Consider the following 144,179-nt stretch of genomic DNA (forward strand, 5'->3'; position numbering starts at 1 on the left):
TCAATGCCTGAATTAGGCCAGCATAAGGTCTTTAGTTAGCATAAGAGGTAGGACATTAGCTCAGGACAGGGTTAGGGTAAAGGCTTGGAATCGTGTCAGGAAATGACCTAAGGATAGTGTGAAGACCTTTGTTACTGAGACTCTCAGGGACTTCTTCAGAAGCAGTGTTAGGGCTTCAGGTAGGGACAGCATCAGGGCCTGACTTAGGGAGAGCGACAGGGCCTGAGTGAGGCCTAATGTCAGGCCCTTAGCTGGGGACACTGTCAGGGAATGACTTAGGAGCAGCATCAGTGCCTTTGTTGGATCAGCTTTAGGCTCTTAGTTAAAGACATGACCGGAGCCCTAGTTAGTCACAGTGTCAAGGCCTCAGTTAGGGAAAGCTTCAGGGTCTGAGTTACAGACAGCCTCAGGTCTTCACTTAAAGACAGCGACAGGGCTTTCTTAGGGACAGTGTCTGGACCTTGGTTAGAAATGAGTCAGAATATTAGCTCAGGAGAGTGTCAGGATTTTAGTTATTGCTGGCAGCAGGGACTATATTAAGGACAGATTCCGGGCCTTTGTTAGATTCAGTGACATGGCCTTAGTTAGGAGTAGTCAGGGCCTTAGTTAGGGAGAGCATTAGGGTTTCAGTTAGCATAAGATGCAGGAGATTATCTCGGGACAGAGTCAGGTTCCAGGCCAGAGATAGTGAAAGGAAATGACCAAGGGATAACGAGAAGACCTTAGTTATTCAGAGCATCAGGGCCTTAGTTAGCAGCAGCGTGAGCGCCTTAATCAGGACCAGCGCCAGGGCTTGATGTATGGACAGCATCAGAGCCTAACTAAGGTACAGCAACAGGGCCTAAGTGAGGCCTATCTTTAGGGCCTGAGTAAGGGACAGTATCAGGGCATGACTTAGGAGCAGCATAAAGGCCTCTGTAGGATCAGCATTAGGGTCTTGGTTAAAGCTATTATCAGGGCCTCCGTTAGGGATAGCCTCAAGGCCTCACTTAGGGACAGCGTCAGGGCTTACTTTGGGAAAGTTTCAGGACCTTGGTAAGACATGGGTCAGGCTATTAGCTCAGGATAATATCAGGTGTTCAGATATTGACGGCAGCAGGGCCTTAGTTAGAGGCAGTGTCAGGGCCTAAGTTAGGACTAGCATCAGAGCCTTTGTTAGGTACAGTGTCAGTGACTGAGTTAGGTGTAGTGTCAGAGCCTTAGTTAGGGACAGTGTCAGGGCCTGCATTAGGACGAGCCTCCAGGCCCCAGTTAGGGACAGGTTCAAGGCCTCGGACCTAAATTCAGGGCCTCATTTACGGACAGAATCAGGGATTTAGCTAGCATAAGGGGATCTACAGCTGAAAGCAACCTGAACACCACCACAGGCAGATGCACAAGTGAACCATGCACGCTCCTATGAAGGAATATTCCACAGCAGTTGAGTACATTTTGTTTAAAGTTAGTAACACTATAAAAATTATGTTTTGAAGAAAACTATATTCAGAAGATGAAAGAATCTCGTTCTAAAGACTCTCTTTAGCTCATCTCGACATTAGCTAAAGAGAAGGTTAGGTTAAGGTCTAGGGAGAGTGTCAGGAAATGACCTAGGGATAGTGTCAAGACCTTAGTTACTTAGCACATCAGGACCTAATTTAGGAGCAGTGAGTGTCAGGGCTTCGGGTAGGAACAGCGTCAGAGCCTGACTTAGGGAGTGGGACAGGGCCTGAGTGAGGCCTAGCGTCACGGCCTTAGCTAGAGACAGTGTCAGGGCATGACTTAGGAGCAGCATAAGAGCCACGGTAGGATCAGCCTCAGGGGCTATGTTAAAGATATTATCAGGGCCTCTATTAGGGACAGCCTCAAGGCCTCACTTAGAGACAGCATCAGGGCTTCCTTAGGGACAGTTTCAGGACCTTGGTAAGAGATGGGTCAAGAAATTAGCTCAGGATAGTGTCAGGACTTTAGATATTGACGGCAGCAGGGCCTTAGTTAGGGACAGTGTCAGGCCCTGAATTAGGACGAACATCGAGGCCTTAGGTACGGACAGGATCACAGCCTCGAGAGTAATTTTAGGCCCTTAGTTAAGGACAGCAGCAGGGCTGTAGTTAGCATAAGAGGCACGACATTTGCTAGGGACAGGGTCAGGTTATGGTCTAGGGATAGTGTCAGGAAAGGACCTAAGCATAGTCTCAAAACCTTAGTTACTGAGAGTATCAGATCCTTATTTAGAACCAGTGTCAGGGCTTCAGGTAGGGACAGCATCAGAGCCTGACTTAGGGAGAGCGTTAGGGTCTGAGTGAGGCCTAGCATCAGACACTTAGTGGGGGACACTATCAAGGCATGACTTAGGAGCAGCATCAGGGTCTCTGTTGGATCAGCCTTAGGGTCTTAGTTAAAGGCATGTTCAGGGTCTGAGTTAGTCACAGCATCAAGGCCTGAGTTAGTTAGGGAAAGCTTCAGGGCCTCACTTAGGGATAGCGTCAGGGCTTACTTTGGGACAGTGTCAGGACCTTGGTAAGACATGGGACAGGTTATTAGCTCCGGATAATGTCAGGACTTTAGATGTTGATGGCAGCAGCCCTTAGTTAGAGACAGTGTCAGGCCCTGAGTTACGACTAGCATCAGAGCCTTTGTTAGATACAATGTACGGGACTGAATTAGGAGTAGAGTCAGGGCCTTAGTTAGTGACAGTGTCAGGGCCTGACTTAGGGAGAGCGACAGGGCCTGAGTGAGGCTTAGCATCAGGCCCTTAGCTGGGCACACTGTCAGGGCATGACTTTGGAGCAGCATCAGCGTCTTTGCTGGATCAGCATTAAGGTCTTCGTTAGGTACATGATCAGGGCCTGAATTAGTCAGAGCGTCAAGGCTTCAGTTAAGGAAAGCTTCAGGGCCTGAGGTAGGGACAGCCTCAGGTCTTCACTTAGGGACAGCGTCAGGGCTTACTTTGGGACAGTTTCAGGACCTTGGAAAGACATAGGTCAGGATATTAGCTCAGGATAATGTCAGGACTTTTGATAGTGATGGCAGCAGGGCCTTAGTTACAGACGGTTTCAGGGCCTGAGTTAGGCCTAGCATCAGAGACTTTGTTAGGTACAGTGTAAGGGACTGAGTTAGGAGTAGTGTCAGGGCCTTGCTTAGGGACAGTGTCAGGGTCTGATTTAGGTGTACTGTCTGAGACCTAGTTAGGGACAGTGCTAGGGCCTGAGTTAGGATTAGTGTCAAGGCCTTATTTAGGACCAATTTCAGGGCCTTAGTTTGGACGAGCATCAGAGCCATTGTTAGGAATCGTATGAGGGCCTGAGTTAGGCATACTATCAGGGCCTTAGTTAGGGACAGTTTTAGGGCCTGAGTTAGGATTGGTGTCAAGGCCTTATTTAGGACCAATTTTAGGGCTTTAGTTTGGACTAGCAACAAAGCCTTTGTTAGGTATCATGTCGGGGCCTCCGTTAGGTGTAGTGTCAGGGCCATTGTTAGGGACAGTATCAGGGCCTGACTTAGGAGAAGGTCAGGGCCTTAGCCAGGGAAAGTGTCAGGGCCTTAGTTAGGGACATTATCAGGGCCTGAATTAGCAGTAGTGTCAAAAGTCCTTAGTGAGGAGAGAAAGGAGTAAGTCAGGACTCAGGCCCTGACACTGTTCTTAAATAAGGCCCTGACATTACCTGTAACACAGGTCCTGATCTGATTCCTATCATAGGCGCTGATGTTGGACTTAACTAAGGCCCTGACACTGGTCCTAAGTACAGCTGTGACACTACTCTTAACTCAGGCCCTGACACTGTCCCTAACAAAGCCTCTGGCACTACTCCTAAATCAGGCACTGACACTCTCCCTAACTAAGGCCCTGACATACACCTAACTCAGTCCCTGACACTGTCTCTAACTAAGGCCCTGATACTACTCCAAACTCAGCACTGACACTGTCACTAACTAAGGCCCCGACACTATTCATAGCTCACGCCCTAACACAACTCCTAAATCATGCCCTGACAATGTCCCTAACTAAGGCCCTGACACTATTCCTAACTCAGGCGCTGACACAATACTTAAGGAAGGCCCTGACATTACTCCTAACTCAGGCCCTGAAAAGGTCCCTAACTAAGGCCGACACAACTCCTAACTCAGGCACTAACACTGTCCCTAAATAAGGCCCTGAAACTATTCCTAACTGAGGCGCTGATACAATAACTAACGAAGGCACTGATGCTACTCCTAACTAAGGCCCTGACACTACTCCTATCTCAAGCAATGACACTGTCCCTAACTTAGGCCCTGACTCTACTCCTGACTCAGGCACTGACACTGGCCCTAACTTAGGCCGTGACACTACTCCTAACTAAGCAACTGACACTGTCCCTAACTAAGGCCCGGACACTACTCCTTACTCAGGCACTGACAATGTCACTAACTAAGGCTGTGACACTACTCCCAAAATAGACACTGAGACTGTCCCTAAATATGCCCTGACAGTACTCTGAACTCAGGCACTGACACTCTCCTTAACTAAGGCCCTGATACTACTTCCACCTCAGGCACTGACACTCTCCCTAAGTAAGCCCTGACATTACTCCCAATTCCGGCATTGACACTTTTGCTAACTAAGGCCCTGAAACTACTCACAACTGAGGCCCTTACACTGTTACTAACTACCGGTCTGAGACTACTCCTAACTCAGGCCCTGGCACTGTCCGTAACTTAGGCTCTGGCACTATTCCTAACTCAGACACTGACGCTGTCCCTTAACTAAGGGTCTGACCCTACTCCCAACTCAGACAGTGACACTCTCCCTAATTAAGGCCTTGACACTACTCTTAACTCAGGCCCTGACACAGTCCATAATAAAGACCCTGAAACTAATCCCAACTCAGGCCCTGGCACTGTCTGTAACTAAGGGACTGACACTACTCCCATCTCAGCAACTGACACCATCCCTAACTATGGCCCTGACACTACTCCCAACTCAAGCACTGGCGCTGTCTCTAACTAAGGCACTGGCACTACTCCCAACTCAGGCACTGACACTCTCCCTAATTAATGTCCTGACACTACTCTCAACTCAGGCACTGACACTGTCCCTAACTAAGGCCCTGACACTACTCCTAATGCAGGCACTGACACTACCGTAAATAAGGCCCTGACTCCACTCCTAACTCAGGCACTGTCACTGTCACTACATAAGGCCATTACACTTCTCTTAATTCAACAACTGACACTCTCCGTAACTAAGGCTTTGACACAATACTTAACTCATGCCCTGACACTGACCTTAACTAAGACCCCGAGAGTACTCCCAAGTCAGTCACTGACACTGTTCCTAACTACGGCTCAGAGACTACTCCCAATTCAGGCCCTGACACTGTCCCTAACTAAGGCACTGATATTAGTCCCAACTCAGGCAATGACACTGTCCCTAACTAAGGCCCTGACATTACTCCCAACTTAGGCACTGTCACTGTCCCTAACTAAGGCCCTGACACTACTCCCAACTCAGGCACTGACACTGTCCATAACTAATGTCCTGACACAACTCCCAACTCAGGCACTGACATTGTTCCTAACAAAGACCCTGACACTAATCCCAACAAAGGCACTGAGACTGTCCCGAAATACGCCCTGACAGTACTCCCAACTCAGGCACTGACACTGTCCCTAACTAAGGCCCTGACACTACTCCCAAACTAGGCACTGACATTGTCCCTAACTAAGGCCCTGACATTACTCTGAACTCAGGCACTAACACTGTCTCTAACTAAGGCCCTGACACTACTCTTAACTCAGGCCCTGGCACAGTCCCTAACAAAGGCCTGCCACTACCCCCAACTCTGGCACTGAGAGTGTCCCTAACTACGGCCATCACACTACTCCTAACTCAGGCACTGACGCTGTCCCTAAGTAAGGCCCTGACACTACTCCCAACGCAGGCACTGATGCTGTCTCTAACTAAGGCTCTGACACTACTCCCAACACAGGCATTGACACTGTCCCTAACTAAGGCCCTCACACTACTACTTACTTAGGCACTGACACACTACCTAACTAAGGCCCTGAGACTACTTCTACCTCAGACCCTGACACTGTCCCTAACGAAGGGCCTGATACTACTCCCTACACAGTAACTGACACTCTCCCTAACTAAGGCCTTGACACTACTTTTAACTCATGCCCTGATGCTGTCCCCAAAAAAGACCCTGAGACTATTACCAACTCAGGCACTGACACTCTCCCTAACTAAGACCCTGACACTACTACCATCACAGCCACTGACACTGTCCCTAACTAGGCCCTGACACTAATCCCAACTCAGGCACTGACACTGTCCCTAACTAAGGCCCTGACACTACTCTCAACTCCGGCACTGACACTTTCTCTAACTAGGCCCTGACACTACTCCCAACTCAGGCACTGACACTGTCCCTAACTAAGGCCCTGACATAACTCCCAAATCCGGCACTGACACTTTCTCTAACTAAGGCCTTGAAACTACTCACAACTCAGGCACTGACCCTGTCCCTAACTAGGCCCTGACACTACTCCCAACTCAGGCACTGACACTGTCCCTAACTAAGGCCCTGACATAACTCCCAACTCCGGCAATGACACTTTCTCTAAGGCCCTGAAACTACTCACAACTCAGGCCCTGACACTGTTCCTAACTACCGGTCTCAGACTACTCCTAACTTAGGCCCTGACACTATTCCTAACACAGTCAGTGACACTGTCCCTAACTAACGTCCTGAGACTATTCCTAACTCAGACCCTGACACTGTCCATAACTTAGGCCATGTCACTACTCCCAACTCAGGCACTGACGCTCTTCCTAACTAAGGGTCTGAAACTACTCCAAACTGAGTCACTGACACTCTTCCAAATTAAGGCCTTGACACTACTCTTAACTCAGGCCCTGACACTGTCCATAATAAAGACCCCGACAAAAATCCCAACTTAGGCACTGACAATGTCCGTAACTAAGGCCCTGACACTATTCCCATCTCAGCCACTGACACTGTCCCTAACTCTGGCCCTGACACTACTCCAAAAGCAAGCACTGGCACTGTCCCTAACTAAAGCACTTGCACTACTCCCAACTCGCCCTGGCGCTGTCCCTAACTAAGGCTCTGACACTACTCCCAATTCAGGCAATGACATTGTCCCTAATTGAGGCAATGAGACTAATCCCAACTCAAGCACTAAGGCTCTGGATCATTGTGATGACAAGCGCCATGGAGCATTGTGATGACAAGGGCCATGGAGAATTGTGATGACGGGTCCTGGAGCATTGTGGTGACAAGGGCCATGGAGCATTTTGAAGACAGGGGTCATGGGGCATTGTGATGAAAGTGGTCATGGAGCATTGTCATTAAAGTGGTCAAGGAACATTGTGATAAAAGTGGTCATGTAGCATTGTGATGAAAAGTGCTATGGAGAATTGGGCTGACAGGGGTCATGGAGCATTGTAATGACAAATGCGTGGAGATTTGTGATGACGAGGACCATGGAGCATTGAGATTATAAGGATCATGCAGCATTGTGATGACAGGGTCCATGGAGCATTTTAATGACAAGGGACATGAAGCATTGTGATGACAGAGGTCATGGAGCATTGTGGTGACCAGCGGCATGGAGCATTGTGATAAAAGTGGTCATGTAGCATTGTGATGAAAAGTGCTATGGAGCATTGGGATGACAGGGGTCATGGAGCATTGGGATGACAGGGGTCATCAGCATTGTGATGACAAATGCGTGGAGATTTGTGATGACGAGGATCATGGAGCATTGAGATTATAAGGATCATGCAGCATTGTGATGACAGGGGCCATGGAATATTTTAATGACAAGGGACATGGAGCATTGTGGTGACAAAAGTCATGGAGCACTGTGGTGACCAGCGGCATGGAGCATTGTGAAGAAAGGGGTACTGTAACATTGTGATGAAAGGGTCAAGGAGCATTTTGATTGCAAGGAATTTAGAGCATTGTGATGACAAGGGCCATGGAGCATTGTGATGACAGGGCTCATGTGGCATTATGATGACAGTGGTCCTGAAGCAATGTGATGAACGTTGTCATGGAGCACTGTGATTACAGGGGCCATGGAGAATTGTGATGACAAAGGCCAGGGAACATTGTGATGACAGGGCTCATGGAGCATTGTGATGAAAACGGACCTGGAGCATTGTGATGAAAGGGGTCATGGCTCATTGTGATGACAGGGGCCCTGGAACATTGTGATGACAGGGGTCACGGGGCATTGTGATGACAAGGGCCATGGAACATTTGTATGACAGTGGTCATAAGGCATTTTGAATGACAGGGGCCATGAAACATTGTGATGACAAGAGTCATGGTGACTTGTGATGACAGGGAGTATGGAGCTTTGTGATTTCACAGGCATGTAGCATTTTAGACAAGGGTCATGGAGCATTGTGATGAAAGGGGTCATGGAGCATTGTGATGATAAGGGCATGGAGCATTGTGATGACAATGGCATGGAGCATTGCGATGACAAAGGTCATGGAGCCTTGTGATGACACGGGTTATGGAGCATTGTGATGACAAGGGCGTGGAGCATTGTGATGACAGTGGTCATGGAACATTGTGACGGTAAGGGCATCGAGCCGAGTAGGGGACAGTCTAGCGGCCTTGGGACTAAATTCAATGCCTGAATTAGGCCAGCATAAGGTCTTTAGTTAGCATAAGAGGTAGGACATTAGCTCAGGACAGGGTTAGGGTAAAGGCTTGGAATCGTGTCAGGAAATGACCTAAGGATAGTGTGAAGACCTTTGTTACTGAGACTCTCAGGGACTTCTTCAGAAGCAGTGTTAGGGCTTCAGGTAGGGACAGCATCAGGGCCTGACTTAGGGAGAGCGACAGGGCCTGAGTGAGGCCTAATGTCAGGCCCTTAGCTGGGGACACTGTCAGGGAATGACTTAGGAGCAGCATCAGTGCCTTTGTTGGATCAGCTTTAGGCTCTTAGTTAAAGACATGACCGGAGCCCTAGTTAGTCACAGTGTCAAGGCCTCAGTTAGGGAAAGCTTCAGGGTCTGAGTTACAGACAGCCTCAGGTCTTCACTTAAAGACAGCGACAGGGCTTTCTTAGGGACAGTGTCTGGACCTTGGTTAGAAATGAGTCAGAATATTAGCTCAGGAGAGTGTCAGGATTTTAGTTATTGCTGGCAGCAGGGACTATATTAAGGACAGATTCCGGGCCTTTGTTAGATTCAGTGACATGGCCTTAGTTAGGAGTAGTCAGGGCCTTAGTTAGGGAGAGCATTAGGGTTTCAGTTAGCATAAGATGCAGGAGATTATCTCGGGACAGAGTCAGGTTCCAGGCCAGAGATAGTGAAAGGAAATGACCAAGGGATAACGAGAAGACCTTAGTTATTCAGAGCATCAGGGCCTTAGTTAGCAGCAGCGTGAGCGCCTTAATCAGGACCAGCGCCAGGGCTTGATGTATGGACAGCATCAGAGCCTAACTAAGGTACAGCAACAGGGCCTAAGTGAGGCCTATCTTTAGGGCCTGAGTAAGGGACAGTATCAGGGCATGACTTAGGAGCAGCATAAAGGCCTCTGTAGGATCAGCATTAGGGTCTTGGTTAAAGCTATTATCAGGGCCTCCGTTAGGGATAGCCTCAAGGCCTCACTTAGGGACAGCGTCAGGGCTTACTTTGGGAAAGTTTCAGGACCTTGGTAAGACATGGGTCAGGCTATTAGCTCAGGATAATATCAGGTGTTCAGATATTGACGGCAGCAGGGCCTTAGTTAGAGGCAGTGTCAGGGCCTAAGTTAGGACTAGCATCAGAGCCTTTGTTAGGTACAGTGTCAGTGACTGAGTTAGGTGTAGTGTCAGAGCCTTAGTTAGGGACAGTGTCAGGGCCTGCATTAGGACGAGCCTCCAGGCCCCAGTTAGGGACAGGTTCACGGCCTCGGACCTAAATTCAGGGCCTCATTTACGGACAGAATCAGGGATTTAGCTAGCATAAGGGGATCTACAGCTGAAAGCAACCTGAACACCACCACAAGCAGATGCACAAGTGAACCATGCACGCTCCTATGAAGGAATATTCCACAGCAGTTGAGTACATTTTGTTTAAAGTTAGTAACACTATAAAAATTATGTTTTGAAGAAAACTATATTCAGAAGATGAAAGAATCTCGTTCTAAAGACTCTCTTTAGCTCATCTCGACATTAGCTAAAGAGAAGGTTAGGTTAAGGTCTAGGGAGAGTGTCAGGAAATGACCTAGGGATAGTGTCAAGACCTTAGTTACTTAGCACATCAGGACCTAATTTAGGAGCAGTGAGTGTCAGGGCTTCGGGTAGGAACAGCGTCAGAGCCTGACTTAGGGAGTGGGACAGGGCCTGAGTGAGGCCTAGCGTCACGGCCTTAGCTAGAGACAGTGTCAGGGCATGACTTAGGAGCAGCATAAGAGCCACGGTAGGATCAGCCTCAGGGGCTATGTTAAAGATATTATCAGGGCCTCTATTAGGGACAGCCTCAAGGCCTCACTTAGAGACAGCATCAGGGCTTCCTTAGGGACAGTTTCAGGACCTTGGTAAGAGATGGGTCAAGAAATTAGCTCAGGATAGTGTCAGGACTTTAGATATTGACGGCAGCAGGGCCTTAGTTAGGGACAGTGTCAGGCCCTGAATTAGGACTAACATCGAGGCCTTAGGTACGGACAGGATCACAGCCTCGAGAGTAATTTTAGGCCCTTAGTTAAGGACAGCAGCAGGGCTGTAGTTAGCATAAGAGGCACGACATTTGCTAGGGACAGGGTCAGGTTATGGTCTAGGGATAGTGTCAGGAAAGGACCTAAGCATAGTCTCAAAACCTTAGTTACTGAGAGTATCAGATCCTTATTTAGAACCAGTGTCAGGGCTTCAGGTAGGGACAGCATCAGAGCCTGACTTAGGGAGAGCGTTAGGGTCTGAGTGAGGCCTAGCATCAGACACTTAGTGGGGGACACTATCAAGGCATGACTTAGGAGCAGCATCAGGGTCTCTGTTGGATCAGCCTTAGGGTCTTAGTTAAAGGCATGTTCAGGGTCTGAGTTAGTCACAGCATCAAGGCCTGAGTTAGTTAGGGAAAGCTTCAGGGCCTCACTTAGGGATAGCGTCAGGGCTTACTTTGGGACAGTGTCAGGACCTTGGTAAGACATGGGACAGGTTATTAGCTCCGGATAATGTCAGGACTTTAGATGTTGATGGCAGCAGCCCTTAGTTAGAGACAGTGTCAGGCCCTGAGTTACGACTAGCATCAGAGCCTTTGTTAGATACAATGTACGGGACTGAATTAGGAGTAGAGTCAGGGCCTTCGTTAGTGACAGTGTCAGGGCCTGACTTAGGGAGAGCGACAGGGCCTGAGTGAGGCTTAGCATCAGGCCCTTAGCTGGGCACACTGTCAGGGCATGACTTTGGAGCAGCATCAGCGTCTTTGCTGGATCAGCATTAAGGTCTTCGTTAGGTACATGATCAGGGCCTGAATTAGTCAGAGCGTCAAGGCTTCAGTTAAGGAAAGCTTCAGGGCCTGAGGTAGGGACAGCCTCAGGTCTTCACTTAGGGACAGCGTCAGGGCTTACTTTGGGACAGTTTCAGGACCTTGGAAAGACATAGGTCAGGATATTAGCTCAGGATAATGTCAGGACTTTTGATAGTGATGGCAGCAGGGCCTTAGTTACAGACGGTTTCAGGGCCTGAGTTAGGCCTAGCATCAGAGACTTTGTTAGGTACAGTGTAAGGGACTGAGTTAGGAGTAGTGTCAGGGCCTTGCTTAGGGACAGTGTCAGGATCTGATTTAGGTGTACTGTCTGAGACCTAGTTAGGGACAGTGCTAGGGCCTGAGTTAGGATTAGTGTCAAGGCCTTATTTAGGACCAATTTCAGGGCCTTAGTTTGGACTAGCATCAGAGCCATTGTTAGGAATCGTATGAGGGCCTGAGTTAGGCATACTATCAGGGCCTTAGTTAGGGACAGTTTTAGGGCCTGAGTTAGGATTGGTGTCAAGGCCTTATTTAGGACCAATTTTAGGGCTTTAGTTTGGACTAGCAACAAAGCCTTTGTTAGGTATCATGTCGGGGCCTCCGTTAGGTGTAGTGCCAGGGCCATTGTTAGGGACAGTATCAGGGCCTGACTTAGGAGAAGGTCAGGGCCTTAGCCAGGGAAAGTGTCAGGGCCTTAGTTAGGGACATTATCAGGGCCTGAATTAGCAGTAGTGTCAAAAGTCCTTAGTGAGGAGAGAAAGGAGTAAGTCAGGACTCAGGCCCTGACACTGTTCTTAAATAAGGCCCTGACATTACCTGTAACACAGGTCCTGATCTGATTCCTATCATAGGCGCTGATGTTGGACTTAACTAAGGCCCTGACACTGGTCCTAAGTACAGCTGTGACACTACTCTTAACTCAGGCCCTGACACTGTCCCTAACAAAGCCTCTGGCACTACTCCTAAATCAGGCACTGACACTCTCCCTAACTAAGGCCCTGACATACACCTAACTCAGTCCCTGACACTGTCTCTAACTAAGGCCCTGATACTACTCCAAACTCAGCACTGACACTGTCACTAACTAAGGCCCCGACACTATTCATAGCTCACGCCCTAACACAACTCCTAAATCATGCCCTGACAATGTCCCTAACTAAGGCCCTGACACTATTCCTAACTCAGGCGCTGACACAATACTTAAGGAAGGCCCTGACATTACTCCTAACTCAGGCCCTGAAAAGGTCCCTAACTAAGGCCGACACAACTCCTAACTCAGGCACTAACACTGTCCCTAAATAAGGCCCTGAAACTATTCCTAACTGAGGCGCTGATACAATAACTAACGAAGGCACTGATGCTACTCCTAACTAAGGCCCTGACACTACTCCTATCTCAAGCAATGACACTGTCCCTAACTTAGGCCCTGACTCTACTCCTGACTCAGGCACTGACACTGGCCCTAACTTAGGCCGTGACACTACTCCTAACTAAGCAACTGACACTGTCCCTAACTAAGGCCCGGACACTACTCCTTACTCAGGCACTGACAATGTCACTAACTAAGGCTGTGACACTACTCCCAAAATAGACACTGAGACTGTCCCTAAATATGCCCTGACAGTACTCTGAACTCAGGCACTGACACTCTCCTTAACTAAGGCCCTGATACTACTTCCACCTCAGGCACTGACACTCTCCCTAAGTAAGCCCTGACATTACTCCCAATTCCGGCATTGACACTTTTGCTAACTAAGGCCCTGAAACTACTCACAACTGAGGCCCTTACACTGTTACTAACTACCGGTCTGAGACTACTCCTAACTCAGGCCCTGGCACTGTCCGTAACTTAGGCTCTGGCACTATTCCTAACTCAGACACTGACGCTGTCCCTTAACTAAGGGTCTGACCCTACTCCCAACTCAGACAGTGACACTCTCCCTAATTAAGGCCTTGACACTACTCTTAACTCAGGCCCTGACACAGTCCATAATAAAGACCCTGAAACTAATCCCAACTCAGGCCCTGGCACTGTCTGTAACTAAGGGACTGACACTACTCCCATCTCAGCAACTGACACCATCCCTAACTATGGCCCTGACACTACTCCCAACTCAAGCACTGGCGCTGTCTCTAACTAAGGCACTGGCACTACTCCCAACTCAGGCACTGACACTCTCCCTAATTAATGTCCTGACACTACTCTCAACTCAGGCACTGACACTGTCCCTAACTAAGGCCCTGACACTACTCCTAATGCAGGCACTGACACTACCGTAAATAAGGCCCTGACTCCACTCCTAACTCAGGCACTGTCACTGTCACTACATAAGGCCATTACACTTCTCTTAATTCAACAACTGACACTCTCCGTAACTAAGGCTTTGACACAATACTTAACTCATGCCCTGACACTGACCTTAACTAAGACCCCGAGAGTACTCCCAAGTCAGTCACTGACACTGTTCCTAACTACGGCTCAGAGACTACTCCCAATTCAGGCCCTGACACTGTCCCTAACTAAGGCACTGATATTAGTCCCAACTCAGGCAATGACACTGTCCCTAACTAAGGCCCTGACATTACTCCCAACTTAGGCACTGTCACTGTCCCTAACTAAGGCCCTGACACTACTCCCAACTCAGGCACTGACACTGTCCATAACTAATGTCCTGACACAACTCCCAACTCAGGCACTGACATTGTTCCTAACAAAGACCCTGACACTAATCCCAACAAAGGCACTGAGACTGTCCCGAAATACGCCCTGACAGTACTCCCAACTCAGGCACTGACACTGTCCCTAACTAAGGCCCTGACACTACTCCCAAACTAGGCACTGACATTGTCCCTAACTAAGGCCCTGACATTACTCTGAACTCAGGCACTAACACTGTCTCTAACTAAGGCCCTGACACTACTCTTAACTCAGGCCCTGGCACAGTCCCTAACAAAGGCCTGCCACTACCCCCAACTCTGGCACTGAGAGTGTCCCTAACTACGGCCATCACACTACTCCTAACTCAGGCACTGACGCTGTCCCTAAGTAAGGCCCTGACACTACTCCCAACGCAGGCACTGATGCTGTCTCTAACTAAGGCTCTGACACTACTCCCAACACAGGCATTGACACTGTCCCTAACTAAGGCCCTCACACTACTACTTACTTAGGCACTGACACACTACCTAACTAAGGCCCTGAGACTACTTCTACCTCAGACCCTGACACTGTCCCTAACGAAGGGCCTGATACTACTCCCTACACAGTAACTGACACTCTCCCTAACTAAGGCCTTGACACTACTTTTAACTCATGCCCTGATGCTGTCCCCAAAAAAGACCCTGAGACTATTACCAACTCAGGCACTGACACTCTCCCTAACTAAGACCCTGACACTACTACCATCACAGCCACTGACACTGTCCCTAACTAGGCCCTGACACTAATCCCAACTCAGGCACTGACACTGTCCCTAACTAAGGCCCTGACACTACTCTCAACTCCGGCACTGACACTTTCTCTAACTAGGCCCTGACACTACTCCCAACTCAGGCACTGACACTGTCCCTAACTAAGGCCCTGACATAACTCCCAAATCCGGCACTGACACTTTCTCTAACTAAGGCCTTGAAACTACTCACAACTCAGGCACTGACCCTGTCCCTAACTAGGCCCTGACACTACTCCCAACTCAGGCACTGACACTGTCCCTAACTAAGGCCCTGACATAACTCCCAACTCCGGCAATGACACTTTCTCTAAGGCCCTGAAACTACTCACAACTCAGGCCCTGACACTGTTCCTAACTACCGGTCTCAGACTACTCCTAACTTAGGCCCTGACACTATTCCTAACACAGTCAGTGACACTGTCCCTAACTAACGTCCTGAGACTATTCCTAACTCAGACCCTGACACTGTCCATAACTTAGGCCATGTCACTACTCCCAACTCAGGCACTGACGCTCTTCCTAACTAAGGGTCTGAAACTACTCCAAACTGAGTCACTGACACTCTTCCAAATTAAGGCCTTGACACTACTCTTAACTCAGGCCCTGACACTGTCCATAATAAAGACCCCGACAAAAATCCCAACTTAGGCACTGACAATGTCCGTAACTAAGGCCCTGACACTATTCCCATCTCAGCCACTGACACTGTCCCTAACTCTGGCCCTGACACTACTCCAAAAGCAAGCACTGGCACTGTCCCTAACTAAAGCACTTGCACTACTCCCAACTCGCCCTGGCGCTGTCCCTAACTAAGGCTCTGACACTACTCCCAATTCAGGCAATGACATTGTCCCTAATTGAGGCAATGAGACTAATCCCAACTCAAGCACTAAGGCTCTGGATCATTGTGATGACAAGCGCCATGGAGCATTGTGATGACAAGGGCCATGGAGAATTGTGATGACGGGTCCTGGAGCATTGTGGTGACAAGGGCCATGGAGCATTTTGAAGACAGGGGTCATGGGGCATTGTGATGAAAGTGGTCATGGAGCATTGTCATTAAAGTGGTCAAGGAACATTGTGATAAAAGTGGTCATGTAGCATTGTGATGAAAAGTGCTATGGAGAATTGGGCTGACAGGGGTCATGGAGCATTGTAATGACAAATGCGTGGAGATTTGTGATGACGAGGACCATGGAGCATTGAGATTATAAGGATCATGCAGCATTGTGATGACAGGGTCCATGGAGCATTTTAATGACAAGGGACATGAAGCATTGTGATGACAGAGGTCATGGAGCATTGTGGTGACCAGCGGCATGGAGCATTGTGATAAAAGTGGTCATGTAGCATTGTGATGAAAAGTGCTATGGAGCATTGGGATGACAGGGGTCATGGAGCATTGGGATGACAGGGGTCATCAGCATTGTGATGACAAATGCGTGGAGATTTGTGATGACGAGGATCATGGAGCATTGAGATTATAAGGATCATGCAGCATTGTGATGACAGGGGCCATGGAATATTTTAATGACAAGGGACATGGAGCATTGTGGTGACAAAAGTCATGGAGCACTGTGGTGACCAGCGGCATGGAGCATTGTGAAGAAAGGGGTACTGTAACATTGTGATGAAAGGGTCAAGGAGCATTTTGATTGCAAGGAATTTAGAGCATTGTGATGACAAGGGCCATGGAGCATTGTGATGACAGGGCTCATGTGGCATTATGATGACAGTGGTCCTGAAGCAATGTGATGAACGTTGTCATGGAGCACTGTGATTACAGGGGCCATGGAGAATTGTGATGACAAAGGCCAGGGAACATTGTGATGACAGGGCTCATGGAGCATTGTGATGAAAACGGACCTGGAGCATTGTGATGAAAGGGGTCATGGCTCATTGTGATGACAGGGGCCCTGGAACATTGTGATGACAGGGGTCACGGGGCATTGTGATGACAAGGGCCATGGAACATTTGTATGACAGTGGTCATAAGGCATTTTGAATGACAGGGGCCATGAAACATTGTGATGACAAGAGTCATGGTGACTTGTGATGACAGGGAGTATGGAGCTTTGTGATTTCACAGGCATGTAGCATTTTAGACAAGGGTCATGGAGCATTGTGATGAAAGGGGTCATGGAGCATTGTGATGATAAGGGCATGGAGCATTGTGATGACAATGGCATGGAGCATTGCGATGACAAAGGTCATGGAGCCTTGTGATGACACGGGTTATGGAGCATTGTGATGACAAGGGCGTGGAGCATTGTGATGACAGTGGTCATGGAACATTGTGACGGTAAGGGCATCGAGCCGAGTAGGGGACAGTCTAGCGGCCTTGGGACTAAATTCAATGCCTGAATTAGGCCAGCATAAGGTCTTTAGTTAGCATAAGAGGTAGGACATTAGCTCAGGACAGGGTTAGGGTAAAGGCTTGGAATCGTGTCAGGAAATGACCTAAGGATAGTGTGAAGACCTTTGTTACTGAGACTCTCAGGGACTTCTTCAGAAGCAGTGTTAGGGCTTCAGGTAGGGACAGCATCAGGGCCTGACTTAGGGAGAGCGACAGGGCCTGAGTGAGGCCTAATGTCAGGCCCTTAGCTGGGGACACTGTCAGGGAATGACTTAGGAGCAGCATCAGTGCCTTTGTTGGATCAGCTTTAGGCTCTTAGTTAAAGACATGACCGGAGCCCTAGTTAGTCACAGTGTCAAGGCCTCAGTTAGGGAAAGCTTCAGGGTCTGAGTTACAGACAGCCTCAGGTCTTCACTTAAAGACAGCGACAGGGCTTTCTTAGGGACAGTGTCTGGACCTTGGTTAGAAATGAGTCAGAATATTAGCTCAGGAGAGTGTCAGGATTTTAGTTATTGCTGGCAGCAGGGACTATATTAAGGACAGATTCCGGGCCTTTGTTAGATTCAGTGACATGGCCTTAGTTAGGAGTAGTCAGGGCCTTAGTTAGGGAGAGCATTAGGGTTTCAGTTAGCATAAGATGCAGGAGATTATCTCGGGACAGAGTCAGGTTCCAGGCCAGAGATAGTGAAAGGAAATGACCAAGGGATAACGAGAAGACCTTAGTTATTCAGAGCATCAGGGCCTTAGTTAGCAGCAGCGTGAGCGCCTTAATCAGGACCAGCGCCAGGGCTTGATGTATGGACAGCATCAGAGCCTAACTAAGGTACAGCAACAGGGCCTAAGTGAGGCCTATCTTTAGGGCCTGAGTAAGGGACAGTATCAGGGCATGACTTAGGAGCAGCATAAAGGCCTCTGTAGGATCAGCATTAGGGTCTTGGTTAAAGCTATTATCAGGGCCTCCGTTAGGGATAGCCTCAAGGCCTCACTTAGGGACAGCGTCAGGGCTTACTTTGGGAAAGTTTCAGGACCTTGGTAAGACATGGGTCAGGCTATTAGCTCAGGATAATATCAGGTGTTCAGATATTGACGGCAGCAGGGCCTTAGTTAGAGGCAGTGTCAGGGCCTAAGTTAGGACTAGCATCAGAGCCTTTGTTAGGTACAGTGTCAGTGACTGAGTTAGGTGTAGTGTCAGAGCCTTAGTTAGGGACAGTGTCAGGGCCTGCATTAGGACGAGCCTCCAGGCCCCAGTTAGGGACAGGTTCAAGGCCTCGGACCTAAATTCAGGGCCTCATTTACGGACAGAATCAGGGATTTAGCTAGCATAAGGGGATCTACAGCTGAAAGCAACCTGAACACCACCACAGGCAGATGCACAAGTGAACCATGCACGCTCCTATGAAGGAATATTCCACAGCAGTTGAGTACATTTTGTTTAAAGTTAGTAACACTATAAAAATTATGTTTTGAAGAAAACTATATTCAGAAGATGAAAGAATCTCGTTCTAAAGACTCTCTTTAGCTCATCTCGACATTAGCTAAAGAGAAGGTTAGGTTAAGGTCTAGGGAGAGTGTCAGGAAATGACCTAGGGATAGTGTCAAGACCTTAGTTACTTAGCACATCAGGACCTAATTTAGGAGCAGTGAGTGTCAGGGCTTCGGGTAGGAACAGCGTCAGAGCCTGACTTAGGGAGTGGGACAGGGCCTGAGTGAGGCCTAGCGTCACGGCCTTAGCTAGAGACAGTGTCAGGGCATGACTTAGGAGCAGCATAAGAGCCACGGTAGGATCAGCCTCAGGGGCTATGTTAAAGATATTATCAGGGCCTCTATTAGGGACAGCCTCAAGGCCTCACTTAGAGACAGCATCAGGGCTTCCTTAGGGACAGTTTCAGGACCTTGGTAAGAGATGGGTCAAGAAATTAGCTCAGGATAGTGTCAGGACTTTAGATATTGACGGCAGCAGGGCCTTAGTTAGGGACAGTGTCAGGCCCTGAATTAGGACGAACATCGAGGCCTTAGGTACGGACAGGATCACAGCCTCGAGAGTAATTTTAGGCCCTTAGTTAAGGACAGCAGCAGGGCTGTAGTTAGCATAAGAGGCACGACATTTGCTAGGGACAGGGTCAGGTTATGGTCTAGGGATAGTGTCAGGAAAGGACCTAAGCATAGTCTCAAAACCTTAGTTACTGAGAGTATCAGATCCTTATTTAGAACCAGTGTCAGGGCTTCAGGTAGGGACAGCATCAGAGCCTGACTTAGGGAGAGCGTTAGGGTCTGAGTGAGGCCTAGCATCAGACACTTAGTGGGGGACACTATCAAGGCATGACTTAGGAGCAGCATCAGGGTCTCTGTTGGATCAGCCTTAGGGTCTTAGTTAAAGGCATGTTCAGGGTCTGAGTTAGTCACAGCATCAAGGCCTGAGTTAGTTAGGGAAAGCTTCAGGGCCTCACTTAGGGATAGCGTCAGGGCTTACTTTGGGACAGTGTCAGGACCTTGGTAAGACATGGGACAGGTTATTAGCTCCGGATAATGTCAGGACTTTAGATGTTGATGGCAGCAGCCCTTAGTTAGAGACAGTGTCAGGCCCTGAGTTACGACTAGCATCAGAGCCTTTGTTAGATACAATGTACGGGACTGAATTAGGAGTAGAGTCAGGGCCTTAGTTAGTGACAGTGTCAGGGCCTGACTTAGGGAGAGCGACAGGGCCTGAGTGAGGCTTAGCATCAGGCCCTTAGCTGGGCACACTGTCAGGGCATGACTTTGGAGCAGCATCAGCGTCTTTGCTGGATCAGCATTAAGGTCTTCGTTAGGTACATGATCAGGGCCTGAATTAGTCAGAGCGTCAAGGCTTCAGTTAAGGAAAGCTTCAGGGCCTGAGGTAGGGACAGCCTCAGGTCTTCACTTAGGGACAGCGTCAGGGCTTACTTTGGGACAGTTTCAGGACCTTGGAAAGACATAGGTCAGGATATTAGCTCAGGATAATGTCAGGACTTTTGATAGTGATGGCAGCAGGGCCTTAGTTACAGACGGTTTCAGGGCCTGAGTTAGGCCTAGCATCAGAGACTTTGTTAGGTACAGTGTAAGGGACTGAGTTAGGAGTAGTGTCAGGGCCTTGCTTAGGGACAGTGTCAGGGTCTGATTTAGGTGTACTGTCTGAGACCTAGTTAGGGACAGTGCTAGGGCCTGAGTTAGGATTAGTGTCAAGGCCTTATTTAGGACCAATTTCAGGGCCTTAGTTTGGACGAGCATCAGAGCCATTGTTAGGAATCGTATGAGGGCCTGAGTTAGGCATACTATCAGGGCCTTAGTTAGGGACAGTTTTAGGGCCTGAGTTAGGATTGGTGTCAAGGCCTTATTTAGGACCAATTTTAGGGCTTTAGTTTGGACTAGCAACAAAGCCTTTGTTAGGTATCATGTCGGGGCCTCCGTTAGGTGTAGTGTCAGGGCCATTGTTAGGGACAGTATCAGGGCCTGACTTAGGAGAAGGTCAGGGCCTTAGCCAGGGAAAGTGTCAGGGCCTTAGTTAGGGACATTATCAGGGCCTGAATTAGCAGTAGTGTCAAAAGTCCTTAGTGAGGAGAGAAAGGAGTAAGTCAGGACTCAGGCCCTGACACTGTTCTTAAATAAGGCCCTGACATTACCTGTAACACAGGTCCTGATCTGATTCCTATCATAGGCGCTGATGTTGGACTTAACTAAGGCCCTGACACTGGTCCTAAGTACAGCTGTGACACTACTCTTAACTCAGGCCCTGACACTGTCCCTAACAAAGCCTCTGGCACTACTCCTAAATCAGGCACTGACACTCTCCCTAACTAAGGCCCTGACATACACCTAACTCAGTCCCTGACACTGTCTCTAACTAAGGCCCTGATACTACTCCAAACTCAGCACTGACACTGTCACTAACTAAGGCCCCGACACTATTCATAGCTCACGCCCTAACACAACTCCTAAATCATGCCCTGACAATGTCCCTAACTAAGGCCCTGACACTATTCCTAACTCAGGCGCTGACACAATACTTAAGGAAGGCCCTGACATTACTCCTAACTCAGGCCCTGAAAAGGTCCCTAACTAAGGCCGACACAACTCCTAACTCAGGCACTAACACTGTCCCTAAATAAGGCCCTGAAACTATTCCTAACTGAGGCGCTGATACAATAACTAACGAAGGCACTGATGCTACTCCTAACTAAGGCCCTGACACTACTCCTATCTCAAGCAATGACACTGTCCCTAACTTAGGCCCTGACTCTACTCCTGACTCAGGCACTGACACTGGCCCTAACTTAGGCCGTGACACTACTCCTAACTAAGCAACTGACACTGTCCCTAACTAAGGCCCGGACACTACTCCTTACTCAGGCACTGACAATGTCACTAACTAAGGCTGTGACACTACTCCCAAAATAGACACTGAGACTGTCCCTAAATATGCCCTGACAGTACTCTGAACTCAGGCACTGACACTCTCCTTAACTAAGGCCCTGATACTACTTCCACCTCAGGCACTGACACTCTCCCTAAGTAAGCCCTGACATTACTCCCAATTCCGGCATTGACACTTTTGCTAACTAAGGCCCTGAAACTACTCACAACTGAGGCCCTTACACTGTTACTAACTACCGGTCTGAGACTACTCCTAACTCAGGCCCTGGCACTGTCCGTAACTTAGGCTCTGGCACTATTCCTAACTCAGACACTGACGCTGTCCCTTAACTAAGGGTCTGACCCTACTCCCAACTCAGACAGTGACACTCTCCCTAATTAAGGCCTTGACACTACTCTTAACTCAGGCCCTGACACAGTCCATAATAAAGACCCTGAAACTAATCCCAACTCAGGCCCTGGCACTGTCTGTAACTAAGGGACTGACACTACTCCCATCTCAGCAACTGACACCATCCCTAACTATGGCCCTGACACTACTCCCAACTCAAGCACTGGCGCTGTCTCTAACTAAGGCACTGGCACTACTCCCAACTCAGGCACTGACACTCTCCCTAATTAATGTCCTGACACTACTCTCAACTCAGGCACTGACACTGTCCCTAACTAAGGCCCTGACACTACTCCTAATGCAGGCACTGACACTACCGTAAATAAGGCCCTGACTCCACTCCTAACTCAGGCACTGTCACTGTCACTACATAAGGCCATTACACTTCTCTTAATTCAACAACTGACACTCTCCGTAACTAAGGCTTTGACACAATACTTAACTCATGCCCTGACACTGACCTTAACTAAGACCCCGAGAGTACTCCCAAGTCAGTCACTGACACTGTTCCTAACTACGGCTCAGAGACTACTCCCAATTCAGGCCCTGACACTGTCCCTAACTAAGGCACTGATATTAGTCCCAACTCAGGCAATGACACTGTCCCTAACTAAGGCCCTGACATTACTCCCAACTTAGGCACTGTCACTGTCCCTAACTAAGGCCCTGACACTACTCCCAACTCAGGCACTGACACTGTCCATAACTAATGTCCTGACACAACTCCCAACTCAGGCACTGACATTGTTCCTAACAAAGACCCTGACACTAATCCCAACAAAGGCACTGAGACTGTCCCGAAATACGCCCTGACAGTACTCCCAACTCAGGCACTGACACTGTCCCTAACTAAGGCCCTGACACTACTCCCAAACTAGGCACTGACATTGTCCCTAACTAAGGCCCTGACATTACTCTGAACTCAGGCACTAACACTGTCTCTAACTAAGGCCCTGACACTACTCTTAACTCAGGCCCTGGCACAGTCCCTAACAAAGGCCTGCCACTACCCCCAACTCTGGCACTGAGAGTGTCCCTAACTACGGCCATCACACTACTCCTAACTCAGGCACTGACGCTGTCCCTAAGTAAGGCCCTGACACTACTCCCAACGCAGGCACTGATGCTGTCTCTAACTAAGGCTCTGACACTACTCCCAACACAGGCATTGACACTGTCCCTAACTAAGGCCCTCACACTACTACTTACTTAGGCACTGACACACTACCTAACTAAGGCCCTGAGACTACTTCTACCTCAGACCCTGACACTGTCCCTAACGAAGGGCCTGATACTACTCCCTACACAGTAACTGACACTCTCCCTAACTAAGGCCTTGACACTACTTTTAACTCATGCCCTGATGCTGTCCCCAAAAAAGACCCTGAGACTATTACCAACTCAGGCACTGACACTCTCCCTAACTAAGACCCTGACACTACTACCATCACAGCCACTGACACTGTCCCTAACTAGGCCCTGACACTAATCCCAACTCAGGCACTGACACTGTCCCTAACTAAGGCCCTGACACTACTCTCAACTCCGGCACTGACACTTTCTCTAACTAGGCCCTGACACTACTCCCAACTCAGGCACTGACACTGTCCCTAACTAAGGCCCTGACATAACTCCCAAATCCGGCACTGACACTTTCTCTAACTAAGGCCTTGAAACTACTCACAACTCAGGCACTGACCCTGTCCCTAACTAGGCCCTGACACTACTCCCAACTCAGGCACTGACACTGTCCCTAACTAAGGCCCTGACATAACTCCCAACTCCGGCAATGACACTTTCTCTAAGGCCCTGAAACTACTCACAACTCAGGCCCTGACACTGTTCCTAACTACCGGTCTCAGACTACTCCTAACTTAGGCCCTGACACTATTCCTAACACAGTCAGTGACACTGTCCCTAACTAACGTCCTGAGACTATTCCTAACTCAGACCCTGACACTGTCCATAACTTAGGCCATGTCACTACTCCCAACTCAGGCACTGACGCTCTTCCTAACTAAGGGTCTGAAACTACTCCAAACTGAGTCACTGACACTCTTCCAAATTAAGGCCTTGACACTACTCTTAACTCAGGCCCTGACACTGTCCATAATAAAGACCCCGACAAAAATCCCAACTTAGGCACTGACAATGTCCGTAACTAAGGCCCTGACACTATTCCCATCTCAGCCACTGACACTGTCCCTAACTCTGGCCCTGACACTACTCCAAAAGCAAGCACTGGCACTGTCCCTAACTAAAGCACTTGCACTACTCCCAACTCGCCCTGGCGCTGTCCCTAACTAAGGCTCTGACACTACTCCCAATTCAGGCAATGACATTGTCCCTAATTGAGGCAATGAGACTAATCCCAACTCAAGCACTAAGGCTCTGGATCATTGTGATGACAAGCGCCATGGAGCATTGTGATGACAAGGGCCATGGAGAATTGTGATGACGGGTCCTGGAGCATTGTGGTGACAAGGGCCATGGAGCATTTTGAAGACAGGGGTCATGGGGCATTGTGATGAAAGTGGTCATGGAGCATTGTCATTAAAGTGGTCAAGGAACATTGTGATAAAAGTGGTCATGTAGCATTGTGATGAAAAGTGCTATGGAGAATTGGGCTGACAGGGGTCATGGAGCATTGTAATGACAAATGCGTGGAGATTTGTGATGACGAGGACCATGGAGCATTGAGATTATAAGGATCATGCAGCATTGTGATGACAGGGTCCATGGAGCATTTTAATGACAAGGGACATGAAGCATTGTGATGACAGAGGTCATGGAGCATTGTGGTGACCAGCGGCATGGAGCATTGTGATAAAAGTGGTCATGTAGCATTGTGATGAAAAGTGCTATGGAGCATTGGGATGACAGGGGTCATGGAGCATTGGGATGACAGGGGTCATCAGCATTGTGATGACAAATGCGTGGAGATTTGTGATGACGAGGATCATGGAGCATTGAGATTATAAGGATCATGCAGCATTGTGATGACAGGGGCCATGGAATATTTTAATGACAAGGGACATGGAGCATTGTGGTGACAAAAGTCATGGAGCACTGTGGTGACCAGCGGCATGGAGCATTGTGAAGAAAGGGGTACTGTAACATTGTGATGAAAGGGTCAAGGAGCATTTTGATTGCAAGGAATTTAGAGCATTGTGATGACAAGGGCCATGGAGCATTGTGATGACAGGGCTCATGTGGCATTATGATGACAGTGGTCCTGAAGCAATGTGATGAACGTTGTCATGGAGCACTGTGATTACAGGGGCCATGGAGAATTGTGATGACAAAGGCCAGGGAACATTGTGATGACAGGGCTCATGGAGCATTGTGATGAAAACGGACCTGGAGCATTGTGATGAAAGGGGTCATGGCTCATTGTGATGACAGGGGCCCTGGAACATTGTGATGACAGGGGTCACGGGGCATTGTGATGACAAGGGCCATGGAACATTTGTATGACAGTGGTCATAAGGCATTTTGAATGACAGGGGCCATGAAACATTGTGATGACAAGAGTCATGGTGACTTGTGATGACAGGGAGTATGGAGCTTTGTGATTTCACAGGCATGTAGCATTTTAGACAAGGGTCATGGAGCATTGTGATGAAAGGGGTCATGGAGCATTGTGATGATAAGGGCATGGAGCATTGTGATGACAATGGCATGGAGCATTGCGATGACAAAGGTCATGGAGCCTTGTGATGACACGGGTTATGGAGCATTGTGATGACAAGGGCGTGGAGCATTGTGATGACAGTGGTCATGGAACATTGTGACGGTAAGGGCATCGAGCCGAGTAGGGGACAGTCTAGCGGCCTTGGGACTAAATTCAATGCCTGAATTAGGCCAGCATAAGGTCTTTAGTTAGCATAAGAGGTAGGACATTAGCTCAGGACAGGGTTAGGGTAAAGGCTTGGAATCGTGTCAGGAAATGACCTAAGGATAGTGTGAAGACCTTTGTTACTGAGACTCTCAGGGACTTCTTCAGAAGCAGTGTTAGGGCTTCAGGTAGGGACAGCATCAGGGCCTGACTTAGGGAGAGCGACAGGGCCTGAGTGAGGCCTAATGTCAGGCCCTTAGCTGGGGACACTGTCAGGGAATGACTTAGGAGCAGCATCAGTGCCTTTGTTGGATCAGCTTTAGGCTCTTAGTTAAAGACATGACCGGAGCCCTAGTTAGTCACAGTGTCAAGGCCTCAGTTAGGGAAAGCTTCAGGGTCTGAGTTACAGACAGCCTCAGGTCTTCACTTAAAGACAGCGACAGGGCTTTCTTAGGGACAGTGTCTGGACCTTGGTTAGAAATGAGTCAGAATATTAGCTCAGGAGAGTGTCAGGATTTTAGTTATTGCTGGCAGCAGGGACTATATTAAGGACAGATTCCGGGCCTTTGTTAGATTCAGTGACATGGCCTTAGTTAGGAGTAGTCAGGGCCTTAGTTAGGGAGAGCATTAGGGTTTCAGTTAGCATAAGATGCAGGAGATTATCTCGGGACAGAGTCAGGTTCCAGGCCAGAGATAGTGAAAGGAAATGACCAAGGGATAACGAGAAGACCTTAGTTATTCAGAGCATCAGGGCCTTAGTTAGCAGCAGCGTGAGCGCCTTAATCAGGACCAGCGCCAGGGCTTGATGTATGGACAGCATCAGAGCCTAACTAAGGTACAGCAACAGGGCCTAAGTGAGGCCTATCTTTAGGGCCTGAGTAAGGGACAGTATCAGGGCATGACTTAGGAGCAGCATAAAGGCCTCTGTAGGATCAGCATTAGGGTCTTGGTTAAAGCTATTATCAGGGCCTCCGTTAGGGATAGCCTCAAGGCCTCACTTAGGGACAGCGTCAGGGCTTACTTTGGGAAAGTTTCAGGACCTTGGTAAGACATGGGTCAGGCTATTAGCTCAGGATAATATCAGGTGTTCAGATATTGACGGCAGCAGGGCCTTAGTTAGAGGCAGTGTCAGGGCCTAAGTTAGGACTAGCATCAGAGCCTTTGTTAGGTACAGTGTCAGTGACTGAGTTAGGTGTAGTGTCAGAGCCTTAGTTAGGGACAGTGTCAGGGCCTGCATTAGGACGAGCCTCCAGGCCCCAGTTAGGGACAGGTTCACGGCCTCGGACCTAAATTCAGGGCCTCATTTACGGACAGAATCAGGGATTTAGCTAGCATAAGGGGATCTACAGCTGAAAGCAACCTGAACACCACCACAAGCAGATGCACAAGTGAACCATGCACGCTCCTATGAAGGAATATTCCACAGCAGTTGAGTACATTTTGTTTAAAGTTAGTAACACTATAAAAATTATGTTTTGAAGAAAACTATATTCAGAAGATGAAAGAATCTCGTTCTAAAGACTCTCTTTAGCTCATCTCGACATTAGCTAAAGAGAAGGTTAGGTTAAGGTCTAGGGAGAGTGTCAGGAAATGACCTAGGGATAGTGTCAAGACCTTAGTTACTTAGCACATCAGGACCTAATTTAGGAGCAGTGAGTGTCAGGGCTTCGGGTAGGAACAGCGTCAGAGCCTGACTTAGGGAGTGGGACAGGGCCTGAGTGAGGCCTAGCGTCACGGCCTTAGCTAGAGACAGTGTCAGGGCATGACTTAGGAGCAGCATAAGAGCCACGGTAGGATCAGCCTCAGGGGCTATGTTAAAGATATTATCAGGGCCTCTATTAGGGACAGCCTCAAGGCCTCACTTAGAGACAGCATCAGGGCTTCCTTAGGGACAGTTTCAGGACCTTGGTAAGAGATGGGTCAAGAAATTAGCTCAGGATAGTGTCAGGACTTTAGATATTGACGGCAGCAGGGCCTTAGTTAGGGACAGTGTCAGGCCCTGAATTAGGACGAACATCGAGGCCTTAGGTACGGACAGGATCACAGCCTCGAGAGTAATTTTAGGCCCTTAGTTAAGGACAGCAGCAGGGCTGTAGTTAGCATAAGAGGCACGACATTTGCTAGGGACAGGGTCAGGTTATGGTCTAGGGATAGTGTCAGGAAAGGACCTAAGCATAGTCTCAAAACCTTAGTTACTGAGAGTATCAGATCCTTATTTAGAACCAGTGTCAGGGCTTCAGGTAGGGACAGCATCAGAGCCTGACTTAGGGAGAGCGTTAGGGTCTGAGTGAGGCCTAGCATCAGACACTTAGTGGGGGACACTATCAAGGCATGACTTAGGAGCAGCATCAGGGTCTCTGTTGGATCAGCCTTAGGGTCTTAGTTAAAGGCATGTTCAGGGTCTGAGTTAGTCACAGCATCAAGGCCTGAGTTAGTTAGGGAAAGCTTCAGGGCCTCACTTAGGGATAGCGTCAGGGCTTACTTTGGGACAGTGTCAGGACCTTGGTAAGACATGGGACAGGTTATTAGCTCCGGATAATGTCAGGACTTTAGATGTTGATGGCAGCAGCCCTTAGTTAGAGACAGTGTCAGGCCCTGAGTTACGACTAGCATCAGAGCCTTTGTTAGATACAATGTACGGGACTGAATTAGGAGTAGAGTCAGGGCCTTCGTTAGTGACAGTGTCAGGGCCTGACTTAGGGAGAGCGACAGGGCCTGAGTGAGGCTTAGCATCAGGCCCTTAGCTGGGCACACTGTCAGGGCATGACTTTGGAGCAGCATCAGCGTCTTTGCTGGATCAGCATTAAGGTCTTCGTTAGGTACATGATCAGGGCCTGAATTAGTCAGAGCGTCAAGGCTTCAGTTAAGGAAAGCTTCAGGGCCTGAGGTAGGGACAGCCTCAGGTCTTCACTTAGGGACAGCGTCAGGGCTTACTTTGGGACAGTTTCAGGACCTTGGAAAGACATAGGTCAGGATATTAGCTCAGGATAATGTCAGGACTTTTGATAGTGATGGCAGCAGGGCCTTAGTTACAGACGGTTTCAGGGCCTGAGTTAGGCCTAGCATCAGAGACTTTGTTAGGTACAGTGTAAGGGACTGAGTTAGGAGTAGTGTCAGGGCCTTGCTTAGGGACAGTGTCAGGGTCTGATTTAGGTGTACTGTCTGAGACCTAGTTAGGGACAGTGCTAGGGCCTGAGTTAGGATTAGTGTCAAGGCCTTATTTAGGACCAATTTCAGGGCCTTAGTTTGGACTAGCATCAGAGCCATTGTTAGGAATCGTATGAGGGCCTGAGTTAGGCATACTATCAGGGCCTTAGTTAGGGACAGTTTTAGGGCCTGAGTTAGGATTGGTGTCAAGGCCTTATTTAGGACCAATTTTAGGGCTTTAGTTTGGACTAGCAACAAAGCCTTTGTTAGGTATCATGTCGGGGCCTCCGTTAGGTGTAGTGTCAGGGCCATTGTTAGGGACAGTATCAGGGCCTGACTTAGGAGAAGGTCAGGGCCTTAGCCAGGGAAAGTGTCAGGGCCTTAGTTAGGGACATTATCAGGGCCTGAATTAGCAGTAGTGTCAAAAGTCCTTAGTGAGGAGAGAAAGGAGTAAGTCAGGACTCAGGCCCTGACACTGTTCTTAAATAAGGCCCTGACATTACCTGTAACACAGGTCCTGATCTGATTCCTATCATAGGCGCTGATGTTGGACTTAACTAAGGCCCTGACACTGGTCCTAAGTACAGCTGTGACACTACTCTTAACTCAGGCCCTGACACTGTCCCTAACAAAGCCTCTGGCACTACTCCTAAATCAGGCACTGACACTCTCCCTAACTAAGGCCCTGACATACACCTAACTCAGTCCCTGACACTGTCTCTAACTAAGGCCCTGATACTACTCCAAACTCAGCACTGACACTGTCACTAACTAAGGCCCCGACACTATTCATAGCTCACGCCCTAACACAACTCCTAAATCATGCCCTGACAATGTCCCTAACTAAGGCCCTGACACTATTCCTAACTCAGGCGCTGACACAATACTTAAGGAAGGCCCTGACATTACTCCTAACTCAGGCCCTGAAAAGGTCCCTAACTAAGGCCGACACAACTCCTAACTCAGGCACTAACACTGTCCCTAAATAAGGCCCTGAAACTATTCCTAACTGAGGCGCTGATACAATAACTAACGAAGGCACTGATGCTACTCCTAACTAAGGCCCTGACACTACTCCTATCTCAAGCAATGACACTGTCCCTAACTTAGGCCCTGACTCTACTCCTGACTCAGGCACTGACACTGGCCCTAACTTAGGCCGTGACACTACTCCTAACTAAGCAACTGACACTGTCCCTAACTAAGGCCCGGACACTACTCCTTACTCAGGCACTGACAATGTCACTAACTAAGGCTGTGACACTACTCCCAAAATAGACACTGAGACTGTCCCTAAATATGCCCTGACAGTACTCTGAACTCAGGCACTGACACTCTCCTTAACTAAGGCCCTGATACTACTTCCACCTCAGGCACTGACACTCTCCCTAAGTAAGCCCTGACATTACTCCCAATTCCAGCATTGACACTTTTGCTAACTAAGGCCCTGAAACTACTCACAACTGAGGCCCTTACACTGTTACTAACTACCGGTCTGAGACTACTCCTAACTCAGGCCCTGGCACTGTCCGTAACTTAGGCTCTGGCACTATTCCTAACTCAGACACTGACGCTGTCCCTTAACTAAGGGTCTGACCCTACTCCCAACTCAGACAGTGACACTCTCCCTAATTAAGGCCTTGACACTACTCTTAACTCAGGCCCTGACACAGTCCATAATAAAGACCCTGAAACTAATCCCAACTCAGGCCCTGGCACTGTCTGTAACTAAGGGATTGACACTACTCCCATCTCAGCAACTGACACCATCCCTAACTATGGCCCTGACACTACTCCCAACTCAAGCACTGGCGCTGTCTCTAACTAAGGCACTGGCACTACTCCCAACTCAGGCACTGACACTCTCCCTAATTAATGTCCTGACACTACTCTCAACTCAGGCACTGACACTGTCCCTAACTAAGGCCCTGACACTACTCCTAATGCAGGCACTGACACTACCGTAAATAAGGCCCTGACTCCACTCCTAACTCAGGCACTGTCACTGTCACTACATAAGGCCATTACACTTCTCTTAATTCAACAACTGACACTCTCCGTAACTAAGGCTTTGACACAATACTTAACTCATGCCCTGACACTGACCTTAACTAAGACCCCGAGAGTACTCCCAAGTCAGTCACTGACACTGTTCCTAACTACGGCTCAGAGACTACTCCCAATTCAGGCCCTGACACTGTCCCTAACTAAGGCACTGATATTAGTCCCAACTCAGGCAATGACACTGTCCCTAACTAAGGCCCTGACATTACTCCCAACTTAGGCACTGTCACTGTCCCTAACTAAGGCCCTGACACTACTCCCAACTCAGGCACTGACACTGTCCATAACTAATGTCCTGACACAACTCCCAACTCAGGCACTGACATTGTTCCTAACAAAGACCCTGACACTAATCCCAACAAAGGCACTGAGACTGTCCCGAAATACGCCCTGACAGTACTCCCAACTCAGGCACTGACACTGTCCCTAACTAAGGCCCTGACACTACTCCCAAACTAGGCACTGACATTGTCCCTAACTAAGGCCCTGACATTACTCTGAACTCAGGCACTAACACTGTCTCTAACTAAGGCCCTGACACTACTCTTAACTCAGGCCCTGGCACAGTCCCTAACAAAGGCCTGCCACTACCCCCAACTCTGGCACTGAGAGTGTCCCTAACTACGGCCATCACACTACTCCTAACTCAGGCACTGACGCTGTCCCTAAGTAAGGCCCTGACACTACTCCCAACGCAGGCACTGATGCTGTCTCTAACTAAGGCTCTGACACTACTCCCAACACAGGCATTGACACTGTCCCTAACTAAGGCCCTCACACTACTACTTACTTAGGCACTGACACACTACCTAACTAAGGCCCTGAGACTACTTCTACCTCAGACCCTGACACTGTCCCTAACGAAGGGCCTGATACTACTCCCTACACAGTAACTGACACTCTCCCTAACTAAGGCCTTGACACTACTTTTAACTCATGCCCTGATGCTGTCCCCAAAAAAGACCCTGAGACTATTACCAACTCAGGCACTGACACTCTCCCTAACTAAGACCCTGACACTACTACCATCACAGCCACTGACACTGTCCCTAACTAGGCCCTGACACTAATCCCAACTCAGGCACTGACACTGTCCCTAACTAAGGCCCTGACACTACTCTCAACTCCGGCACTGACACTTTCTCTAACTAGGCCCTGACACTACTCCCAACTCAGGCACTGACACTGTCCCTAACTAAGGCCCTGACATAACTCCCAAATCCGGCACTGACACTTTCTCTAACTAAGGCCTTGAAACTACTCACAACTCAGGCACTGACCCTGTCCCTAACTAGGCCCTGACACTACTCCCAACTCAGGCACTGACACTGTCCCTAACTAAGGCCCTGACATAACTCCCAACTCCGGCAATGACACTTTCTCTAAGGCCCTGAAACTACTCACAACTCAGGCCCTGACACTGTTCCTAACTACCGGTCTCAGACTACTCCTAACTTAGGCCCTGACACTATTCCTAACACAGTCAGTGACACTGTCCCTAACTAACGTCCTGAGACTATTCCTAACTCAGACCCTGACACTGTCCATAACTTAGGCCATGTCACTACTCCCAACTCAGGCACTGACGCTCTTCCTAACTAAGGGTCTGAAACTACTCCAAACTGAGTCACTGACACTCTTCCAAATTAAGGCCTTGACACTACTCTTAACTCAGGCCCTGACACTGTCCATAATAAAGACCCCGACAAAAATCCCAACTTAGGCACTGACAATGTCCGTAACTAAGGCCCTGACACTATTCCCATCTCAGCCACTGACACTGTCCCTAACTCTGGCCCTGACACTACTCCAAAAGCAAGCACTGGCACTGTCCCTAACTAAAGCACTTGCACTACTCCCAACTCGCCCTGGCGCTGTCCCTAACTAAGGCTCTGACACTACTCCCAATTCAGGCAATGACATTGTCCCTAATTGAGGCAATGAGACTAATCCCAACTCAAGCACTAAGGCTCTGGATCATTGTGATGACAAGCGCCATGGAGCATTGTGATGACAAGGGCCATGGAGAATTGTGATGACGGGTCCTGGAGCATTGTGGTGACAAGGGCCATGGAGCATTTTGAAGACAGGGGTCATGGGGCATTGTGATGAAAGTGGTCATGGAGCATTGTCATTAAAGTGGTCAAGGAACATTGTGATAAAAGTGGTCATGTAGCATTGTGATGAAAAGTGCTATGGAGAATTGGGCTGACAGGGGTCATGGAGCATTGTAATGACAAATGCGTGGAGATTTGTGATGACGAGGACCATGGAGCATTGAGATTATAAGGATCATGCAGCATTGTGATGACAGGGTCCATGGAGCATTTTAATGACAAGGGACATGAAGCATTGTGATGACAGAGGTCATGGAGCATTGTGGTGACCAGCGGCATGGAGCATTGTGATAAAAGTGGTCATGTAGCATTGTGATGAAAAGTGCTATGGAGCATTGGGATGACAGGGGTCATGGAGCATTGGGATGACAGGGGTCATCAGCATTGTGATGACAAATGCGTGGAGATTTGTGATGACGAGGATCATGGAGCATTGAGATTATAAGGATCATGCAGCATTGTGATGACAGGGGCCATGGAATATTTTAATGACAAGGGACATGGAACATTGTGGTGACAAAAGTCATGGAGCACTGTGGTGACCAGCGGCATGGAGCATTGTGAAGAAAGGGGTACTGTAACATTGTGATGAAAGGGTCAAGGAGCATTTTGATTGCAAGGAATTTAGAGCATTGTGATGACAAGTGCCATGGAGCATTGTGATGACAGGGCTCATGTGGCATTATGATGACAGTGGTCCTGAAGCAATGTGATGAACGTTGTCATGGAGCACTGTGATTACAGGGGCCATGGAGAATTGTGATGACAAAGGCCAGGGAACATTGTGATGACAGGGCTCATGGAGCATTGTGATGAAAACGGACCTGGAGCATTGTGATGAAAGGGGTCATGGCTCATTGTGATGACAGGGGCCCTGGAACATTGTGATGACAGGGGTCACGGGGCATTGTGATGACAAGGGCCATGGAACATTTGTATGACAGTGGTCATAAGGCATTTTGAATGACAGGGGCCATGAAACATTGTGATGACAAGAGTCATGGTGACTTGTGATGACAGGGAGTATGGAGCTTTGTGATTTCACAGGCATGTAGCATTTTAGACAAGGGTCATGGAGCATTGTGATGAAAGGGGTCATGGAGCATTGTGATGATAAGGGCATGGAGCATTGTGATGACAATGGCATGGAGCATTGCGATGACAAAGGTCATGGAGCCTTGTGATGACACGGGTTATGGAGCATTGTGATGACAAGGGCGTGGAGCATTGTGATGACAGTGGTCATGGAACATTGTGACGGTAAGGGCATCGAGCCGAGTAGGGGACAGTCTAGCGGCCTTGGGACTAAATTCAATGCCTGAATTAGGCCAGCATAAGGTCTTTAGTTAGCATAAGAGGTAGGACATTAGCTCAGGACAGGGTTAGGGTAAAGGCTTGGAATCGTGTCAGGAAATGACCTAAGGATAGTGTGAAGACCTTTGTTACTGAGACTCTCAGGGACTTCTTCAGAAGCAGTGTTAGGGCTTCAGGTAGGGACAGCATCAGGGCCTGACTTAGGGAGAGCGACAGGGCCTGAGTGAGGCCTAATGTCAGGCCCTTAGCTGGGGACACTGTCAGGGAATGACTTAGGAGCAGCATCAGTGCCTTTGTTGGATCAGCTTTAGGCTCTTAGTTAAAGACATGACCGGAGCCCTAGTTAGTCACAGTGTCAAGGCCTCAGTTAGGGAAAGCTTCAGGGTCTGAGTTACAGACAGCCTCAGGTCTTCACTTAAAGACAGCGACAGGGCTTTCTTAGGGACAGTGTCTGGACCTTGGTTAGAAATGAGTCAGAATATTAGCTCAGGAGAGTGTCAGGATTTTAGTTATTGCTGGCAGCAGGGACTATATTAAGGACAGATTCCGGGCCTTTGTTAGATTCAGTGACATGGCCTTAGTTAGGAGTAGTCAGGGCCTTAGTTAGGGAGAGCATTAGGGTTTCAGTTAGCATAAGATGCAGGAGATTATCTCGGGACAGAGTCAGGTTCCAGGCCAGAGATAGTGAAAGGAAATGACCAAGGGATAACGAGAAGACCTTAGTTATTCAGAGCATCAGGGCCTTAGTTAGCAGCAGCGTGAGCGCCTTAATCAGGACCAGCGCCAGGGCTTGATGTATGGACAGCATCAGAGCCTAACTAAGGTACAGCAACAGGGCCTAAGTGAGGCCTATCTTTAGGGCCTGAGTAAGGGACAGTATCAGGGCATGACTTAGGAGCAGCATAAAGGCCTCTGTAGGATCAGCATTAGGGTCTTGGTTAAAGCTATTATCAGGGCCTCCGTTAGGGATAGCCTCAAGGCCTCACTTAGGGACAGCGTCAGGGCTTACTTTGGGAAAGTTTCAGGACCTTGGTAAGACATGGGTCAGGCTATTAGCTCAGGATAATATCAGGTGTTCAGATATTGACGGCAGCAGGGCCTTAGTTAGAGGCAGTGTCAGGGCCTAAGTTAGGACTAGCATCAGAGCCTTTGTTAGGTACAGTGTCAGTGACTGAGTTAGGTGTAGTGTCAGAGCCTTAGTTAGGGACAGTGTCAGGGCCTGCATTAGGACGAGCCTCCAGGCCCCAGTTAGGGACAGGTTCACGGCCTCGGACCTAAATTCAGGGCCTCATTTACGGACAGAATCAGGGATTTAGCTAGCATAAGGGGATCTACAGCTGAAAGCAACCTGAACACCACCACAAGCAGATGCACAAGTGAACCATGCACGCTCCTATGAAGGAATATTCCACAGCAGTTGAGTACATTTTGTTTAAAGTTAGTAACACTATAAAAATTATGTTTTGAAGAAAACTATATTCAGAAGATGAAAGAATCTCGTTCTAAAGACTCTCTTTAGCTCATCTCGACATTAGCTAAAGAGAAGGTTAGGTTAAGGTCTAGGGAGAGTGTCAGGAAATGACCTAGGGATAGTGTCAAGACCTTAGTTACTTAGCACATCAGGACCTAATTTAGGAGCAGTGAGTGTCAGGGCTTCGGGTAGGAACAGCGTCAGAGCCTGACTTAGGGAGTGGGACAGGGCCTGAGTGAGGCCTAGCGTCACGGCCTTAGCTAGAGACAGTGTCAGGGCATGACTTAGGAGCAGCATAAGAGCCACGGTAGGATCAGCCTCAGGGGCTATGTTAAAGATATTATCAGGGCCTCTATTAGGGACAGCCTCAAGGCCTCACTTAGAGACAGCATCAGGGCTTCCTTAGGGACAGTTTCAGGACCTTGGTAAGAGATGGGTCAAGAAATTAGCTCAGGATAGTGTCAGGACTTTAGATATTGACGGCAGCAGGGCCTTAGTTAGGGACAGTGTCAGGCCCTGAATTAGGACTAACATCGAGGCCTTAGGTACGGACAGGATCACAGCCTCGAGAGTAATTTTAGGCCCTTAGTTAAGGACAGCAGCAGGGCTGTAGTTAGCATAAGAGGCACGACATTTGCTAGGGACAGGGTCAGGTTATGGTCTAGGGATAGTGTCAGGAAAGGACCTAAGCATAGTCTCAAAACCTTAGTTACTGAGAGTATCAGATCCTTATTTAGAACCAGTGTCAGGGCTTCAGGTAGGGACAGCATCAGAGCCTGACTTAGGGAGAGCGTTAGGGTCTGAGTGAGGCCTAGCATCAGACACTTAGTGGGGGACACTATCAAGGCATGACTTAGGAGCAGCATCAGGGTCTCTGTTGGATCAGCCTTAGGGTCTTAGTTAAAGGCATGTTCAGGGTCTGAGTTAGTCACAGCATCAAGGCCTGAGTTAGTTAGGGAAAGCTTCAGGGCCTCACTTAGGGATAGCGTCAGGGCTTACTTTGGGACAGTGTCAGGACCTTGGTAAGACATGGGACAGGTTATTAGCTCCGGATAATGTCAGGACTTTAGATGTTGATGGCAGCAGCCCTTAGTTAGAGACAGTGTCAGGCCCTGAGTTACGACTAGCATCAGAGCCTTTGTTAGATACAATGTACGGGACTGAATTAGGAGTAGAGTCAGGGCCTTCGTTAGTGACAGTGTCAGGGCCTGACTTAGGGAGAGCGACAGGGCCTGAGTGAGGCTTAGCATCAGGCCCTTAGCTGGGCACACTGTCAGGGCATGACTTTGGAGCAGCATCAGCGTCTTTGCTGGATCAGCATTAAGGTCTTCGTTAGGTACATGATCAGGGCCTGAATTAGTCAGAGCGTCAAGGCTTCAGTTAAGGAAAGCTTCAGGGCCTGAGGTAGGGACAGCCTCAGGTCTTCACTTAGGGACAGCGTCAGGGCTTACTTTGGGACAGTTTCAGGACCTTGGAAAGACATAGGTCAGGATATTAGCTCAGGATAATGTCAGGACTTTTGATAGTGATGGCAGCAGGGCCTTAGTTACAGACGGTTTCAGGGCCTGAGTTAGGCCTAGCATCAGAGACTTTGTTAGGTACAGTGTAAGGGACTGAGTTAGGAGTAGTGTCAGGGCCTTGCTTAGGGACAGTGTCAGGATCTGATTTAGGTGTACTGTCTGAGACCTAGTTAGGGACAGTGCTAGGGCCTGAGTTAGGATTAGTGTCAAGGCCTTATTTAGGACCAATTTCAGGGCCTTAGTTTGGACTAGCATCAGAGCCATTGTTAGGAATCGTATGAGGGCCTGAGTTAGGCATACTATCAGGGCCTTAGTTAGGGACAGTTTTAGGGCCTGAGTTAGGATTGGTGTCAAGGCCTTATTTAGGACCAATTTTAGGGCTTTAGTTTGGACTAGCAACAAAGCCTTTGTTAGGTATCATGTCGGGGCCTCCGTTAGGTGTAGTGCCAGGGCCATTGTTAGGGACAGTATCAGGGCCTGACTTAGGAGAAGGTCAGGGCCTTAGCCAGGGAAAGTGTCAGGGCCTTAGTTAGGGACATTATCAGGGCCTGAATTAGCAGTAGTGTCAAAAGTCCTTAGTGAGGAGAGAAAGGAGTAAGTCAGGACTCAGGCCCTGACACTGTTCTTAAATAAGGCCCTGACATTACCTGTAACACAGGTCCTGATCTGATTCCTATCATAGGCGCTGATGTTGGACTTAACTAAGGCCCTGACACTGGTCCTAAGTACAGCTGTGACACTACTCTTAACTCAGGCCCTGACACTGTCCCTAACAAAGCCTCTGGCACTACTCCTAAATCAGGCACTGACACTCTCCCTAACTAAGGCCCTGACATACACCTAACTCAGTCCCTGACACTGTCTCTAACTAAGGCCCTGATACTACTCCAAACTCAGCACTGACACTGTCACTAACTAAGGCCCCGACACTATTCATAGCTCACGCCCTAACACAACTCCTAAATCATGCCCTGACAATGTCCCTAACTAAGGCCCTGACACTATTCCTAACTCAGGCGCTGACACAATACTTAAGGAAGGCCCTGACATTACTCCTAACTCAGGCCCTGAAAAGGTCCCTAACTAAGGCCGACACAACTCCTAACTCAGGCACTAACACTGTCCCTAAATAAGGCCCTGAAACTATTCCTAACTGAGGCGCTGATACAATAACTAACGAAGGCACTGATGCTACTCCTAACTAAGGCCCTGACACTACTCCTATCTCAAGCAATGACACTGTCCCTAACTTAGGCCCTGACTCTACTCCTGACTCAGGCACTGACACTGGCCCTAACTTAGGCCGTGACACTACTCCTAACTAAGCAACTGACACTGTCCCTAACTAAGGCCCGGACACTACTCCTTACTCAGGCACTGACAATGTCACTAACTAAGGCTGTGACACTACTCCCAAAATAGACACTGAGACTGTCCCTAAATATGCCCTGACAGTACTCTGAACTCAGGCACTGACACTCTCCTTAACTAAGGCCCTGATACTACTTCCACCTCAGGCACTGACACTCTCCCTAAGTAAGCCCTGACATTACTCCCAATTCCGGCATTGACACTTTTGCTAACTAAGGCCCTGAAACTACTCACAACTGAGGCCCTTACACTGTTACTAACTACCGGTCTGAGACTACTCCTAACTCAGGCCCTGGCACTGTCCGTAACTTAGGCTCTGGCACTATTCCTAACTCAGACACTGACGCTGTCCCTTAACTAAGGGTCTGACCCTACTCCCAACTCAGACAGTGACACTCTCCCTAATTAAGGCCTTGACACTACTCTTAACTCAGGCCCTGACACAGTCCATAATAAAGACCCTGAAACTAATCCCAACTCAGGCCCTGGCACTGTCTGTAACTAAGGGACTGACACTACTCCCATCTCAGCAACTGACACCATCCCTAACTATGGCCCTGACACTACTCCCAACTCAAGCACTGGCGCTGTCTCTAACTAAGGCACTGGCACTACTCCCAACTCAGGCACTGACACTCTCCCTAATTAATGTCCTGACACTACTCTCAACTCAGGCACTGACACTGTCCCTAACTAAGGCCCTGACACTACTCCTAATGCAGGCACTGACACTACCGTAAATAAGGCCCTGACTCCACTCCTAACTCAGGCACTGTCACTGTCACTACATAAGGCCATTACACTTCTCTTAATTCAACAACTGACACTCTCCGTAACTAAGGCTTTGACACAATACTTAACTCATGCCCTGACACTGACCTTAACTAAGACCCCGAGAGTACTCCCAAGTCAGTCACTGACACTGTTCCTAACTACGGCTCAGAGACTACTCCCAATTCAGGCCCTGACACTGTCCCTAACTAAGGCACTGATATTAGTCCCAACTCAGGCAATGACACTGTCCCTAACTAAGGCCCTGACATTACTCCCAACTTAGGCACTGTCACTGTCCCTAACTAAGGCCCTGACACTACTCCCAACTCAGGCACTGACACTGTCCATAACTAATGTCCTGACACAACTCCCAACTCAGGCACTGACATTGTTCCTAACAAAGACCCTGACACTAATCCCAACAAAGGCACTGAGACTGTCCCGAAATACGCCCTGACAGTACTCCCAACTCAGGCACTGACACTGTCCCTAACTAAGGCCCTGACACTACTCCCAAACTAGGCACTGACATTGTCCCTAACTAAGGCCCTGACATTACTCTGAACTCAGGCACTAACACTGTCTCTAACTAAGGCCCTGACACTACTCTTAACTCAGGCCCTGGCACAGTCCCTAACAAAGGCCTGCCACTACCCCCAACTCTGGCACTGAGAGTGTCCCTAACTACGGCCATCACACTACTCCTAACTCAGGCACTGACGCTGTCCCTAAGTAAGGCCCTGACACTACTCCCAACGCAGGCACTGATGCTGTCTCTAACTAAGGCTCTGACACTACTCCCAACACAGGCATTGACACTGTCCCTAACTAAGGCCCTCACACTACTACTTACTTAGGCACTGACACACTACCTAACTAAGGCCCTGAGACTACTTCTACCTCAGACCCTGACACTGTCCCTAACGAAGGGCCTGATACTACTCCCTACACAGTAACTGACACTCTCCCTAACTAAGGCCTTGACACTACTTTTAACTCATGCCCTGATGCTGTCCCCAAAAAAGACCCTGAGACTATTACCAACTCAGGCACTGACACTCTCCCTAACTAAGACCCTGACACTACTACCATCACAGCCACTGACACTGTCCCTAACTAGGCCCTGACACTAATCCCAACTCAGGCACTGACACTGTCCCTAACTAAGGCCCTGACACTACTCTCAACTCCGGCACTGACACTTTCTCTAACTAGGCCCTGACACTACTCCCAACTCAGGCACTGACACTGTCCCTAACTAAGGCCCTGACATAACTCCCAAATCCGGCACTGACACTTTCTCTAACTAAGGCCTTGAAACTACTCACAACTCAGGCACTGACCCTGTCCCTAACTAGGCCCTGACACTACTCCCAACTCAGGCACTGACACTGTCCCTAACTAAGGCCCTGACATAACTCCCAACTCCGGCAATGACACTTTCTCTAAGGCCCTGAAACTACTCACAACTCAGGCCCTGACACTGTTCCTAACTACCGGTCTCAGACTACTCCTAACTTAGGCCCTGACACTATTCCTAACACAGTCAGTGACACTGTCCCTAACTAACGTCCTGAGACTATTCCTAACTCAGACCCTGACACTGTCCATAACTTAGGCCATGTCACTACTCCCAACTCAGGCACTGACGCTCTTCCTAACTAAGGGTCTGAAACTACTCCAAACTGAGTCACTGACACTCTTCCAAATTAAGGCCTTGACACTACTCTTAACTCAGGCCCTGACACTGTCCATAATAAAGACCCCGACAAAAATCCCAACTTAGGCACTGACAATGTCCGTAACTAAGGCCCTGACACTATTCCCATCTCAGCCACTGACACTGTCCCTAACTCTGGCCCTGACACTACTCCAAAAGCAAGCACTGGCACTGTCCCTAACTAAAGCACTTGCACTACTCCCAACTCGCCCTGGCGCTGTCCCTAACTAAGGCTCTGACACTACTCCCAATTCAGGCAATGACATTGTCCCTAATTGAGGCAATGAGACTAATCCCAACTCAAGCACTAAGGCTCTGGATCATTGTGATGACAAGCGCCATGGAGCATTGTGATGACAAGGGCCATGGAGAATTGTGATGACGGGTCCTGGAGCATTGTGGTGACAAGGGCCATGGAGCATTTTGAAGACAGGGGTCATGGGGCATTGTGATGAAAGTGGTCATGGAGCATTGTCATTAAAGTGGTCAAGGAACATTGTGATAAAAGTGGTCATGTAGCATTGTGATGAAAAGTGCTATGGAGAATTGGGCTGACAGGGGTCATGGAGCATTGTAATGACAAATGCATGGAGATTTGTGATGACGAGGACCATGGAGCATTGAGATTATAAGGATCATGCAGCATTGTGATGACAGGGTCCATGGAGCATTTTAATGACAAGGGACATGAAGCATTGTGATGACAGAGGTCATGGAGCATTGTGGTGACCAGCGGCATGGAGCATTGTGATAAAAGTGGTCATGTAGCATTGTGATGAAAAGTGCTATGGAGCATTGGGATGACAGGGGTCATGGAGCATTGGGATGACAGGGGTCATCAGCATTGTGATGACAAATGCGTGGAGATTTGTGATGACGAGGATCATGGAGCATTGAGATTATAAGGATCATGCAGCATTGTGATGACAGGGGCCATGGAATATTTTAATGACAAGGGACATGGAGCATTGTGGTGACAAAAGTCATGGAGCACTGTGGTGACCAGCGGCATGGAGCATTGTGAAGAAAGGGGTACTGTAACATTGTGATGAAAGGGTCAAGGAGCATTTTGATTGCAAGGAATTTAGAGCATTGTGATGACAAGGGCCATGGAGCATTGTGATGACAGGGCTCATGTGGCATTATGATGACAGTGGTCCTGAAGCAATGTGATGAACGTTGTCATGGAGCACTGTGATTACAGGGGCCATGGAGAATTGTGATGACAAAGGCCAGGGAACATTGTGATGACAGGGCTCATGGAGCATTGTGATGAAAACGGACCTGGAGCATTGTGATGAAAGGGGTCATGGCTCATTGTGATGACAGGGGCCCTGGAACATTGTGATGACAGGGGTCACGGGGCATTGTGATGACAAGGGCCATGGAACATTTGTATGACAGTGGTCATAAGGCATTTTGAATGACAGGGGCCATGAAACATTGTGATGACAAGAGTCATGGTGACTTGTGATGACAGGGAGTATGGAGCTTTGTGATTTCACAGGCATGTAGCATTTTAGACAAGGGTCATGGAGCATTGTGATGAAAGGGGTCATGGAGCATTGTGATGATAAGGGCATGGAGCATTGTGATGACAATGGCATGGAGCATTGCGATGACAAAGGTCATGGAGCCTTGTGATGACACGGGTTATGGAGCATTGTGATGACAAGGGCGTGGAGCATTGTGATGACAGTGGTCATGGAACATTGTGACGGTAAGGGCATCGAGCCGAGTAGGGGACAGTCTAGCGGCCTTGGGACTAAATTCAATGCCTGAATTAGGCCAGCATAAGGTCTTTAGTTAGCATAAGAGGTAGGACATTAGCTCAGGACAGGGTTAGGGTAAAGGCTTGGAATCGTGTCAGGAAATGACCTAAGGATAGTGTGAAGACCTTTGTTACTGAGACTCTCAGGGACTTCTTCAGAAGCAGTGTTAGGGCTTCAGGTAGGGACAGCATCAGGGCCTGACTTAGGGAGAGCGACAGGGCCTGAGTGAGGCCTAATGTCAGGCCCTTAGCTGGGGACACTGTCAGGGAATGACTTAGGAGCAGCATCAGTGCCTTTGTTGGATCAGCTTTAGGCTCTTAGTTAAAGACATGACCGGAGCCCTAGTTAGTCACAGTGTCAAGGCCTCAGTTAGGGAAAGCTTCAGGGTCTGAGTTACAGACAGCCTCAGGTCTTCACTTAAAGACAGCGACAGGGCTTTCTTAGGGACAGTGTCTGGACCTTGGTTAGAAATGAGTCAGAATATTAGCTCAGGAGAGTGTCAGGATTTTAGTTATTGCTGGCAGCAGGGACTATATTAAGGACAGATTCCGGGCCTTTGTTAGATTCAGTGACATGGCCTTAGTTAGGAGTAGTCAGGGCCTTAGTTAGGGAGAGCATTAGGGTTTCAGTTAGCATAAGATGCAGGAGATTATCTCGGGACAGAGTCAGGTTCCAGGCCAGAGATAGTGAAAGGAAATGACCAAGGGATAACGAGAAGACCTTAGTTATTCAGAGCATCAGGGCCTTAGTTAGCAGCAGCGTGAGCGCCTTAATCAGGACCAGCGCCAGGGCTTGATGTATGGACAGCATCAGAGCCTAACTAAGGTACAGCAACAGGGCCTAAGTGAGGCCTATCTTTAGGGCCTGAGTAAGGGACAGTATCAGGGCATGACTTAGGAGCAGCATAAAGGCCTCTGTAGGATCAGCATTAGGGTCTTGGTTAAAGCTATTATCAGGGCCTCCGTTAGGGATAGCCTCAAGGCCTCACTTAGGGACAGCGTCAGGGCTTACTTTGGGAAAGTTTCAGGACCTTGGTAAGACATGGGTCAGGCTATTAGCTCAGGATAATATCAGGTGTTCAGATATTGACGGCAGCAGGGCCTTAGTTAGAGGCAGTGTCAGGGCCTAAGTTAGGACTAGCATCAGAGCCTTTGTTAGGTACAGTGTCAGTGACTGAGTTAGGTGTAGTGTCAGAGCCTTAGTTAGGGACAGTGTCAGGGCCTGCATTAGGACGAGCCTCCAGGCCCCAGTTAGGGACAGGTTCAAGGCCTCGGACCTAAATTCAGGGCCTCATTTAGGGACAGAATCAGGGATTTAGCTAGCATAAGGGGATCTACAGCTGAAAGCAACCTGAACACCACCACAGGCAGATGCACAAGTGAACCATGCACGCTCCTATGAAGGAATATTCCACAGCAGTTGAGTACATTTTGTTTAAAGTTAGTAACACTATAAAAATTATGTTTTGAAGAAAACTATATTCAGAAGATGAAAGAATCTCGTTCTAAAGACTCTCTTTAGCTCATCTCGACATTAGCTAAAGAGAAGGTTAGGTTAAGGTCTAGGGAGAGTGTCAGGAAATGACCTAGGGATAGTGTCAAGACCTTAGTTACTTAGCACATCAGGACCTAATTTAGGAGCAGTGAGTGTCAGGGCTTCGGGTAGGAACAGCGTCAGAGCCTGACTTAGGGAGTGGGACAGGGCCTGAGTGAGGCCTAGCGTCACGGCCTTAGCTAGAGACAGTGTCAGGGCATGACTTAGGAGCAGCATAAGAGCCACGGTAGGATCAGCCTCAGGGGCTATGTTAAAGATATTATCAGGGCCTCTATTAGGGACAGCCTCAAGGCCTCACTTAGAGACAGCATCAGGGCTTCCTTAGGGACAGTTTCAGGACCTTGGTAAGAGATGGGTCAAGAAATTAGCTCAGGATAGTGTCAGGACTTTAGATATTGACGGCAGCAGGGCCTTAGTTAGGGACAGTGTCAGGCCCTGAATTAGGACGAACATCGAGGCCTTAGGTACGGACAGGATCACAGCCTCGAGAGTAATTTTAGGCCCTTAGTTAAGGACAGCAGCAGGGCTGTAGTTAGCATAAGAGGCACGACATTTGCTAGGGACAGGGTCAGGTTATGGTCTAGGGATAGTGTCAGGAAAGGACCTAAGCATAGTCTCAAAACCTTAGTTACTGAGAGTATCAGATCCTTATTTAGAACCAGTGTCAGGGCTTCAGGTAGGGACAGCATCAGAGCCTGACTTAGGGAGAGCGTTAGGGTCTGAGTGAGGCCTAGCATCAGACACTTAGTGGGGGACACTATCAAGGCATGACTTAGGAGCAGCATCAGGGTCTCTGTTGGATCAGCCTTAGGGTCTTAGTTAAAGGCATGTTCAGGGTCTGAGTTAGTCACAGCATCAAGGCCTGAGTTAGTTAGGGAAAGCTTCAGGGCCTCACTTAGGGATAGCGTCAGGGCTTACTTTGGGACAGTGTCAGGACCTTGGTAAGACATGGGACAGGTTATTAGCTCCGGATAATGTCAGGACTTTAGATGTTGATGGCAGCAGCCCTTAGTTAGAGACAGTGTCAGGCCCTGAGTTACGACTAGCATCAGAGCCTTTGTTAGATACAATGTACGGGACTGAATTAGGAGTAGAGTCAGGGCCTTAGTTAGTGACAGTGTCAGGGCCTGACTTAGGGAGAGCGACAGGGCCTGAGTGAGGCTTAGCATCAGGCCCTTAGCTGGGCACACTGTCAGGGCATGACTTTGGAGCAGCATCAGCGTCTTTGCTGGATCAGCATTAAGGTCTTCGTTAGGTACATGATCAGGGCCTGAATTAGTCAGAGCGTCAAGGCTTCAGTTAAGGAAAGCTTCAGGGCCTGAGGTAGGGACAGCCTCAGGTCTTCACTTAGGGACAGCGTCAGGGCTTACTTTGGGACAGTTTCAGGACCTTGGAAAGACATAGGTCAGGATATTAGCTCAGGATAATGTCAGGACTTTTGATAGTGATGGCAGCAGGGCCTTAGTTACAGACGGTTTCAGGGCCTGAGTTAGGCCTAGCATCAGAGACTTTGTTAGGTACAGTGTAAGGGACTGAGTTAGGAGTAGTGTCAGGGCCTTGCTTAGGGACAGTGTCAGGGTCTGATTTAGGTGTACTGTCTGAGACCTAGTTAGGGACAGTGCTAGGGCCTGAGTTAGGATTAGTGTCAAGGCCTTATTTAGGACCAATTTCAGGGCCTTAGTTTGGACTAGCATCAGAGCCATTGTTAGGAATCGTATGAGGGCCTGAGTTAGGCATACTATCAGGGCCTTAGTTAGGGACAGTTTTAGGGCCTGAGTTAGGATTGGTGTCAAGGCCTTATTTAGGACCAATTTTAGGGCTTTAGTTTGGACTAGCAACAAAGCCTTTGTTAGGTATCATGTCGGGGCCTCCGTTAGGTGTAGTGTCAGGGCCATTGTTAGGGACAGTATCAGGGCCTGACTTAGGAGAAGGTCAGGGCCTTAGCCAGGGAAAGTGTCAGGGCCTTAGTTAGGGACATTATCAGGGCCTGAATTAGCAGTAGTGTCAAAAGTCCTTAGTGAGGAGAGAAAGGAGTAAGTCAGGACTCAGGCCCTGACACTGTTCTTAAATAAGGCCCTGACATTACCTGTAACACAGGTCCTGATCTGATTCCTATCATAGGCGCTGATGTTGGACTTAACTAAGGCCCTGACACTGGTCCTAAGTACAGCTGTGACACTACTCTTAACTCAGGCCCTGACACTGTCCCTAACAAAGCCTCTGGCACTACTCCTAAATCAGGCACTGACACTCTCCCTAACTAAGGCCCTGACATACACCTAACTCAGTCCCTGACACTGTCTCTAACTAAGGCCCTGATACTACTCCAAACTCAGCACTGACACTGTCACTAACTAAGGCCCCGACACTATTCATAGCTCACGCCCTAACACAACTCCTAAATCATGCCCTGACAATGTCCCTAACTAAGGCCCTGACACTATTCCTAACTCAGGCGCTGACACAATACTTAAGGAAGGCCCTGACATTACTCCTAACTCAGGCCCTGAAAAGGTCCCTAACTAAGGCCGACACAACTCCTAACTCAGGCACTAACACTGTCCCTAAATAAGGCCCTGAAACTATTCCTAACTGAGGCGCTGATACAATAACTAACGAAGGCACTGATGCTACTCCTAACTAAGGCCCTGACACTACTCCTATCTCAAGCAATGACACTGTCCCTAACTTAGGCCCTGACTCTACTCCTGACTCAGGCACTGACACTGGCCCTAACTTAGGCCGTGACACTACTCCTAACTAAGCAACTGACACTGTCCCTAACTAAGGCCCGGACACTACTCCTTACTCAGGCACTGACAATGTCACTAACTAAGGCTGTGACACTACTCCCAAAATAGACACTGAGACTGTCCCTAAATATGCCCTGACAGTACTCTGAACTCAGGCACTGACACTCTCCTTAACTAAGGCCCTGATACTACTTCCACCTCAGGCACTGACACTCTCCCTAAGTAAGCCCTGACATTACTCCCAATTCCGGCATTGACACTTTTGCTAACTAAGGCCCTGAAACTACTCACAACTGAGGCCCTTACACTGTTACTAACTACCGGTCTGAGACTACTCCTAACTCAGGCCCTGGCACTGTCCGTAACTTAGGCTCTGGCACTATTCCTAACTCAGACACTGACGCTGTCCCTTAACTAAGGGTCTGACCCTACTCCCAACTCAGACAGTGACACTCTCCCTAATTAAGGCCTTGACACTACTCTTAACTCAGGCCCTGACACAGTCCATAATAAAGACCCTGAAACTAATCCCAACTCAGGCCCTGGCACTGTCTGTAACTAAGGGACTGACACTACTCCCATCTCAGCAACTGACACCATCCCTAACTATGGCCCTGACACTACTCCCAACTCAAGCACTGGCGCTGTCTCTAACTAAGGCACTGGCACTACTCCCAACTCAGGCACTGACACTCTCCCTAATTAATGTCCTGACACTACTCTCAACTCAGGCACTGACACTGTCCCTAACTAAGGCCCTGACACTACTCCTAATGCAGGCACTGACACTACCGTAAATAAGGCCCTGACTCCACTCCTAACTCAGGCACTGTCACTGTCACTACATAAGGCCATTACACTTCTCTTAATTCAACAACTGACACTCTCCGTAACTAAGGCTTTGACACAATACTTAACTCATGCCCTGACACTGACCTTAACTAAGACCCCGAGAGTACTCCCAAGTCAGTCACTGACACTGTTCCTAACTACGGCTCAGAGACTACTCCCAATTCAGGCCCTGACACTGTCCCTAACTAAGGCACTGATATTAGTCCCAACTCAGGCAATGACACTGTCCCTAACTAAGGCCCTGACATTACTCCCAACTTAGGCACTGTCACTGTCCCTAACTAAGGCCCTGACACTACTCCCAACTCAGGCACTGACACTGTCCATAACTAATGTCCTGACACAACTCCCAACTCAGGCACTGACATTGTTCCTAACAAAGACCCTGACACTAATCCCAACAAAGGCACTGAGACTGTCCCGAAATACGCCCTGACAGTACTCCCAACTCAGGCACTGACACTGTCCCTAACTAAGGCCCTGACACTACTCCCAAACTAGGCACTGACATTGTCCCTAACTAAGGCCCTGACATTACTCTGAACTCAGGCACTAACACTGTCTCTAACTAAGGCCCTGACACTACTCTTAACTCAGGCCCTGGCACAGTCCCTAACAAAGGCCTGCCACTACCCCCAACTCTGGCACTGAGAGTGTCCCTAACTACGGCCATCACACTACTCCTAACTCAGGCACTGACGCTGTCCCTAAGTAAGGCCCTGACACTACTCCCAACGCAGGCACTGATGCTGTCTCTAACTAAGGCTCTGACACTACTCCCAACACAGGCATTGACACTGTCCCTAACTAAGGCCCTCACACTACTACTTACTTAGGCACTGACACACTACCTAACTAAGGCCCTGAGACTACTTCTACCTCAGACCCTGACACTGTCCCTAACGAAGGGCCTGATACTACTCCCTACACAGTAACTGACACTCTCCCTAACTAAGGCCTTGACACTACTTTTAACTCATGCCCTGATGCTGTCCCCAAAAAAGACCCTGAGACTATTACCAACTCAGGCACTGACACTCTCCCTAACTAAGACCCTGACACTACTACCATCACAGCCACTGACACTGTCCCTAACTAGGCCCTGACACTAATCCCAACTCAGGCACTGACACTGTCCCTAACTAAGGCCCTGACACTACTCTCAACTCCGGCACTGACACTTTCTCTAACTAGGCCCTGACACTACTCCCAACTCAGGCACTGACACTGTCCCTAACTAAGGCCCTGACATAACTCCCAAATCCGGCACTGACACTTTCTCTAACTAAGGCCTTGAAACTACTCACAACTCAGGCACTGACCCTGTCCCTAACTAGGCCCTGACACTACTCCCAACTCAGGCACTGACACTGTCCCTAACTAAGGCCCTGACATAACTCCCAACTCCGGCAATGACACTTTCTCTAAGGCCCTGAAACTACTCACAACTCAGGCCCTGACACTGTTCCTAACTACCGGTCTCAGACTACTCCTAACTTAGGCCCTGACACTATTCCTAACACAGTCAGTGACACTGTCCCTAACTAACGTCCTGAGACTATTCCTAACTCAGACCCTGACACTGTCCATAACTTAGGCCATGTCACTACTCCCAACTCAGGCACTGACGCTCTTCCTAACTAAGGGTCTGAAACTACTCCAAACTGAGTCACTGACACTCTTCCAAATTAAGGCCTTGACACTACTCTTAACTCAGGCCCTGACACTGTCCATAATAAAGACCCCGACAAAAATCCCAACTTAGGCACTGACAATGTCCGTAACTAAGGCCCTGACACTATTCCCATCTCAGCCACTGACACTGTCCCTAACTCTGGCCCTGACACTACTCCAAAAGCAAGCACTGGCACTGTCCCTAACTAAAGCACTTGCACTACTCCCAACTCGCCCTGGCGCTGTCCCTAACTAAGGCTCTGACACTACTCCCAATTCAGGCAATGACATTGTCCCTAATTGAGGCAATGAGACTAATCCCAACTCAAGCACTAAGGCTCTGGATCATTGTGATGACAAGCGCCATGGAGCATTGTGATGACAAGGGCCATGGAGAATTGTGATGACGGGTCCTGGAGCATTGTGGTGACAAGGGCCATGGAGCATTTTGAAGACAGGGGTCATGGGGCATTGTGATGAAAGTGGTCATGGAGCATTGTCATTAAAGTGGTCAAGGAACATTGTGATAAAAGTGGTCATGTAGCATTGTGATGAAAAGTGCTATGGAGAATTGGGCTGACAGGGGTCATGGAGCATTGTAATGACAAATGCGTGGAGATTTGTGATGACGAGGACCATGGAGCATTGAGATTATAAGGATCATGCAGCATTGTGATGACAGGGTCCATGGAGCATTTTAATGACAAGGGACATGAAGCATTGTGATGACAGAGGTCATGGAGCATTGTGGTGACCAGCGGCATGGAGCATTGTGATAAAAGTGGTCATGTAGCATTGTGATGAAAAGTGCTATGGAGCATTGGGATGACAGGGGTCATGGAGCATTGGGATGACAGGGGTCATCAGCATTGTGATGACAAATGCGTGGAGATTTGTGATGACGAGGATCATGGAGCATTGAGATTATAAGGATCATGCAGCATTGTGATGACAGGGGCCATGGAATATTTTAATGACAAGGGACATGGAGCATTGTGGTGACAAAAGTCATGGAGCACTGTGGTGACCAGCGGCATGGAGCATTGTGAAGAAAGGGGTACTGTAACATTGTGATGAAAGGGTCAAGGAGCATTTTGATTGCAAGGAATTTAGAGCATTGTGATGACAAGGGCCATGGAGCATTGTGATGACAGGGCTCATGTGGCATTATGATGACAGTGGTCCTGAAGCAATGTGATGAACGTTGTCATGGAGCACTGTGATTACAGGGGCCATGGAGAATTGTGATGACAAAGGCCAGGGAACATTGTGATGACAGGGCTCATGGAGCATTGTGATGAAAACGGACCTGGAGCATTGTGATGAAAGGGGTCATGGCTCATTGTGATGACAGGGGCCCTGGAACATTGTGATGACAGGGGTCACGGGGCATTGTGATGACAAGGGCCATGGAACATTTGTATGACAGTGGTCATAAGGCATTTTGAATGACAGGGGCCATGAAACATTGTGATGACAAGAGTCATGGTGACTTGTGATGACAGGGAGTATGGAGCTTTGTGATTTCACAGGCATGTAGCATTTTAGACAAGGGTCATGGAGCATTGTGATGAAAGGGGTCATGGAGCATTGTGATGATAAGGGCATGGAGCATTGTGATGACAATGGCATGGAGCATTGCGATGACAAAGGTCATGGAGCCTTGTGATGACACGGGTTATGGAGCATTGTGATGACAAGGGCGTGGAGCATTGTGATGACAGTGGTCATGGAACATTGTGACGGTAAGGGCATCGAGCCGAGTAGGGGACAGTCTAGCGGCCTTGGGACTAAATTCAATGCCTGAATTAGGCCAGCATAAGGTCTTTAGTTAGCATAAGAGGTAGGACATTAGCTCAGGACAGGGTTAGGGTAAAGGCTTGGAATCGTGTCAGGAAATGACCTAAGGATAGTGTGAAGACCTTTGTTACTGAGACTCTCAGGGACTTCTTCAGAAGCAGTGTTAGGGCTTCAGGTAGGGACAGCATCAGGGCCTGACTTAGGGAGAGCGACAGGGCCTGAGTGAGGCCTAATGTCAGGCCCTTAGCTGGGGACACTGTCAGGGAATGACTTAGGAGCAGCATCAGTGCCTTTGTTGGATCAGCTTTAGGCTCTTAGTTAAAGACATGACCAGAGCCCTAGTTAGTCACAGTGTCAAGGCCTCAGTTAGGGAAAGCTTCAGGGTCTGAGTTACAGACAGCCTCAGGTCTTCACTTAAAGACAGCGACAGGGCTTTCTTAGGGACAGTGTCTGGACCTTGGTTAGAAATGAGTCAGAATATTAGCTCAGGAGAGTGTCAGGATTTTAGTTATTGCTGGCAGCAGGGACTATATTAAGGACAGATTCCGGGCCTTTGTTAGATTCAGTGACATGGCCTTAGTTAGGAGTAGTCAGGGCCTTAGTTAGGGAGAGCATTAGGGTTTCAGTTAGCATAAGATGCAGGAGATTATCTCGGGACAGAGTCAGGTTCCAGGCCAGAGATAGTGAAAGGAAATGACCAAGGGATAACGAGAAGACCTTAGTTATTCAGAGCATCAGGGCCTTAGTTAGCAGCAGCGTGAGCGCCTTAATCAGGACCAGCGCCAGGGCTTGATGTATGGACAGCATCAGAGCCTAACTAAGGTACAGCAACAGGGCCTAAGTGAGGCCTATCTTTAGGGCCTGAGTAAGGGACAGTATCAGGGCATGACTTAGGAGCAGCATAAAGGCCTCTGTAGGATCAGCATTAGGGTCTTGGTTAAAGCTATTATCAGGGCCTCCGTTAGGGATAGCCTCAAGGCCTCACTTAGGGACAGCGTCAGGGCTTACTTTGGGAAAGTTTCAGGACCTTGGTAAGACATGGGTCAGGCTATTAGCTCAGGATAATATCAGGTGTTCAGATATTGACGGCAGCAGGGCCTTAGTTAGAGGCAGTGTCAGGGCCTAAGTTAGGACTAGCATCAGAGCCTTTGTTAGGTACAGTGTCAGTGACTGAGTTAGGTGTAGTGTCAGAGCCTTAGTTAGGGACAGTGTCAGGGCCTGCATTAGGACGAGCCTCCAGGCCCCAGTTAGGGACAGGTTCACGGCCTCGGACCTAAATTCAGGGCCTCATTTACGGACAGAATCAGGGATTTAGCTAGCATAAGGGGATCTACAGCTGAAAGCAACCTGAACACCACCACAAGCAGATGCACAAGTGAACCATGCACGCTCCTATGAAGGAATATTCCACAGCAGTTGAGTACATTTTGTTTAAAGTTAGTAACACTATAAAAATTATGTTTTGAAGAAAACTATATTCAGAAGATGAAAGAATCTCGTTCTAAAGACTCTCTTTAGCTCATCTCGACATTAGCTAAAGAGAAGGTTAGGTTAAGGTCTAGGGAGAGTGTCAGGAAATGACCTAGGGATAGTGTCAAGACCTTAGTTACTTAGCACATCAGGACCTAATTTAGGAGCAGTGAGTGTCAGGGCTTCGGGTAGGAACAGCGTCAGAGCCTGACTTAGGGAGTGGGACAGGGCCTGAGTGAGGCCTAGCGTCACGGCCTTAGCTAGAGACAGTGTCAGGGCATGACTTAGGAGCAGCATAAGAGCCACGGTAGGATCAGCCTCAGGGGCTATGTTAAAGATATTATCAGGGCCTCTATTAGGGACAGCCTCAAGGCCTCACTTAGAGACAGCATCAGGGCTTCCTTAGGGACAGTTTCAGGACCTTGGTAAGAGATGGGTCAAGAAATTAGCTCAGGATAGTGTCAGGACTTTAGATATTGACGGCAGCAGGGCCTTAGTTAGGGACAGTGTCAGGCCCTGAATTAGGACGAACATCGAGGCCTTAGGTACGGACAGGATCACAGCCTCGAGAGTAATTTTAGGCCCTTAGTTAAGGACAGCAGCAGGGCTGTAGTTAGCATAAGAGGCACGACATTTGCTAGGGACAGGGTCAGGTTATGGTCTAGGGATAGTGTCAGGAAAGGACCTAAGCATAGTCTCAAAACCTTAGTTACTGAGAGTATCAGATCCTTATTTAGAACCAGTGTCAGGGCTTCAGGTAGGGACAGCATCAGAGCCTGACTTAGGGAGAGCGTTAGGGTCTGAGTGAGGCCTAGCATCAGACACTTAGTGGGGGACACTATCAAGGCATGACTTAAGAGCAGCATCAGGGTCTCTGTTGGATCAGCCTTAGGGTCTTAGTTAAAGGCATGTTCACGGTCTGAGTTAGTCACAGCATCAAGGCCTGAGTTAGTTAGGGAAAGCTTCAGGGCCTCACTTAGGGATAGCGTCAGGGCTTACTTTGGGACAGTGTCAGGACCTTGGTAAGACATGGGACAGGTTATTAGCTCCGGATAATGTCAGGACTTTAGATGTTGATGGCAGCAGCCCTTAGTTAGAGACAGTGTCAGGCCCTGAGTTACGACTAGCATCAGAGCCTTTGTTAGATACAATGTACGGGACTGAATTAGGAGTAGAGTCAGGGCCTTCGTTAGTGACAGTGTCAGGGCCTGACTTAGGGAGAGCGACAGGGCCTGAGTGAGGCTTAGCATCAGGCCCTTAGCTGGGCACACTGTCAGGGCATGACTTTGGAGCAGCATCAGCGTCTTTGCTGGATCAGCATTAAGGTCTTCGTTAGGCACATGATCAGGGCCTGAATTAGTCAGAGCGTCAAGGCTTCAGTTAAGGAAAGCTTCAGGGCCTGAGGTAGGGACAGCCTCAGGTCTTCACTTAGGGACAGCGTCAGGGCTTACTTTGGGACAGTTTCAGGACCTTGGAAAGACATAGGTCAGGATATTAGCTCAGGATAATGTCAGGACTTTTGATAGTGATGGCAGCAGGGCCTTAGTTACAGACGGTTTCAGGGCCTGAGTTAGGCCTAGCATCAGAGACTTTGTTAGGTACAGTGTAAGGGACTGAGTTAGGAGTAGTGTCAGGGCCTTGCTTAGGGACAGTGTCAGGGTCTGATTTAGGTGTACTGTCTGAGACCTAGTTAGGGACAGTGCTAGGGCCTGAGTTAGGATTAGTGTCAAGGCCTTATTTAGGACCAATTTCAGGGCCTTAGTTTGGACTAGCATCAGAGCCATTGTTAGGAATCGTATGAGGGCCTGAGTTAGGCATACTATCAGGGCCTTAGTTAGGGACAGTTTTAGGGCCTGAGTTAGGATTGGTGTCAAGGCCTTATTTAGGACCAATTTTAGGGCTTTAGTTTGGACTAGCAACAAAGCCTTTGTTAGGTATCATGTCGGGGCCTCCGTTAGGTGTAGTGTCAGGGCCATTGTTAGGGACAGTATCAGGGCCTGACTTAGGAGAAGGTCAGGGCCTTAGCCAGGGAAAGTGTCAGGGCCTTAGTTAGGGACATTATCAGGGCCTGAATTAGCAGTAGTGTCAAAAGTCCTTAGTGAGGAGAGAAAGGAGTAAGTCAGGACTCAGGCCCTGACACTGTTCTTAAATAAGGCCCTGACATTACTTGTAACACAGGTCCTGATCTGATTCCTATCATAGGCGCTGATGTTGGACTTAACTAAGGCCCTGACACTGGTCCTAAGTACAGCTGTGACACTACTCTTAACTCAGGCCCTGACACTGTCCCTAACAAAGCCTCTGGCACTACTCCTAAATCAGGCACTGACACTCTCCCTAACTAAGGCCCTGACATACACCTAACTCAGTCCCTGACACTGTCTCTAACTAAGGCCCTGATACTACTCCAAACTCAGCACTGACACTGTCACTAACTAAGGCCCCGACACTATTCATAGCTCACGCCCTAACACAACTCCTAAATCATGCCCTGACAATGTCCCTAACTAAGGCCCTGACACTATTCCTAACTCAGGCGCTGACACAATACTTAAGGAAGGCCCTGACATTACTCCTAACTCAGGCCCTGAAAAGGTCCCTAACTAAGGCCGACACAACTCCTAACTCAGGCACTAACACTGTCCCTAAATAAGGCCCTGAAACTATTCCTAACTGAGGCGCTGATACAATAACTAACGAAGGCACTGATGCTACTCCTAACTAAGGCCCTGACACTACTCCTATCTCAAGCAATGACACTGTCCCTAACTTAGGCCCTGACTCTACTCCTGACTCAGGCACTGACACTGGCCCTAACTTAGGCCGTGACACTACTCCTAACTAAGCAACTGACACTGTCCCTAACTAAGGCCCGGACACTACTCCTTACTCAGGCACTGACAATGTCACTAACTAAGGCTGTGACACTACTCCCAAAATAGACACTGAGACTGTCCCTAAATATGCCCTGACAGTACTCTGAACTCAGGCACTGACACTCTCCTTAACTAAGGCCCTGATACTACTTCCACCTCAGGCACTGACACTCTCCCTAAGTAAGCCCTGACATTACTCCCAATTCCGGCATTGACACTTTTGCTAACTAAGGCCCTGAAACTACTCACAACTGAGGCCCTTACACTGTTACTAACTACCGGTCTGAGACTACTCCTAACTCAGGCCCTGGCACTGTCCGTAACTTAGGCTCTGGCACTATTCCTAACTCAGACACTGACGCTGTCCCTTAACTAAGGGTCTGACCCTACTCCCAACTCAGACAGTGACACTCTCCCTAATTAAGGCCTTGACACTACTCTTAACTCAGGCCCTGACACAGTCCATAATAAAGACCCTGAAACTAATCCCAACTCAGGCCCTGGCACTGTCTGTAACTAAGGGACTGACACTACTCCCATCTCAGCAACTGACACCATCCCTAACTATGGCCCTGACACTACTCCCAACTCAAGCACTGGCGCTGTCTCTAACTAAGGCACTGGCACTACTCCCAACTCAGGCACTGACACTCTCCCTAATTAATGTCCTGACACTACTCTCAACTCAGGCACTGACACTGTCCCTAACTAAGGCCCTGACACTACTCCTAATGCAGGCACTGACACTACCGTAAATAAGGCCCTGACTCCACTCCTAACTCAGGCACTGTCACTGTCACTACATAAGGCCATTACACTTCTCTTAATTCAACAACTGACACTCTCCGTAACTAAGGCTTTGACACAATACTTAACTCATGCCCTGACACTGACCTTAACTAAGACCCCGAGAGTACTCCCAAGTCAGTCACTGACACTGTTCCTAACTACGGCTCAGAGACTACTCCCAATTCAGGCCCTGACACTGTCCCTAACTAAGGCACTGATATTAGTCCCAACTCAGGCAATGACACTGTCCCTAACTAAGGCCCTGACATTACTCCCAACTTAGGCACTGTCACTGTCCCTAACTAAGGCCCTGACACTACTCCCAACTCAGGCACTGACACTGTCCATAACTAATGTCCTGACACAACTCCCAACTCAGGCACTGACATTGTTCCTAACAAAGACCCTGACACTAATCCCAACAAAGGCACTGAGACTGTCCCGAAATACGCCCTGACAGTACTCCCAACTCAGGCACTGACACTGTCCCTAACTAAGGCCCTGACACTACTCCCAAACTAGGCACTGACATTGTCCCTAACTAAGGCCCTGACATTACTCTGAACTCAGGCACTAACACTGTCTCTAACTAAGGCCCTGACACTACTCTTAACTCAGGCCCTGGCACAGTCCCTAACAAAGGCCTGCCACTACCCCCAACTCTGGCACTGAGAGTGTCCCTAACTACGGCCATCACACTACTCCTAACTCAGGCACTGACGCTGTCCCTAAGTAAGGCCCTGACACTACTCCCAACGCAGGCACTGATGCTGTCTCTAACTAAGGCTCTGACACTACTCCCAACACAGGCATTGACACTGTCCCTAACTAAGGCCCTCACACTACTACTTACTTAGGCACTGACACACTACCTAACTAAGGCCCTGAGACTACTTCTACCTCAGACCCTGACACTGTCCCTAACGAAGGGCCTGATACTACTCCCTACACAGTAACTGACACTCTCCCTAACTAAGGCCTTGACACTACTTTTAACTCATGCCCTGATGCTGTCCCCAAAAAAGACCCTGAGACTATTACCAACTCAGGCACTGACACTCTCCCTAACTAAGACCCTGACACTACTACCATCACAGCCACTGACACTGTCCCTAACTAGGCCCTGACACTAATCCCAACTCAGGCACTGACACTGTCCCTAACTAAGGCCCTGACACTACTCTCAACTCCGGCACTGACACTTTCTCTAACTAGGCCCTGACACTACTCCCAACTCAGGCACTGACACTGTCCCTAACTAAGGCCCTGACATAACTCCCAAATCCGGCACTGACACTTTCTCTAACTAAGGCCTTGAAACTACTCACAACTCAGGCACTGACCCTGTCCCTAACTAGGCCCTGACACTACTCCCAACTCAGGCACTGACACTGTCCCTAACTAAGGCCCTGACATAACTCCCAACTCCGGCAATGACACTTTCTCTAAGGCCCTGAAACTACTCACAACTCAGGCCCTGACACTGTTCCTAACTACCGGTCTCAGACTACTCCTAACTTAGGCCCTGACACTATTCCTAACACAGTCAGTGACACTGTCCCTAACTAACGTCCTGAGACTATTCCTAACTCAGACCCTGACACTGTCCATAACTTAGGCCATGTCACTACTCCCAACTCAGGCACTGACGCTCTTCCTAACTAAGGGTCTGAAACTACTCCAAACTGAGTCACTGACACTCTTCCAAATTAAGGCCTTGACACTACTCTTAACTCAGGCCCTGACACTGTCCATAATAAAGACCCCGACAAAAATCCCAACTTAGGCACTGACAATGTCCGTAACTAAGGCCCTGACACTATTCCCATCTCAGCCACTGACACTGTCCCTAACTCTGGCCCTGACACTACTCCAAAAGCAAGCACTGGCACTGTCCCTAACTAAAGCACTTGCACTACTCCCAACTCGCCCTGGCGCTGTCCCTAACTAAGGCTCTGACACTACTCCCAATTCAGGCAATGACATTGTCCCTAATTGAGGCAATGAGACTAATCCCAACTCAAGCACTAAGGCTCTGGATCATTGTGATGACAAGCGCCATGGAGCATTGTGATGACAAGGGCCATGGAGAATTGTGATGACGGGTCCTGGAGCATTGTGGTGACAAGGGCCATGGAGCATTTTGAAGACAGGGGTCATGGGGCATTGTGATGAAAGTGGTCATGGAGCATTGTCATTAAAGTGGTCAAGGAACATTGTGATAAAAGTGGTCATGTAGCATTGTGATGAAAAGTGCTATGGAGAATTGGGCTGACAGGGGTCATGGAGCATTGTAATGACAAATGCGTGGAGATTTGTGATGACGAGGACCATGGAGCATTGAGATTATAAGGATCATGCAGCATTGTGATGACAGGGTCCATGGAGCATTTTAATGACAAGGGACATGAAGCATTGTGATGACAGAGGTCATGGAGCATTGTGGTGACCAGCGGCATGGAGCATTGTGATAAAAGTGGTCATGTAGCATTGTGATGAAAAGTGCTATGGAGCATTGGGATGACAGGGGTCATGGAGCATTGGGATGACAGGGGTCATCAGCATTGTGATGACAAATGCGTGGAGATTTGTGATGACGAGGATCATGGAGCATTGAGATTATAAGGATCATGCAGCATTGTGATGACAGGGGCCATGGAATATTTTAATGACAAGGGACATGGAGCATTGTGGTGACAAAAGTCATGGAGCACTGTGGTGACCAGCGGCATGGAGCATTGTGAAGAAAGGGGTACTGTAACATTGTGATGAAAGGGTCAAGGAGCATTTTGATTGCAAGGAATTTAGAGCATTGTGATGACAAGGGCCATGGAGCATTGTGATGACAGGGCTCATGTGGCATTATGATGGCAGTGGTCCTGAAGCAATGTGATGAACGTTGTCATGGAGCACTGTGATTACAGGGGCCATGGAGAATTGTGATGACAAAGGCCAGGGAACATTGTGATGACAGGGCTCATGGAGCATTGTGATGAAAACGGACCTGGAGCATTGTGATGAAAGGGGTCATGGCTCATTGTGATGACAGGGGCCCTGGAACATTGTGATGACAGGGGTCACGGGGCATTGTGATGACAAGGGCCATGGAACATTTGTATGACAGTGGTCATAAGGCATTTTGAATGACAGGGGCCATGAAACATTGTGATGACAAGAGTCATGGTGACTTGTGATGACAGGGAGTATGGAGCTTTGTGATTTCACAGGCATGTAGCATTTTAGACAAGGGTCATGGAGCATTGTGATGAAAGGGGTCATGGAGCATTGTGATGATAAGGGCATGGAGCATTGTGATGACAATGGCATGGAGCATTGCGATGACAAAGGTCATGGAGCCTTGTGATGACACGGGTTATGGAGCATTGTGATGACAAGGGCGTGGAGCATTGTGATGACAGTGGTCATGGAACATTGTGACGGTAAGGGCATCGAGCCGAGTAGGGGACAGTCTAGCGGCCTTGGGACTAAATTCAATGCCTGAATTAGGCCAGCATAAGGTCTTTAGTTAGCATAAGAGGTAGGACATTAGCTCAGGACAGGGTTAGGGTAAAGGCTTGGAATCGTGTCAGGAAATGACCTAAGGATAGTGTGAAGACCTTTGTTACCGAGACTCTCAGGGACTTCTTCAGAAGCAGTGTTAGGGCTTCAGGTAGGGACAGCATCAGGGCCTGACTTAGGGAGAGCGACAGGGCCTGAGTGAGGCCTAATGTCAGGCCCTTAGCTGGGGACACTGTCAGGGAATGACTTAGGAGCAGCATCAGTGCCTTTGTTGGATCAGCTTTAGGCTCTTAGTTAAAGACATGACCAGAGCCCTAGTTAGTCACAGTGTCAAGGCCTCAGTTAGGGAAAGCTTCAGGGTCTGAGTTACAGACAGCCTCAGGTCTTCACTTAAAGACAGCGACAGGGCTTTCTTAGGGACAGTGTCTGGACCTTGGTTAGAAATGAGTCAGAATATTAGCTCAGGAGAGTGTCAGGATTTTAGTTATTGCTGGCAGCAGGGACTATATTAAGGACAGATTCCGGGCCTTTGTTAGATTCAGTGACATGGCCTTAGTTAGGAGTAGTCAGGGCCTTAGTTAGGGAGAGCATTAGGGTTTCAGTTAGCATAAGATGCAGGAGATTATCTCGGGACAGAGTCAGGTTCCAGGCCAGAGATAGTGAAAGGAAATGACCAAGGGATAACGAGAAGACCTTAGTTATTCAGAGCATCAGGGCCTTAGTTAGCAGCAGCGTGAGCGCCTTAATCAGGACCAGCGCCAGGGCTTGATGTATGGACAGCATCAGAGCCTAACTAAGGTACAGCAACAGGGCCTAAGTGAGGCCTATCTTTAGGGCCTGAGTAAGGGACAGTATCAGGGCATGACTTAGGAGCAGCATAAAGGCCTCTGTAGGATCAGCATTAGGGTCTTGGTTAAAGCTATTATCAGGGCCTCCGTTAGGGATAGCCTCAAGGCCTCACTTAGGGACAGCGTCAGGGCTTACTTTGGGAAAGTTTCAGGACCTTGGTAAGACATGGGTCAGGCTATTAGCTCAGGATAATATCAGGTGTTCAGATATTGACGGCAGCAGGGCCTTAGTTAGAGGCAGTGTCAGGGCCTAAGTTAGGACTAGCATCAGAGCCTTTGTTAGGTACAGTGTCAGTGACTGAGTTAGGTGTAGTGTCAGAGCCTTAGTTAGGGACAGTGTCAGGGCCTGCATTAGGACGAGCCTCCAGGCCCCAGTTAGGGACAGGTTCACGGCCTCGGACCTAAATTCAGGGCCTCATTTACGGACAGAATCAGGGATTTAGCTAGCATAAGGGGATCTACAGCTGAAAGCAACCTGAACACCACCACAAGCAGATGCACAAGTGAACCATGCACGCTCCTATGAAGGAATATTCCACAGCAGTTGAGTACATTTTGTTTAAAGTTAGTAACACTATAAAAATTATGTTTTGAAGAAAACTATATTCAGAAGATGAAAGAATCTCGTTCTAAAGACTCTCTTTAGCTCATCTCGACATTAGCTAAAGAGAAGGTTAGGTTAAGGTCTAGGGAGAGTGTCAGGAAATGACCTAGGGATAGTGTCAAGACCTTAGTTACTTAGCACATCAGGACCTAATTTAGGAGCAGTGAGTGTCAGGGCTTCGGGTAGGAACAGCGTCAGAGCCTGACTTAGGGAGTGGGACAGGGCCTGAGTGAGGCCTAGCGTCACGGCCTTAGCTAGAGACAGTGTCAGGGCATGACTTAGGAGCAGCATAAGAGCCACGGTAGGATCAGCCTCAGGGGCTATGTTAAAGATATTATCAGGGCCTCTATTAGGGACAGCCTCAAGGCCTCACTTAGAGACAGCATCAGGGCTTCCTTAGGGACAGTTTCAGGACCTTGGTAAGAGATGGGTCAAGAAATTAGCTCAGGATAGTGTCAGGACTTTAGATATTGACGGCAGCAGGGCCTTAGTTAGGGACAGTGTCAGGCCCTGAATTAGGACGAACATCGAGGCCTTAGGTACGGACAGGATCACAGCCTCGAGAGTAATTTTAGGCCCTTAGTTAAGGACAGCAGCAGGGCTGTAGTTAGCATAAGAGGCACGACATTTGCTAGGGACAGGGTCAGGTTATGGTCTAGGGATAGTGTCAGGAAAGGACCTAAGCATAGTCTCAAAACCTTAGTTACTGAGAGTATCAGATCCTTATTTAGAACCAGTGTCAGGGCTTCAGGTAGGGACAGCATCAGAGCCTGACTTAGGGAGAGCGTTAGGGTCTGAGTGAGGCCTAGCATCAGACACTTAGTGGGGGACACTATCAAGGCATGACTTAGGAGCAGCATCAGGGTCTCTGTTGGATCAGCCTTAGGGTCTTAGTTAAAGGCATGTTCAGGGTCTGAGTTAGTCACAGCATCAAGGCCTGAGTTAGTTAGGGAAAGCTTCAGGGCCTCACTTAGGGATAGCGTCAGGGCTTACTTTGGGACAGTGTCAGGACCTTGGTAAGACATGGGACAGGTTATTAGCTCCGGATAATGTCAGGACTTTAGATGTTGATGGCAGCAGCCCTTAGTTAGAGACAGTGTCAGGCCCTGAGTTACGACTAGCATCAGAGCCTTTGTTAGATACAATGTACGGGACTGAATTAGGAGTAGAGTCAGGGCCTTCGTTAGTGACAGTGTCAGGGCCTGACTTAGGGAGAGCGACAGGGCCTGAGTGAGGCTTAGCATCAGGCCCTTAGCTGGGCACACTGTCAGGGCATGACTTTGGAGCAGCATCAGCGTCTTTGCTGGATCAGCATTAAGGTCTTCGTTAGGTACATGATCAGGGCCTGAATTAGTCAGAGCGTCAAGGCTTCAGTTAAGGAAAGCTTCAGGGCCTGAGGTAGGGACAGCCTCAGGTCTTCACTTAGGGACAGCGTCAGGGCTTACTTTGGGACAGTTTCAGGACCTTGGAAAGACATAGGTCAGGATATTAGCTCAGGATAATGTCAGGACTTTTGATAGTGATGGCAGCAGGGCCTTAGTTACAGACGGTTTCAGGGCCTGAGTTAGGCCTAGCATCAGAGACTTTGTTAGGTACAGTGTAAGGGACTGAGTTAGGAGTAGTGTCAGGGCCTTGCTTAGGGACAGTGTCAGGGTCTGATTTAGGTGTACTGTCTGAGACCTAGTTAGGGACAGTGCTAGGGCCTGAGTTAGGATTAGTGTCAAGGCCTTATTTAGGACCAATTTCAGGGCCTTAGTTTGGACTAGCATCAGAGCCATTGTTAGGAATCGTATGAGGGCCTGAGTTAGGCATACTATCAGGGCCTTAGTTAGGGACAGTTTTAGGGCCTGAGTTAGGATTGGTGTCAAGGCCTTATTTAGGACCAATTTTAGGGCTTTAGTTTGGACTAGCAACAAAGCCTTTGTTAGGTATCATGTCGGGGCCTCCGTTAGGTGTAGTGTCAGGGCCATTGTTAGGGACAGTATCAGGGCCTGACTTAGGAGAAGGTCAGGGCCTTAGCCAGGGAAAGTGTCAGGGCCTTAGTTAGGGACATTATCAGGGCCTGAATTAGCAGTAGTGTCAAAAGTCCTTAGTGAGGAGAGAAAGGAGTAAGTCAGGACTCAGGCCCTGACACTGTTCTTAAATAAGGCCCTGACATTACCTGTAACACAGGTCCTGATCTGATTCCTATCATAGGCGCTGATGTTGGACTTAACTAAGGCCCTGACACTGGTCCTAAGTACAGCTGTGACACTACTCTTAACTCAGGCCCTGACACTGTCCCTAACAAAGCCTCTGGCACTACTCCTAAATCAGGCACTGACACTCTCCCTAACTAAGGCCCTGACATACACCTAACTCAGTCCCTGACACTGTCTCTAACTAAGGCCCTGATACTACTCCAAACTCAGCACTGACACTGTCACTAACTAAGGCCCCGACACTATTCATAGCTCACGCCCTAACACAACTCCTAAATCATGCCCTGACAATGTCCCTAACTAAGGCCCTGACACTATTCCTAACTCAGGCGCTGACACAATACTTAAGGAAGGCCCTGACATTACTCCTAACTCAGGCCCTGAAAAGGTCCCTAACTAAGGCCGACACAACTCCTAACTCAGGCACTAACACTGTCCCTAAATAAGGCCCTGAAACTATTCCTAACTGAGGCGCTGATACAATAACTAACGAAGGCACTGATGCTACTCCTAACTAAGGCCCTGACACTACTCCTATCTCAAGCAATGACACTGTCCCTAACTTAGGCCCTGACTCTACTCCTGACTCAGGCACTGACACTGGCCCTAACTTAGGCCGTGACACTACTCCTAACTAAGCAACTGACACTGTCCCTAACTAAGGCCCGGACACTACTCCTTACTCAGGCACTGACAATGTCACTAACTAAGGCTGTGACACTACTCCCAAAATAGACACTGAGACTGTCCCTAAATATGCCCTGACAGTACTCTGAACTCAGGCACTGACACTCTCCTTAACTAAGGCCCTGATACTACTTCCACCTCAGGCACTGACACTCTCCCTAAGTAAGCCCTGACATTACTCCCAATTCCGGCATTGACACTTTTGCTAACTAAGGCCCTGAAACTACTCACAACTGAGGCCCTTACACTGTTACTAACTACCGGTCTGAGACTACTCCTAACTCAGGCCCTGGCACTGTCCGTAACTTAGGCTCTGGCACTATTCCTAACTCAGACACTGACGCTGTCCCTTAACTAAGGGTCTGACCCTACTCCCAACTCAGACAGTGACACTCTCCCTAATTAAGGCCTTGACACTACTCTTAACTCAGGCCCTGACACAGTCCATAATAAAGACCCTGAAACTAATCCCAACTCAGGCCCTGGCACTGTCTGTAACTAAGGGACTGACACTACTCCCATCTCAGCAACTGACACCATCCCTAACTATGGCCCTGACACTACTCCCAACTCAAGCACTGGCGCTGTCTCTAACTAAGGCACTGGCACTACTCCCAACTCAGGCACTGACACTCTCCCTAATTAATGTCCTGACACTACTCTCAACTCAGGCACTGACACTGTCCCTAACTAAGGCCCTGACACTACTCCTAATGCAGGCACTGACACTACCGTAAATAAGGCCCTGACTCCACTCCTAACTCAGGCACTGTCACTGTCACTACATAAGGCCATTACACTTCTCTTAATTCAACAACTGACACTCTCCGTAACTAAGGCTTTGACACAATACTTAACTCATGCCCTGACACTGACCTTAACTAAGACCCCGAGAGTACTCCCAAGTCAGTCACTGACACTGTTCCTAACTACGGCTCAGAGACTACTCCCAATTCAGGCCCTGACACTGTCCCTAACTAAGGCACTGATATTAGTCCCAACTCAGGCAATGACACTGTCCCTAACTAAGGCCCTGACATTACTCCCAACTTAGGCACTGTCACTGTCCCTAACTAAGGCCCTGACACTACTCCCAACTCAGGCACTGACACTGTCCATAACTAATGTCCTGACACAACTCCCAACTCAGGCACTGACATTGTTCCTAACAAAGACCCTGACACTAATCCCAACAAAGGCACTGAGACTGTCCCGAAATACGCCCTGACAGTACTCCCAACTCAGGCACTGACACTGTCCCTAACTAAGGCCCTGACACTACTCCCAAACTAGGCACTGACATTGTCCCTAACTAAGGCCCTGACATTACTCTGAACTCAGGCACTAACACTGTCTCTAACTAAGGCCCTGACACTACTCTTAACTCAGGCCCTGGCACAGTCCCTAACAAAGGCCTGCCACTACCCCCAACTCTGGCACTGAGAGTGTCCCTAACTACGGCCATCACACTACTCCTAACTCAGGCACTGACGCTGTCCCTAAGTAAGGCCCTGACACTACTCCCAACGCAGGCACTGATGCTGTCTCTAACTAAGGCTCTGACACTACTCCCAACACAGGCATTGACACTGTCCCTAACTAAGGCCCTCACACTACTACTTACTTAGGCACTGACACACTACCTAACTAAGGCCCTGAGACTACTTCTACCTCAGACCCTGACACTGTCCCTAACGAAGGGCCTGATACTACTCCCTACACAGTAACTGACACTCTCCCTAACTAAGGCCTTGACACTACTTTTAACTCATGCCCTGATGCTGTCCCCAAAAAAGACCCTGAGACTATTACCAACTCAGGCACTGACACTCTCCCTAACTAAGACCCTGACACTACTACCATCACAGCCACTGACACTGTCCCTAACTAGGCCCTGACACTAATCCCAACTCAGGCACTGACACTGTCCCTAACTAAGGCCCTGACACTACTCTCAACTCCGGCACTGACACTTTCTCTAACTAGGCCCTGACACTACTCCCAACTCAGGCACTGACACTGTCCCTAACTAAGGCCCTGACATAACTCCCAAATCCGGCACTGACACTTTCTCTAACTAAGGCCTTGAAACTACTCACAACTCAGGCACTGACCCTGTCCCTAACTAGGCCCTGACACTACTCCCAACTCAGGCACTGACACTGTCCCTAACTAAGGCCCTGACATAACTCCCAACTCCGGCAATGACACTTTCTCTAAGGCCCTGAAACTACTCACAACTCAGGCCCTGACACTGTTCCTAACTACCGGTCTCAGACTACTCCTAACTTAGGCCCTGACACTATTCCTAACACAGTCAGTGACACTGTCCCTAACTAACGTCCTGAGACTATTCCTAACTCAGACCCTGACACTGTCCATAACTTAGGCCATGTCACTACTCCCAACTCAGGCACTGACGCTCTTCCTAACTAAGGGTCTGAAACTACTCCAAACTGAGTCACTGACACTCTTCCAAATTAAGGCCTTGACACTACTCTTAACTCAGGCCCTGACACTGTCCATAATAAAGACCCCGACAAAAATCCCAACTTAGGCACTGACAATGTCCGTAACTAAGGCCCTGACACTATTCCCATCTCAGCCACTGACACTGTCCCTAACTCTGGCCCTGACACTACTCCAAAAGCAAGCACTGGCACTGTCCCTAACTAAAGCACTTGCACTACTCCCAACTCGCCCTGGCGCTGTCCCTAACTAAGGCTCTGACACTACTCCCAATTCAGGCAATGACATTGTCCCTAATTGAGGCAATGAGACTAATCCCAACTCAAGCACTAAGGCTCTGGATCATTGTGATGACAAGCGCCATGGAGCATTGTGATGACAAGGGCCATGGAGAATTGTGATGACGGGTCCTGGAGCATTGTGGTGACAAGGGCCATGGAGCATTTTGAAGACAGGGGTCATGGGGCATTGTGATGAAAGTGGTCATGGAGCATTGTCATTAAAGTGGTCAAGGAACATTGTGATAAAAGTGGTCATGTAGCATTGTGATGAAAAGTGCTATGGAGAATTGGGCTGACAGGGGTCATGGAGCATTGTAATGACAAATGCGTGGAGATTTGTGATGACGAGGACCATGGAGCATTGAGATTATAAGGATCATGCAGCATTGTGATGACAGGGTCCATGGAGCATTTTAATGACAAGGGACATGAAGCATTGTGATGACAGAGGTCATGGAGCATTGTGGTGACCAGCGGCATGGAGCATTGTGATAAAAGTGGTCATGTAGCATTGTGATGAAAAGTGCTATGGAGCATTGGGATGACAGGGGTCATGGAGCATTGGGATGACAGGGGTCATCAGCATTGTGATGACAAATGCGTGGAGATTTGTGATGACGAGGATCATGGAGCATTGAGATTATAAGGATCATGCAGCATTGTGATGACAGGGGCCATGGAATATTTTAATGACAAGGGACATGGAGCATTGTGGTGACAAAAGTCATGGAGCACTGTGGTGACCAGCGGCATGGAGCATTGTGAAGAAAGGGGTACTGTAACATTGTGATGAAAGGGTCAAGGAGCATTTTGATTGCAAGGAATTTAGAGCATTGTGATGACAAGGGCCATGGAGCATTGTGATGACAGGGCTCATGTGGCATTATGATGACAGTGGTCCTGAAGCAATGTGATGAACGTTGTCATGGAGCACTGTGATTACAGGGGCCATGGAGAATTGTGATGACAAAGGCCAGGGAACATTGTGATGACAGGGCTCATGGAGCATTGTGATGAAAACGGACCTGGAGCATTGTGATGAAAGGGGTCATGGCTCATTGTGATGACAGGGGCCCTGGAACATTGTGATGACAGGGGTCACGGGGCATTGTGATGACAAGGGCCATGGAACATTTGTATGACAGTGGTCATAAGGCATTTTGAATGACAGGGGCCATGAAACATTGTGATGACAAGAGTCATGGTGACTTGTGATGACAGGGAGTATGGAGCTTTGTGATTTCACAGGCATGTAGCATTTTAGACAAGGGTCATGGAGCATTGTGATGAAAGGGGTCATGGAGCATTGTGATGATAAGGGCATGGAGCATTGTGATGACAATGGCATGGAGCATTGCGATGACAAAGGTCATGGAGCCTTGTGATGACACGGGTTATGGAGCATTGTGATGACAAGGGCGTGGAGCATTGTGATGACAGTGGTCATGGAACATTGTGACGGTAAGGGCATCGAGCCGAGTAGGGGACAGTCTAGCGGCCTTGGGACTAAATTCAATGCCTGAATTAGGCCAGCATAAGGTCTTTAGTTAGCATAAGAGGTAGGACATTAGCTCAGGACAGGGTTAGGGTAAAGGCTTGGAATCGTGTCAGGAAATGACCTAAGGATAGTGTGAAGACCTTTGTTACTGAGACTCTCAGGGACTTCTTCAGAAGCAGTGTTAGGGCTTCAGGTAGGGACAGCATCAGGGCCTGACTTAGGGAGAGCGACAGGGCCTGAGTGAGGCCTAATGTCAGGCCCTTAGCTGGGGACACTGTCAGGGAATGACTTAGGAGCAGCATCAGTGCCTTTGTTGGATCAGCTTTAGGCTCTTAGTTAAAGACATGACCAGAGCCCTAGTTAGTCACAGTGTCAAGGCCTCAGTTAGGGAAAGCTTCAGGGTCTGAGTTACAGACAGCCTCAGGTCTTCACTTAAAGACAGCGACAGGGCTTTCTTAGGGACAGTGTCTGGACCTTGGTTAGAAATGAGTCAGAATATTAGCTCAGGAGAGTGTCAGGATTTTAGTTATTGCTGGCAGCAGGGACTATATTAAGGACAGATTCCGGGCCTTTGTTAGATTCAGTGACATGGCCTTAGTTAGGAGTAGTCAGGGCCTTAGTTAGGGAGAGCATTAGGGTTTCAGTTAGCATAAGATGCAGGAGATTATCTCGGGACAGAGTCAGGTTCCAGGCCAGAGATAGTGAAAGGAAATGACCAAGGGATAACGAGAAGACCTTAGTTATTCAGAGCATCAGGGCCTTAGTTAGCAGCAGCGTGAGCGCCTTAATCAGGACCAGCGCCAGGGCTTGATGTATGGACAGCATCAGAGCCTAACTAAGGTACAGCAACAGGGCCTAAGTGAGGCCTATCTTTAGGGCCTGAGTAAGGGACAGTATCAGGGCATGACTTAGGAGCAGCATAAAGGCCTCTGTAGGATCAGCATTAGGGTCTTGGTTAAAGCTATTATCAGGGCCTCCGTTAGGGATAGCCTCAAGGCCTCACTTAGGGACAGCGTCAGGGCTTACTTTGGGAAAGTTTCAGGACCTTGGTAAGACATGGGTCAGGCTATTAGCTCAGGATAATATCAGGTGTTCAGATATTGACGGCAGCAGGGCCTTAGTTAGAGGCAGTGTCAGGGCCTAAGTTAGGACTAGCATCAGAGCCTTTGTTAGGTACAGTGTCAGTGACTGAGTTAGGTGTAGTGTCAGAGCCTTAGTTAGGGACAGTGTCAGGGCCTGCATTAGGACGAGCCTCCAGGCCCCAGTTAGGGACAGGTTCACGGCCTCGGACCTAAATTCAGGGCCTCATTTACGGACAGAATCAGGGATTTAGCTAGCATAAGGGGATCTACAGCTGAAAGCAACCTGAACACCACCACAAGCAGATGCACAAGTGAACCATGCACGCTCCTATGAAGGAATATTCCACAGCAGTTGAGTACATTTTGTTTAAAGTTAGTAACACTATAAAAATTATGTTTTGAAGAAAACTATATTCAGAAGATGAAAGAATCTCGTTCTAAAGACTCTCTTTAGCTCATCTCGACATTAGCTAAAGAGAAGGTTAGGTTAAGGTCTAGGGAGAGTGTCAGGAAATGACCTAGGGATAGTGTCAAGACCTTAGTTACTTAGCACATCAGGACCTAATTTAGGAGCAGTGAGTGTCAGGGCTTCGGGTAGGAACAGCGTCAGAGCCTGACTTAGGGAGTGGGACAGGGCCTGAGTGAGGCCTAGCGTCACGGCCTTAGCTAGAGACAGTGTCAGGGCATGACTTAGGAGCAGCATAAGAGCCACGGTAGGATCAGCCTCAGGGGCTATGTTAAAGATATTATCAGGGCCTCTATTAGGGACAGCCTCAAGGCCTCACTTAGAGACAGCATCAGGGCTTCCTTAGGGACAGTTTCAGGACCTTGGTAAGAGATGGGTCAAGAAATTAGCTCAGGATAGTGTCAGGACTTTAGATATTGACGGCAGCAGGGCCTTAGTTAGGGACAGTGTCAGGCCCTGAATTAGGACGAACATCGAGGCCTTAGGTACGGACAGGATCACAGCCTCGAGAGTAATTTTAGGCCCTTAGTTAAGGACAGCAGCAGGGCTGTAGTTAGCATAAGAGGCACGACATTTGCTAGGGACAGGGTCAGGTTATGGTCTAGGGATAGTGTCAGGAAAGGACCTAAGCATAGTCTCAAAACCTTAGTTACTGAGAGTATCAGATCCTTATTTAGAACCAGTGTCAGGGCTTCAGGTAGGGACAGCATCAGAGCCTGACTTAGGGAGAGCGTTAGGGTCTGAGTGAGGCCTAGCATCAGACACTTAGTGGGGGACACTATCAAGGCATGACTTAGGAGCAGCATCAGGGTCTCTGTTGGATCAGCCTTAGGGTCTTAGTTAAAGGCATGTTCAGGGTCTGAGTTAGTCACAGCATCAAGGCCTGAGTTAGTTAGGGAAAGCTTCAGGGCCTCACTTAGGGATAGCGTCAGGGCTTACTTTGGGACAGTGTCAGGACCTTGGTAAGACATGGGACAGGTTATTAGCTCCGGATAATGTCAGGACTTTAGATGTTGATGGCAGCAGCCCTTAGTTAGAGACAGTGTCAGGCCCTGAGTTACGACTAGCATCAGAGCCTTTGTTAGATACAATGTACGGGACTGAATTAGGAGTAGAGTCAGGGCCTTCGTTAGTGACAGTGTCAGGGCCTGACTTAGGGAGAGCGACAGGGCCTGAGTGAGGCTTAGCATCAGGCCCTTAGCTGGGCACACTGTCAGGGCATGACTTTGGAGCAGCATCAGCGTCTTTGCTGGATCAGCATTAAGGTCTTCGTTAGGTACATGATCAGGGCCTGAATTAGTCAGAGCGTCAAGGCTTCAGTTAAGGAAAGCTTCAGGGCCTGAGGTAGGGACAGCCTCAGGTCTTCACTTAGGGACAGCGTCAGGGCTTACTTTGGGACAGTTTCAGGACCTTGGAAAGACATAGGTCAGGATATTAGCTCAGGATAATGTCAGGACTTTTGATAGTGATGGCAGCAGGGCCTTAGTTACAGACGGTTTCAGGGCCTGAGTTAGGCCTAGCATCAGAGACTTTGTTAGGTACAGTGTAAGGGACTGAGTTAGGAGTAGTGTCAGGGCCTTGCTTAGGGACAGTGTCAGGGTCTGATTTAGGTGTACTGTCTGAGACCTAGTTAGGGACAGTGCTAGGGCCTGAGTTAGGATTAGTGTCAAGGCCTTATTTAGGACCAATTTCAGGGCCTTAGTTTGGACTAGCATCAGAGCCATTGTTAGGAATCGTATGAGGGCCTGAGTTAGGCATACTATCAGGGCCTTAGTTAGGGACAGTTTTAGGGCCTGAGTTAGGATTGGTGTCAAGGCCTTATTTAGGACCAATTTTAGGGCTTTAGTTTGGACTAGCAACAAAGCCTTTGTTAGGTATCATGTCGGGGCCTCCGTTAGGTGTAGTGTCAGGGCCATTGTTAGGGACAGTATCAGGGCCTGACTTAGGAGAAGGTCAGGGCCTTAGCCAGGGAAAGTGTCAGGGCCTTAGTTAGGGACATTATCAGGGCCTGAATTAGCAGTAGTGTCAAAAGTCCTTAGTGAGGAGAGAAAGGAGTAAGTCAGGACTCAGGCCCTGACACTGTTCTTAAATAAGGCCCTGACATTACCTGTAACACAGGTCCTGATCTGATTCCTATCATAGGCGCTGATGTTGGACTTAACTAAGGCCCTGACACTGGTCCTAAGTACAGCTGTGACACTACTCTTAACTCAGGCCCTGACACTGTCCCTAACAAAGCCTCTGGCACTACTCCTAAATCAGGCACTGACACTCTCCCTAACTAAGGCCCTGACATACACCTAACTCAGTCCCTGACACTGTCTCTAACTAAGGCCCTGATACTACTCCAAACTCAGCACTGACACTGTCACTAACTAAGGCCCCGACACTATTCATAGCTCACGCCCTAACACAACTCCTAAATCATGCCCTGACAATGTCCCTAACTAAGGCCCTGACACTATTCCTAACTCAGGCGCTGACACAATACTTAAGGAAGGCCCTGACATTACTCCTAACTCAGGCCCTGAAAAGGTCCCTAACTAAGGCCGACACAACTCCTAACTCAGGCACTAACACTGTCCCTAAATAAGGCCCTGAAACTATTCCTAACTGAGGCGCTGATACAATAACTAACGAAGGCACTGATGCTACTCCTAACTAAGGCCCTGACACTACTCCTATCTCAAGCAATGACACTGTCCCTAACTTAGGCCCTGACTCTACTCCTGACTCAGGCACTGACACTGGCCCTAACTTAGGCCGTGACACTACTCCTAACTAAGCAACTGACACTGTCCCTAACTAAGGCCCGGACACTACTCCTTACTCAGGCACTGACAATGTCACTAACTAAGGCTGTGACACTACTCCCAAAATAGACACTGAGACTGTCCCTAAATATGCCCTGACAGTACTCTGAACTCAGGCACTGACACTCTCCTTAACTAAGGCCCTGATACTACTTCCACCTCAGGCACTGACACTCTCCCTAAGTAAGCCCTGACATTACTCCCAATTCCGGCATTGACACTTTTGCTAACTAAGGCCCTGAAACTACTCACAACTGAGGCCCTTACACTGTTACTAACTACCGGTCTGAGACTACTCCTAACTCAGGCCCTGGCACTGTCCGTAACTTAGGCTCTGGCACTATTCCTAACTCAGACACTGACGCTGTCCCTTAACTAAGGGTCTGACCCTACTCCCAACTCAGACAGTGACACTCTCCCTAATTAAGGCCTTGACACTACTCTTAACTCAGGCCCTGACACAGTCCATAATAAAGACCCTGAAACTAATCCCAACTCAGGCCCTGGCACTGTCTGTAACTAAGGGACTGACACTACTCCCATCTCAGCAACTGACACCATCCCTAACTATGGCCCTGACACTACTCCCAACTCAAGCACTGGCGCTGTCTCTAACTAAGGCACTGGCACTACTCCCAACTCAGGCACTGACACTCTCCCTAATTAATGTCCTGACACTACTCTCAACTCAGGCACTGACACTGTCCCTAACTAAGGCCCTGACACTACTCCTAATGCAGGCACTGACACTACCGTAAATAAGGCCCTGACTCCACTCCTAACTCAGGCACTGTCACTGTCACTACATAAGGCCATTACACTTCTCTTAATTCAACAACTGACACTCTCCGTAACTAAGGCTTTGACACAATACTTAACTCATGCCCTGACACTGACCTTAACTAAGACCCCGAGAGTACTCCCAAGTCAGTCACTGACACTGTTCCTAACTACGGCTCAGAGACTACTCCCAATTCAGGCCCTGACACTGTCCCTAACTAAGGCACTGATATTAGTCCCAACTCAGGCAATGACACTGTCCCTAACTAAGGCCCTGACATTACTCCCAACTTAGGCACTGTCACTGTCCCTAACTAAGGCCCTGACACTACTCCCAACTCAGGCACTGACACTGTCCATAACTAATGTCCTGACACAACTCCCAACTCAGGCACTGACATTGTTCCTAACAAAGACCCTGACACTAATCCCAACAAAGGCACTGAGACTGTCCCGAAATACGCCCTGACAGTACTCCCAACTCAGGCACTGACACTGTCCCTAACTAAGGCCCTGACACTACTCCCAAACTAGGCACTGACATTGTCCCTAACTAAGGCCCTGACATTACTCTGAACTCAGGCACTAACACTGTCTCTAACTAAGGCCCTGACACTACTCTTAACTCAGGCCCTGGCACAGTCCCTAACAAAGGCCTGCCACTACCCCCAACTCTGGCACTGAGAGTGTCCCTAACTACGGCCATCACACTACTCCTAACTCAGGCACTGACGCTGTCCCTAAGTAAGGCCCTGACACTACTCCCAACGCAGGCACTGATGCTGTCTCTAACTAAGGCTCTGACACTACTCCCAACACAGGCATTGACACTGTCCCTAACTAAGGCCCTCACACTACTACTTACTTAGGCACTGACACACTACCTAACTAAGGCCCTGAGACTACTTCTACCTCAGACCCTGACACTGTCCCTAACGAAGGGCCTGATACTACTCCCTACACAGTAACTGACACTCTCCCTAACTAAGGCCTTGACACTACTTTTAACTCATGCCCTGATGCTGTCCCCAAAAAAGACCCTGAGACTATTACCAACTCAGGCACTGACACTCTCCCTAACTAAGACCCTGACACTACTACCATCACAGCCACTGACACTGTCCCTAACTAGGCCCTGACACTAATCCCAACTCAGGCACTGACACTGTCCCTAACTAAGGCCCTGACACTACTCTCAACTCCGGCACTGACACTTTCTCTAACTAGGCCCTGACACTACTCCCAACTCAGGCACTGACACTGTCCCTAACTAAGGCCCTGACATAACTCCCAAATCCGGCACTGACACTTTCTCTAACTAAGGCCTTGAAACTACTCACAACTCAGGCACTGACCCTGTCCCTAACTAGGCCCTGACACTACTCCCAACTCAGGCACTGACACTGTCCCTAACTAAGGCCCTGACATAACTCCCAACTCCGGCAATGACACTTTCTCTAAGGCCCTGAAACTACTCACAACTCAGGCCCTGACACTGTTCCTAACTACCGGTCTCAGACTACTCCTAACTTAGGCCCTGACACTATTCCTAACACAGTCAGTGACACTGTCCCTAACTAACGTCCTGAGACTATTCCTAACTCAGACCCTGACACTGTCCATAACTTAGGCCATGTCACTACTCCCAACTCAGGCACTGACGCTCTTCCTAACTAAGGGTCTGAAACTACTCCAAACTGAGTCACTGACACTCTTCCAAATTAAGGCCTTGACACTACTCTTAACTCAGGCCCTGACACTGTCCATAATAAAGACCCCGACAAAAATCCCAACTTAGGCACTGACAATGTCCGTAACTAAGGCCCTGACACTATTCCCATCTCAGCCACTGACACTGTCCCTAACTCTGGCCCTGACACTACTCCAAAAGCAAGCACTGGCACTGTCCCTAACTAAAGCACTTGCACTACTCCCAACTCGCCCTGGCGCTGTCCCTAACTAAGGCTCTGACACTACTCCCAATTCAGGCAATGACATTGTCCCTAATTGAGGCAATGAGACTAATCCCAACTCAAGCACTAAGGCTCTAGATCATTGTGATGACAAGCGCCATGGAGCATTGTGATGACAAGGGCCATGGAGAATTGTGATGACGGGTCCTGGAGCATTGTGGTGACAAGGGCCATGGAGCATTTTGAAGACAGGGGTCATGGGGCATTGTGATGAAAGTGGTCATGGAGCATTGTCATTAAAGTGGTCAAGGAACATTGTGATAAAAGTGGTCATGTAGCATTGTGATGAAAAGTGCTATGGAGAATTGGGCTGACAGGGGTCATGGAGCATTGTAATGACAAATGCGTGGAGATTTGTGATGACGAGGACCATGGAGCATTGAGATTATAAGGATCATGCAGCATTGTGATGACAGGGTCCATGGAGCATTTTAATGACAAGGGACATGAAGCATTGTGATGACAGAGGTCATGGAGCATTGTGGTGACCAGCGGCATGGAGCATTGTGATAAAAGTGGTCATGTAGCATTGTGATGAAAAGTGCTATGGAGCATTGGGATGACAGGGGTCATGGAGCATTGGGATGACAGGGGTCATCAGCATTGTGATGACAAATGCGTGGAGATTTGTGATGACGAGGATCATGGAGCATTGAGATTATAAGGATCATGCAGCATTGTGATGACAGGGGCCATGGAATATTTTAATGACAAGGGACATGGAGCATTGTGGTGACAAAAGTCATGGAGCACTGTGGTGACCAGCGGCATGGAGCATTGTGAAGAAAGGGGTACTGTAACATTGTGATGAAAGGGTCAAGGAGCATTTTGATTGCAAGGAATTTAGAGCATTGTGATGACAAGGGCCATGGAGCATTGTGATGACAGGGCTCATGTGGCATTATGATGACAGTGGTCCTGAAGCAATGTGATGAACGTTGTCATGGAGCACTGTGATTACAGGGGCCATGGAGAATTGTGATGACAAAGGCCAGGGAACATTGTGATGACAGGGCTCATGGAGCATTGTGATGAAAACGGACCTGGAGCATTGTGATGAAAGGGGTCATGGCTCATTGTGATGACAGGGGCCCTGGAACATTGTGATGACAGGGGTCACGGGGCATTGTGATGACAAGGGCCATGGAACATTTGTATGACAGTGGTCATAAGGCATTTTGAATGACAGGGGCCATGAAACATTGTGATGACAAGAGTCATGGTGACTTGTGATGACAGGGAGTATGGAGCTTTGTGATTTCACAGGCATGTAGCATTTTAGACAAGGGTCATGGAGCATTGTGATGAAAGGGGTCATGGAGCATTGTGATGATAAGGGCATGGAGCATTGTGATGACAATGGCATGGAGCATTGCGATGACAAAGGTCATGGAGCCTTGTGATGACACGGGTTATGGAGCATTGTGATGACAAGGGCGTGGAGCATTGTGATGACAGTGGTCATGGAACATTGTGACGGTAAGGGCATCGAGCCGAGTAGGGGACAGTCTAGCGGCCTTGGGACTAAATTCAATGCCTGAATTAGGCCAGCATAAGGTCTTTAGTTAGCATAAGAGGTAGGACATTAGCTCAGGACAGGGTTAGGGTAAAGGCTTGGAATCGTGTCAGGAAATGACCTAAGGATAGTGTGAAGACCTTTGTTACTGAGACTCTCAGGGACTTCTTCAGAAGCAGTGTTAGGGCTTCAGGTAGGGACAGCATCAGGGCCTGACTTAGGGAGAGCGACAGGGCCTGAGTGAGGCCTAATGTCAGGCCCTTAGCTGGGGACACTGTCAGGGAATGACTTAGGAGCAGCATCAGTGCCTTTGTTGGATCAGCTTTAGGCTCTTAGTTAAAGACATGACCGGAGCCCTAGTTAGTCACAGCATCAAGGCCTCAGTTAGGGAAAGCTTCAGGGTCTGAGTTACAGACAGCCTCAGGTCTTCACTTAAAGACAGCGACAGGGCTTTCTTAGGGACAGTGTCTGGACCTTGGTTAGAAATGAGTCAGAATATTAGCTCAGGAGAGTGTCAGGATTTTAGTTATTGCTGGCAGCAGGGACTATATTAAGGACAGATTCCGGGCCTTTGTTAGATTCAGTGTCATGGCCTTAGTTAGGAGTAGTCAGGGCCATAGTTAGGGAGAGCATTAGGGTTTCAGTTAGCATAAGATGCAGGAGATTATCTCGGGACAGAGTCAGGTTCCAGGCCAGAGATAGTGAAAGGAAATGACCAAGGGATAACGAGAAGACCTTAGTTATTCAGAGCATCAGGGCCTTAGTTAGCAGCAGCGTGAGCGCCTTAATCAGGACCAGCGCCAGGGCTTGATGTATGGACAGCATCAGAGCCTAACTAAGGTACAGCAACAGGGCCTAAGTGAGGCCTATCTTTAGGGCCTGAGTAAGGGACAGTATCAGGGCATGACTTAGGAGCAGCATAAAGGCCTCTGTAGGATCAGCATTAGGGTCTTGGTTAAAGCTATTATCAGGGCCTCCGTTAGGGATAGCCTCAAGGCCTCACTTAGGGACAGCGTCAGGGCTTACTTTGGGAAAGTTTCAGGACCTTGGTAAGACATGGGTCAGGCTATTAGCTCAGGATAATATCAGGTGTTCAGATATTGACGGCAGCAGGGCCTTAGTTAGAGGCAGTGTCAGGGCCTAAGTTAGGACTAGCATCAGAGCCTTTGTTAGGTACAGTGTCAGTGACTGAGTTAGGTGTAGTGTCAGAGCCTTAGTTAGGGACAGTGTCAGGGCCTGCATTAGGACGAGCCTCCAGGCCCCAGTTAGGGACAGGTTCACGGCCTCGGACCTAAATTCAGGGCCTCATTTACGGACAGAATCAGGGATTTAGCTAGCATAAGGGGATCTACAGCTGAAAGCAACCTGAACACCACCACAAGCAGATGCACAAGTGAACCATGCACGCTCCTATGAAGGAATATTCCACAGCAGTTGAGTACATTTTGTTTAAAGTTAGTAACACTATAAAAATTATGTTTTGAAGAAAACTATATTCAGAAGATGAAAGAATCTCGTTCTAAAGACTCTCTTTAGCTCATCTCGACATTAGCTAAAGAGAAGGTTAGGTTAAGGTCTAGGGAGAGTGTCAGGAAATGACCTAGGGATAGTGTCAAGACCTTAGTTACTTAGCACATCAGGACCTAATTTAGGAGCAGTGAGTGTCAGGGCTTCGGGTAGGAACAGCGTCAGAGCCTGACTTAGGGAGTGGGACAGGGCCTGAGTGAGGCCTAGCGTCACGGCCTTAGCTAGAGACAGTGTCAGGGCATGACTTAGGAGCAGCATAAGAGCCACGGTAGGATCAGCCTCAGGGGCTATGTTAAAGATATTATCAGGGCCTCTATTAGGGACAGCCTCAAGGCCTCACTTAGAGACAGCATCAGGGCTTCCTTAGGGACAGTTTCAGGACCTTGGTAAGAGATGGGTCGAGAAATTAGCTCAGGATAGTGTCAGGACTTTAGATATTGACGGCAGCAGGGCCTTAGTTAGGGACAGTGTCAGGCCCTGAATTAGGACGAACATCGAGGCCTTAGGTACGGACAGGATCACAGCCTCGAGAGTAATTTTAGGCCTTTAGTTAAGGACAGCAGCAGGGCTGTAGTTAGCATAAGAGGCACGACATTTGCTAGGGACAGGGTCAGGTTATGGTCTAGGGATAGTGTCAGGAAAGGACCTAAGCATAGTGTCAAAACCTCAGTTACTGAGAGTATCAGATCCTTATTTAGAACCAGTGTCAGGGCTTCAGGTAGGGACAGCATCAGAGCCTGACGTAGGGAGAGCGACAGGGCCTGAGTGAGGCCTAGCGTCAGGCCCTTAGCTGAGGACACTGTCAGGGCATGACTTAGGAACAGAATCAGCGCCTCTGTTGGATCAGCCTTAGCGTCTTTGTTACAGATGTGATCAGGGCCTGACTTAGTCACAGCTTCAAGGCCTCAGTTAGGGAAAGCTTCAGGGCCTGAGTTAGGGACAGCCTCAGTTCTTTTTTTTTTTTTTTTTTTCACGGGTTTTTAAAAGTAATTGATTTTTATTTTATTTTTTTATTTTTTTTTCATGCACACACTGTATTTTATTTTTCAAGAGATAAGTAGACTGACACCAAGCATTGTACATGGATGACCACAACAAATGCAACAATGATTGCAATTACCAAACATGGAACACACTCATACTATGTCATAATATCGAAATTCAGTCCAGTAATCCTCTACTGTAACAGCTCCTTTACTTTGCAGTGAAAATTGATTTGTATATTCTTTGCCTCTGAGTCCTTGTGGGATTTTTTTTTTAAATGCAGACAGAAAGTCACAAAAATTATACTCATCCTCATCAGTTCACTCAGTCCCATGTAATTAATTGTGTTTTTTCATCTTGATCTTTTGTTAGCACTTTTATGAGTTCATCAGTTTTTCATCAGAGTTCTGAAAATGCTTATTCATTCAGTTCAGCAGTACAGTCAGTTACCAGAAACCTGTACTTGTCAGAGTCTTTTCCATGAATTTCTTGAAGATGAAACCCTTTTATAGGAACATATTTGCAAAATCATCAGAGTACACCCAGAACTGTCTGTAAATGACAAAAGACATAAAAATGACCACGGTAAAAGATTTGATGAAAGTTCATAATAATGCAGTTGACAAGAAAATTAGTTATTTCTGAGATATACATTTTAAAGTAATAACTAGGATTAGTACTTATAACATTATACCAGAACATATAAGATTTTTAGAAATTTCATGTAATGTCTGAAACATTTATATTAACATATTTCCATATATATTTCCATACAAATACAAATATAAGATTTTTAGAAATTTCATGTAATGTCTGAAACATTTATATTAACATATTTACATACATATTTCCATACAAATACAAATATAAGATTTTTAGAAATTTCATGTAATGTCTGAAACATTTATATTAACATATTTCCATACAAATAACCCAATGAAAGTTTAGTATTAGTTGTTTTGTTTGTTTTTTTATACTGCAGGTTCTTATTAGGCATCAATTTTATACACATCAGTGTATACATGTCAATCCCAATCGCCCAATTCAGCACACCACCATCCCCACCTCACCACAGTTTTCCCCCCTTGGTGTCCATATGTCCATTCTCTACATCTGTGTCTCAACTTCTGCCCTGCAAACTGGCTCATCTGTACCATTTTTCTAGGTTCCACATACATGCATTAATATACGATATTTGTTTTTCTCTTTCTGACTTACTTCACTCTGTATGACAGTCTCTAGATCCATCCACGTCTCAACAAATGACTCAATTTCGTTCCTTTTTATGGCTGAGTAATATTCCATTGTATATATGTACCACACTTCTTTATCCATTCGTCTGTTGATGGGCATTTAGGTTGCTTCCATGACCTGGCTATTGTAAATAGTGCTGCAATGAACATTCGGGTGCATGTGTCTTTTTGAATTACGGTTTTCTCTGGGTATATGCCCAGTAGTGGGATTGCTGGGTCATATGGTAATTCTATTTTTAGTTTTTTAAGGAATCTCCATATTGTTCTCCATAGTGGCTGTATCAATTTACATTCCCACCAACAGTGCAAGAGGGTTCCCTCTTCTCCACATCCTCTCCAGCATTTGTTTTTTGTAGATTTTCTGATGATGCCCATTCTAACAGGAGTGAGGTGATAACTCATTGTAGTTTTGATTTGCATTTCTCTAATAATTAGTGATGTTGAGCATCTTTTCATGTGCTTCGTGGCCGTCTGTATGTCTTCTTTGGAGAAATGTCTATTTAGGTCTTCTGCCCATTTTTGGATTGGGGTGTTTGTTTCTTTGATATTGAGCTGAATGAGCTGTTTATATATTTTGGAGATTAATCCTTTGTCCGTTGATTCATTTGCAAATATTTTCTCCCATTCTGAGGGTTGTCTTTTCGTCTTGTTTATGGTTTCCTTTGCTGTGCAAAAGCTTTGAAGTTTCATTAGGTCCCACTTGTTTATTTTTGTTTTTATTTCCATTACTCTAGGAGGTGGATCAAAAAAGATCTTGCTGTGATTTATGTCAAAGAGTGTTCTTCCTATGTTTTCCTCTAAGAGTTTTATAGTGTCCAGGCTTATATTTAGGTGTCTAATCCATTTTGAGTCTATTTTTGTGTATGGTGTTAGGGAGTATTCTAATTTCATTCTTTTACATGTAGCTGTCCAGTTTTCCCAGCACCACTTAATGAAGAGACTGTCTTTTCTCCATTGTATATCTTTGCCTCCTTTGTCATAGATTAGTTGACCATAGGTGCGTGGGTTAATCTCTGGGCTTTCTATCTTGTTCCATTGATCTATGTTTCTGTTTTTGTGCCAGTACCATATTGTCTTGATTACTGTAGCTTTGTAGTATAGTCTGAAGTCAGGGAGTCTGATTCCTCCAGCTCCATTTTTTTGCCTCAAGACTGCTTTGGCTATTTGGGGTCTTTTGTGTCTCCATACAAATTTTAAGATGATTTGTTCTAGCTCTGTAAAAAATGCCATTGGTAATTTGATAGGGATTGCATTGAATCTGTAGATTGCTTTGGGTAGTATACTCATTTTCACAATGTTGATTCTTCCAATCCAAGAACATGGTATATCTCTCCATCTGTTGGTATCATCTTTAATTTCTTTCATCAGTGTCTTATAGTTTTCTGCATACAGGTCTTTTGTCTCCCTAGGTAGGTTTATTCCTAGGTATTTTATTCTTTTTGTTGCAATGGTAAATGGGAGTGTTTCCATAATTTCTCTTTCAGATTTTTCATCATTAGTGTATAGGAATGCAACAGATTTCTGTGCATTAATTTTGTATCCTGCAACTTTACCATATTCATTAATTAGCTCTAGCAGTTTTCTGGTGGCAGTTTTAGGATTCTCTATGTATAGTATCATGTCATCCGCAAACAGTGACAGTTTTACTTCCTCTTTTCCAATTTGTATTCCTTTTATTTCTTTTTCTTCTCTGATTGCCGTGGCTAGGACTTCCAGAACTATGTTGAATAATAGTGGTGAGAGTGGACATCCTTGTCTCGTTCCTGATCTTAGAGGAAATGCTTTCAGTTTTTCACCATTGAGAATGATGTTTGCTGTGGGTTTGTCATATATGGCCTTTATTATGTTGAGGTAGGTTCCCTCTAAGCCCACTTTCTGGAGAGTGTTTATCAGAAATGGGTGTTGAATTTTGTCAAAAGCTTTTTCTGCATCTATTGAGATGATCATATGGTTTTTATTCTTCAATTTGTTAATATGGTGTATCACATTGATTGATTTGCCTATATTGAAGAATCCTTGCATCCCTGGGATAAATCCCACTTGATCGTGGTGTATGATCCTTTTAATGTGTTGTTGGATTCTGTTTGCTAGTATTTTGTTGAGGATTTTTGCATCTATATTCATCAGTGATATTGGTCTGTAATTTTCTTTTTTTGTAGTGTCTTTGTCTGGTTTTGGTATCAGGGTGATGGTGGCCTCATAGAATGAGTTTGGGAGTGTTCCTTCCTCTGCAATGTTTTGGCAGTGCTTGAGAAGGATGGGTGTTAGCTCTTCTCTAAAGGTTTGATAGAATTCACCTGTGAAGCCATCTGGTCCTGGACTTTTGTTTGTTGGAAGATTTTTTATCACAGTTTCAATTTCATTACTTGTGATTGGTCTGTTCATATTTTCTGTTTCTTCCTGATTCAGTCTTGGAAGGTTATACCTTTCTAGAATTTGTCCATTTCTTCCAGGTTTCCATTTTATTGGCGTAAAGTTGCATGTAGTAGTCTCTTAGGATGTTTTGTATTTCTGCGGTGTCTGTTGTAACTTCTCCTTTTTCATTTCTGATTTTATTGATTTGAGTCCTCTCCCTCTTTTTCTTGATGAGTCTGGCTAATGGCTTATCAATTTTGTTTATCTTCTCAAAGAACCAACTTTTAGTTTTATTGATCTTTGCTATTGTTTTCTTTGTTTCTATTTCATTTATTTCTGCTCTGATCTTTATGATTTCTTCCCTTCTGCTAACTTTGGGTTTTGTTTGTTCTCCTTTCTCTAGTTTGTTTAGGTGTAAGATTAGATTGTTCACTTGAGATTTTTCTTGTTTCTTTAGGTAGGCTTGTATAGCTATAAACTTCCCTCTTAGAACCGCTTTTGCTGCATCCCATAGGTTTTGAGTCATCGTGTTTTCATTGTCATTTGTCTCTAGGTATTTTTTTATTTCCTCTTTGATTTCTTCAGTGTTCTCTTGGTTATTTAGTAACGTATTGTTTAGCCTCCATGTGTTTGTCTTTTTTACGTTTTTTTCCCTGTAATTCATTTCTAATCTCATAGCATTGTGGTCAGAAAAGATGCTTGGTATGATTTCAATTTTCTTAAATTTACTGAGGCTTGATTTGTGACCCAAGATGTGATCTATCCTGGAGAATGTTCCGTGCGCACTTGAGAAGAACGTGTAATCTGCTGTTTTTGGATGGAAAGTCCTATATATATCAATTAAATCTATCTGGTCTATTGTGTCATTTAAAGCTTCTGTTTCCTTATTTATTTTCATTTTGGATGATCTGTCCATTGGTGTAAGTGAAGTGTTAAAGTCCCCCACTATTATTGTGTTACTGTCGATTTCCTCTTTTATAGCTGTTGGCAGTTGCCTTATGTATTGAGGTGCTCCTATGTTGGGTGCATATATATTTACAATTGTTATATCTTCTTCTTGGATTGATCCCTGGATCATTATGTAGTGTCCTTCCTTGTCTCTTGTAACAGTCTTTATTTTAAAGTCTATTTTATCTGATATGAGTATAGCTACTCCAGCTTTCTTTTGATTTCCATTTGCATGGAATATCTTTTTCCATCCCCTCACTTTCAGTCTGTATGTGTCCCTAGGTCTAAAGTGGGTCTCTTGTAGACAGCATATATATGGGTCTTGTTTTTGTATCCATTCAGCCAGTCTATGCCTTTTGGTTGGGGCATTTAATCCATTCACGTTTAAGGTAATTATCGATATGTATGTTCCTATGACCATTTTCTTAATTGTTTTGGGTTTGTTTTTGTAGGTCCTTTTCTTCTCTTGTGTTTCCCACTTAGAGAAGTTCCTTTAGCATTTGTTGTAGAGCTGGTTTGGTGGTGCTGAATTCTCTTAGCTTTTGCTTGTCTGTAAAGCTTTTGATTTCTCCATCAAATCTAAATGAGATCCTTGCCGGGTAGAGTAATCTTGGTTGTAGGTTCTTCCCTTTCATCACTTTAAGTATATCATGCCACTCCCTTCTGGCTTGCAGAGTTTCTGCTGAGAAATCAGCTGTTAACCTTATGGGAATAAGGTTGTTATTATTTGTGTGTTATTTGTCGTTTTTCCCTTGCTGCTTTCAATAATTTTTCTTTGTCTTTAATTTTTGCCACTTTGATTACTATGTGTCTTGGCGTGTTTCTCCTTGGGTTTATTCTGTATGGGACTCTCTGCGCTTCCTGGACTTGGGTGGCTATTTCCTTTCCCATGTTAGGGAAGTTTTCGACTATAATCTCTTCAAATATTTTCTCTGGTCCTTTCTCTCTCTCTTCTCCTTCTGGGACCCCTATAATGCGAATGTTGTTGCGTTTAATTTTGTCCCAGAGGTCTCTTAGGCTGTCTTCATTTCTTTTCATTCTTTTTTCTTTAGTCTGTTCCGCAGCAGTGAATTCCACCATTCTGTCTTCCAGGTCACTTATCCGTTCTTCTGCCTCAGTTATTCTGCTATTGATTCCTTCTAGTGTAGTTTTCATTTCAGTTATTGTATTGGTCATCTCTGTTTGTTTGTTCTTTAATTCTTCTAGGTCTTTGTTAATCATTTCTTGCATCTTCTCAATCTTTGCCTCCATTCTTATTGCGAGGTCCTGGATCATCTTCACTATCATTATTCTGAATTCTTTTTCTGGAAGGTTGCCTATCTCCACTTCATTTAGTTGTTTTTCTGGGGTTTTTTCTTGTTCCTTCATCTGGTACATAGCCCTCTGCCTTTTCATCTTCTCTATCTTTCTGTAACTGTGGTTTTTGGTCCACAGGCTGCAGGATTGTAGTTTTTCTTGCTTCTGTTGTCTGCCCTCTGGTGGTTGAGGCTATCTAAGAGGCTTGATGGGAGGCTCTGGTGGTGGGTAGATCTGACTGTTGCTGTGGCGGTCAGAGCTCAGTAAAACCTTAATCCACTTGATTGTTGATGGGTGGGGCTGGGTTCCCTCCCTGTTGCTGTGGCGGTCAGAGCTCAGTAAAACCTTAATCCACTTGACTGTTGATGGGTGGGGCTGGGTTCCCTCCCTGTTGGTTGTTTTGCCTGAGGCAACCCAACACTGGAGCCTACCCGTGCTCTTTGGTGGGGTTAATGGCAGACTCTGGGAGGGCTCACGCCAAGGAGAACTTCCCAGAACCTCGGCTGCCAGTGTCCTTATCCCCACGGTGAAACAGAGCCACCACTCGCCTCTGCAGGAGACCCCCCAACACCAGCAGGTAGGTCTGGTTCAGTCTCCCCCAGGGTCACTGCTCCTTCCCCTGGGTCCCGATGCACACATTACTTTGTGTGTGCCCTCCAAGAGTGGGGTCTCTGTTTCCCCCAGTCCTGTCAAAGTCCTGCAATCAATTCCCACTAGGCTTCAAGGCCTGATTCTCTAGGAATTCCTCCTCCCGTAGCCGGACCCCCAGGTTGGGAAGCCTGACGTGGGGCTCAGAACCTTCACTCCAGTGGGTGGACTTCTGTGGTATAAGTGTTCGCCAGTCTGTGAGTCACCCACCCAGCAGTTATGGGATTTGATTTTACTCTGATTGCGCCCCTCCTACCGTCTCACTGTGGCTTCTCCTCTGTCCTTGGACGTGGGGTATCCTCCTTGGTGAAGTCCAGGGTCTTCCTGTCAATGATTGTCCAGCAGCCAGTTTTGATTCTGGTGCTCTCGCAAGAGGGAGTGAGAGCACGTCCTTCTACTCCGCCATCTTGGTTAATCCAGTGTTAATCATTTCTTGCATCTTCTCAATCTTTGCCTCCATTCTTATTGCGAGGTCCTGGATCATCTTCACTATCATTATTCTGAATTCTTTTTCTGGAAGGTTGCCTATCTCCATTTCATTTAGTTGTTTTTCTGGGGTTTTTTCTTGTTCCTTCATCTGGTACATAGCCCTCTGCCTTTTCATCTTCTCTATCTTTCTGTAACTGTGGTTTTTGGTCCACAGGCTGCAGGATTGTAGTTTTTCTTGCTTCTGTTGTCTGCCCTCTGGTGGTTGAGGCTATCTAAGAGGCTTGATGGGAGGCTCTGTTGGTGGGTAGAGCTGACTCCTCAGTTCTTAACATAGGGACAGCGACAGGGCTTTCTTAGGGACAGTGTCAGGACCTGGGTTAGAAATATGTCAGGATATTAACTCAGGCTAGTGTCCAGTTTTTAGTTATTGCTGACAGCAGGGCCTATATAAGGGGCTAATTCTGAGCCTTACTTAGAGACAGTGTCAGGGCCTCAGTTAGGACTAGCATCAGAGCCCTTGTAAAGTACAGTGTCAGGGACTGAGTTAGGTGTAGTGTCAGGGCTTTGGTTAGGGACAGTGTCAGCGCCTCAGTTAGGATAAGCCTCCAACCTCAGTTAGGGACAGGTTGACGGCCTCAGGACTAATTTTAGGCTCTTAGTTAGAGACAGCATCAAGGATTTAGTTAGCATAAGAGGCTCGACAATAGCTAAAGACGAGTTCAGGTTAAATTCTAGGGATAGTGCCAGGAAATGACCTAGGGATAGTGTCAAGACCATAGCTAATTAGAGCATCTGTGAAAATTTAGGCCCAGTGTAAGGGCTTCAGGTAGGGACAGAGTCTTAGCCTGACTTAGGGAGAGTGACAGGGCCTGAGTGATGCCTAGAGTCAGGGCCTTAGCTACGGACAGCGTCACGGCATGACATAGGATCAACATAAGGGCCTCTGTAAGATCAGCATTAGAGTTTAGTTAAAGACATTATCAGGACCTCTGTGAGGGACAGCCTCAGGGCCTCACTTAGGGACAGTGTCAGGGCTAACTTTGGGAGAGTTTCAGGACCTTGGTAAGACATGGGTCAGGATATTAGCTCAGGATAATGTCAGGACTTTAGATATTGATGGTAGCAGCGCCTACGTTAGGGAAAGTTTCAAGGCGTTAGTTAGGAGTAGCGGGCCTCTGATAGGTCCAGTGTCATATCCTCAGTTAGCAATAATGTTAGGGCCTTAGTTAGGGACAGTGTCAGGGCCGGATGTAGGGCGAGCTTCTAGGCCTTAGTTCAGGACAGTTTCATGGTCTTGGGACTAAATTCAGTGTCTGAGGTAGGCACAGCCTAAGGGCTTCAGTTAGCATAAGAGGCAGGACATTAGCTAGTGACCGTGTCAGTTTAACATCTAGGGATAGTGTCAGGTAATGACCTAAGGATAGTGTGAAGACATTTGTTATGGAGACTCTCAGGGCCTTATTCAGAACCAGTGTTAGGGCTTCAGATAGGGACAGCATCAGAGCCTGACTTAGGGATAGCGTTAGGGTCTGAGTGAGGCCTAGCATCAGACACTTAGTGGGGGACACTATCGGGGCATGACTTAGGAGCAGCATCAGGGCCTCTGTTGGATCAGCCTTAGGGTCTTAGTTAAAGACATGATCAGGGTCTGAGTTAGTCACAGCATCAAGGCCTGAGTTAGTTAGGGAAAGCTTCAGGGCCTCCCTTAGGGACAGCGTCAGGGCTTACTTTGGGACAGTTTCAGGACCTTGGTAAGACATGCGTCAGGTTATTAGCTCCGGATAATGTCAAGACTTTAGATGTTGATGGCAGCAGCCCTTAGTTAGAGACAGTGTCAGGCCCTGAGTTACGACTAGCATCAGATCCTTTGTTAGATACAATGTACGGGACTGAATTAGGAGTAGAGTCAGGGCCTTAGTTAGTGACATTGTCAGGGCCTGACTTAGGGAGAGCGACAGGGCCTGAGTGAGGCTTAGCGTCAGGCCCTTAGCTGGGCACACTGTCAGGGCATGACTTTGGAGCAGCATCAGCGTCTTTGCTGGATCAGCATTAAGGTCTTCGTTAGGTACATGATCAGGGCCTGAATTAGTCACAGCTTCAAGGCTTCAGTTAAGGAAAGCTTCAGGGCCTGAGTTAGGGACAGCCTCAGGTCTTCACTTAGGGACAGCGTCAGGGCTTACTTTGGGACAGTTTCAGGACCTTGGAAAGACATAGGTCAGGATATTCGCTCAGGATAATGTCAGGACTTTTGACAGTGATGGCAGCAGGACCTTAGTTACAGACGGTTTGAGGGCCTGAGTTAGGCCTAGCATCAGAGACTTTGTTAGGTACAGTGTAAGGGACTGAGTTAGGAGTAGTGTCAGGGTCTTGCTTAGGGACAGTGTCAGGGTCTGATTTAGGTGTACTGTCTGAGACCTAGTTAGGGACAGTGCTAGGGCCTGAGTTAGGATTAGTGTCAAGGCCTTATTTAGGACCAATTTCAGGGCCTTAGTTTGGACTAGCATCAGAGCCATTGTTAGGAATCGTAGGAGGGCCTGAGTTTGGCATACTATCAGGGCCTTAGTTAGGGACAGTTTTAGGGCCTGAGTTAGGATTAGTGTCAAGGCTTTATTTAGGACCAATTTTAGGGCTTTAGTTTGGACTAGCAACAAAGCCTTTGTTAGGTATCCTGTTGGGGCGTCAGTTAGGTGTAGTGTCAGGGCCATTGTTAGGGACAGTATCAGGGCCTGACTTAGGAGAATTTCAGGGCCTTAACCAGGGAAAGTGTCAGGGCCTTAGTTAGGGACATTATCAGGGCCTGAATTAGCAGTATTGTCAAAAGTCCTTAGTGAGGAGACTAAGGAGTAAGTCAGGACTCAGGCCCTGACACTGTTCTTAAATAAGGCCCTGACATTACCTGTAACACAGGTCCTGATCTCATTCCTATCATAGGCGCTGATGTTGGACTTAACTAAGGCCCTGACAGTGGTCCTAACTCAAGCTGTGACACTACTCTTAACTCAGGCCCTGACACTGTCCCTAACAAAGCCTCTGACACTACTCCTAAATCAGGCACTGACACTGTCCCTAACTAAGGCCCTGACATACACCTAACTCAGGCCCTGACACTGTCTCTAACTAAGGCCCTGATACTACTCCAAACTCAGCACTGACACTGTCACTAACTAAGGCCCTGACACTATTCATAGCTCAAGCCCTAACACAACTCCTAAATCATGCCTTGACAATGTCCCTAACTAAGGCCCTGACACTATTCCTAACTCAGGCGCTGACACAATACTTAAGGAAGGCCCTGACATTACTTCTAACTCAGGCCCTGAAAAGGTTCCTAACTAAGGCCGACACAACTCCTAACTCAGGCACTAACACTCTCCCTAAATAAGGCCCTGAAACTATTCCTAACTGAGGCGCTGATACAATACCTAACGAAGGCACTGATGCTACTCCTAACTAAGGCCCTGACACTACTCCTATCTCAAGCAATGACACTGTCCCTAACTTAGGCCCTGACCCTACTCCTGACTCAAGCACTGACACTGGCCCTAACTTAGGCACTGACACTACTCCTAACTAAGCAACTGACACTGTCCCTAACTAAGGCCCGGACACTACTCCTTACTCAGGCACTGACAATGTCACTACCTAAGGCCGTGACACTACTGCCAAAATAGGCACTGAGACTGTCCCTAAATATGCCCTGACATTACTCCGAACTCAGACACTGACACTGTCGTTAACTAAGGCCCTGATACTACTTCCACCTCAGGCACTGGCACTCTCCCTAAGTAAGCCCTGACATTACTCCCAATTCCGGCATTGACACTTTCGCTAACTAAGGCCCTGAAACTATTCACAACTCAGGCCCTTACACTGTTACTAACTAACGGTCTCAGACTACTCCTAACTCAGGCCCTGGCACTGTCCATAACTTAGGCTCTGGCACTATTCCTAACTCAGACACTGACGCTGTCCCTAACTAAGGGTCTGACACTACTCCCAACTCAGACACTGACACTCTCCCTAACAAAGGCCTTGACACTATTCTTCACTAATACCCTGACACAGTCCCTAACAAAGACCCTGACACTATTTCCAACTCAGGCGCTGTCACTCTCCCTAAGACCGTGACACTACTCCCATCTCAGCCACTGACACTGTCCCTAAGGCCCTGACACTACCTCCAAATCAGGCAATGACACTATCCCTAACTACAGCCCTGACACTTCTCCTAACTCAGGCACTGACACTGTCCCTTACTAATGTCCTGACACAACTCCCAACTCAGGCACTGACATTGTTCCTAACATAGGCCCTGACACTAATCCCAACATAGGCAATGAGACTGTCCCGAAATACGCCCTGACAGTACTTCCAAATCAGGCACTGACATTGTCCCTAACTAAGGCCTTGACATTACTCTCAACTCAGGCACTAACACTGTCCCTAACTGAGGACTTGACACTACTCTTAACTCAGGCCCTGGAACAGTCCCTAACAAAGGCCTGCCACTACCTCTAACTCTGGCGCTGAGAGTGTCCCTAATTACGGCCGTCACATTACTCTAAACTCAGGCACTGACGCTGTCCCTATGTAAGGCCCTGACACTACTCCCAACGCAGGCACTGACGCTGTCCCTAACTAAGGCTCTGACACTACTCCCAACACAGGCATTGACACTGTCCCTAACTAAGGCCCTCACACTACTACTTACTTAGGCACTGACACGCTACCTAAGGCCCTGAGACTACTTCTACCTCAGACCCTGACACTGTCCCTAATGAAGGGCCTGAAACTACTCCCAACACAGGCACTGACACTCTCCCTAACTAAGGCCTAGAAACTACTTTTAACTCATGCTCTGATGCTGTCCCCAAAAAAGACCCTGAGACTATTCCCAACTCAGGCACTGACACTCTCGCTAACTAAGACCCTGACACTACTCCCATCTCAGCCACTGACACTGTCCCTAATGCCCTGACCCTACTTCCAACTCAGGCACTGACACTGTCCCTAACTAGGCCCTGACACTACTCCCAACTCAGGCACTGACACTGTCCCTAACTAGGCCCTGACACTACTCCCAACTCAGGCACTGACACTGTCCCTAATTAAGGCCCTGACATAACTCCCAACTCTGGCACTGACACTTTCTCTAACTAAGGCCCTCTAACTACTCACAACTCAGGCCCTGACACGGTTCCTAACTACCAGTCCCAGACTACTACTAACTTAGGCCCTGACACTCTTCCTAACACAATCACTGACACTGTCCCTAACTAAGGTCCTGAGACTATTCCTAACTCAGACCCTGACACTGTCCATAACTTAGGCCATATCACTGCTCCCAGCTCAGGCACTGACGCTGTTCCTAACTAAGGGTCTGACACTACTCCAAACTGAGACACTGACACTTTTCCAAATTAAGGCCTTGACACTACTCTTAACTCAGGCCCTGACACTGTCCATAATAAAGACCCTGACAAAAATCCCAACTTAGGCACTGACAATGTCCGTAACTAAGGCCCTGACACTATTCCCATCTCAGCCACTGACACTGTCCCTAACTATGGCCCTCACACTACTCCCAGCGCAAGCAATGGCGCTGTCCCTAACTAAGGCACTGGCACTACTCCCAAATTGCCCTGTCGCTGTCCCTAACTAAGGCTCTGACACTACTCCCAATTCAGGCAATGACAGTGTCCCTAACTGAGGCAATGATACTACTCCCAACTCAAGCACTAAGGCTCTGGATCATTGTGATGACAAGCGCCATGGAGCACTGTGATGACAAGGGCCATGGAGAATTGTGATGACTTGTCCTGGAGCATTGTGGTGACAAGGGCCATGGAGCATTTTGATTACAGGGGTCATGGGGCATTGTGATGAAAGTCGTCAGGGAGAATTGTGATTAAAGTGGTCATGGAACATTGTGATAAAAATGGTCATGTAGCGTTGTGATGAAAAGTGCTATGGAGCATTGGGATGACAGGGGTCATGGAGCATTGTGATGACAAATGCGTGGAGATTTATGATGACGAGGACCATGGAGCATTGAGATTATAAGGATCATGCAGCATTGTGATGACAGGGGCCATGGAGCATTTTAATGACAAGGGACATGGAGCATTGTGATGACAGAGGTCATGGAGCATTGTGGTGACCAGCGGCATGGAGCATTGTGAAGAAAGGGGTACTGTAACATTGTGATGAAAGGGTCAAGGAGCATTTTGATTACAAGGATCATGGAGCATTGTGATGACAAGGGCCATGGAGCATTGTGATGACAGGGCTCATGTGGCATTATGATGACAGTGGTCCTGGAGCAATGTGTTGAACGTTGTCATGGAGCACTGTGATTACAGGGGCGATGGAGAATTGTGATGACAAAGGCCAGGGAACATTGTGATGACAGGGGGCCTGGAACATTGTGATGACAGGGGTCACGGGGCATTGTGATGACAAGGGCCATGGAACATTTTGATGACAGTGGTCATATGGCATTTTGAATGACAGGGTCCATGAAGCATTGTGATGACAAGAGTCATGGAGACTTGTGATGACAGGGGGCATGGAGCTTTGTGATTTCACAGGCATGTAGCATTTTAGACAAGGGTCATGGAGCATTGTGATGAAAGGGGTCATGGAGCATTGTGAAGACAATGGCATATAGCATTGTGATGACAAAGGTCATGGAGCATTGTCATGACAGGGGTTACGGAGCACTGTGATGACAAGGACGTGGAGCATTGTGATGACAGTGGTCATGGAACATTGTGACGATAAGGGCATCGAGCCGAGTTAGGGACAGTCTAGCGGCCTTGGGACTAAATTCAGTGCCTGAATTAGGCACAGCATAAGGTCTTTTGTTAGCATAAGAGGTAGGACATTAGCTCAGGACAGGGTTAGGGTAAAGGCTTGGAATCGTGTCAGGAAATGACCTAAGGATAGTGTGAAGACCTTTGTTACTGAGACTCTCAGGGACTTCTTCAGAAGCAGTGTTAGGGCTTCAGGTAGGGACAGCATCAGGGCCTGACTTAGGGAGAGCGACAGGGCCGGAGTGAGGCCTAATGTCAGGCCCTTAGCTGGGGACACTGTCAGGGAATGACTTAGGAGCAGCATCAGTGCCTTTGTTGGATCAGCTTTAGGTTCTTAGTTAAAGACATGACTGGAGCCCTAGTTAGTCACAGCGTCAAGGCCTCAGTTAGGGAAAGCTTCAGGGTCTGAGTTACAGACAGCCTCAGGTCTTCAATTAAAGACAGCGACAGGGCTTTCTTAGGGACAGTGTCAGGACCTTGGTTAGAAATGAGTCAGGATATTAGCTCAGGAGAGTGTCAGGATTTTAGTTATTGCTGGCAGCAGGGCGTATATTAAGGACAGATTCTGGGCCTTTGTTAGATTCAGTGTCATGGCCTTAGTTAGGAGTAGTCAGGGCCTTAGTTAGGGAGAGCATTAGGGTTTCAGTTAGCATAAGATGCAGGAGATTATCTCGGGACAGAGTCAGATTCCAGGCCAGAGACAGTGAAAGGAAATGACCAAGGAAAACGAGAAGACCTTAGTTATTCAGAGCATCAGGGCCTTAGTTAGCAGCAGCGTGAGCGCCTTAATCGGGACCAGTGCCAGGGCTTGATGTATGGACAGCATCAGAGCCTAACTAAGGTACAGCAACAGGGCCTAAGTGAGGCCTATCTTTAGGGCCTGAGTAAGGGACAGTATCAGGGCATGACTTAGGAGCAGCATAAAGGCCTCTGTAGGATCAGCATTAGGGTCTTGGTTAAAGCTATTATCAGGGCCTCCGTTAGGGATAGCCTCAAGGCCTCACTTAGGGACAGCGTCAGGGCTCACTTTGGAAAAGTTTCAGGACCTTGGTAAGACATGGGTCAGGCTATTAGCTCAGGATAATATCAGGTGTTCAGATATTGACGGCAGCAGGACCTTAGTTAGAGGCAGTGTCAGGGCCTAAGTTAGGACTAGCATCAGAGCCTTTGTTAGGTACAGTGTCAGTGACTGAGATAGGTGTAGTGTCAGAGCCTTAGTTAGGGACAGTGTCAGGGCCTGCATTAGGACGAGCCTCCAGGCCTCACTTAGGGACAGGTTCACGGCCTTGGACCTAAATTCAGGGCCTCATTTAGGGACAGAATCAGGGATTTAGCTAGCCTAAGGGGATCTACAGCTGAAAGCAACCTGAACACCACCACAAGCAGATGCACAAGTGAACCATGCATGCTCCTATGAAGGAATATTCCACAGCAGTTTAGTACATATTGTTTAAAGTTAGTAACAGTATAAAAATTATGTTTTGAAGAAAACTATATTCAGATGAAAGAATCTTGTTCTAAAGAATCTCTTTAGCTCATCTCCACATTAGCTAAAGAGAAGGTTAGGTTAAGGTCTAGGGAGAGTGTCAGGAAATGACCTAGGGATAGTGTCAAGACCTTAGTTACTTAGCACATCAGGGCCTAATTTAGGAGCAGTGAGTGTCAGGGCTTCGGGTAGGAACAGCGTCAGAGCCTGACTTAGGGAGTGGGACAGGGCCTTAGCTAGAGACAGTGTCAGGGCATGACTTAGGAGCAGCATAAGAGCCATGGTAGGATCAGCCACAGGGGCTATGTTAAAGATATTATCAGGGCCTCTTTTAGGGACAGCCTCAAGGCCTCACTTAGAGACAGCATCAGGGCTTCCTTAGGGAGAATTTCAGGACCTTGGTAAGAGATGGGTCAAGAATTTAGCTCAGGATAGTGTCAGGACATTAGATATTGACGGCAGCAGGGCCTTAGTTAGGGACAGTGTCAGGCCCTGAATTAGGACGAACATCGAGGCCTTAGGTATGGACAGGGTCACAGCCTCGAGAGTAATTTTAGGCCCTTAGTTAAGGACAACAGCAGGGCTGTAGTTAGCATAAGAGGCACGACATTTGCTAGGGACAGGGTCAGGTTACGGTCGAGGGATAATGTCAGGAAAGGACCTAAGCATAGTGTCAAAACCTTAGTTACTGAGAGTATCAGATCCTTATTTAGAACCAGTGTCAGGGCTTCAGGTAGGGACAGCATCAGAGCCTGACTTAGGGAGAGGGACAGGGCCTGAGTGAGGCCTAGCGTCAGGCCCTTAGTTGAGGACAATGTGAGGGCATGACTTAGGAACAGCATCAGCTCCTCTGTTGGATCGACTTTAGAGTCTTAGATACAGACATCAACAGGTCCTTAGTTAGTCACAGCGTGAAGGCCTCAGTTAGGGAAAGCTTCAGGGCCTGAGTTAGGGACAGCCTCAGTTATTAACTTAGGGACAGTGATAGGGCTTTCTTAGGGACAGTGTCAGGACCTTGGTTAGAAATATGTCAGGATATTAACTCAGGCTACTGTCCAGTTTTTAATTATTGCTGACAGCAGGGCCTATATTAGGGGCAAATTCTGGGCCTTACTTAGAGACAGTGTCAGGGCCTGAGTTAGCACTAGCATCATAGCCTTTGTAAAGTACAGTGTCAGGGACTGAGTTAGGTGTAGTGTCAGGGCTTTAGTTAGGGACAGTGTCAGCGCCTCAGTTAGGATGAGCCTCCAAACTTCAGTTAGGGACAGGTTGACGGCCTCAGGACTAATTTCAGGCTCTTAGTTAGAGACAACGTCAGGGATGTAGATAGCATAAGAGGTTCAACAATAGCTAAAGACAAGTTTAGGTTAAGATCTAGGGATAGTGTCAGGAAATGACCTAGGGATAGTGTCAAGACAATAGCTAATTAGAGCATCAGTGCCTAATTTAGGCCCAGTGTCAGGGCTTCATGTAGGGATAGAGTCTTAGCCTGACTTAGGGAGAGCGACAGGGCCTTAGTGATGCCTAGAGTCAGCGCCTTAGCTACGGACAGCGTCAGGGCATTACATAGGATCAGCCTAAAGTTCTCTGTAGGATCAGCATTAGGGTCTTAGTTTAAGACATTATCAGGACCTCTGTGAGGGACAGCCTCAGGGCCTCACTTAGGGACAGTGTCAGGGCTAACTTTGGGAGAGTTTCAGGACCTTGGTAAGACATGGGTCATGATATTAGCTCAGGATAATATCAGGACTTTAGATATTGATCGTAGCAGGGCCTAAGTTAGGGACAGTGTCAAGGCGTTAGTGAGGAGTAGCGGGCCTCTGATAGTTCCACTGTCAGGTCCACAGTTAACAATTGTGTTAGGGCCTTAGTTAGGGACAGTGTCAGGGCCGGATGTAGGGCGAGCATCTAGGCCTTAGTTCGGGACTGTTTCACGGTCTTGGGACTAAATTCAGTGCCTGAGGTAGGCACAGCCTAAGGGCTTCAGTTAGCATAAGAGGCAGGACATTAGCTAGTGACCGTGTCAGTTTAACATCTAGGGATAGTGTCAGGAAATGACCTAAGGATAGTGTGAAGACCTTTGTTATGGAGACTCTCAGGGCCTTATTCAGAACCAGTGTTAGGGCTTCAGGTAGGGACAGCATCAGAGTCTGACTTAGGGAGAGCGATAGGGTCTCAGTGAGGCCTAGCATCAGTCCCTTAGATGGGGACACTGTCAGGGCATGACTTAGGAGCAGCATTAGGGCCTCTGCTGGAACAGCCTTAGGGTCTTAGTTAAAGACTTGATCAGGGTCAGTGTTAGTCACAGCATCAAGGCCTGAGTAAGTTAGGGAAAGCTTCAGGGCCTCACTTAGGGAAACTTTCAAGACCTTGCTAAGACATGGGTCAGGTTATTTTCTCCAGATTATGTCAGGTCTTTGGATGTTGATGGCAACAGCCCTTAGTTAGAGACAGTGTCAGGCCCTGAGTTACGACTAGCATCAGAAACTTTGTTAGGTACAATGTGCGGGACTGAGCTGGGAGTAGAGTCATGGCCTTAGTTAGTGACAGTGTCAGGGCCTGACTTAGGGAAAGGGACATGGCTTGAGTGAGGCCTAGCGTCAGGCCCTTAGCTGGGCACACTGTCAGAGCATGACTTTGGAGGAGCATCAGCGTCTTTGCTGGATCAGCATTAAGATCTTCTTTAAACACATGATAAGGGCCTGAGTTAGTCACAGCTTCAAGGCTTCAGTTAAGGAAAGCTTCAGGGCCTGAGTTAGGGACAGCCTCAAGTCTTCACTTAGGGACAGCATCAGGGCTTCCTTTGGGACAGTTTCAGGACCTTGGAAAGACATAGGTCAGGATATTAGCTCAGGATAATGTCAGGACTTTTGATAGTGATGGCAGCAGGGCCTTAGTTACAGACGGTTTCAGGGCCTGAGTTAGGCCTAGCATCAGAGACTTTGTTAGGTACAGTGTAAGGGACTGAGTTAGGAGTAGTGTCAGGGCCTTGCTTAGGGACAGTGTCAGGGTCTGAGTTAGGTTTACTGTCAGGGACCTAGTTAGGGACAGTGCTAGGGCCTGAGTTAAGATTAGTGTCAAGGCCTTGTTTAGGACCAATTTCAGGGCCTTAGTTTGGAATAGCAACAGAGCCTTTGTTAGGTATCATTTCAGGGTCTATGTTAGGTGTAGTGTCAAGGTCATTGTTAGGGACAGTATCAGGGCCTGACTTAGGAGAAGTTCAGGGCCTTAGCCAGGGAAAGTGTCAGGGCCTTAGTTAGGGACATTATCAGGGCCTGAATTAACAGTAGTGTCAAAAGTCTTTAGTGAGGAGAGTAAGGAGTAATTCAGGACTCAGGCCCTGACACTGTCCTTAACTAAGGCCCTGACACTATTTGTAACACAGGCTCTGATCTGATTCCTATCATAGGCCCTGATGGAGGTCTTAACTAAGGCCCTGACACTGGCCCTAACTAAAGCTGTGACACTACTGTTAAGTCAGGCTTTGACAGTGTCCCTATAAAAGCCTGTGACACTTCTCTTAACTGAGGCACTGACACTGTCCCTGAATAAGGCCCTGACAATATTCCTATCTCAGGCCCTGACACTGTCCCTAACTAAGGCCCTGATACTACTCCGAACTCAGCACTGACACTGTCTCTAACATAGGCACTGACTCTACTCCTAACTCAGGAACTGACACCTTCACTAACTAAGGCCCTGACACTGTTCATAACTCACGCCCTAACACTACTTCTAAATCATGCCCTGGCAATGTCGCTAACTAAGGCCCTGACACTACTCCTAACTCAGGCGCTAATACAATACCTAAGGAAGGCCCTGTCACTACTCCTAACTCAGGCCCTGAAAAGGTCCCTAACTAAGGCCGACACAACTCGTAACTCAGGCACTGACACTGTCCCTAAATAAGAACCTGAAAATATTCCTAACTGAGGCGCTGATGCAATACCTAATGAAGGCGCTGATGCTACTGCTAACTAAGGCCCTGACACTACTACTACCCCAGGCCCTGACACTGTCCCTAACTAAGGCCCTGACAGTACTCTTAACTCAACCACTGACACTGTCCCTAACTTACGTCCTGACTCTTCTCCTAACTCAGGCCCTGACACTGTCCCTAAATAAGGCCCTGACACTATTCCTAAATCAGGTACTGACCCTCCCCTAACTAAGGCCCTGGCATTACTCCTAACTCAGGCACTGATACAATACCTAAGAAAGGCAACAATGCTACTCCTAAATCAGGCACTGACACTGGCCCAAACTAAGACCCTGACTCTATTCCTAACTGAAGCCCTGACATGGTCCCTAACTAAGACCCTGACACTTCTCCTAACACAAGCCCTGACACTGTACTTAACATAGGCCCTGACACTGCTCCAAACATAGGCCCTTACACTACTCCAAGCTCATGCCCTGACAATGTCCCTAACTAAAGCCCTGACAGTAATCCTAAATGAGGTGCTGATACAATTCTTAATGGAGGCACTGACACTGTCCCAAAATACGGCCCTTATATTACTCTTAACTCAGGAACTGACACTCTCCCTAACTAAGGCCCTGACAGTACTACTAACTAAGGCAGTCACACTGTCCCTAACTAAGGCCCTGACACTACTCCTAAATCAGGCACTGACACTGTCCCTATCTAAATCCCTGACATTATTCCTAACTCAGGTGCCGATCCAATACCTAAGGTAGGCACTGGTGCTCCTCCTAACTAAGGCCCTGACACTCTTCCTAAATAAGGCCCTGACAGTAGTCCTAACTCAGGCACTGACAGTGACCCTAACTAGAGCCCTGACACTACTCCTAACTCATTCCCTGACACTGTCCCTAACTAAGGCCCTGACACTACTCCCAACTAAGGAACTGACACTGTCCCTAACTAGTGCCTTGACAATACTCCTAACTCAGGCCCTGACACTGTCCCTAAATAAGACAATGACACTAATGCCAACTCAGCCACTGATATTTTCCCTAACTAAGACCCAGACACTACTCCCAACTCAGGCACTGACACTCTCCCTAACTGAGGCCCTGACACTACTCCAAACTCAGACACTGAAGTTGTCCCTAAATAAGGTTCTGACACTACTCCCAACTCCAGCAGTGATGCTGTCTGTAACTAAGGCCTTGACACTACTCACAACTCAGGCAATGACACTGTCCATAATAAAGACCCTGAAAATAATCCCACCTCAGGCACTGACACTGTTCCTAACTAAAGACCTGTCACTACTCCCAACACAGGCAATGGCGCTGTCCCTAACTAAGGCCCTGACACTAATCCCAAGTCAGGCACTGATGCTGTCCCTAACTAAAGCCCTGAGTCTCTTCCCAACTCAGGCACTGACGCTGTCCCTAACTAAGGCTCTGAAACTACTCTTAACTCAGGCACTGACACTGTCCCTAACAAATACCCTGAAACTACTCCCAACTAAGCCACTGACACTGTCCATAACTACGGCCCTGACACTACTCCTAGCTCAGGCACTGACACTGTCTCTTACTAAGGTCCTGACACTACTCGTAACTCATGCACTGACATTGTTCCGAACAAAGGCCCTGACACTACTCCCAACATAGGCACTGAGACTGCCCCTAAACACGCCCAGACAGTACTCCCAACTCAGGCACTGACACTGTCCCTAACTAAAGCCCTGAAACTACTCCTAACTCACGCCCTGAAATAGTCCCTGACTAAGGCCCTGACACTACTCCCAACTCAGGCACTGACACACTGTCTAACTAAGGCCCTGAGACTACTCCAACCTCAGGCCCTGAAACTGTCCCTAACTAAGGCTCTGACATTGTTCACAACTCCTGCACTGACACACTCCCTAACTAAGGCCTTAACACTACTCTTACCTAAGGCCTTGACACTGTCCCTAACAAAGACCCTGACACTACTCCCAACTCCGGCAGCGACGTTGTTCCTAACTAAGGCCCTGACACTACTCCCAACATAGGCACTGACACTGTCCCTAACAAGTCCCTGGCACTACTCCCAACTCAGGCACTGACACTCTCCCTAAAAACGACCTTGACACTACTCTTAACTCAGGCCCTGTCATTGTCCCTAATAAAGACCCTGATATTAATCCCATCTCAGCCACTGACACTATCCCTAACTAAGGCCCTGACACTACACCCATGGCACTCTGATGACAGGGGCCATGGAGCATTGTGTTGACAAAGGCCATGGAACACTTTGATGACAGGGGTCAAGGGGAATTGTGATTACAGCGAGCTTGCAGCATTGTGAGGAAAATTGTCCTGGAGCATTGTGATGACAGCGGTCACAGAGAATTGCGATGACAGGGATCATGCAGCATTTTGATGACAAGGGTCATGGAGCATTGTGATGACAAGGATCATGGAACATTGTGATGACAAGTTCCATGAAGCATTGTGATGACAAAGGCATGGAGAATTGTGATGACATGGGTCATCGAGCATTGTAATGACAGTGGTCCTGGAGCATTGTGTTTACACGGGCATGGAGCATTGTCATGACAAGGGCATGGAACATTTTGATTATAGGCCCAAGGAGCATTGTGCTGAGAAGGCATGGTGCATTGTGATGACAATTGGCATTGAGCATTGTGATGAAAGAGGTACTGGAGCATTGTGAGGAAAAGTGTCATATTTCATTGTGATGACAGGGGTCATGGAGCAATGTGATGAAAGGTGTCATTGATCATTTTGATGAGAAGTGCCACGGAATATTGTGCTGACAATGATCTTGGAGCATTGTGATGAGAGGGGCCTTGGTGCATTGTGATAAGAGGCGTCATGTGGCATTGTGATGACAGTGGTCAAGAAGCATTGTGATGAAAGGGGTCATGGATCATTTTGATAACAAGTGTCCTGGAACCTTGTCATGACACAGTTCATGGAGAATTGTGATGAGAAGAGCCATGGCAAATTGTGATGACAGTTGTCATGGGGCATTGTAATGACAGTGGTCATTTAGCAATGTAATAAAAGGTATCATAGAGCACAGTGATGACAGGGGCCATGGAGCACTGTGCTGAAAGGGGCAATGAAGCACTGTGATGACAGGAGTCATGAGGGATTGTGATGAAAATGGTCATGGAGCATTGTGATGAAAGGGATCATGGAGCAATGTGATTACAGGGGCCATGGAGCATTGTGAATATATAGGTCATGGAACACTGTGATGACTGTGGTCATGGAGCATTTTGCTGAAAGAGGTCATGGATCACCGTGATGACAAGTGTCCTGGAATATTGTGATGACATGGTTCATGGAGCATTGTGATGACAAGGTCATGGAGCATTGTGATTACAGGGGTCATGGAGCATTGTGATGACAAGGGCAGGGAACATTGTAATGACAGGGGTCATGGAGCATTGTGATGACAAGGGCCATGAAGCTTTGTGATGACAGGTGTCATTGGGCATTATGATGACAGTGGTCATGGAGCATTGTGATGAGAAGGACCATGGAGTATTGTGATGACAGGGTTTATGGGGCCTTTTGCTGACAGGGGCTATGGAGCATTGTGATGAAAGGGGTCATTTAGCACTCTGATTACAGGGGATATGGAGCATGGTGATGACAAGGGCATGGAGCATTGTGATCACAAAGGTCATGGAGCATAGTGATGAAAGTGGTCAAGGAGCATTGTGATGAAAAGGGTCATGTGGCATTGTGAGGACAACGGTCATGGAGCATTGTGAAGAAAGAGGTCATGGAGCATTGTGATGACAGTTGTCATGGAGCATTGTGATGACATAGGTCATGGGGCTTTGTGATGACAGGGAGCATGGAACATTGTGATGAAAGTGGTCTAGGAGCATTGTGATGACATTGCTCATTGAGCATTGGGATGACAAGGTCATGGAGCCTTGTGATTACAGGGGCCATGGAGCTTTTTGATGACAAGGGGCATGGAATATTATGATGAAAGGCGTACTGGAGCATTTTGAGGAAAAGTGTCATGGATCATTGTGATTACAGCGATCATGGAGCATTGTGATGACCAGGGTCATGGAGCATTGTGATAACAGGGTTCATGGAGCATTGTGATCACAAGGGCCATGTAGTATTGTGATGACAGGTGTCATGGGGCATTGTGATGTCAGGGGCATGGAACATTGTGATAAAAGGTGTCCTGGAGAACTGTGATTACTGTGGCCATGGAGCATTGCGATGAAAAAGACCATGGAGCATTGTGATGTCAGGTGTCAAGGAGCATTGTGATGAAATGGGTCATGGATGATTGTGATAACAGGGGTTAAGGAGCACTGGGATTTCAGAGGTCATGGAGCATTGTGAGGACAAGGGCATGGAGCATTGTGATGACAGGTGTCATGGAGCACAGTGATGAAAGTGGTCATGGAACATTGTGGTGAAAAGTGTCAAGTGGCATTGTGAGGACAAGGGTCATGGAGCATTGTGAAGAAAGAAGTCATGGAGCATTTTGATGAAAGTTGTCATGGATCATTTTGAAGAAACCACCAGGGAACATTGTGATGACAAGGGCCATGGAGCATTGTGATGACAGGTGTAATGGAGCATTGTGATGTCAGTGGTCATGGAACATTGTGATGAAAGGGATCATGGAGCACTGTGATTTCAGGGTCCATGGAGAATTGTGATGACAAAGGCCATGGAGCATTGAGATGACCATTGTCATGTAGCATTGTGATGAAAGGGTCATGGAGCATTGTGACAACAATGGTCATGGAGAATTTGATGAAAGGCGTCATGGAGCATTGTGGTGAAAGGGATCATGGGGTATTGTGATGAAAAGGGGCAGGGAGCATAGTGATGACAAAGGGCCTGGAGCATTATGATGACACGGGCATGGAGTCTCGTAATGAAAAGGGTTCTGGAGCATTGCAATGAAAAGTGCATGGAGCATTGTGATTACTGGTGCCATGGATCATTGTGATGAAAAAAGCCATGTAGCATTGTGATGACATGTCATGGAGCATTGTGATGAAAACTGCCATGGAGAATTGTGAGGACAAGGGTCATGGAGAACTGTGATGAAATGGGTCATGGATCACTGTGATGATATGGGTCATGGAGCATTGTGATGAAAGAGGTATTGGGGAATTGTAATGACAAGGGCCATGGAGCCTTGTGATGAAAGATGTCAGCGAGCATTGTGATGAAAGCTGTCATTGAGCATTGTGATGAAAAGCGCCATGGAGCATTGTGATGACAAGGGTCATGGAGCATTGTGATGACATGGGCATGGAGCATTGTGATGATATGGGCATCGAGCATTGTGATGACAAGGAGCATGGAGCACTGTGACCAAACTTGTACTGGAGCATTGTGATGAGAGGGTTCTTGGATCATTGTGATTACAGGGTTGATGGAGCATTGTGATGACAAGAGTCATGGAGCACTGTGATGACAAGTGTCATGGACCCTTGTGATGACAAAGGCCATGGAGAATTGTGACGACAGGCATAATGAGGCCTTGTGATGACAGGGGTCATGGAGCATTCTGATGAAAGGGGTCATGCAGCACTCTGATTACAGGGGCCTTGGAGCATGGTGATGACAAATGCCATGGAGCATTGTGATGACAGGTGTCAAGGAGCAATGTGATGAAATGCGTCATAGATCATTGTGATGACATGAGTCAAGGAGAATTGTGATGACATAGGTCATGGGGCTTTATGATGAGAGGGAGCATGGAACATTGTGGTGAAAGTGGGCACGGAGCATTGTGATGACAGTGCTCATTGAGCATTGTGAGGACACTGTCATGGAGTCTTGTGATTACAGGGGCCATGGAGCATTTTGATGACAAGGGTCATGGAGTATTGTGATGAAAGGCGTCCTGGAGCATTTTGAGGAAAGGTGTCATGGATCATAGTGATTACAGAGATCATGGAACATTGTGATGGCCAAGGTCAGGGAGCATTGTGATAACAGGGTTCATGGAGCATTGTGATCACAAAGACCATGTAGTATTGTGATGACAAGTGTCATGGGGCATTGTGATGTCAGGGGCATGGAGCATTGTGATGACAGGTGTCATGGAGCATTGTGATGAAAGGGGTCATCGGGAAATGTAATGACAAGGGCCATGGAGCATTGTGATGAAAGGGGTCAGCGAGGATTCTGATGAAAGTCGTCATTGAGCATCGTGATGGAAAGGGCCATGGAGCATTGTGATGATAAGTGTCATTGAACATTGTGATGACAAATGTAATGGAGCCTTGTGATGACAAAAGCCATGGAGCATTGCGATGACACGGTCATGAGGCATTGTGATGAAAGGGGTCATGGATCATTGTGATGACAGGGGTCATGGAGCATTGTGATGATAAGGGTCATGGAGCAATTGAGTGAAAGGGATCATGGGACATTGTGATGACAAGAGCCATGGAGCATACTGATGACATTGGCACTGGAGCATTGTGATGACACAGGCATGGCAGATTTTGATGACAATAGTTCGGGAACATTGCCATGACAAAGGCATGGAGCATTGTGATGTCAGGGGCCATGGAGCACTGTGATGAAAAAAGCCATGGTGAATTGTGATGACAGATGTCATGGAGCATTGTGATGACAAGGGCATGGAGCACTGTGATGACAAATGGCATAGAGGAATGTCATGACAAAGGGCATGGATCATTGTGATGAATGGGGTCATGGATGATTCTGACTACAACAATCGTGGAGCATTGTGATGACAGGGCTCATGGAGCATTGTGATCACAATGGCCATAGAACATTGTAATGACAGGTGTCATGCGGCAATGTGATGAAAGGGATCATGGAGCAATGTGATTACAGGGGCCATGGAGCATTGTGATGACAGGTGTCAAGGAGCAATGTGATGAAATGCGTCATGGATCATTGTGATGACATGGGTCGTGGAGCATTGTGATGAAATGTTTCATGGGGCATTGTGCTGAAAGTGGCCATGGAGCATTGTGATGAATGTGGTCATGGAGCATTGTATTGACATGGATCATGGAGCATTTTGATTATTGTGGAGCATTCAGCACAGTGGTCCATGACCCCTTTCATCAGAATGTTCCATGGCTGTTGTCATCACAATACCCCATGGCCCCTTTTATCACAATGCTCCCTGACGTCTTTCATCACAATGCTCCATGACCATTGTCATCAGAATGCTTCATGATCCCTGTAATCAGAATGATCCATGACCCATTTCATCACATGCCCCATGACCCCTTTAATCAAATTGCTCCATGACCCTTTCATCACAATGTCCATGACCCTTGTCATCACAATGCTCCATGACGCCTGTCACCACAATGCTCCATGCCCCATTTCATCACAATGTTCCATGCACCCTGTCATCACAGTGCTCCATGGCCACTCTAATCACAGGGCTCCAAGACCCCTATAATCACAATGCTCCATGCCACTTGTCATTGCAATGTTCCATGGCCCTTGTCCTCACAATGCTCCATAGCGCTTTTCATAACAATGCTCCACGATCCCTGTCATCACAATGATACATGACTACTTTCATCAAAATGCCCCATAACCCCTTTCATCACAATGTTCCATAACCACTGTCATCACAATGCTCCATGACCCCTGTCATCACAATGTTCCAGGACCCGTGTCATCACAATGAGCCATGACCCCTTTCATCACAATGATCCATGGCCCTTGTCATCACAAGGCTCCCTGGCGCAGGTCATCACAAAGATCCATGACCACTTTCAGCACAATGCTTCATGACCCCTTTCATCACACTTCTCCATGACCATTGTCATCACAAAGCTCCATGACTCTTGTAAAATCAAAGTTCCATGGCCCTTTTAATCACAAAGCTTCACGACCTTGTCATCACAATGCACCATAACAACTTTCATCACAATGCCCCATGACTGCTGTCATCACAATGCTCCATGGCCCTTTTCCTCACAAGGCTCCATGACCCCTGTCATCACAATGCTCCATGCCCCCTTTCATCACAATGCTCCATGACCCCTTTCATCAGAATGTTCCATGACAACTTTCATCACAATGCTCTATGGACCTTGTCATCACAATGCTCAATGGCGTTTGTCATCACAATCCTCCATGAAACCTCAAATCACAATGATCCATGACCCTTTTCAGCACAATGCCCCATGACCCCTTTCATCACAATGATCTATGACCCCTTTCATCGCAATGCTCCATGACCATTGCAATAAAGGTTCCATGCCCATATCATCACAATGCTCCATGACACCTGTCATCACAATGCTCCATGGCCCTTGTCCTCACAGTGCTCCATGGCCCCTGTCATCAAAATGCTCCATGACTACTTTAATCACAATGCTCCATGACCAATTTCATCACAATGCCCCGTGACCCCTGTAATCAAAATGTTCCTTAACCCCTTTCATCCTATTGTTACAGTACTCCTTTCATCACAATGCTCCATGCCGCCTGTCACCAATATGCTCCATTACCCTTCTCATCACAATGTTCCATGGCCCCTGTCATCACAATGCTCCATTACCCTTGTCATCACAATGCTCTATGCCATTTTCATCACAATCCTTCATGACCCTTGTCATCACAATGATCCATGGAGCTTTTCATCATAAAGATCCAGAGCCTTAGTGCCTGAGTTGAGAGTAGTATAATTGCCTCAGTTATGGACACTGTCAGTCCCTGAGTTGGGAGTAGTGTCAGGGCCATAGTTAGGGACAGTGTCAGGGCCTGAATTAGAAGTAGTGTCAATGCCTAAGTTACGGACAATATCAGGGCATGAGTTAGGAGTAGTCTTAGGGCCTTAGTAAGGGACAGTGTCAGTGCCTGTGTTGGCAGGAGTGTCAGGGCATTAGTAAGGGACAGTGTCAGGGCCTGAGTTGGGATTAGAGTAAGGGTCTTTGTTAGGGACAACATCAGGGCGTGAGTTAGGAGTAATCTCAGGACCTTAGTTACGGACAGTGTCAGTGACTGTGTTAGGAATAGTGTCAGGGCCTGTGTTAGGAGTAGTGTGAGAGCGGTAGTTAGGGACGGACAGTGTCATGGCCTGAGTAGTGTGTAGTGTCAAGGACATAGTTAGCAACAGTTTCAGTGCCTGATTTGGGAGTAATGTCAGGGCCTTAGTTCTGGACAGTGTCAGGGCCTGAGTTGGGAGTAGTGTCAGGGCTTAGTTAGGGACAGAGTCACTGCCTACGTAGGGAGTAGTTACACTGCCTTATTTAGTGAAAGTGTCAGTGCCTGTGTTGGTAGTGGTGTCAGAGCCTTAGTAAGGGACAGTGTCAGTGCCTGAGATGGGAGTAGTGTCAGGGCATTAGTTAGGGACAGTGTCAGTGGCTGAGATGGGATTAGTGTCAGGGTCTTTATTAGGGACAATGTCAGTGCCTGTGTTGGGAGTAGTGTCAGAGCCTTTTTTAGGGAAAGAGCCAGTACCTGAGTTGTGAGTAGTGTCAGGGTATTAATTATGGACAGTGTCAGGGGCTGAGTTAAGAGCAGTGTCAAGGCCTTAATTTGGGAGAGTGTCAGTGTCTGATTGGGAGTAGTGTCAGACCCTTAGTTAGGGACAGCGTCAGTGCCTGAGTTGGGAATAGTGCCAGCGCCTAAGTTACGGACAGTGTTAGGGCCTGAATAAGAGTAGTCTCAGGGCCTTAGTTAGGAACAGTGTCAGTGACTATGTTAGGAATAGTGTCAGTGCCTGAGTTAGGAGTAGTCTGAGACCGGTAGTTAGGAACAGTGTCGGGGGCTGAGTTGTGAGTAGTTTCAGTGCCATAGTTAGTGAAAGTGTCAGTGCCGGTGTTGGGAGTACTGTCAGGGCCTTAGTTAGGGCCAGTGTCAGTGCCTGAGTTGGGAATAGTGTCAGGGCCTAGATAGGGACAGTGTCAATGCCTGAGTTGAGAATAGGGTCAGTGCCTTAAGTAGGGACAGTGTCAGTGCCTGAGTTGAGAATAGGGTCAGGGCCTTAGTTAGGGACAGTGTCAGTGGCTGAAATGGGAGTAGTGTCAGTGTCTTAGTTAGGGAGAGTGTCAGTGTCTGAGTTGGGAATAGTGTCAGGGTCTTTGTTAGGGACAGTGTCAGGGCAGGAGTTAAAAGTACTGTCAAGGCCTTAGTTAGGGAGTGTGTCAGTGCCTGAGTTGGGAGTAGTATCAGGGCCTTAGTTAGGGACAGTGTCAGGGCCTGAGGTAGAAGTAGTCTCACGCCTTTAGTTAGGGAGAGTGTCAGTGCCAAAGTAAGGAATAGTGTCAAAGCCTAAGTTAGGGACAGTGTCAGAGCCTGATTTACAAGTAGTGTGAGGGCCTTAGTTAGGGACAGTGTCAGTGCCTGAGTTAGGAGTTGTGTCGGCCTTAGTTGGGACATTTTCAGGGCCTGAATTAGGAGTAATGTCACGGCCTTCCTTAGGTATTGTATCAGTGCCTGAGTTAGGAAGAGTGTCAGGACCTTAGTTAGGGACATTGCCAGGGCATGATTTAGGAGTAGTGTTAGGGCATGAGTTATGAAAAGTGTCAGGGCCTTAATTAGTGACAGTGTCATTTCCTGAGTTGGGAGTAGAGCCAGGGCCTAAGTTAGGGGCAGAGTCAGTGCTGAGTTCGGAGTAGTATCAGGGCCTTAGTTAGAGACAGTGTCAGGGCCTGAGTTAGGAGTATTGTCAGAGCCTTAGTTAGGAACAGTGTCAGTGCCTGAGTTAGGAGTAGTGTCAGAGGCTTTCTTAGGGACAGTGTCAGGGCCTGAGGTAAGAGTAGTGTCACAGCTTTAGTTAGGACCAGTGTCAGGGCCTTAGTTAAGACCAGCATCAGAGCCTATGATAGGAATCAGTTCAGGGCCTGTGTTACGAATAGTGTCAGGGACTTAGTTAAGGACAATGTCAGGGCCTGAGTCCTGACTTACTCCTTACTCTCCTCACTAAGGACTTTTGACACTACTGCTAATTCAGGCCCTGACCCTGTCACTAACTAAGACCCTAACTCTACTACTAACTCAGTCCCGTACATTGTCCCTAACAAAGGCTCTGATGCTAGTCGTAACTCAGGGCCTGACACTCTCTCTAACTAAGGGTTGCTGACATCAATATCTAAAGTTCTGACATTATGCAGAGCAAATATCCTGACCCATGTCTTACAAAGTTCCTGAAACTGTCCCAAAGTAAGCCCTGATGCTGTCCCTAAGTGAAGCCCAGAAGCTTTCCCTAACTAACTCAGGCGTTGATGCGGTGACTAACTCAGACCCTGATCATATCTTTAACTAAGACACTAAGGCTGATCCAACAGAGGCCTTTATGCGGCTCCTAAGCCATGCCCTGAAAGTGTCCCCAGCTAAGGGTCTGATGCTAGGCTTCACTCAGACCCTAAAGCTCTCCCTAAGTCAGGCTCTGATGCTGTCCCTATCTGAAGGCCTAACACTGGTTCTGAATAAGGCCCTGAGTGTCTCAGTAACAAAGGTCTTCACACTATCCTTAGGTCATTTCCTGGCAATATCACTAGATGTTAAACTGACACTGTCACTAGCTAATATCCTGTCTCTTATACTAACTGAAGCCCTTAGGCTCTCCCTACATCAGGCACTGAATTTAGTCCCAAGACCGTGAAACTGTCCTGAAATAAGGCTACATGCTCGTCCTATATCTGGCCCTGACACTATCCCTAACTAAGGCCCTAACACTATTGCTAACTGAGGACCTGACACTGGACCTGTCAGAGGCCCGCTACACCTAACTAACGCCTTGAAACTTTCCCTAACGTAGGCGCTGCTACCATCAATATCTAAAGTCCTGACATTATCGTGAGCTAATATCCTGACCCATGTCTTACCAAGGTCCTGAAACTCTCCCAAAGTTAGCCCTGACACTGTCCCTAAGTGAGGCCCTGAGGCTGTCCCTCACAGAGGTCCTGATAATGTCTTTAACTAAACTCTAATGCTGATCTTACAGAGACCCTTATGTTGATCCTATGTCATGCCCTGACGCTGTCCGTAGCTAAGGCCCTGACTCTAGGCATCACTCAGGCCCTGTCGCTCTCCCTAAGTCAGGCTAAGACTCTGTCTCTACCTGAAGCCCTGACACTGGGCCTAAATTAGGCACTGATGCTCTAATTAGCTATGGTCTTGACACTATCTCTAGGTCATTTCCTGATACTATTCCTACATCTTAACCTAAACTTGTATTTAGCTATTGTCGATCCTCTTATGTTAACTAAATCCCTGACGCTGTTTCTAACTAAGAGCCTGAAATTAGTCTCGAGGCCGTCAACCTGTCCCTAACTGAGGCTTGGAGGCTCATCCTAACTGAGCCGCTGACACTGTCCCTAACTAAAGCCCTGACACTACACCTAACTCAGTCCCTGACACTGTACTTTACAAAGGCTATGATGCTAGTGCTAACTCAGGCCCTGACACTGTCTCTAAGTAAGGCCCAGAATTTGCCCCTAATATAGGCCCTGCTGTCAGCAATAACTAAAACCTGGACACTAGCCTGAGTTAATATCCTGACATATTTCTAACCAAGGTCTTGACCCTGTCCCTAAGAAATCGCTGTCGCTGTCCCTCTGTTAAGAACTGAGGCTGTCCCTAACTCAGGCCCTGGAGCTTGCCCTAACTGAGGCCTTGACTCTGTGACTAACTCAGGCCCTGATCATGTCTGTAACTAAGACGCTAAGGCTAATCTAACAGAGGCGCTGATGCTGTTCCTATGTCATGCCCTGGCAGTGTCCTCAGCTAAGGGCCTGGCATTAGCCCTCACTCAGGCCCTGTCCCTCTCCCTAAGTCAGGCTCTGATGCTGTCCCTACCTGAAGCCCTGACACTGGTTCTAAATAAGGACCTGATACTCTCAGAATTAACTAAGGTTTTGACACTATGCCTAGGTCCTTTTCTGACACTATCCTTAGGCTGTAACCTGATCCTGTCCCTAGCAAATGTCGTGCCTCTTATGCTAACTACAGCCCTGCTGCTGTCCTTAACTAAGGCCCTGAAATTAGTCACGAGGCTGTGACCTTGTCCCTACCTAAGGACTCGATGTTCGTCCTAAGTCAGGGCCTGACACTGTCCCTAACTAAGGCCCTGCTGCCGTCCATATCTAAATCCCTGACACTATCCTGAGCTAATTGCTTTACCCATCTCTCACCAAGGTCCTGAAACCGTCCCTAAGCAAACCCTGATGCTGTCCCTAAGTGAGGCCTTGAGGCTGTCCCTAACAGAGGCCCTGATAATATCTTTAACATAGCCCCTGAGGCTGATCTTACCGTGGATCTTATGCTGCTCCTAAGTCATGCTCTGACACTTTCCCTAGCTAAGGCCCTAATGCTAGGCCTCACTCAGGCCCTGTCGCTCTCCCTAAGTCAGACTCTGACGCTGTCCCTACCCGAAGCCCTGACACTCACTGGTCCTAAATTGGCCCTGATGCTGTAAGTAACTAAGGTCTTGACACTATCCCTAGGTCATTTCCTGACACTATCCCTAGACCTTAACCTTACCTTCTCTTTAGCTAATGTCGAGACTAGGTAAAGCGATTCTTTAGAACGAGATTCTTTCATCTTCTGAACATAGTTTTCTTCAAAACATAATTTTTATAGTGTTACTAACTTTAAACAAAATGTACTCAACTGCTGTGGAATATTCCTTCATAGGAGCGTGCATGGTTCACTTGTGCATCTGCTTGTGGTGGTGTTCAGGTTGCTTTCAGCTGTAGATCCTCTTATGCTATCTAAATCCCTGATTCTGTCCAAAATGAGTCCCTGAATTTAGGTCCGAGGCCATGAACCTGTCCCTAATTGAGGCCTGTAGGCTCGTTCTAACGCAGACCCTGACACTGTCCCTAACTAAGGCCCTGACACTACACCTAACTCAGTCACTGACACTGTACCTAACAAAGGCTCTGATGCTAGTCCTAACTTAGGCCCTGACACTGCCTCTAACTAAGGCCCTGCTGCCGTCAATATCTGAACACCTGATATTATCCTGAGCTAATAGCCTGACCCATGTCTTACTGAGGTCCTGAAACTTTCCCAAAGTAAGCCCTGACGCTGTCCCTAAGTGATGCCTTGAGGCTGTCCCTAACAGAGGCCCTGATAATAGCTTTAACGAAGACCCTAATGCTGATCCTACAGAGGCCTTTTTGCTGCTCCTAAGTCATGCCCTGATACTGTTCCTTACTCAGGCCCTAAAGATAGGCCTCACTTAGGCCCTGTTGCCTTACCTTAGTTAGGCTTTGACGCTGTCCGTACGTGAAGACCTGACACTGGTCCTGATTAAGGCGCTCACGCTTCTGCTAACGTAGGCCCTGATGCTCTCAAAAACTTAGGTCTTCTCGTTATCCCTTGGTCATTTCCTTTCACTATCTCTGGCCTGGAACCTGACTCTGTCCCGGGATATTCTCCTGCATCTTATGCTAACTGAAACCCTAATGCTCTCCCTAACTAAGGCCGTGACTACTCCTAACTAAGGTCATGACACTGAATCTAACAAAGGCCCGGAATCTGTCCCTAATATACGCCCTGCTGCCAGCAATAACTAAAATCCTGACACTCTCCTGAGCTAATATCCTGACTCATTTCTAACCAAGGTCCTGACACTTTCCCTAAGAAAGCCCTGTCGTTGTCTTTAGGTGAAGACCTGAGGCTGTCCGTAACTCAAGCCCTGAATCTTTCCCTAACTGAGGCCTTGACGTTGTGACTAACCAGAGCTCCAGTCATGTCTTTAACTAAGAACCTAAAGCTGATCCAACAAAGGGACTGATGCTGCTCCTATGTCATTCCATGACAGTGTCTCCAGCTAAGAGCCTGACATTTGCCCTCACTCAGTCCCTGTCGCTCTCCCTAAGTCAGGCCCTGATGATGTCCTTACCCCAAACTTTAACACTGGTTATGAATAAGGCCCTGAGAGTCTCAGTAACAAAGGTCTTCACACTATACTTAGTTAATTTCCTGACACGATCCCTAGCCTTTACCCTAACCCTGTCCCGAGCTAATGTCCTACCTCTTATGGTAACTAAAGACCTTATACTGTGCCTACCTCAGGGATTGAATTTATTCCCAAAGCCGCCAGACTGTCCCTAACTAGGCTCCATGCCCTTATCCTCACAATGTTCTGTGACAACTCTCATCACAATGCTCCACACCCTGATCATCACAATGCTCCATGCCCCCTGTCATCACAATGCTCCAAGCCCCCTCTAATCACAATGCTCCATGACACTTGTCTCACAATCTTCTATGACACTTGTCATCACAATGCCCCATGACCTTATTTCATCAAAATGCCCCATGACCCCTTTAATCAAAAGGCCCCATAACCCCTGTCATCACGAGGCTCCATGACCTTTGTCATCGCAATGCTACATGCCATTGTCATCAAAATGCTCCATACTCCCACTCATTAAAATGCTCCATGACACTTGTCTCACCATGCTCCATGACCTTGCCATCACAATACTCCATGGCCCTTGCCATTACATTGCTCCATGACACCTATCTTAACAATATTCCAGGCCCTTGTCATCACAATGTACCATGACACTTGTCATCATAATATTCCATGGTGTTTGTCATCACAATGATCCAGGACGCCTGTAATCACAGTGCTCCAGTACACTTTTCATCACAATGCTCCATGCCCACTGTCACCACAATGCCCTGTAACCCCTGTCATGAGAATGATCCATGACCCCTTTAATCACAATACTCCACGACCCCTGTCATCCCAATGTTCCAGGACCTCTGTCATCACAATGCTCCATGTCCCTTGTCATCAAAATGCCCCATGGCCTGTTTCGTCACAATGCTCCCTGACCCGTTTCATCACAATGCTCCATGACCATTTTCATCACAATGCTCCATGATCCCTGTAATCACAGTGATCCATGACCCCTTTCATCACAATGCCCATGCCCCCTGTCACCACAATGCTCCATGTCCCCTGTCATCCCAATGTTCCATGACCCATGGCATCCCAATGTTCCATCGCCCCTGTCATCAAAATGCTCCATGATACTTGTAATCTCAATGCTCCATGGGCCTTGTTCATCACACAGCCCCACTCCCTTGTCATCACAAGGCTCCATGACATCTTTCCTCACAATTCTCCGTGATCCATTTCATCACAATGCTCTATGGCCACCTGTTATCACAATGCTCCATGAACATTGTCATAACAATGTTCCATGATCTGTGTCATCACAATGCTCCCTAAACCCTTTCATCACAATGCCCCATGAACCCTGTCATCACAATGCTCCATGACCCCTCTCATCACGATGCTCCATGGCCCTTGTAATCCCAATGCTCCTTGGAGCTTGTGACAACAATGCTCCGTGATCTCTGTAATCATAATGATCCACGACTCCTTTGACTACAATATTCCATTACCCCTTTCATCAAAATGATCCATGGTGCTTGACATCACAATGCTTCATGATCCCTGTAATCACAATGCCCCATGATCACTGTAATCACAATGATCCATGACCCCTTTCATCATAATGCCCATACCCCCTGTCACCTCAGTGCTCAATGACAACTGTCCTCACAATATTCAATGACCATTGTAATGTCAATGCTCCATGGCCCTTGTAATCACTAAGCTCCACGCCCTTGTCATCACAGTGCTCCATGACAACTTTCAGCACAATGCTCCATGATCCCCTTCATCAAAATGCTCCATGGACCCTGTCATCACAATGCTCCTTAACCCCAAGTCACCACAATGCCCTATAATCCCTGTCATCACAATGATCCATGACCCTTTTCTTCACAATGCTATATGGCTCTTGCCATCACAATGCTCCATGACTTCTTTCATCACAATATTCCATGACCCCTGACATCCCAAAGTTCTAGGACCCCTGTCATCACAATGCCCCTTGGCTCTTTTCATCAACATGTTCCATGACCACTTTCATCACAATGCTCCATGGCCCTTGTCATCAAAATGGCCCATTGCCCCGTTCATCACAATGCTCCCTGATCCCTTTCATCACAATGCTCCATGACCATTGTCATCACAATGCTCCATGATCACTGTTATCAAGATGATCCATGATCCCTTTCATCACAATGCTCCTTGATCATTGTCATCACATTGCTCCATGCCCTTATCATCACAATGCTCCATGGCCTCTGTAATCACCAATCTCCATGACCCCTTTCCTCACAGTGATCCATGACACTTGCCATCACAGTGCTCCATGAACCCTGTCATCACAATGCTCCATGACCGCTGTAAACACAAAGGCCATGGCCCGTTTGATCACAATGCTCCATTAACCCTTTCATCAAAATGATCCTTGGCGCTTGTCATCACAATGCTCCATGGTCCCTGTAATCACAATGATCCATGACCCCTTTCATCACAGTGTTCCATGACCCCTTTCATCACAATGCTCCTTAACCCCTGTAATCACCATGCCCCATAACCCCTTTCCCCACAATGCTCCCTGACCCTTGTCATCACAATGCTCCATGAGCCCTGTCATCACAATGCTCCATGTCCTTTGTCATTACAATGCTCCATGACCCCTGAAATCACAGTCTTCCATGACCCCTTTCATCACAACTCTGCTTGACACTTCTCTCACAATGCTCCATGCCCTTGTCATCACAATGCTCCATGCCCCCTGTCATTACAATGTTCCAAGCCCACTCTCAACACAATGCTCCATGACACTTGTCTCACAATGGTCCATGCACTTTTCAGCATAATGCTTCTTGCCCCCTTTCATTACAATGTTCATGCCCCTTGTCATAACAATGCTCCATGGTCCCTGTCATCACAGTGCTCCTGTCATCACAGTGTCATCACAATGGTCCATGTCATCACAATGATCCATCTCGCTTGTCAAAACAGTGCTCCATGATCCATGTCATCACAATGCTCCATGATCATATTCATCACAATGCCTCATGAACCATTTCATCATGATGCTCCATGACCCCTTTCATCAAAATGCTCCATGACCATTGTCATCACAAGGCTCAATGCCCTTATCATCACAATGCTCCATGACCACTATCATCACAATTCTCCATAAAGACTTTCATCAAAATGCTCCATGACCCCTTTCATCACAATGCTCCATGGTCCTTGTCATCACAATGCTCCATGACACCTGTCATCATAATGCTCCATGGCCTTTGTCATCACAATGCTCCATGGAATTTGTCATCACAATGCTCCATGACACTTGTCATCACAATGCTCCATGTCACCTGTCATCACAATGATCCATGACCCATTTCATCACAATGCTCTATGACCCCATGTCATCACAATTCTCCATAGCCCTTGTCATCACAATGATCCATGACCCTTTTCATCACAATGTTCCATGGCTTTTGTCATCACAATGCCCCATGACCCCTTTCATCACAATGCTCCCTTACTTCTTTTTTTTTTTAATTCTTTTTTTTTTAATTTATTTATTTTTATTTATTTATTTATTTTATTTTTGGCTGTGTTGGGTCTTCGTTTCTGTGCGAGGGCTTTCTCCAGTTGCGGCAAGCGGGGGCCACTCTTCATCGCGGTGCGCGGGCCTCTCACTATCGCGGCCTCTCTTGTTGCGGAGCACAGGCTCCAGACGCGCAGGCTCAGTAGTTGTGCCACACGGGCTTAGTTGCTCCATGGCATGTGGGATCTTCCCAGACCAGGGCTCGAACCCGTGTCCCCTGCATTGGCAGGCAGATTCTCAACCACTGTGCCACCAGGGAAGCCCCTCCCTTACTTCTTTCATCACAATGCTCCATGACGATTTTCATCACAAGACTCCATGCCCTTATCATCACAGTGCTCCATGACCCATTGCATCACAATGCTCCATGACCCCTTTCATCAAAATGCGCCATGACCATTGTTATCACAATGCTCGCTGACCCCTGTCATTGCAATGCTCCATGACCCTGTCATAGCAATGCTCCATGACCACGGTCATCACAATGCTCCATGACCCTTGTCATCGCAATGCTACATGCAATTGTCATCACAATGCTCCATACCCCATGACATCACAATGGTCCATGATGCTTGTCTCACAATGCTCCATGCTCTTGTCATCACAGTGCTCCATGCCCCCAGTCATCACAGTGCTCCATGACCCCGGTCATCACAATGCTCCATTACACTTGTCATCACAATGTTCCGTGGACCCTGTCATTCACAAAGCCAAATGACACCTGTCATCACAATGCTTCATGGCCCTTGTTATCACAATGCCCCATGACCTCTGTCATCACAAACTCCATGACCATTCTCATCACAATGCTCCATGACACCTGTCATCACAATGATCCATGACGCCTGTCATCACAATGCTCCATTACACATTTCATTACAAGCTTCCATGGCCCTTGTCATCACAGTGCTCCATGGCCCCTGTTATTGAAATGCTCCATACCCCTTTCCTCACAATGATCCTTGGCGCTTGTCCTCACAATGCTCCATGATCCCTGTAATCACAATGATCCTTGACTGCTTCCATCACAATGTTCCATGGACGCTTTAATCACAATGCTCCATAACCACTTTCAACAAAATGCTCCATGACACTTGTCTCACAATGCTCCATGCCTTTGTCATCACAAGCCCCATGACCACTTTCCTCACAAAGCTCCATGACCCCTTCCATCACAGTGCTCCATGACCCCTGTTATCGCAATGATCCATGGCCCTTGTCATCACAATGTTCCATGGCGCTTGTCATATCATTGCTATATGATCCCTGTAATCACAATGATCCATGACCCCTTTCATCAGAATGTTCCATGACCTCTGTTATCACAATTCTCCATGACCCCTGTCATCACAATTCTCCATGGGCCTTGTCATCACAATGCTCCATGGCGCTTGTCACCACAATGATCCAGAGCCTTAGTGCCTGAGTTGGGAGTAGTATCATTGCCTCAGGTAGGGACACTGTCAGTGCCTGAGTTGGGAGTAGTGTCAGGGTCATAGTTAGGGACATTGTCAGAGCCTGAGTTGGGAGTAGTATCAGGGTCTTAGGGGCAGTGTCAGGGCCTGAGGTACGAGTAGTCTCAGGGCCTTAGTTAAGGAGAGTGTCAGTGCCTGAATTAGAAGTAGTGTCAGGGCCTAAGTTACGGACAGTGTCAGGGTATGAGTTATGAGAAGTGACAGCGCCTTAGTTAGGGACAGTGTCAGTGCCTGGGTTGGGAGTAGTGTCAGGGTCATTGTTGGGGACAGTGTCAGGTCCTGAGTTAGGAGTATTGTCAGGGCCTTAGTTAGGGGCAGTGTCAGTGCCTGAGTTGGGAGTAGTGTCAGGGTCATTTTTAGGGACAGAGTGAGGGCCTGAGTGAAGAGTAGTGTAAAGGCCTTAGATAGGGACAGTGTCATTGCCTGAGTGGGGAGTAGAGTCAAGGCCTTATTTAGGAACGGCGTCACTGCTGGAGTTGGGAGTAGTGTCAGGGTCTTTGTTAGGGACAGTGTCAGGGCCTTAGCTAAGAGTAGTGTTAAGACCTTAGTTAGGGAGAGTGTCAGTGCCGGAGTTGCGAGCAGTGTCAGAGCCTTAGTTAGGGACAGTTTCACGGCCTGAGGTTGGAGTACTCTCAGAGCCTTAGTTAGGGAGAGTGTCAGTGCCTGAGTTAGGAGTAGTGTGAGGGCCTTTCTTAGTTATAGTGTCAGGAACTGAGTTAGGAGTAGTTTCAGGACCTTAGTTAGGGACAGCTTCAGTGCCTGAGTTGGGAGTAGTGCCAGAGCCTAATTTAGGCACTTTATCAGGGCCTGAATTGGCAGTAGTGGCAGGGCCTTAGTTAGGGACAGTGTCAGTCCCTGAGTTGGGATTAGTGTCACCACCTTAATTAGGGACAGCGCCAGTGCCTGAGTTGAGAGTAGTGCCAGTGCCTTAGTTAGGGACAGCAACAGTGCCTGAGTTGGGAGAAGTGTCAGGGCCATAGTTAAGGACTGTGTCAGTGGCTGAGATGAGAGTAGTGTCAGGGCCTTAGTTACGGACAGTGTCAGTGCCTGAGTTGGGATTATTGTCAGGGTCTTTATTATGGACAGTGTCAGGGCCTGAGTTAAGAGTAGTGTCAAGGCCTTAATTTGGGACAGTGTGAGTGTCCGAATTGGGTAGAGTTTCAGCCCCTTAGTTAGGGACAGCGTCATCGCCTGAGTTGGGAGTAGTGACAAGGCTTAAGTTATGGACATTGTCAAGGCCTGAGTTAGGAGTAGTCTCAGGGCCTTAGTTAGGGACACTGTCAGTGACTCTGTTAGGAAGAGTGTCAGGGCCTGAGTTAGGAGTAGTGTGAGACCGGTAGTTAGGAACAGTGTCAGGACCAGAGTTGTGAGTAGTTTCAGGGCCTTAGTTAGCGAAAGTGTCAGTGCCTGAGTTGGGAGTAGTGTCAGAACCTTAGTTAGGGACAGCGCCAGTGCCTGATTTGGGAGTAGTGCCAGTGCCTTAGTTAGGGACAGCGCCAGTGCCTGAGTTGGGAATTGTGTCAAGGCCATAGTTAGGGACGGTGATAGTGGCTGAGATGAGAGTAGTGTCAGGGCCTTAGTTACGGACAGTGTCAGTTCCTGAGTTGGGATTAGTGTCAGGGTCTTTATTATGGATAGTGTCAGGGCCTGAGTTAAGAATAGTTCAAGGCCTTAATTTGGGAGAATGTCAGTGTCTGAGTTGGGAGTAGTGTCAGATCCTTAGGGACAGTGTCAGTGCCTGAGTTGGGAGTAGTGTCATGACCACAGTTAGGGACAGTTTCAGTGGCTGAGATGAGGGTAGTGTCAGGGTCTTAGTTACAGACAGTGTAAGTGCCTGAGTTGGGAGTAGTGCCAGGGCCTAAGTTATAGACAGTGTCAGGGCCTGAGTTAGGAGTAGTCTTAGGGCCTTATTTATGGAAAGTGTCAGTGACTGTGTTAGGAGTCACTGTGTTAGGAGAATTGTGATGACAGGGGGCATGGAACATTTTGATTAAATGGGGCATGGAGCATTTTGGCGACAGGGGTCATGGAGCATTGTCATGACAGGGGTCATGGTGCATTGTGATGACTGGGGGCATGGAGCACTGTGATGAAAGTTGTCTTGGAGTATTGTGATGAAAAACACCATGGAGCATTGTGATAACAAGAGCCATGGTGCATTGTGATGACAAGGATCATGGAGAATTTTGATGAAATGGGTCATGGAGCATTGTGATGACAAGGTCATGGAATATTGTGATGACAAGAATTCTGGAGCATTGTGATGAAAAAGGTATGGAACATTGTAATTACAGGGGACATGGAGCACTGTGATGACATGGGCAGGGAAGATTGTGATGACAGGGGTCATGGGGCATTGTGATGACAGTGGTCATGGAACATTGTGATGAAATGGGTCATGGAACACTCTGGTTAAAGCGGCCTTGGAGCATTGTGAATACGAAGGCCAAGGAGCATTGAGATGACAGTTTTCATGGAGCATTGTGATGAAAGTTGTAATGGATCATTGTGATGACAAGTGTCCTGGAGCCTTGTGATGACACAGTTCATGGAGCATTGTGATGACATGAGCTATGGCAAATTGTGATGGCAGATGTCATTGGGCCTTGTGATGACAGTGGTCATCTAGCATTGTGATGAAAGGTATCAAGGAGCACTGTGATGACGGGGGCCATGGAGCTTTCTGATGACAAAGACCATGGAGCATTATGATGACAAGTGTCATGGAACATTGTGATGACAAGTGTTATGGAGCATTGTGATGACACGGGCATGGAGCATTATGATGACCAGAGTACTCGAGCATTGTGATAACAAGAGCATGGAGCATTGTGATTACAGGAGCCATGCAGCATTGTGATGACAGGAGCAGGGAACATTGTGATGACAGGGGTCATGGAGCATTGTGAGACAAGTGTCATGGAGCATGGTTTTCAGAGTGGGCTTGTAGCATTGTGATTGCAGGGTTTTGGAGCATAGTGATGACAAGGGCCTGGAGCATTGTGAGACAAGTGTCAAGGAAAGATGTGATGAAAGGGGTCATGAGGCCCTGTGATTACAGGGGACATGGAGCATTGTAATGATAAAAGCCATGGAGCATTGTGATGATACATATCATAGTGCCTTGTGAGGAAAGAGGTCATGGGACATTAGGATGACAAGGGCCATGGAGCATCGTGATGACAAGGTTCATGGAGCATTGTGATGACAGGTGTCATGGAGCATTGTGAAGCTAAGGGTCATGGAAAATTGTGATGACAAGGGTCATAGAGCATTGTGATGACAGGTGGCCATGGAGCATTGTGATGAAAGTTGTCATGGAGCATTGTGATGACAAGGGCATGGAGCTGTGTGATGACAAGGGCCATGGAGCATTGTGATTACCAGTGTCATGGAGCATTTTGATGAGAGAGGCCATGGAGCATTGTGATACGAAGGGTCATGGAATATTGTGATGACAAGCAGATGGAGAATTGTGGTGACACGGGGCATGGGCATTGTGCTGAAATGTGTTATGGAGCTTTGAGAGGAAAAGGGTCATGGGGCTTGTGATGACAAAGGCATGGAGCATTGTGAGACAAGTGTCATGGATAATAGTGATGAGAGGTGATATGGAGCATTGTGATGACAATGGCATGTAGCATTGCGATGACAATCATCATGGAGTATTGTGAGACAAGGGCCATGGAGCATTGTGATGACAGGGGTTATGGAACATTGTGATGAAAGGCGCCATGGAACATTGTGATGAAAGGGGTCATGGATCACTGTGATTACAGGGCTCACGGAGCATTGTGATGACAAGGGGCAAGGATCATTGTGATGAAAGGGGTAATAGAGAATTGTGATCAAGGGGGTCATGGATCATTGTGATTACAGCGGTCATGGAGACTTGTGATGACAGGGACCATGGAGCATTGTAAGGGAATGGGTCATGGAGCATTGAGATGAATGTGGTCATGGAGCACTGTGATGACAAGGGCCATGGAGCACTGTGATGACAAGGGCCATGGAACCTTGGGATGACAAGTGTCATGGAGCATTGTGATGACATGGATCATGGAGCAGTGTGATGACAAGGGTCATGGAGCATTGTGATGAGAAGGGTCATGGAGTTTGTGATGACAGAGCTCATGGAGCATTGTGATGACAGGGGGCATTGAGCATTGTAATGGAAAGGGTCATGGAGCAGTGTGATGACAGGGATCATGGAGCATTGTGATGACAAGTGTCATGGAGCATTGTGATGACTCGTTCATGGAGCATTGTGATGAAAACCGTTCTGGAGCATTGTTATGACAAGGGCATGGAGCATTGTGATGACAAATGTCATAGAGCAGTGCGATGAAAAGATTAATCAAGCCTTGTGAAGAAAGGGGTCATGGATCATTGTGATGACAGGGGGCATAGAGCACTGTGATGAAAGGGTTTACGGAGCACTGTGATTGCAGGGGTAATTGTGATGCATTGTGATGAAAGAGGACATGAGACAGGCGTAATGGAGCATTCTGATGAAAGTGGTCTTTCCTCATTGTGATGAAAATGGGCATGGAGCATTGTGATGAAATGTGTTATGGGGCACTGTGATTACAGGGGTAATTTTAAGCACTGTGATGAACGGGGGCCTGGAGCATTGTGATGAGAGGGGTCGTGGGGCATTGTGATGAAAGTGGTCATGGGGCATAGTGATGAAAATGGTCATGGGGCATTGTGGTGAAAGTGGTCATGTGGTATTGTGAAGGAAGTGGTCATGGAGCATTGTGATGAAAGTGGTCATTGGTCATTTTGAAGAAAGTGGTCATGCATCATGGTGATTAAGGGGATCACGGAAGATTGTGATGAAAAGCGCCTATGAGCATTTTGATAACAATGGCCATGGAGCATTTTGATGAAAGGGGTTATGGGGCATTGTGATGAAAGTGTTCATGTACCATTGTGATGAGAGGGATCATGGAGCATTGTGATGACAGGGGGCATGGAACATTGTAATGAAATGGGGCATGGAGCATTGTGGTGACAGGGGTCATTGAGCATTGTGATGACAAAGATCATGGATCATTGTGATGAAAGGAGCCATGGAGCACTGTGATGAAAAGGGCATGGAGCATTGTGATGAAAATGATCATGGAGAATTGTGATGAAATTGGTCATGGAGCCTTTTGATTAAAGGGGTCATGGGGCATTGTGAAGAAACGGGTCATGGATCATTGTGATTACAGTGATCATGGAGCATTGTGATGTCAAGAGCCATGGAACATTGTGATGAAAGGGGTCATGTACCACTGTGCTGAAAGTGGTCATGGATCATTGTGTTGACAGCAATGATGGAGCATTGTGAATGACAAGCGTAATGGAGCATTGTGATGACAAGTGTGATGGGTCATTGTGATGTCAGGGGCATGGAGCATTGTGATGAAAGGTGTCATGGAGCACTGTGATTACTGGGGCCATGGAGCATTGTGATGACAGGTGTCATGGAGCATTGTGATGAAAGGGGTCAGCGAGAATTCTGAAAAAAGTTGTTATTGAGCATTGTGATGGAAAGACCCATGGAGCATTGTGATGAGAAGTGTCATGGAGCATTGTGATGACAAGGGTCACGGAGCATTGGGATGAATGTGGTCATGGAGTATTTTGGTGAAAGGGTTCATGGATCAATGCGATGATAGGGGTCATGGAGCATTGTGATGAAAGTGGTATTGGGGAATTTTAATAACAAGGGCCATGGAGCATTGTGATCAAATGTGTCAGCGAGCATTGTGATGAAAGTGGTCATTGAGCATTGTGATGAAAAGCGCCATGGAGCATTGTAATGACAGGGGTCATGTAGCATTGTGATGACAAGGGTCATGGAGCATTGTGATGACCCAGGCATGGAGCATTGTGATGACAAGAGTTCTGGATCATTGTGATGACAAGAGTTCTGGATCATTGTGATGAAAAAGGCATGGAGCATTGTGATGAAACTGGTACTGGAGCATTGTGATGAGAGGGTTCATGGATCATTGTGATTACAGGGTTCTTGGAGCATCATGCTGACAAGGGTCATGGAGCATTGTGATGGCAGAGGCCATGGAGTATTGTGATGAAAGGGCCATGGAGAATTGTGATGACAATGGTCATGGAATTTTGTGATGAAAGGTGTCATGGAGCATTGTGATTACAGCTATCATGGAGCATTGTGATGACCAGGGTCATGGAGCATTGTGATAACAGGGGTCATAGAGCATTGTGATCACAAGGACCATGTAATATTGTGTTGACAGGTGTCATGGGGCATTGTGATGTCAGGGGCATGGAGCATTGTGATGAAAGGGGTTATGGAAGATTGTGATGACAGGGGTCATGGAGCATTGTGATGATAGGGCCAGGGAGAATTGTGATGACAATGGTCATGGAACTTTGTGATGAAAGGTGTCATTGAGCACTGTGATTACTGGGGCAATGGAGCATTGTGATGACAAGGGGCATGGAATATGGTGACGAAAGGCGTTCTGGAGCGTTTTGAGGAACTGTGTCATGGATCATTGTGATTAAAGCGATCATGGAGCATTGTGATGACCAGGCTCATGGAGCATTTTGATAACAGGGGTCATGGAGCATTGTGATCACAAGAACCATGTAATATTGTGATGAAAGGTGTCCTGGAGCACTGTGATTACTGGGGCCATGGAGCATTGTGCGGACCAAGGCCATGGGGCATGGTTATGACAGTTGTCATGGAGCACTGTGATGAAAAAAGCCATGGAGCATTGTGATGACAGGTGTCAAGGAACATTGTGATGAAATGGGTCATGGATCATTGTGATGACGGGGTCATGGAGCACTGTGATTACAGAGGCCATGGAGCATTGTGGTGACAAGGGCATGGAACACTGTGATCACAATGTTCATGGCGCAAAGTGATGAAAGTGGTCATGGAGCATTGTGATGAAAGGGGTCATGTGGCATTCTGAGTAGAAGGGTCATGGAGCATTGTGAAGAAAGAGGTCATGGAGCATTTTGACGAAAGTTGTCATGGAGCATTTTGAAGAAAAGCACCAGGGAGCATTCTGACATGACAAGGACCATGGAGCATTGTGATGACAGGTGTCATGGAGCATTGTGATGTCAGTGGTCATGGAACTTTGTGATGAAAGGGGTCAAGGAGCACTGTGATTACTGGGGCCATGCAGCATTGTGATGACAAAAGTAATGGAGCATTGTGATGACAGGTGTCATGGAGCATTGTGATGAAAGGCGCATGGAGCATTGTGAAAACAATGGTCATGGAGCATTGTGCTGAAGGCGTCATGGAGCATTATGGTGAAAGGGATCATGGGGTGTTGTGATGAAAAGCGCCTGGGAGCATAGTGATGACAGGGGTTCGGGAGCATTGCCATGAAACGGGCATGGAGCATTGTGATTACAGGGGCAAAGGAGCATTGTGATGAAAAAGACATGGTGCATTGTGATGACATGTGTCATGGAGCATTGTGATGACAAGGGCATGGAGCATTGTGATGACATATGGCATGGAGGATTGTGATGACAAAGGACATTGATCATTGTGATGAATGGGGTCATGGATGATTCTGACTACAACGATTGTGGAGCATTTTGATGACAGGGTTCCTGGAGCATTGTTATCCCAATGGCCATGGAGCATTGTGATGACAGGTGTCATACGGCAATGTGATGATAGGGGTCATAGAGCAATGTGATTACAGGTGCCATGTAGCATTGTGATGTAAAAAAGCATGGAGCATTGTGACAACAGGTGTCATGGACCATTGTTATGAAAAGGGTCATGGGGAATTGTAATGACAAGGTCCATGGAGCATTGTGATGAAAAGTGTGAGCGAGGATTCTGATGAAAGTGGTCATTAAGCATTGTGATAAAAAGGGCCATGGAGCATTGTGATGACAAGGGTCATGGAGAGTTGTGATGAAAGGGGTCATGGATCATTGCAATGATAGGGGTCATGGAGCAATGTGATGAAAGGTGTCATGAAGCACTCTGATTACAGGGACCATGGAGCATGGTGATGACAAATGCCATGGAGCATTCTGATGACAGGTGTCAAGGAGCAATGTGATGAAATGTGTCATGGATCATTGCGATGACATGGGTCATGGAGCATTGTGATGACATAGGTCATGGGGCTTTGTGATGACAGCGGGCATGGAACATTGTGATGAAAGTGTTCAAGGAGCATTGTGATGACAGTGCTCATCGAGCATTGTGATGACATGGTCATGGAGCCTTGTGATTACAGGGGCCATGGAGCATTTTGATGACAAGGGGCATGGAGTATTGTGATGAAAGGTGTACTGGAGCATTTTGAGGAAAGGTGCCATGGATCATTGTGATTACAGCGATCATGGAGCATTGTGATGACTTGGGTTATGGATCATTGTGATAACAGGGGTCATGGAGCATTGTGATCACAGGGACCATGTAGTATTGTGATGAGAGTTGTCATGGGGCATTGTGATGTCAGGGGCATGGAGCATTGTGATGAATGGGGTCATGGATGATTGTGATGACAGGGGTCATGGAGAATTGTGATGGTAGCACGATGGAGAAATGTGATGACAATGGTAATGGAACATTGTGATGAAAGTGGTCCTGGAGCATTGAGGTGAGAGGGATCATGGGACATTGTGATGACAAGCGCCATGGAGTACACTGACGACAAGGGCCCTTGAGCATTCTGATGACACAGGCATGAAGCATTGTGATGACAAGAGTCTGGAACATTGCCATGACAAGGGCATGGAGAATTGTGATGACAGTGGCCATAGAGCATTGTGATGACAGGTGTCATGGAGCATTGTGATGAAAAGGGTCAGCGAGGATTCTGATAAAAGTTGTCATTGAGCATTGTGATGGAGAGGGCCATGGAGCATTGTGATGAGAAGTGTCATGGAGCATTGTGATGAAAAGTGTCATGGAGCATTGTGATGACAAAGGCCATGGAGCATTCTGATGACATGTGTCAAGGAGCATTGTTATGAAATTTGTCTTGGATCATTGCGATGACAGGGATCATGGAGCACTGTGATTTAGGGGCCATGGCGAATTGTGATGACAAGGGCATGGAGCATTGTGATCACAATGGTCATGGAGCAAAGTGATGAAAGTGGTCATGGAGCATTGTGATGACAAGGGCGTTGAGCTCTGTGATGAAAAGGGCCATGGAGCATTGTGATGAAACTGGTACTAGAGCATTGTGATGAGAGGGGTCATGGATCATTGTGATTACAGGGTTCATATAGCATTCTGATGACAAGGGCCATGGAGAATTGTGACAACCGGGGTTATGGAGAATGGTGATGAAAGGGGACTTGGAGCACTCTGATTACAGGGCCCATGGAGCATGGTGATGACAAATGCCATGGAGCATTCTGATGACAGGTGTCAAGGAGCAATGTGATGAAATGGGTCATGGACCATTGCGATGACCTGGGTCATGGACCATTGTGATGACAGAGGTCATGGGGCTTTGTGATGACAGGCAGCATGGAGCATTGTGATGAAAGTGGTCAAGGAGCATTGTGATGACAGAGCTCATTGAGCATTGTGAGGACACGGTCATGGAGCCTTGTGATTACATGGGCCATAGAGCATTGTGATGACAAGTGGCACAGAGTATTGTGATGAAAGGCGTACTGGAGCATTATGAGGAAAGGTGTCATGGATCATAGTGATTACAGCGATCATGGAGCATTGTGATAACCAGGGTCATGGAGCATTTTGTTTCCAGGGGTCATGGAGCATTGTGATCACAAGGATCATGTACTATCGTGATGAGAAGTCTCATGGAGCATTTTGATGTCAGGGGCAAGGAGCACTGTGATGAAAGATGTCATGGAGCACTGTGTTTACTGGGGCTATGGAGCATTGTGATGACAAAATCCATGGAGCATTGTGAAAACAGGTGTCATGGAGCATTGTGATGAAATGGGTCATGAAGCATTGGGATGACAGGGGCATGGAGCATTGTGATGAATGTACTACTGGAACATTGTGATGTAAGCTGTCATGGATCATTGTGATGACAGGGATCATGGAGCATTGTGATGACTGGGGTCATGGAGCATTGTGATGACAAGGGCCATGGCGAATTGTGATGACAGGTGTCATGGATCATTGTGATGACAGGGATCATGGAGCATTGTGATGACTGGGGTCATGGAGCATTGTGATGACAAGGGCCATGGAGCATTGTGATGACAGGGGCATTGGGCATTGTGATGAATGTCCTCATGGATCATTTTGATTACCGGGATCATAGAGCATTGTGCTGATTGGGGACAAGGACCATTGTGATGAAAGTGGTCATGGAGCATTGTGATGAAAAGCACTTTGGAGCATTGTGATGACATGGGCCATGTAGCATTGTGATGAAAGAATCATGGAGCACTGTGATTACAGGGGCCATGGAGCATAGTGATGACAAAGGCCATGGAGCATTTTGACGAAATGGGTCATGGTGAATTATGATAACATAAGCCATGGAGCATTGTGATGACAAGGGTCAAGGAGTATTGTGATGAAAGGGGTTATGGGGAATTGTAATAACAAGGGCCATGAAGCATTGTGATGAAAGAGGTCAGCGAGCATTGTGAAGAAAGTGGTCATTGAGCATTGTGATAATAGGCATCATGGAGCATTGTGATGAAAAGGGTCATGGATCATTGCGATGAAAGGGTTCACGTAACATTGTGATGATAGTGGCCTAGACCATTGTGATGACAGTGGTCCTGGAGTATTCTGAGGAAAGGGGTCATGGAGCACTGAGATAAAATGGGTCATGGGTCAATGTGATGACAAAGGCCATGGAGCATTGTGATTAAAGGCATCATATGGCATTGTGATGACAATGGCCTGTAGCATAGTGATGACAAGAGTCCTGGAGCATTGTGATGATATTTTCATGGAGCATTGTGATGACACGGGCATGGAGAATTGTGATGAGAAGAGTTCTGGAGCATTGTGATGACAAGGGGATGGTGCATTGTGATGACAAGTGGCAGGGAGCATTGGGATGAAAGGGGTAAAGGAGCATTGTGAAGAAAGGTGTTATGGATCATTGTGATAATAGGGGTCATGGAGCATTGTGATGACGTGGGTCATGGGGATTTGTGATAACAGTGGGCATGGAGCATTGTTATGAACGGGTTCATGGAGCACTGTGATTACAAGCGACATGGAGCATTGTGATGACAAAACCATGGAGCCTTGTGTTGAAAGTGGTCATGAAGCATTGTGATGAAAAGTGCCATGGATCATTGTGATGACAAGAGTCCTGGAGCATTGTGATGACATTGTCATGGAGAATTGGGATAACACAGGCATGGAGAATTGTGATGAGAAGTGTTCAGGAGCAGTATGATGACAAGGGCATGGAGCATTGTGATGAAAGGGGTCATGGAGCATTGTGGTTAAAGGGATCATGAGGCATTGTGATGACAAGGGCATGTAGCATTGTGATGACAAGTGGCATGGAGCCTTGTGACTAAGAGGGTACTGGAGCATTGTGAGGAAACGGGCCATTGAGCATTGCGATGGGAAGGGCATGGTGCATTGTGATGAAAGGGGTCATGGAGCATTGTGATGACAAGGTCTATGGAGCATTGTGATGACAAGGGTCATGGGGCATTGTGATGACGGTTGTCATGGAGCATTGTGATGAAAAGGGAATGGAGCATTGTGACCACATGAATTCTGGAGCATTTTGATGACAAGGTCATGGAGAATTGTGATTACAAGGACTATGGAGCATTGTGATGACAACTGCATTGATCATTGTGATGACAAGTTGCGTGGAGCATTGTGAGGAAAGGTGTCATGGATCATTGTGATTACAGCGATCAAGGATCATTGTGATGACAGGGTTCATGGAGCATTGTGATGGCAAGGACCAAGGAGCATTGTGATTACAGGGGTCATGGGGCATTGTGATGACAAGTGGCATGGAGCCTTGTGATGAAAGGGGTACTGGAGCATTGTTAGGAAATGGGCCATGGAGCATTGTGATGACAAGTGGCATGGAGAATTGTGATGAAATGGTTAATGGAGCATTGTGAGGAAAGGTGTCATGGATCATTGTTATGACAGGTGTCATGGAGCTTTGTGATGACAAGGGCCATGGAGCATTGTGATGACAGTGGTCACGGGGATTTGTGATGACAGTGGGCGTGGAGCATTGTAATGAACGGGTTCATGGAGCAATGTGATTACATACAACATGGAGAATTGTGATGACAAAACCATGGAGTATTCTGATGAAGGGGGTCATGGAGCGTTGTGATGAAAAGTTTCATTGGGCCTTGTTATGACAAGAGCCATGGAGCATTGTGATTAAATGGTTTATGGAGCGTTGTGATGAAAGTGGTCATGGATCATTGTGATAACAAGGGCATGTAGCATTGTGATGAGCATTGGCATGCAGCCTTGAGATAAATGGGATACTGGAGCATTGTGAGGAAACGGGCCATTGAACATTGTGATGGCACGGATATGGAACATTGTGATGACAAGTGGCATGGAGCATTGTGATGAAAGAGGTATTGGAGCACTGTGAGGAAATGGTACATGGATCATTGTGATTACAGGGATCATAGAGCATTGTGATGACAAGGGTCATGGAGCATTGTGATGACAGGGTCATGGAGCATAGAGATGACAAGCGCCATGGAGAATAGTGATGACAGTGGTCATCTGTACTTGTGATAAAAGGGGTCATGGAGCGTTGAGATAAATTGGGTCATGGGCCATTGTGATGACAAGGATCACTGAGCATTGTGATGAAAGGTGTCATGGAGCATTGTGATGAAAAGCGCTATGGAGCATTGTGATGACAAGGGCCATGGAACATTGTGATCAAATGGGTTATGGAACGGTGTGATGAAACTGGTCATGGATCATTGTGATGACAAGTGTCCTGGAGCGTAGTGATGACATTTTCATGGAGCATTGTTATGACACAGGCATGGAGAATTGTGATGAGAAGAGTTCTGGAGCATTGAGATGACAACGGTATGGAGCATTGTGATTACAGTTGCCATGGAACATTTGATGACAAGTGCATGGAGCATTGTGATGGCAAAGGGCATGGAGCATTGTGATGAAAGTGGTACTAGAGAATTGTGATGACAGGGGTCATGGATCATTGTGATTACAGGGATCATGGAGCATTGTGATGACAAGGGTCATGGAGCATTGTGATGACAGGGGTCATGGAGCATTGTGATGACAGGGGTCATGGAGCATTGTGATGACAAGGGCCATGGAGCACTGTGATGACAGGGGTCATGGGGCATTGTGATGAAAGGGGGCATGGGACATTGTGATGACAGTGGGAATTGATCATTGTGATTACAGGGATCATGGAGCATTGTGATGACAGGGGCATGGAACATTGTGATGAAAGTGGTCATGGAGCATTGTGATGAAAGGGGTCAAGGGGCAAATTGATGACAATGGCTATGGGGCATTTTGATGAATGTGCTCATGGAGCACTGTGAGGCAAGTGGTCATGCAGCATTGTGATGAAAAGTGCATTGGAGCATTGTGATAACAGGGGCCAAGGAGCATTGTGATCAAATGGGATATGGAGCATTGTGATGAAAGTGGTCATGGAACATTGTTATGAAAGGGGACACGGAACATTGAGATAAAAGGGGTCATAGGACATTGTGATGACAAGGGCCATGGAGCATTGTGATGAAAGGGATTATGGAGCACTGTAATTACAGTAGCCATGGAGAAATGTGAAGACAAAGGCCATGGAACATTGTGATGACAGGCATCATGGAGCATTGTGATGAAAGGGGTCATGGATCATTGCGATGTCAGGGGTCATGTAGCATTGTGATGACAATGGTCATGGAGCATTGTGAAGAAAGTGGTCATGGAGCATTGTGATGAAAAGTGCTATGGAGCATTGTGATGACAAGAGCCATGGAGCATTGTGATCAAATGGGTTATCGAGCATTCTGATGAAAGTGGTCATGGAGGATTGTGATGAAATGGGACATGGAGCATTGAGATAAAAGATGTGAAGGGACATTGTGATGACAAGGGCCATGGAGCATTGTGATGAAAGGGGTCATGGAGCATTGTGATGAAAAACACCATGGAGTATTGTGATGACAAGAGTCTTGGAGCATTGTAATGACATTTTCATGGAGCATTGTGATGACATGGGCATGGAGATTTGTGATTACAGGGGCCATGGAGCATTTGATGACAAGGGCATGGACCATTGTTATGACAAGGGACACGGAGAAGTGTAATGAAAGTGGTCATGGAGCATTGTGATGAAAGGGGTCATGGATCATTGTGATTACTGGGATCATGGAGCATTGTGATGGCAAGGGTCATGAAGCATTGTGATGACAGAGTTCATGGAGCATTGCGATGACAAGGGGCATGTAACATTGTGATAACCGGAGTCATGCGGCATTGTGATGACAGGGGGCATGGAGCATTGTGATGAAAAGCGGCATGGAGCATTGTGATGAAAGGCGTCCTGGAGCATTGTGAGGAAAGGGGTCATGTATCATTGTGATTACAGGGATCATGGAGAATTGTGATGACACGTGTCATGGAGCATTGTGATGACAGCTGTCATGGTGCATTGAGATAAAGGGGGTCATGGGACATTGTGATGACAAGGGCCATGGAGCATTGTGATGACAAAGGCATGGTGCATTGTGATGACCAAGCTATGGAGCATTGTGATGAAAGGGGTAATGGAGCATTGTGGGGAAAACTGTCATGGATCATTGTGATTACAGGGTTCATGGAGCATTTTGATGACAAGTGTCATGGAGCATTGAGATAAAGGGGGTCATCGGAAATTGTGATTACAAGGGCCATGGAGCATTGTGATGACAGGAGTCATGAGGCATTGTGATGACAGTGGGCATGGAGCATTTTAATGAACGGGTTCATGAAGCACTGTGATTAGAGGAGACATGGAGCATTGTGATGACCAAACCATGGAGCATTGTGATGAAAGGTGTCATGGAGCATTGTGATGACAAGAGTCCTGGAGCATTGTGATGACATTTTCATGGAGCATTGGGATGACATGGGCATGGAGAATTGTGATGAGAAGTGTGCTGGACTATTGTGATGACAAGGGCATGGAGCATTGTGATTTCAGGGGCCATAGAGCGTTGTGATGACAAGGATATGGAACATTGTGATGAAAAGGGGCATGGAGTATTATGATGAATGTGATACTGGAGCATTTTGATGAAAGGGGTCATGGATGTTTGTGATTACAGGGATCATGGAGCATTGTGATGGCAGGGGTCATGGGGCATCGTGAAGACAAGGGTCATGGAGCATTGTGATGGCAAGGGCCATGAGGCATTGTGATGACAGGGATCATGGGGCATAGTGATGACAGGGTACGTGGAGCATTGTGATGAAAGTGGTCATGGAGCATTGTGATGACAGTGCTCATTGAGCATTGTGAGGACACGGTCATGGAGCCTTGTGATGAGATAATTTCTGGAGCATTTTGATGCCAAGGGCCATGGAGCATTGGTGATGACATGACTTCTGGAGATTGTGATGACAAGGGCATGGTGCATTGTGATGAGAAGTGGCATGGAGCACTGTGATGAAAGGGGTAATGGAGCATTGTGCGGAAAGGTGTTATGGATCATTGTGATGACAGAGGTCATGGAGCATTGTGATGAAAGGGTCATTGTGCCTTGTTATGACAAGAGCCATGGAGTATTGTTATTAAATGGGTTATGGAGCTTTGTGATAACAAGTGGTCATGGAGCATTGTGATGAAAAGCGCCATGGAGCATTGTGATGACAAGAGTCCGGGAGCATTCTGATGACCCTGTCATGGAGAATTGGGATGACACGGGCATGGAGAATTGTGATGAGAAGAGTTCTGGAGCATTGTGATGACAGAGGCATGGAGCATTGTGATTACAAGGGCCTTGGAGCATTGTGATGAAAGGTGTCATGGAGCATTGTGATTAAAGTGATCATGGGTCATTGTGATGACCAGGGCATGTAGCATTGTGATGACCATTGGCATGGAGCCTTGTGATGAATGGGATACTGGAGCATTTTGAGGAAAAAGGCCATTGAGCATTGTGATGACAAGTGGCATGGAGCATTGTGATGAAAGTAGTATTGGAGCATTGTGAGGAAATGGTACATGGATCGTTGTGATTAGAGGAATCATGGAGCATTGTGATGACAAGGGTCATGGTGCATTGTGATGACAGGAGTCATGGAGCATAGAGATGACAGTGGTCATCTGTTTTTGTGATGAAAGGGGTCATGGAACACTGTGAATAAAGGGGCCATGGAGCATTGTGATGACAAAGGCCATGGAACATTGTGATGACAGGTATCATGGAGCATTGTGATGAGAGGTTATGGGGCATTGTGATGACAGTGGTCATGGAGCCTTGCGATGATAGGGGTAGGGAACATTGTGATGACAAAAGCCATGGAGCATTGCGATTACAGGGGTCATGGAACATTTTGATGATGGGGCATGGAGCACTGTGATGACACTGCTCATAGACCATTGTGATGAAAGGGGTCATGGAGCTTTGAGATAAAATTGGTCATGGGACATTGTGACAACAAGGGTCATGGAGCATTTGATGGCAAGGGAATGTAGCATTGTGATGACTTGACTTCTGGAGATTTTGGATGACAAGGGCATGGAGAATTTTGATTACTGGGGCCATGGAGCATTGTGATGAAAAGGGCAGGGAACATTGTGATGAAAAGAGGAGTGGAGCATTGTGACGAGAGGCGTACTGGAGAATTATGAGGAAAGATGTCATGGATCATTGTGATTACAGCGATCATGGAGCATTGTGATGACAGGGTTCATGGAGCATTGTGATGAAAAGGGCCATGGAGCATTGTGATCACAGGGGTCATGGAGCATTGTGATGATAGGGCCATGGAGAATTGTGATGACAATGGTCATGGAGCATAGTGATGAAAGGGGTCATGGAGCATTGAGGTAAAGTGGGTCATGGGACATTGTTATGACAAGGGCCATGGAGCATTGTGATCAAATGGGTTATGGAGCATTGTGGTGAAAGTGGTCATGGAGCACTGAGATAAAAGGGGTCATGGGACATTGTAATGACAAGGGCCATGGAGCATTGTGATGAAAGAGTTCATGGACCGTTGTGATGAAAGTGGTCATAGATAATTGTGATGAAATGTGCAATGGAGTATTGTGATGACAAGTGTCCTGGAGCATTGTGATGACATTTTCATGGAGCATTGTGATGACACGGGCATGGAGAATTGTGATGAGAAGAGTTCTGGAGCATTGTGATGACAAGGGCATGGAGCATTGTGATGAAAGGGGTCATGGATCATTGTGATTACAGGGATCATGGAGCTTGTGATGACAAGGTTCATGGAGCATTGTGATGACAGAAGTCACACAGCATTGTGATGACAAGGGCCATGGAGCATTGTGATGACAGGGGTCGTGGGGCATTGTGATGACAGGAGTCATGGGGCATTGTGATGACAGTGGGCATGGATCATCGTGATTACAGGGATCATGGAGGATTGCAATGAGAGGGGGCTTGGAACATTGTAATGAAAGTGGTCATGGAGCTTTGTGATGAAAGGGGTCATGGGGCAAATTGAAGAAAATGGCTATGGGGCAGTGTGATGAAAGTAGTCATGGAGCACTGTGAGGCAAGCGGTCATGGAACATTGTGATGACAAGGGCCATGGAGCATTGTGATTAAATGGGTTATGGAGCGCTGTGATGAAAGTGGTCATTGAGCATTGTGATGAAAAGTGCCATGGAGCACTGTGATGACAAAAGTCATGGAGCATTGTGATGACAGGGGTCATGGAGCATTGTGATGACAGTGGTCATGCATCTTTGTGATGAAAGGGGTAATGGACCACTGTAATTAGCGGGGTAATGGAGAACTGTGATGACAAAGGCCATGGAGCATTTTGACGACAATGGTCATGGAGCATTGTGATGAAAGGTGTCATGGAGCATTGTGGTGAAAGGGATCATGAGATATTGTGATGAAAAGCTCCAGGGAGCATAGTGATGACAAGGGGCGTGGAGCATTGTTATGACACGGGCATGGATCATTGTGATGACAAGGGTTCTGGAACAGTGTCATGAAAAGGGCATGGAGCATTATGATTACAGGGGCCATGAAGCATTGTGATGAAAAAAGCCATGTAGCATTGTGATGACAGGTGTCATGAGCATTGTGATGACAAGTGCATGGAGCATTGTGATGACAAATGGCATGGAGGATTGTGATGACAAAGGGCATGGATCATTGTGATGAATGGGTTCATGGATGATTCTGACTAAAACGACCGTGGAGCATTGTGATGACAGGGTTCATGGAGCCTTGTGATCACAATGGCCATGGAGCATTATGATGACAGATGTCATGTGGCAATGTGATGAAAGTTGTCATAGAAAAACGTGATTACAGGGACCATGGAGCATTGTGATGAAAAAAGTCATGGTGCATTGTGATGATAGGTGTCATGGAGCATTGTGATGAAAAGGGTCAGGGGGAATTGTAATGACAAGGGCCATGGAACATTGTGATGAAAGGTGTGAGCGAGGATTCTGATGAAACTGGTCATTGTGCATTGTGATGACAAAGGCCACGGAACATTGTGAAGACATGGATCATGGACATCTTTGATGACATGGGCATGGAGCATTGTGATGACAAGAGTTCTGGAGCATTGTCATGACAAGGGCATGGAGCATTGTGTTTACAGGTGCCATGGAGCATTGTGATGACAACAGCATGGAGCATAGTGATGACAAGTAGCATGGAACATTGTGATGAAAGGGGTACTGGAAATTTGTGAGGAAAGGGGTCATGGATTATTGTGAATACAGGGATCATGGAGCTTTGTGATGATAAGGGTTATGGAGCATTGTGATGACAGGTGTCATGGAGCATTGTGATCACAAGGACCATGGAGTATTGTGATGACAGGTGTCATGGGGAATTGTGATGACAGAGGTCATGGAGCATTGTGATGAAAGGGGTCAAGGAACACTGTGATTACAGAGGCCATGGAGCACTGTGATGAGAAAGGCCATGGAGCATAGTGATGACAGGTGTCATGGAGCATTGGGATGACTATGGTCATGGAGCATTGTGTTGAAAATTGTCATGGATCATTGTGATGAAAAGCACCAGGGAGCATTGTGATGACATAGGTCATGGGGCTTGGTGATGACAGGGTTTATAGAACATTGTGATTACACAGTCATGGATCCTTGTGATTACAGGGGCCATGGAGCATTGTGATGAAAAGGGCATGGTGCGTTGTGATTACAGGGGAAATGGAGCATTGTGATGACAAGTGGATGGAGCATTGTGAGGACAAAGGTCATGGAGAATTGTGATGACTGTGGTCATGGAGCATTGTGATGACATGGGACATGGGGCTTTGTGATGACAGGGGGCATAGAACATTGTGATGACAGTGCTCATTGAGCATTGTGATGACACGGTCATGGATCCTTGTGATTACAGTGGCCATGGAGCATTGTGATGACAAGGGGCATGGAGTATTGTGATGAAGGCGTACTGGAGAATTTTGAGGAAAGCTGTCATGGATCATTGTGATTACAGCGATCATGGAGCAATGTGATGACCAGGGTCATGGAGCATTGTGATAACAGGGATCATGGAGCATTGTGATCACAATGACCATGTAGTATTGTGATGATAGGTGTCATGGGGCCTTGTGAAGTCAGGGGCATGGGGCATTGTGATGAAAGGGGTCATGGAGCACTGTGATGACTGGGGTCATGGAGCATTGTGATGACAAAAGCCATGGAGCATTGTGATGACAGGTGTCATGGAGCAATTTGATAAAAGGGTTCATAAGGAATTGTAATGACAATGGCCATGGAGCATCGTGATGAAGGGGTCAGCGAGGACTGTGATGAAAGTGGTTATTGAGCATTGTGGTGGAAACGGCCAAGGAGCTTTGTGATGATAAGTGTCATGGAGCATTGTGATGGCAAGGGTCATGGAGCATTGTGATGACAAAGGCCATGAAGCATTGTGATGACAGGGGACAGGGAGCATTGTGATGAAATGGGTCATGGATAATTGTGATGACTGGGGTCATGGAGAATTGTGACGCCAGGGGTCATGGGGCCTTGTGATGATGCGGTTCATGGACCACAGTGATCAAAAGGACCATGTAGTATTGTGATGCCTGGTGTCATGGGGCAATGTGATGAAAAGGGTCATGGGGAATTTTAATGACAAGGGCCATGGATCATTGTGATGAAAGCTGTCAGTGAACATTGTGATGAAAATGGTCATTCAGCATTGTGATGTTAAGCGCCATGGAGCATTGTGATGACAAGTCTCAAGGAGCATTGTGATGACAAGTGTCATGGTATATTGTGACGACAAGGGCATGGAGCAATGTGATGACAAGGGGCATGGAGCATTGTGATGAAACAGGTACTGGAGCATTGTGATGAGAGTGGTCATGGAGCATTGTGATTACAGTTGTCATGAAGCACTGTTATTACAGGGGCCGTGTACAATTTTGATGACAAAGGCCATGGAGCATTGTGATGACAGGCATCAGGGAGCATTGTGATGAAATGGGCATGGAGCATTGTGAAGAAAAGCGCCATGGAGCATTGTAATGACAAGTGTCCTGGAGCATTGTGATGACACAGGCAAGGAGAATTGTGATGAGAAGGGTTCTGCATCATTGTGATGACAAGTACATGGAGCGTTGTTATTACATGGGCCATGGAGCATTTGATGACATGGTCATGGACCATTGTGATGACAAGGGGCATGGAGCATTGTGATGAAAGCGGTCATGGATCATTGTGATTACAGGGATCATGGAGCATTGTGATGACAAGGGTCATGGAACATTGTGATAAAAGTGGTCATGGAGCATTGTGATGCCAAGGGTATGGAGAATTGTGATAACCTGAGTTCTGGAATACCTTGATGTCAAGGGCATGGAGAATTGTGATTAGAGGGGCCATGTAGCATTGTGATGACAACTGCATTGAACACTGTGATGACAAGGGGCATGGAGAATTATGATGAAAGGCGTCCTGGAAAATGGTGAGGAAAGGTGTCATGGATCATTGTGATTACAGCGATCATGAAGATTTGTAATGACAGGGTTCATGGAGCATTGTGATGAGAAGGGCCATGGAGTATTGTGATTACAGTGGTGATGGGGCATTGTGAAGAGTGGGGTCATGGAGCAATGTGATGAAACAGGTCATGGAGCACTGTGATTAGAGGGGCCATGGAGCATTGTGATGACAAAGGCCCTGGAGCATCTGATGACAGGTGCCATGCAGCATTGAGATGAAACGGGTCATGGATCATTGTGATGACAGTGCTCATGGAGCATTGTGATGAAAGGTGTCTTGGAGAACTGTGATCAAAGGGGCCATGGAGCATTGTGATGACAAGTGTCATAGAGCATTGTGATGACAGTGGTCATGGAGCATTGTGAAGACAAAGGAATGGAGCATTGTGATGACATGACTTCTGGAGCATTTTGATGACAAGGGCATGGAGAATTGTGATTACAGGGGCCATGGTGCATTGTGATGACAAGGGGCATGGGGCATTGTGATGAAAGGCGAACTGGAGCCTTGTGAAGAAAGGTGTCATGAGTCACTGTGATTACAGCGATCATGGAACATTGTGATGACAGTCGTCATGGAGCATTGTAATGACAGGGGCAATGGGGCAATGTGATGACAGTGGTCATGGAGCATTGTGATGAAAGGGGTCATGGAGCACTGTGATTACAGGGGCCATGTATAATTGTGATGACAAAGGCCATGGAGCATTGTGATGACAGTGGTCATGGAGCATTGTGTTGAAAGGGGCATGGAGCATTGTGACGACAATGGTCATGGAGCATTGTGATGACTGGTATCATGGAGCATTGTTACGAAAAAGGTCATGGGGCAGTGTAATGACTAGTATCATGGAGCATGTGATGAAAGGAGTCATGGAGCATTGTGATTAAAAGGATCATGAGGCATTTTGATGACAAGAGTCATGGAATATTGTGATGACAGGGATAATGGAGCATTGTGATGACAAGGGCTATGGAGCATTGTGATGACTGGGGTCATGTGGCATGTTGATGACAGTGGTCAGGGAGCATTGTGATGACAAAGACCACGAAGCATTGTGATGCCAGGTGTCATGGAGCATTGTGATGAAAGGGGTCATGGATCACTACGATGACATGGGTAATGGAGCATTGTGATGATACGGGCATGGAGCATTGTGATGACTGGGTTCATGCAGCATTGTGATGACATGGGCATGGAGCATAGTGACGAGAAGAGTTCTGGAGCATTTTGATGATAAGGGCATGGAACATTGTGATTAAAGGGGCCATGAAGCATTGAGATGACAAGGGAATGGAGCATTGTGATGAAAGCGGTCCTGAAGAATTGTGAAGAAACGGGTCATGGATTATTGTGATGGCAGGGTTCCTGGAGCATTGTGATGACAAGGTCCATGGAGCATTTTAATGAAAGGGGTATGGAGCATTGTACAGAAATGGTTCATGGATCATCGTGATTACACGGATCAAGGAATATTGTGATGACAAGGGTTTTGGAGTATTGTGATGACAGGGGTCATGGAGCATTGTAATAGCAGGGGTGATGGGGCATTGTGATGACAGGGGCATGGAGCATTGTAATGACAGAAGTCATAAAATATTGTGATGACAAGGGCCATGGAGCATTGTCATGAAATATCTTATCTGGCATTGTGATGGGAGTGGTCATGGAGCATTGTGATAAAAGTTGTCATGAAGCACTGTTATTACAGGGGCCATGTAAATATTTGATGACAAAGGCCATGGAGCATTGTGATGACAGGCATCATGGAGCAATTTGATGAAAGTGGTCATGGAGCATTGTGATGAAATGCGCCATGGAACATTGTGAAGACAAGTGTCCTGGAGCATCGTGATGACAAGGGCCATGGCCAATTCTGATGACAGGTGTCATGGAGCATTGTGATGACAGTGGTCATCTATCATTATGATGAAATGTATCACGGAGCACTGTGATGACAGGGGCCATGGATCATTGTGATGACACGGGCATGGAGCATTATGATGAGGAATGATCTGGAGTATTGCGATGACAAGGGTATGGAGCATTGTGATTACAGGGGCCAGGGAGCATTGAGATGACAAGGGCAGGGAACATTGTGATGACAGCGGTCATGGATCATTGTGATGAGATCTGTCATGGAACATTGTGCTGACAGGGGCCATAGAGCATTGTGATGACAGGTGTCATGTGGCCTTGTGATGACACTGGTCATAGAACATTGTGATGAAAAGGATCATGGAGCAATGTGATTACAGGGGCCATTGAGTATTGTGAATACATAGGCCATGGAGGATTGTGATGACAGGGTCAAGGAGCATTGTGATGAAAGTGGTCATGGAGCATTGTGAGGACACAGGCATGGAGCATTATGATGACAAGAGTTTTGGAGCATTGTGATGACAAGGGTATGGGGCATTGTGATTACAGGGGACCAGGAGCATTGTGATTACATGGGCAGTGAATATTGTGATGACAGGGGTCATGGAGCACTGTGATGACAAGTGTCATGCCAAATTGTGATGACAGGGTTCATGGAGCATTGTGATGAGAGGGGCCTTGGAGCATTATGATGATAGGCGTCATGGGGTATTGTGATAAGAGTGGTCATAGAGCATTGTGAATAAAGGGATCACGGAACAATGTGATTACAGGGGCCATGGCACATTGTGAATGCATAGGCCATGGAGCAAAGAAATGACAGGGGTCAAGGAGCATTGTGATGTAAGTTGTCATGGAGCATTGTGATGACAAGTGTCCATGAACATTGTGATGACATGGTTTATGGAGCATTGTGATGACAAGTGCCATGGTGAATTGTGATGACAGGTGTCATGGGGCATTGTGATGACAGTGGTCGTATAGAATTGTGTTGAAAGGTATCATGGAGGACTCTGATGACAGGGTCCGTGGAGCACTGTGATGACAGGGGTCATCTAGAATTGTGTTGAAATATACCAGGGAGCATTGTGATGACAGGGGTCATGGAGCACCACAATTACAGGGGCCATGGAGCATTGTGAATAAAAAGGTCATGGAGCATTGAGTTGACAGGCGTCATGGATCATTGTGATGACAAGGGTCCTGGAAGCTTGCGATGACACGGTTCATGGAGCATTGTGATGACAAGGTTCATCAAGCATTGTGATGACAAGGGTCATGGAGCATTGTGATGACAAAGGCCATGGAACATTTTGATGACAAGAATTCTGGAGCACTGTGATGACAAGCGCATGGAGCATTGTGATTATAGGGACCATGGAGTATTGTGATGACAACGGTATGGAACATTGTGATGACAAGGGTCTTCGAGCATTGTGATGACAGGGGTCATGGAGCATTGTGAAGAAGGGGATCATGGAGCAATGTGATGACAGGGGCCATGGAGCATTTTGAATGCTTAGGCCATGGAGCACTGTGATGACAGGTGTCATGGAGCATTGTGATGAATGTAGTCATAGGTCATTGTGATGATAAGTGTCCAGGAACAGTGTGATGACATGGATCATGGAGCATTGTGATGACAAGGGCCATGGCGAATTGTGATGACAGGTGTCATGGGGCATTGTGATGACAGTGGTCATCTAGAATTGTGATGAAACGTAACATGGAGCACTGTGATAATAGGGACCATGGAGCATTGTGATGACAAAGGCCATGGAGCATTGTGATGAAAAGTGTCATAGAGCATTGTGATGAGACGGGCATGGAGCATTATGATGCCAAGAGTTCCTGGGCATTGTGGTGAC

General features: G+C 47.5%; 1 long non-coding RNA gene across 1 annotated transcript; it reads right to left on the reverse strand.

The window, feature by feature from the left end:
- Positions 1-2,898: 2,898 nt before the first annotated feature.
- LOC309653783 lies at positions 2,899-72,822 on the reverse strand. The gene is made up of 9 exons (XR_014259469.1): positions 71,533-72,822; positions 62,903-63,354; positions 54,273-54,724; positions 45,643-46,094; positions 37,013-37,464; positions 28,383-28,834; positions 19,753-20,204; positions 11,123-11,574; positions 2,899-2,944 (listed from the first exon to the last, which is right to left on the reverse strand). It is a non-coding gene; the product is annotated as an uncharacterized lncRNA (long non-coding RNA).
- Between the last annotated feature and the right edge of the window lie 71,357 nt (positions 72,823-144,179).

Source organism: Balaenoptera physalus (genome assembly GCF_965194825.1).
Source record: "Balaenoptera physalus genome assembly, contig: HAP1_SCAFFOLD_1156, whole genome shotgun sequence".
NCBI classification, from domain to species: domain Eukaryota; kingdom Metazoa; phylum Chordata; class Mammalia; order Artiodactyla; family Balaenopteridae; genus Balaenoptera; species Balaenoptera physalus.